At 51.7% G+C, this 129,225-nt stretch overlaps 5 protein-coding genes, 1 long non-coding RNA gene, 1 other non-coding gene and 2 pseudogenes across 14 annotated transcripts; 3 read left to right on the top strand and 6 right to left on the bottom strand.

Moving 5' to 3' along the window:
* The first annotated feature begins 2,003 nt into the window (after positions 1-2,003).
* On the top strand, positions 2,004-5,599 carry GTPBP3 (GTP binding protein 3, mitochondrial). The gene is made up of 9 exons (XM_059696299.1): positions 2,004-2,173; positions 2,505-2,752; positions 2,853-2,939; positions 3,028-3,230; positions 3,408-3,480; positions 3,572-3,715; positions 3,875-4,040; positions 4,323-4,601; positions 4,773-5,599. The coding sequence occupies exons 1-9, from the start codon at positions 2,121-2,123 to the stop codon at positions 4,996-4,998; spliced, it is 1,479 nt and encodes a 492-aa protein (XP_059552282.1). The 5' UTR covers positions 2,004-2,120; the 3' UTR covers positions 4,999-5,599.
* Positions 5,600-9,850: 4,251 nt separating this feature from the next.
* On the bottom strand, positions 9,851-22,225 carry PLVAP (plasmalemma vesicle associated protein). Its single transcript, XM_059696294.1, has 6 exons — positions 21,740-22,225; positions 17,956-18,052; positions 17,143-17,855; positions 15,241-15,298; positions 15,065-15,143; positions 9,851-10,477 (listed from the first exon to the last, which is right to left on the bottom strand). Exons 1-6 carry the CDS (start codon positions 22,106-22,108, stop codon positions 10,471-10,473), a joined length of 1,323 nt encoding a protein of 440 aa, XP_059552277.1. The 5' UTR covers positions 22,109-22,225; the 3' UTR covers positions 9,851-10,470.
* A 13,121-nt stretch (positions 22,226-35,346) lies between these two features.
* On the bottom strand, positions 35,347-40,828 carry CCDC194 (coiled-coil domain containing 194). The gene is made up of 4 exons (XM_059695145.1): positions 40,499-40,828; positions 37,387-37,483; positions 36,881-37,013; positions 35,347-36,508 (listed from the first exon to the last, which is right to left on the bottom strand). Exons 1-4 carry the CDS (start codon positions 40,826-40,828, stop codon positions 36,352-36,354), a joined length of 717 nt encoding a protein of 238 aa, XP_059551128.1. The 3' UTR covers positions 35,347-36,351.
* Positions 40,829-45,076: 4,248 nt separating this feature from the next.
* On the bottom strand, positions 45,077-98,608 carry LOC132234837 (myosin heavy chain, striated muscle-like). 7 transcript variants are annotated; one of them, XM_059696282.1, is made up of 5 exons: positions 98,256-98,608; positions 96,922-96,997; positions 95,413-96,670; positions 95,023-95,144; positions 45,077-45,240 (listed from the first exon to the last, which is right to left on the bottom strand). In XM_059696282.1, exons 1-5 carry the CDS (start codon positions 98,556-98,558, stop codon positions 45,230-45,232), a joined length of 1,770 nt encoding a protein of 589 aa, XP_059552265.1. In that variant the 5' UTR covers positions 98,559-98,608; the 3' UTR covers positions 45,077-45,229. The 7 variants fall into 7 exon arrangements, with proteins under 7 accessions (XP_059552265.1, XP_059552269.1, XP_059552264.1 ...); XM_059696286.1 differs by lacking the exon at positions 95,023-95,144 and adding an exon at positions 69,505-69,638; XM_059696280.1 differs by lacking the exon at positions 45,077-45,240 and adding an exon at positions 48,311-48,416.
* On the bottom strand, positions 45,434-47,431 carry LOC132234841 (bone marrow stromal antigen 2-like; annotated as a pseudogene).
* LOC132234843 (uncharacterized) lies at positions 48,275-122,071 on the top strand. Its single transcript, XR_009452944.1, has 3 exons — positions 48,275-48,399; positions 121,876-122,000; positions 122,037-122,071. It is a non-coding gene; the product is annotated as an uncharacterized LOC132234843 (long non-coding RNA).
* Positions 58,133-58,927, bottom strand: LOC132234839 (enolase-phosphatase E1-like; annotated as a pseudogene).
* Positions 80,853-80,959, top strand: LOC132236232 (U6 spliceosomal RNA). The gene has a single exon (XR_009453197.1). It is a non-coding gene; the product is annotated as a U6 spliceosomal RNA (small nuclear RNA).
* On the bottom strand, positions 121,512-124,936 carry LOC132234840 (bone marrow stromal antigen 2-like). 2 transcript variants are annotated; one of them, XM_059696289.1, is made up of 5 exons: positions 124,482-124,927; positions 122,674-122,731; positions 122,327-122,408; positions 121,888-122,057; positions 121,512-121,688 (listed from the first exon to the last, which is right to left on the bottom strand). In XM_059696289.1, exons 1-4 carry the CDS (start codon positions 124,773-124,775, stop codon positions 121,907-121,909), a joined length of 585 nt encoding a protein of 194 aa, XP_059552272.1. In that variant the 5' UTR covers positions 124,776-124,927; the 3' UTR covers positions 121,512-121,688; positions 121,888-121,906. The 2 variants fall into 2 exon arrangements, with proteins under 2 accessions (XP_059552272.1, XP_059552273.1); XM_059696290.1 differs by lacking the exons at positions 121,512-121,688; positions 121,888-122,057 and having other exon boundaries at positions 122,674-122,828; positions 124,482-124,936.
* Positions 124,937-129,225: the final 4,289 nt, after the last annotated feature.

Genomic DNA, 129,225 nt, shown 5'->3' with positions numbered 1-129,225 from the left:
AAAGTGAGAAGCTAAAAGCATTTATTTGAGATCAAGAAGAATAGCTATTTGGGATGGGCTGATTGGGGCAGAAGTCCAAACAGTGTTGCAATTAGGAGACGAAGGCAGTGGGTATTGATGAGAAAGAGAAGGCGAACAATGACATCGTCAGCAGGAAGGCGTTTCTGTTGGTGCAGAGAACAGTGATGTTAACTCTAAACAATGTTTTAAAATTGCAGTCCGGTAGTCATAATACCTTCCTTATCTTTGCAAATAGTTCTTCAGAAAATACGTTTGCTTAGACCCAGTCCAAAGATTGTTTTGCCCTGTTTTAACATCCCAAAGGTTTGAGGCATACGGCATGCGAAGCAGTTCCTTTAGGATGGCGGCTTCTGCTCCATTTTATTTATTTATTTTTCTCTCTTTAAAATATATATATTTTTTATTGATTTCAGAGAGGAAGGGAAAGGGAGAGAAACATCAGTGATAAGAGAGAATCAATCATCCATCAGCGGTCTCCTGTCTCCTGCACGCCCCAATGGGAATCCAACCTGCACCCCGGGGATGTGCCCTGCCCGGGATCAAACCGCGACCTCCTGGTTCATAGGTTAACACTCAGCCGCTGAGCAACACCAGCCGGGCTTTTTGTCTTTTTGTTTGTTTGTTTTAGTTTAAATTATTTTTTTAAATTTTTGTTTTTTCTTTCTTTTATTCTGCTCCATTTTAAAGTGACTCCGTTTATATTACTTTTTTTTTTTTAATTGATGAGAGAGAGAGGAAGGAACATCCATTTGCTGTTCCACTCGTTTATGCATTCATTGGTGGCTTCTTGTATATGTGCTGACCAGGGATAAAACCCGCAACCTTGGACTAGGGGGACAAGGCTCCAACCAACTGGGTTACCAGGCCAGAGCAGTTTATATTACTTTTTACAAATGTGAGTTTCAGATAAACGAATAGATCTTTAGTACGTCCCAAATATTACATGGGACACAGCATTATTCATTGTTTATCTGGAATTCACATTTAACTGGGCGTCCTGTATTGTGCCTGGCACCCAGACTCCTGCCCATCCTGAGTTGCCTCCTCCCTTGGAGAGAGCCCAGCCAGGGCAGGTGCCCGTTCTGGTTCTCAGAATGCACACAGTAGACTCTTGATGTATACTTGTGACAGATGGAGCAGCTCAGAGACAGCGAGTGCATTGTTAGTCCCCTTTCTACAAAGTTAAAAGCTTGGAGCAGGGCGGGGCGTGGGATAAAAGAGAACTCTAGCCTTTCCGACCGATTCTTTCCCAAATGCAGGTGCTCTGCCCGCCCGCTCCATCCAAGAACCGAAGAATTGGCCATGAGAAAGCGTCCCCGAGACCCCGCCCAGCCAGTGCCTGGAATTCCACCGTCAGCTCTTCCTTCTGCTACGATCCCACGTTCTCCTAAGTTAACCTGAAAGTAATCGCGAGACTCACGTTTCTGGCTTTCGATGGGGGAGGAGGGGGCGCGGGTCCCGAGGCAGACGACATTCGGCTCTGCAGGAGCAGGCCGGGGCCAGGGGAGAGAGGGCTGTGCTGGGGGCGGCCTTGGAGCCAGGCCGCGAGGATGTATTTGACAATTGAGGAAGGACATTGGAGGCCGAGGGAGCGGCGGGAGAGAAAGCTGGGAAGGGATGCAAACCTGGAGAGCCCCGGGAAAACAAGTGGGCATCTTCCCAGATTTGCCCAGCGCCGGGACTGTCCCCCTGGGCCTCTGAAATGCTCTTGCTTCACCTAATGCTACGGAGTAGCTCGAGAGAGAAACGGGACTCGAACTCTCACCTCTGTCGTTCCTACGGCTCAGCGCCCGCGTTCCTCCCACCCCTCCTTTCTGGCATTTCGGATGCCCGCAGCTCTAGGATCTTAAAAATTCCGTCTAGTGTTGCCAGGGGAAACGATTTCGCTGCAACCCCACGTGCAGGCCCTGCCTCTTTCCCAGGCACCAGCCAATAGAAACGCAGATCTTCAGTGGGTTGGCCGGTCCGTCTTTTGAGGGGCCCAATGGCAGCCGCGAATCCTCGAGCACTTGACCATCCAGCTGCGGAGTGGGCGGGGCCTCCCGTCCGGACTTGCAACCTCTGGGCTGGGCAGGCGGGCCGGTCGCTGCTGGGAATCCATGTGGCGGGGGCTCTGGACGCTGGTAGCCCGGGCGGCACGTGGGCCTTGCAGGTGGGATGGCTGGGGAAGGGGTGTGTCAGCGTGGGGCGTTGTTTGGGCTACAAGTCCTCTCCGTGGGGCTTGGGGGCGCTCAGTTCCCTGCGGCAGAGCCGAGCTTTCGAGTTCTTCCAAGCCCCCATCTACTCCGCCCCCTGCCGCAGTCCCCGGCCTCAGGGTCCTCAATCCGGTCACCCTCTGGCCCCAGGCCCTCCGGTCTCCACCCCCCCCAGCCGCAGAGGCCGCTTGCACTTGGGGCATTTCTCCACCGTCGAACCCTCGATCCACCTGCCTGCTCTGCGGCAGAGCCTCCACGATGCACTCTCTCTCTCCTCTCCTGTCCCAGACCGTGCGCGCGCCAGGGCAGCGGCGCCCCGGCTCCTGGGTCCGGGGCCACCATCTTCGCGCTGAGCTCTGGCCAAGGCCGCTGTGGCATCGCCGTGATCCGGACCAGCGGTCCTGCCAGCGGGCACGCCCTCCGCAGCTTGACTGCACCCCGGGAGCTGCCCCGCGCCCGCAGCGCCAGCCTGCGCCTGCTCACCGACCCCCGCTCCGGGGAGCCGCTGGACCGCGCCTTAGTGCTCTGGTTCCCAGGTGAGCGCCTTCAGACCCCGAGCCTGCTGTAGCTCCCAGGACCCGGTAGACCATCTCAAGCGGTTGCCCAGCCTATGCCCTTCCCTCCTCACCACACCAGGTCCCCACAGTTTCACGGGTGAGGACTGTGCGGAGTTCCACGTGCATGGAGGCCCGGCAGTGGTGAGTGGCGTCCTGCAGGCCCTGGGTGAGTCTACAGCCTGGGGTTCGAGGTCTGGCCCGGCCAGTGGGCCTGGGTGGGGGCCAGGGTCTCAGCACCTGGGACCGTCCCGCAGGCAGGGTGCCAGGGCTGCGGCCTGCGGAGGCGGGTGAGTTCACCAGACGGGCCTTTGCCCACGGGAAGCTGAGCTTGACGGAGGTGGAGGGGCTGGCGGATCTGATCCATGCGGAGACGGAGGCGCAGCGGCGGCAGGCCCTGAGGCAGCTGGACGGGGAGCTGGGTCAGCTCTGCGGTGGCTGGGCGGAGACCCTCACTAAGGCAAGTCCCTGTTTGCCCATCCTCTGCCTCGGAGACCCCCATCTGCCCATCCCCTGTATGAGAGCTTCTGGTCTATGAACCTCCAATCTGATCTCCAAGTCAGGCTGGACCTGGGCAAATTGGGGGGCTAGGGGGTGGGTTCCTGGGTGATAACACCACATACCTCCCCTCCCCCAGGCTCTGGCCCATGTGGAGGCCTATATCGACTTTGGGGAGGATGACAACCTGGAGGAGGGCATCCTGGAGCGAGGTGTGTTGGCCTGGGGGTCACGGCTGGGGACACCTGGCATTTCAGCCCCTAGAAGCCCCCTCCCTCCCGCCTCTCTTTCTTTCATCCACAGCTGACAGCCAAGTGCGGGAGCTCGAAGTGGCACTGGACACACATCTGCGAGATGCCAGGCGCGGGCAGCGGCTGCGCTCAGGGGCGCACGTGGTGGTCACGGGACCCCCCAACGCGGGCAAGAGCAGCCTAGTAAACCTACTCAGTGCGTGGGAGGTGGGCAGGGGCGGGCCTGAGCTGCTGCGGTGTGGGGAAGGGCCAGGGAGGATGAAAGCTCTCGCCTGCCAGGGACTGGAGCTGGGAGAGGGGCTCCCTTGTTTTCACTGACTTCCGCCCCTTTCTCTGACCCCCTTCCCCTCCCCAGGCCGGAAGCCAGTGTCCATCGTGTCCCCAGAGCCGGGGACCACCCGTGACGTGCTGGAGACCCCTGTCGACCTGGCCGGGTTCCCAGCGCTGCTGAGCGACACGGCAGGGTTGCGGGAGGGTCAGGGGCCGGTGGAGCAGGAGGGTGTGCGGCGCGCCCGAGAGAGGTGGGTGGGCGGGCAGACAGGGTGGTGGGAGAGGGAAATGTGCCCCTTCCTGTCCCTGTTGTATTTATTATTCTTTCTTCTTGAATCAGAGATTTAACTGGGGACTCTGTGATTTGGGGAGAGCAGCCCTTAGATTTTGGCTCTGCCCACATGTTCGGCTCCATCCCTGACACGCAGCCCCACCCCTACCCCCAATGCTCTGCCCCGCCCCCACACTCAGCCCAGTTCCCGAAATTGCTCTACTCTGGGTCACTTCTCAGCTGATTCTCCCTGCTCCTCCAGGCTGGAGCAGGCTGACCTCATCCTGGCCGTGCTCGACGCCTCTGACCTGGCCTCTCCATCCAGCTGCAACTTCCTGGACACGGTTGTCACCCCCGCGGTAGCTCGGAGCCCCAATGGGAACAGCCAGCGCCTCTTGCTGGTGCTGAACAAGTCGGACCTGCTGCCCCCTGGGGGTCCAGACCTCAGCCCTGAGCTGCCCCCCCACCTGCTGCTGTCCTGCCTGACCGGGGAGGGGCTGGACGGCCTCCTGGAGGCATTGAGGAAGGAGCTGGCTATAGTGTGAGCCTCCCCTTGCCCACCCCACAGCCTCTACCCAAGTTCAGGTGGGGGCTGAGCCACGGCTCTGGGCACGTGCCTGCCTCAGTTCTGTCTCTGCAGAATGAGTATGCTCATCCCCCTTCGAGCCATGGTCATAAAGCTAAGAGAGACCATGTTCTCTGTCCCTTGCAGGTGTGGGAACCCATCCACAGGCCCACCACTTCTGACGCGGGCAAGGCACCAACATCACCTCCAGGGTTGCCTGGATGCCCTTGGCCACTATAAGCAAGCTACAGATGTGGCCCTGGCCGCCGAGGCGCTGCGCGTCGCCCGGGGACACCTGGCCCGCCTCCACGGTGGAGGGGGCACCGAGGAGATCCTGGACATCATCTTCCGGGACTTCTGCGTGGGCAAATGAGGGGACCGCTGAAGCTTGAACCAGGCTGGATGGACACCCAGAGCCTGGAGACCCCTGGGAATAGCTCAGGCCAAGTGAGGTTTTCATTTCCTTGGGGAAGACCTTGACCGCAAAACACGAGTGAGCTTCCTATTGCTGATGGTGACCACGCTCTAGCTGGCCAGGTTCCCCCACAGGGACTTGCTGGGGTTCAGGCCCTCGAGTGGGGCTGAGCAGAGGTCCCTTTGGGCACCTGATTCTGCGGGAGTAGCCGTGGGGGTTGGGAGGGAGTTAGGAGAGTCTCAGGGGTCTGTTTTTCGTAGTTTTAATGTATTTTGTAAATACCAAAGGAAAAAAATCTCAGGTGATCCGGGAACGTGGAAACCCTCCCCCCACTGCCACTGGTGTCACAGCATAACTTATGTTCTTCTAGAACTTTCTTTGAGTGTTTGTATACTTGTGAATGCGCCTGTAAAATATGTTTTATCTTGTATATTCTACAAACTTTGTGTGTTTATTGCTCTGCGGGTTGTCATTCCTTTTTTAATATTAATCTTGGAACTTTGTCTCTTGTATCTTAAAAGTGACTTGCAAAATCCTGGGGGCCCTACTTCCTTTCCAATATTATTAGTCTCCGCAGATTGATTGATTCATTCCTTTACTCATTTAGCGAATATTTACCAAGCACCCTCTATGGATAGAATTGTGCACAACCTTTTCCTGGATCTTCATAACAGCACACTGCAGCGGGCGGTTCTAAAGATGAGGAAACAGACTCGGGATAGTGGTTGGTGGTGGAGGTCCCCAGCTTTGGGATTTGCACATAGGTCTGTTCAACTCAGTTCACTGTGGGCCTTCTGTGCCACAGGCCGAGTGCAGGGTGCTGGGAACATGGACAGAAGCAAGCAAGCATCGCCTCTCCCCTCGTTAGAGATCTAGCTCCTTCCAGGGAGGCCTGATGGCTGCCGCGTGAATTTACAATGAGGGGTGCCCTGGTTAGGGTCCTGTGGGGTGAATTGCGTGAGGCCTTTTATTCTGGGACTTTAGGAGGGCCTGCTATGGCGCTGACAAACCAGCAGAGGGCGCCTTGCTCTAACAAGCAGGTGCCTGGCAGTCCTCCGTCAGAGTTCCAGCCCCCTAGGTTCTAGGGATTCGGGCTTCTACACCCATCTGGCGGTTCGCGGATAGTCAACTCTCCCTGCCAGAGGCGGAAACTGAGTCTCTAATAGGGTCCGGATCTTTTCCAGAATCAGAGAAAGACCTCCACCTCCACACAATCGCTCAGATTCCAGGGGACAGGTGAGCAGAGCCTGGGAGTCGTCCAGGGCCCGCCCACAAAGGGTATGAGAGGGTCTTTAAGGAGGCGACTTCATTGCAATATGTCACTGTTTACTGATTTCTTTGCTTATGCAGCAGCTGGGATCGCCCCTGAATGGGGTGCTTCTGGATGGAAAGGGTTACTGAGAGCTGAGTCCATGGATATTACGCCCATTTTTCAGAAAAGCAATTGATGCCCAGAGAAGAAAAGCAATGATGTCGGTCCAGTGGGGGTAGTCGTCCAGATATCACGCACAGGGAGGGTCTGGGGGCTCCCAGGAAGGGTGCGCGTGGTCCAGGAGGGGCGGAGACGCTCGGGGCAGGATGCCTGAGCCCCCGCCGGCCTCCCCCTAGGCCAGTGACGGCGAACCTATGACGCGTGTCAGAGGTGACACGTGAACTCATTTTTTTGGTTGATTTTTCTTTGTTAAATGGCATTTAAATATATAAAATAAATATCAAAAATATTAATCTTTGTTTTACCATGGTTGCAAATATCAAAACATTTCTCTATGTGACACGGCACCAGAGTTAAGTTAGGGTTTTTCAAAATGCTGACAGGCCGAGCTCAAAAGGTTCGCCATCACTGCCCTAGGCCCTGGCACAGGGCTGGACCAAGGTCCTTGGCTACTGTCCATTTTTTCCAAGAAGGGTGAGGTGGTTTGTGGGAAGCCGCCATGGGGATTATTTATAGAGGCCACAGGAAATCCCCAAAGAGTCAGAACCTCACCCAGCGGCTGGACCCCAGGGTCAGGGAGGGGGTCTGCCAATCGCTCCCGACTGGTACTCGGTCCCTGCCCCTCCCCAGAGAGCCACCAAGCCTGGGTGAGTCAGAGCTACAGGATCAGAGCCAGGAAGAGAGGGATGGGCCGGGGCAGCCCCAGGGGACGGGAGGGCTGCCCCTGGGGCACCCAGGAGAGCTGCCTGGAGGTGGAACCTCAGGGGGTGGAGGTGGGGGGGTGGGCCTTGGAGGAAAAAGGATTTGTCAGGCAGGAAAAGGCATTCCAGTCTGAGGGTACAGCACACATTACAATGAAGAGTCGACGAGTCTAGTCAGAGAACTAAATGTGCAGGGCAGCTGGAGGCCGGGGCTCATTGCACAAGGGGGAAGGGGTGTGAGAGAGCCAAGGAGCTGGACTTGTGCTCAGGGTAATGGGGAGCCATGGAGGGTGTAAGGAGAGGGATGTGGTCAGATCCCGGATGGAAAGATCTCTCTGGACCAGCCCGAGGGCCGTAACGGAGGCAGAGGCTGAGGTCCAGGTGTTGGAGGCTGAGCCAGGGGTGGTATGGGGACTGGTGGGAGGGATGACACCCTGGGATGCTCTGAGTGGGAGAGACCAGCCACGCATTACAGACCTGTACCCAAGTGTCCAGAGAGTTTAGAACGATGACATCGCACTCATTTCTCAGATGAGAAAGTGGAGGCTGAGGTGGACTGGGCCAAAATTTGGATCAGGGATATCTGGCTCCAGAACCCAAACTCTTATGGTTGCTGGGACTGGCCGGCGTCAGCAGGCCACGACTTCGGGCTGCTCAGGCAGTAGACTCAGGGTCACGGATGTCCCGCTTCCTTGGAGCCTCCAGACCGGTCTGTCTGGGCGGCCTGGCCTGGCTCACCCCCCTGCCCTGACTTGGCCGGGCGGGTTGGGGCAGCCGAGTGTTTCCTGCAGCAGCGGTCTCTCTCACCCGCGTTTCCGCATCCAGGAAGTATCGCTCCTTTGTCCGTCCAGACGTGCCTGCCCTAAGCGTGTGCTCAGCCCTGGCTCCTCATGACTCATCCCCCCTCCCTGTCCTGGCTCCCAGGGGATGGGCTGGGAGGGAATCAAGAAGGGGGGAGGGGCGGGTACCAGCTGAGATTCTAGATCACAATTTTAGGTTGTTTTTCTGTCAGTGGCATTTGCTTTCCCCCTCTCCCCCCACCCTTCCCGCCAGCCCACCCTGGAGTCTTTACATTTCAGAGATAAGACCCCAGGAATAGGGTAACTGAGTCAAAGGGTGGGTGCATCTTTACTTTGATTAAATAGCCACACTGCCCTGGCCCGTTTGGCTCAGTGGATAGAGCGGACTGAAGGGTCCCAGGCTGGTTTCCGGTCAAGGGCACATGCCTGGCTTATGGGCTCGATCCCCAGTAGGGGGCGTGCAGGAGGCAGCCAATCCATGATTCTCTCTCATCATGGATGTTTCTCTCTCCCTTTCCCTTCCTCTCTGAAATCAATAATCTATATCTATATATCTATATATCTATATATCTATATATCTATATATCTATATCTATATCTATATCTATATCTATATCTATATCTATATCTATATCTATATCTATATCTATATCTATATCTATATCTATCTATATCATCTCGCCATCCTAATTTCCAGAAGGACTATGGCGATGTTTTCATTCCTATCAGTCCCGAAGGAAATGCCCTTTCTTTCCGTCTTCATGAGCAGTCGGTGTTATGGCCTTTAACCGTTCCCAGTCTCCTGGACACAGTGTGACTTCCCTGTGTCTCTGCTGTGTTTGCCCCGCTGCCGGCTAGCTTGGCGATCACGGCGTGGCAGTGCTCCCAAAGCAGGCTGCTGTCCTTTCTGGCATCCCCTCTCGCCACAAACAACAAAACAAAACAAAACAAATGGCCTGAGACTTTTGTGATTTTGTTCCTGGAATAATTTTGGCAGGGAGGAGTTCCTGCAATTCAGGACAGGCGGTGGCCACCTCTGCGGAGCATTATCATCAAGACTTGGGGGAATCTTTGCAAATGTAGAAAGATGAAAGCTACAAAGGGGTAATCTGCATGGTAAGAAACTGCCTGGGAGAGACACAAAATCAGCCCGGCTGGTGTGGCTCAGTGGTTGAGTGTTGACCCACGAACCAGGAGGTTACAGTGCCATTCTGGGTCAGGGCACATGCCCGCGTTGCTGGCTCAGTCCCTGGTGGGGCGTGCAGGAGGCAGCCTGATCAATGATTCTCTCTCATCAACGTTTCTCTCCCTCCCTTTCCCTTCTCTCTCTGAAATCAATAAAAACATATTAAAAAAAAAAAGTAGCTTCTCTTAAAAAAACAAAACAACAACAGCAAAATTGACAACAATTCTGTCTCTTCCCACAGAGAGGCCCAGACCTTGGGGGAGCTGGTGCACCCCCATGTTGTTCCTGGTTGAAGCGCTTCTGGCCCAGGGTGGTTGGGGTGGGAGTTTTCCAGCGCTTATCTTCTTTCCGGTCTTCTTGCTCAAGGCCAGGTGGTGCCTTTTTATTTATTTATTCACTTATTTATTTTTAAATATGTTTGTGGGGTTTTAAAAAATATATATTTTATTGATTTTTTTACAGAGAGGAAGGGAGAGGGATAGAGAGTTAGAAACATCGATGAGAGAGAAACATCGACCAGCCGCCTCCTGCACATCTCCCCACTGGGGATGTGCCCGCAACCAAGGCACATGACCTTGACCGGAATTGAACCCGGGACCTTTCAGTCCGCAGGCCGACGCTCTATCCACTGAGCCAAACCGGTTATGGCCAGGCGGTGCATTTTTAAAGTATAAATCACGACTCTGGTGCCTTTGAAGGGATTGCTAAGGTTTATTGGGTGCCACTAACATTGCAGAGGGACCACAGGCGGGGCCGGGTCTGGGGGAGAGGGAGTGACAGAGCAGTGCCCTTGCCAGCTAGGAGGAGGCCTGTGGGCTATGTTTGCCCTCGGACCAGATGCTGCCTGGCATGCGAGGAGGGCCCGGAAACTCCCACGGATGGAGGTGATGCTTCCTGTTCTCACGTCCCAGGCCTGAAGGCCTGCGGTGAGGAAGCGTGGGGGAGATAAGGCATCGGGTGAGTGGCAGGGGCACGGGAAGCGCTGTGAGGGGTGCTGTGGGTGCCTTGGCCTGTGTGTCGAGGGGTGTGATCGCGGGGAAGGGTTTGGCAGGAGTGTCTGGGTAAGGTCACCGTGTCTGTACGACATCATCACCATGTCTGTGGTTGGAGGGTTGTGTTGTGCGGTTGTGGGCCTGTGAGAGTATTAGGGGCCCTGGGTGGGATGTGCATAGGGTGCGGGCCAAGGGTGCCCACTGTGGTGTGTTTGCACGGAGGTCGCCTGACTGTGTCCCACGCGGTGGGTGTCTCGCTGCCACAGGTCTGCAGACCGGCAAGTCGGGACCAGCCTTCGGTCCTCTTCCCGGAGCCTTCTCAGCCACTGGGGCAGAAAGGAGATGGGAATGCAATAGTCCATCAGTCAGACAGAAGGACAGACATGGTGGGGGCCTGCCCCTATCCTAGCCCCTTGTTGCTACTGGGGACTCTTTAGCGCCTTTGGGGTTCATCCTTCCCAGTAGATTCCCACTGAACTTCTTTGGGATGCTGGGACTGAGCTGGCTGCCGCCTTATTATACAGAAGAAAAGTCTGAGGGTCAGAGAGGCCACCTGCTGTGCGCCAGGCCTCTGCCGCAGTGGGCCTGCCTCTCCTCTGCACTCCCTGAGGCTCGGGGATCCTAAGAGTTTGCTCTAAAGCCCCTGTCCACACACACCCCCTCACATGTTCTCCGCCCCCCCCCCCCCCCCCCACCGCGCCCCGGCAAAGCCAGATCCTCCTAGTCTGGAATTCAAGGTTCCACCCACTATTCTCCACCAGACCTCCTCTTCAAGGACTCAAATCCTGCCACAGTTCCCCCAACTCCAAGAGCTATTCTTACCTCGCTTCCACTCCCCCTGCCCCCACCCTTTGCAGGAGCCATCCAGCTGCTGTCGGGAATGCCCTTCCCCCTCCCTGGCCTGGCAAAGGCTCTCCTGAGGGGTCAGGGGTTGGCCTAGAGGCTATTTCCTGGTGGGGGAGGAGGGGACACAGCCAAGTCCTGCTTCCGCTGGCGCCCTCCCTTCCTTCCCTGGCTCTTCCCTGGGGCCCGAGCTCACGTTCCTCGGCTGGCTCCTGTCCACCGCCCGTCTCCAGCCTCTGTCTGACACACGCTTCACTCATGCCCGCCCACCGGTCTGCGGTGGGGAGTGCGGGGTGCGGGGTGGGTACCCCTTGCCATTTTTCACAGACTGAGGCTCCTAAGCCCCCATTGCTGACCTGAACCAGTGCGGTCGCCTTAACACTGACCCCTGGCTCCCACCTTCACTTGCAACCGGGACCAGAGGGTGCCGACACCTGAGTCAGATCACATGCTCCAGCTGACAGCGGCCAGGGCTCCCCGTGTCTCACCATGGCCGCAGAGCCCAGCCTGACCTGACCGGTCCCCTTTCTTCCCCTTCTCGCACCTCCCCTCAGTCTCTGATCAGTAGGCTCCAGCCTTCCCAGCCTCCTCACTCACTCACCAGGCCTGGTTCTGTCTCAGGGCCTTTGCATGGGCTGTGCTCTCTGCCTGGCTGTGTCCTCACCATCCTGGCTCCTCCCTCACCTCCTTTAGTTCTCTGCTCAAATGTCGCGTCCTCAGGGGAGCCTGCCCTGGGCCCTGTGGAAAATTCTAACTTTCTCATCCTCCCTCCACCCCTTTTCTTTCTTTTTTAATATACATATTTTTTATTGATTTCAGAGAGGAAGGGAGAGAGAGAGAAACATCAATGATGAGAGAGAACCCCTGATTGGCTGCCTCCTGCACGCACCACGCTGGGGATCGAGCCTGCAACCCGGACAGGTGCCCTGACTGGGAATCGAACCTGGGACCCTTCAGTCTGCAGGTCGACGCTCTATCCACTGAGCAACAGGCTGGGGTCCTCCTCCCTTTTCTACCTCGCCCATTGCCACGGGGCCTGATAAAGCCTTATGCGACTCATTCGTCTGGTTGGTTATCTGTCTCCCCACAGAACTGTGAGCCCCACCGGGGCATGCGTTCCTGTGCCTTCCTCCTGCCTGTGTCCTTGGCACCCAGCGACGGTTCAAGACATACGGGCCGAGTGAACAAACAGATCGTAACTGTGAGGGCAGCAAAGGAGCCACGTGCGGTGTGCCTGGCTCAGAGACAGGCTGAGCTCCCACCTTCAGCCTCCACACCCTGCCTTCCCCCGTCCAGCCACACAGTCCCTACACCAATATTTACTTAATATTTGTCTTCATCGCAATTGTGTGTGTTTTTAAATTAATTAAATTGGTCTCCACTGGACACTAGTCTTAACAAGTAAAGGAAAGCTCACGCACTTGCCATGAATAGAAAATGACCTAAAATGTGCGATGAGTGCCCTGGCCAGTGTGGTCGGTGGTTAGAGCATTGCCCCGCGCACCGGAGGGGCTCAGGTTTGATTACTGGTCAAGGGCATGTACCTGGGTTGTGGGTGGGATCCCCTGGTTGGGGCTCATGCGGGAGGCAACCAATTGATGTGTCTCTCTCACATCCCTCTCTCTCTCTCTCTCTCTCTCCCCCCTCCCTTCCTCTCTCTCTAAAATAAACAAAAACATATATATATATATAGTTTTATAAAAGCAAGATCTCGTGCTCAAGTCTCAGTAATGCTGGGCCCTGGGTCAGCCTTGAGAGCAATGTGTGTGGGAGGCCTTAGCAGTGGTTCTCAACCTTCTGACCCTTTAAATACAGTTCCTCCTGTTGTGACCCCAACCATAACATTATTTTCGTTGCTACTTCATAACTGTAATGTTGCTACTGTTATGAATTGTAATGTAAATATCTGATATGCAGGCTGGTCTTAGGCGGCCCCTGTGAAAGGGTCGTTCGACCGCCGAAGGGGTTGCGACCCACAGGTTGAGAACCACTGCCTTAGGGCGAGTCAACGCCAGTGGAGACTTTCTCCGAGTGCAGAGGAATAAAAGTGGGAAGGAAATCAACTCCCAGGCCGTGGAGTGGCTGATCTGATGCTGGGCCTTGACCTGGCCCGATTGGGTGCATTGAAATGTGGTTGCTATGATTCTCTGGCCAGAGAGTCGCCGGCGGTCACCCCTGAGGGGCCGGTGGAGCGGCACTTAAACCCACGCTGATGACCCAGCCTGCGTATCCCTGGCCCTTCTCAAGGGAAGGTTCGCCAAGGCTGGAGCCCAGCGAGCCAGAGGCCTTCCTGCAGCCCCGCCGAGAGGAGCAGGAGGGGCCCAGGGTCAAGAGCACATTGTTTTCCCATCAGGGGGACGTCATTTGGGGTAAACAATGTCAAGAGCTTCCCCGTTCTCAGCTGGGACTGGACAGGCCTGGCTCTGGCCCTGACTTGCTGACGCATGGCCGGCCTGATCGCTTCCCTGGGGCCTCAGTTCCCTCTCTGAGAAATGGGGATAAGAATAGCACGTCCTTCCTCCCCACGGTGGCTCCCGGCCAGGATGGAGAAAGGAAAACAGTTTGCTCAGCGCAGGGGCTTCTCCCTACCCTCTTGCTTCCCAGTCTGCAGGCTGCCCGAAGCTGAGGGATTTGGCCCAGGAAGAGTGAGGGACCCTAACCGGTTTGGCTCAGTGGATAGAGCGTCGGCCTGCAGACTCAAGGGTCCCAGGTTTGATTCCGGTCAAGGGCATGTATCTTGGTTGCGGGCATATACTCAGTAGGGGGTGTGCAGGAGGCAGCTGATCGATGTTTCTAACTCTCTATCCCTCTCCCTTCCTCCCTGTAAAAAATTAATAAAATATATTTTTTAAAAAAGAGTGAGGGGACCAGTTCCTCAAGGGGTGAGCTCCCACGGAGCGGGGGTGTGAGAAGAGGCGTAGTGGAGATGGAGGCTCACGTGGAGGGCCCTGAGTTGTTGACAACAGATCTCACAGCCTGCATTTAGCACCCGAGGTTAAAATAGACCCAGGCAGACAATAGTCCGGTGGCAAAGCCATTGGAGAAAGCCGCAGGCTCTGGAGTCCCCTCCTGGGACTTCAGGTTCTAACCTGCAAATGGGACCGCCAATCCCCTGGTCCCAGGCCAGCAGTGTGTCACTGAACGGGGAGTGTGCACAGGGTGTGCTTGGGGTGCGGCCTGAGTCACCTTCCCGGTGAGAAACAGGGTGTCATTGGATGGATGACCGGTTCCTGGGAGGCGGTGAGGGGGGCAGAGGCATGGAGCCATGACCTGAGCATGTGCCAGGCGCCCTTGAGGCTCCCCCGCTGAGGCCCCCAGCCCCTTGCTCTAGCCACTGGGGGACAGGGCTTCACAGCTGGCAAAGCATTTTCATGCCCTTGATTTCAGAGGCCCCCATTTTTGTAGAAGTGGAAAGTGAGGGGTGGAGTGAGGGGCCAGGGTCACTCTCAGATGCTGCTCTCCCTCCGTCCCCTCCTCCACGCCAGCCACCCTCCCCCCACCCTAGTCCAGGCCACTGGGCCTTTGCCCTGACGGTTCATGCAGCCTGGAGCACTGTCCCACCTGCCCTCCTCGGCCTGCTTCTGCCCATCCTCCAGCTCAAAGGTCCCCTGCTCCCCGAGCCTCTCCCTTGCCTATCTGGAGTCCGATCACCTGGGTTCAGGTCCCAGCTTGCTCCTCTCTAGCTGTGCTACCTGGAGCATGATGCACACCCTCTCTGTGCCTCACGCTTCATCCGGAAAGTGAGATAGTAGCTCACAGGTGATAGGTGGAATGAGTTAATAGTGCAGAGTACTTAGAACTGTGCCAAGCTCACACTAAGCACCTACTAATTGTAGGCTCTTGGTCACTCCTCTTATCATGGCTTCATCACTGTCTCTCTTGCCCACTACTCAGGGAGTTTCATGAATGGAACTGCGTGCATCTTGGTCACTGCGGTGTCCTCAGGGCCCAGCATAGGGCCTGGCGCATAGCAGGCACTCAATTAAGGAAGCAGCAAGTACGAGATGAGCCTCTCTCCACCCCTAGTCCTGAACCAAAGCATTGAGATTAAGACCTGCCCAGTACCTTACCTGGATGCGACGGCGTTGCTTGCAGGGGGCCACTGGGACTCCAGGACCCTCTTCTTGAATTCCTCCAGGCTGGCTGGGTCTGCCGAGAGAGGGTGTTATGCCCAACCTGTTGCCTTAGTAGCCCCTTCCCCTGGGGATAGATGGCAGCTCCCCTTTTTGGCTCCGCCCTCACTCACCGATAGGCTGGGGGTTGGGGGCAGGAGCAACAGGTCTTGGCATAGACATCGGCAGCGACTGTGAGAAGAAGGATAGAGGGAGATTGGCGGAAGCCAGGACCCCTGAACCAGAGTGCCAAGGAGATTCCTGCCCCTCCGTGCCCTTGGCTCTGAGGTCCTTCCAGGGCGGACCCCATGGACAGGTACTCATGGAGGACACATGTGCCAATGGATGTAGCATCGTCACCTGTGTCCACCTGCCCTCAAAATGACTGGGGATTCCAGGGGCTGGATTTGCTTAGAGCTCCCAGAGACCCTACTCTACAGGGCTGGCCTGCCTCAGTCTCCATGCCACCCTGACCCCGATCCATGACCCTGAGTCCATCACCCAACCCAGCCCCTTCCAGACTGAAGTCGACCCACTCGGTAAACCACTGGGCCCCAATTCTCAATGCCATGCCTTGAACAACCTTGAACCAATCCTCCCAAACCTGAAATCCAAAACCAGTTCTGATCTTAATTACCTAAAATCCAATCCCAACATGAAACGGAACTTTCCTTAGAATCAAACCCCATCCTAAACCCAGTCCCAACGACAAACCTGATCTGAAGTAACTTTAGATCTAACCCATCACCAAGACCCAGCCACTATGAAAAATCCGGCCCCCAGCCCCATTCCCCTAGCCCCAGCCCTGGGATCCACAGTGGCCACCTACAAACACCTTTCCAAGGTGATGCTCAACCCCAACTCAACCTTAGACCCCCAGTCTCTACCTGAAACAGAGCCCCACCCCAGCCCCACCCCAAGATCAGCATCCACACAACCTCTCCTCTAGATCCAGCTTTGAGCCCCACCCAACCCCAATGTATCCCCATCCTAACCCAGGGTCACCTCAGCTTTCACCTCAAATATATTCCAATGCCAGCCCAACGCATCTCCCTACCAGCCGTCCCAGACCCCACACAACTTCAACTCCAAACGCATGGTCAATACCCCTCCTCATGCCCATGAAATCCTACATCCACTCTTGGCTCCAAACTTCTGATCATCTCCAGACCCACAAGCCACCTACACCCACCTGAGTCTCAACTCCAGCTTCAGGACCTCAACCCAGTCCCGAAGCCACTGACATCCTACCTAGATTCACTCCTCATCCAACCTTGGACCCAACAGCTGCCCTGCTAAACTCCAAACTCAATCCCAATTCTAAGACTAATGAGATGGAACCCAAACCTTAGTCCAAACCAACTCTAGACATGGCAGTCACCAAGAACTCACGGTGACCCAACTCTAAACACAAATTATATATCATATCAAACCTTTCGCTGGGCCTGCCTTAACCCTCACTATAACCCTAATGTCACTCACAACCTTAACCCATTGCCCCCTGATCCTTCAGCTCAACAATTCCCAACCCTGACACCAACCCTCAATTAATTCCTATTCTTCACCCTAAACTAATTTTGAGGCCCATCCAGCTGCCTAAACTCAACCCCAATCCTTTACCCTTTCTCAGTAATTCCCAATTTCAAACTCTACCCCAATCCTAATGCCAACAAAATCCCACATGAATAAATACATAACCATAATCCTTAAACCAACCCTAGACTCAACAGCCACCTACGTGTGAGCCTCCCCTAAATTCTAAGTCCACCCTCAATGCTTCAGCTCAGCCTGATCATAAAGCAACTGATATCCTAGATTCACCCCTCAATGAACCCTGGACCCTACAGCCACCCTACCTCCAACTCCCGTCTTAACCCTACACTCTTCCTTGGTGTTGATCCCATTTGAGACTTGGTCCCTATCCTAATGTCAATGAAACTCTCCAGTGAGCCCTAACTAACCCCAACTCCAACAGACTTCAAAACCAAGCTTCACATCACCACCAACGCCGCCCGGACCCGGGGCCGCCGGCCCACCTTGGCCTTGATGCAGGTGTCCAGCGCGGAGTTGCTGACCGACAGCTGTATCTTGAGGTGCTCGGCCTCCCGCTTCTTCTCCTCCAGCTCCTTGGCCTGGTTGTCTCGCTCCTTCCGCAGCGCTGCCTTCTCCTCCAGCGCTAGCTGGGTCTGCCTGGCACACTCGGCCTGTAGCTTGGCCTCCCTGGCCTGGGCCTCCTTCGCCATCTTCTCCTTGGCTTCCTGACTGGCCCGCAGGGCCTGCTCCACCTCCAGCTTCTGGCGCTGGAGGTCTGCGTTCTCTTGGGCCACACGCTGGATGCCAGACCGCAGGCTCTGGGCCAGCTCCTCCACCTTGGTGCCCATGATGTTAGGCATCTGGTCGCATCTGGTCCGGATGGAGACCAGGTCGGAGCCGATGGTATGGTATGGGCTGTAGCTTAGTGCGTCGAGGGTGCGCGGGATGATGGAGTCCCTCCAGAGGTTGCGCAGGTCCACCGCCAACTTGTCCTTGTCCAGTGGGACGCAGAGGGACTGCACCTTCTGCAGATGACTCTCGGCCAGCTGTCGCTCCTGCCGCTGCTGCTCCTGGGCCTTGCCGCATTCGGCCAGTTGCTCCTCCACTATCCGCTTGCTCAGCCCCAGACCCTCCTTGTCCTTGGCGCACACGGCCTTCTCCTTGGCCAGCTCCACCTCTAGCATCTTGGTCTTCTGGTTCAGCTCGAGGAGCAGGGCTGCAGGCACAGGGTGACAGGGCGCAGGAAAGCTGGGGGGCTGCCCAGGAACTGGATGGGGGAGCCCCCACCCTGGCCCCCCACTGCCCAGAGCACTCACCGTTGCAGCTGTTGTTAGTCTCCTTGAGCTGTTCTTGGCATTGTTTCTCGCTCAGGATAATGGCGGCCATGTACTTCTGGTTGTTCATGTAGACATTCTGCCCGGATAGGACACAGGCCAGACCTCAGAGGGACATCCCCTGACCCCGGGACTGCCCAGACCCTCAGGGCTGAGGCCCCAGATCCAGCACTCAGATGGCCTACTTCAGTGGTCGGCAAACTGCGGATCGCGAGCCACATGCGGCTCTTTGGCCCCTTGAGTGTGGCTCTTCCACAAAATACCGACTTCTGCGCGTGGGCCACAAAGTTTCCATCGCGCTGTACGTGTGCGCCCGCACGTGGTATTTTATGGAAGAGCCACAGTCAAGGGGCCAAAGAGCCGCATGTGGCTCGCGAGCCGCAGTTTGCCGACCACTGGCCTAGTTCATGAGGGCATGGCTCCTTTACAGGGAAAGCTGGTCTGATCTTCTAAGGTTGTTATGATTACCCTGGCCAGTGTCTCAGTGGTTAGATTGTCAGCCTGGGAACCTAAGGGTTACAGGTTTGACCCCAGCCCTGTTCAGGGCCAGAGCAGCAGGAAACAAATTGATGTTTCTCTCTCTCTCTCTCTCTCTCTCTCTCTCTCTCTCTCTCTCTCCCCTCCCCTCCTCTCTCCCTTCCACTCTAAAATGCAATGGAAAAAAATATCCTCAGGTGAGGATTTAAAAAACATGTTATAAAAAGAAGTGTTATGATTAATACAATTTGGCAATAAAAATATGGAGGCACTGACACCTGCTCCAGTGTGGACGGACCTTGAAAACTTGATGCCAAGTGACAGAAGTTAGTCACAAGAGGCCACGTAGTGTCTGGTTCTTTTAGATAAAATATCTAGAATAAGCAAACCCATAAGGGACAGAAGGCAGATTCATGGCTCCCAGGGGCTGGGGAGAGGGAGGGATGTGCAGTGTCCGCTAATGGGGACAGGGTTTCCTTTTAGGGTGATGAAAAACATTCTAAGATTATTTGTGATGATGGTTGCACAACTCGGTGAATGCACCAAAAGTCATTGAACTGTGCACTTTAAATGGGTCCGTTATACACGGCATGTGAACGAAACTTTTACGATTCCACAAAGGCCATGCCTTCCGAGCTTTGGAACAAAACCCTCCGCAGAAATATAACAAATAAAGATATGAAGGGTGCAGATTCTTGTCTTACTGCTCGTCCTTAGGAAGCTGGGCCTGTGCGAATGCCCTGGGTTAGGGAAGCACAGAAATAGCTCGGAAAGTTCCAGCGACTTCTGCTTTCAAAAGCCTTAGCCACACTCTGGCTGGTGTGGCTCAGCTGGTGGAGAGTCCTCCGGTGCACCCAGAAGTTGCCAGTTGGACTCCCGGTCAGGGCACATGCCCCGGTTTCAGGCTTGATCCCTAGTAGGGGGTGTGCAGGAGGCAGCCCATGGATGATTCCCATCATTGATGTTTCTATCCCTCTTTCCCTCTCCCTTCCTCTCTGAAATCTATACAAACATATATATATATATAATTTAAATATCTTTATTGATTTCAGAGAGAAAGGGAGAGGGAAAGAGATAAAAAACAATCAATGATGAGAGAGAATCACCGATTGGCCGCCTCCTGCATGTCCCACACTGGGGATCGAGACCACAACCCCAGCATGTGCTCTTGACCGGAATTGAACCTGGGACCCTTCAGTCCACAGACTGACGCTCCAGCCACTGAGCCAGACCAGCTAAGTCACACATATATATTTTAAAAAACCTTAGCCACAGAAGGGGAAGTCAGGAAGTGAGAAAGGGGTATCTTGCAGTTAGAACAGTTCAATTTTCCTTTCCCTTTCAGGGTCCCAGGACAAGAAATGCAGTTGCATTTCCAGAAAATTAAAAAAAAAATATCATGTTTCTTAGCATTGACAGAATTGGGGAAAGACGAAGATCCATATCTGCTACCATCGGACACTGGGGCTGCTGGAGCAGGGCCGGGTGGGTCTAGGGCAGCCGTGGGCAAACTACGGCCCATTTGAAATGAATAAAACTAAAAAAAAAACAAGACCGTACCCTTTTATGTAATGATGTTTACTTTGAATTTATATTAGTTCACACAAACACTCCATCCATGCTTTTGTTCCGGCCCTCCGGCCCAGTTTAAGAACCCATTGTGGCCCTCGAGTCAAAAAGTGTGCCCACCCCTGGTCTAGGGGCTCCCCCACAACCATCAGCACCCCCTCCTGGGGTGGGGGCGTGGGACAGGATCCCCTCAAGAGAAAACCCTGAGGGATTCAAGCCTAGAGGATTTGTCAACTCAAAGCGGGGAAAAGCATGATTTTCCAGTTTTGAAGTTGTGAAGATCTGGATTCTCAGATTTCTAATCACCTACAGCAGGGAGTCAGGACCCGGGGGAGTCCCTAACACTTTATGACCCCAATTCCTTCCTAGTGGCTCCTGCTGGGATGATGCTGTGTGTCCTGGGGACGGGCTGGCGGGGATTCACGGCTCTGCCCTGAGAGTCTGAGGAGGGTGCGTCCCCTGCTGGGGTCAGAAGGGGAACCGCCCTGCTCTGGGGATTGAGGAGGGACCTGCCCCCATTCCAAAGGTCAGATGGAGACCCATACTTCCCAGGGGGCCTGAGGCGAGGCCCTCCCTGCCCTGGAGCATGAGGGGGACCAGCCCCCATTGGGGAGTCTAAAGGAGACACGCCCTGCCCTGGGTCTGAGCAGCAAAGACAGGGCCCTTTCTGGAGCGGATGTGAGGGGCCTTCCTGTCCCGTGAGGAGGGTGGGTGATCTGAGGCTGGTCCTCCCCACCTCCCACCCCAGCCGGTCAGAGCCCCTCTGGTGGGAAACATCAAGGCTGTCCCCCCCAGGAACCCCGCAACCCCAGGCACCCCCCCACCCCATCAGGGTCTTGGCGCTAAGACCTCCACAGACAAAGAGCGTGTGCGGTGTGTAAGTGTGTGCGTGAGGGAACACAGGGGCAGCCCGATGAGTTTGGCATGAGTGCGAGGGGTAACAGTCTCCATGAGACCCCCACGTGTGTCCCCTGCTTCTGGACCCCCGGGAAAACCACCTCCTTCTCAAGCCTCCATTTCCCCATCTGCAAGAGGGCTTAGGGTTCCTCCCTACCTCTTGGGCTTCCGTAATGAGATACTATTTCTCAAGCGGACGCCAGCATAAGGCAAAAATCAGCCGTCCCTACTGACTGCTAAGAAAGAGACACACGTTCTGAGTTTTTATCTAGCCAGTTCTTGTTTGCAGTGTGTTTGCAGCTGGCACATTCTGAGCCTCTTATGCGCATTAATCCACGGGCCCAGGGCTGATGCGTGGTTACACTTGAATTCCTGAGAGATAACGAATCCTTTTCGTTAGTATAAGTATATCCAAAATGTTGCATGGGATATACTTACACAAACAAAAATGCATTGCTGATCTGTTAGGGCTCCTCATGCAAAACGAAGGGTCTGGGCTGGCCAGTGTTCTCAGTGGTTAGAGCATCGGCCCACACACCAAAGGGTCTCGGGTTCGATTCCCAGTTAAGGGCACATACCTGGGCTGTGTTCACTCCCTGCCCTCAGTCAGGATGCCTTTCTCTCTCCCTCCGTCCCTCCTTCCCTCCCTCCTTCCTTCCCTTCTACTCTCTCTGAAAAGCAAGGGAAACAAAATCCTCAGGTGAGGATTAAATTTAAAAAGTAAGGTCTGTGACTCCCATTCCGTGGATGGGGAAATGGGAGCTCAGAGTGGTGAGGTGACTTTCTGGGGTCACCAGGGCCAGTGTCAGGCCCTTAGCCTTACCCGGTCGGCCAGGCACTGGCGGAAGCTGGCATTGATCCGGTCCACGTCTCGGCGGGCAACCAGCAGCATCTGCATGATGCTATCCCTGGCGCGGGCGGTGAGGTTGAGCTCCTTGGTCAGGTTGATGTGGCTTCCCGAGAGCCCCTGGAGCTGGTTGTGCAGGCTCTCAGCCCGGTGCTTGGTGGCCTGTAGGTTGGACTCGGTGCTCTCGTGCACGTTGCCATAGACCATGAAGAGGACCAGGCCCAGGATGATGAGGAACTGGATGAGTGAGACGAAGAGGAAGAAGTAGCGCAGGTAATACCAGCAGCCCCGAGAGCTGCGCCCTGCCCGAGTATAGGCCCCTCCGTGCTCCATGGCCAGGCCCATCTCCTCCCCGGTTGCCGCCCGCCCGCCTGCCCGCCGGGTGCACTGGTGCTGCTCCGCTGGCTGGTCTGTTCTGGGTGGTGGCTTGCCCCTTCTGGACCCAGCCGCCCACAGGGGGAGTGTTTATATTACTCCTCTTAATACTTCCTCTGCCTGGCTCCTTCCTGGCCAGGAGGAAACGGGGAGCGGTGGGTTATCTCAACACTCCCACCCAGGCTGTGAAGGGAAGGCGAGGGGGGGCAGGGGGCAGGGACCAAGGCCTGGCTGGCCTTTCTGGGTGGGGCGCCAGCTGGGTGACTGGGCATCCTCGGCCTCTCTGAATCTCAGTTTCTCCAGCTGCCCCTGCTCTGTGCCAGGCGCTGTTCTGGGCGCTTGCAGCAGAGGAATGCGCTCAGGTCCGCGTCCGCACCATGTGGAGGAGGGAAGAGGAGGCACAGGGAGAAGGGACTGCCCTGGGTCTTAAACTGTTGGTTCACTGAGCTGGGCTTACCCCGCAGCGGGTTGACCTCAGACGGGTGCCCACCTCACAGGGCAGTGCCAATTACATGAGCTAAATTGTGCGAAGTGCTTAGCTCACGGAGTGGGTAGGCTGATCCTGGGTGGTGGTGGCGTGGACGCCTGTTGTAGTAAAATATAGAAATGTTTAAAATGCTTAAAGAATGTTAGAAAAGTTTTAAAATGTTTGAGTGAACTTTCCTTAAAACGTAAAGTATGATGTTAAGACACATCCCCTACTGCCTTGAAGGATGTGTGCCCCAGAGATAAGGATTTGAACTTCAGTAAACAACTCAGAGTGACTTGTCAAGTAAACACTTGCATGAGTGACCTACTCTCCGTAGCCCCCTCGCCTTGTTTGAGATTAATGTAAATCATTGACAGCCACTTGAGCTGCTATGGGTACGAACAAGCTTTAAATATGGACTCCTGGCCAGCTATCGATGCTCGCCTGTCAAGACAGCTACAAAGGCCTGTCCCTTCGACGGTCTGACAAGCGATGCAGCTCCAAGCTCCTCTCCCTGCCAGAGGACAGAACAGCTAACAACCCCCGATGGAGATGCGACCCACGCTCTCGGGTGAGAAATGCTGCCCCCCTGCACCCCGACCAGACCAGCCTAGCTGCCGGACCCCAGCGGACAGCACCACGGGGATCCCTAAGTTTGTACCCGCAGCTCAGGAATTTGTGTGAATAATAAAAAAGCTGTGTGATTTGCAGCTGCATATGTTTCGTGTGGTGTGATTCCTCCGGCAGTTAATTGAATTTATTTGCGTCCGCTTAAAAGTTAAATTAAAGCCTCTGGTCTTTGTTGGTCCTAAAGCCTGCCGCTCTGGTCCGGCTTGCAGCCTCTTCGCTAGCAACTACTTGCATGTCCCACACCTGCACGGTTCAAGTTCATCTCAAGGGACGCCTTAGATCAGGGTTCTCAACCTGTGGGTCGAGACCCTTTGGGGGTCGAACGACCCTTTCACAGGAGTTGCCTAAGAGCATTGGAAAACACATATATAATTACATATTGTTTTTGTGATTAATCACTATGCTTTAATCATGTTCAATTGGTAACAATGAAGTTGGGGGTCACCCCAACATGAGGAACTGTATTAAAGGGTCGCGGCATTAGGAAGGTTGAGAACCACTGCCTTAGATACACACCCCAGATCCTTCCCTGGGATCTGCTAGGGACAACTCCGAGATCTCTCATCCCGCCCCATCCCGGCTCACGCAGGCGCTTAAGAAGTGCTCCCGACTCGCCTCACCAGCAGCAATGACGTTAGAGGCATGGAGAGCCCGGCTTGGCTGTGCGGGTTCATGGGAGCGGCTTCTCCTGGCTGTGTCTTGGCTTCCCCCTCTGTGAGGTGGGTGTGCATGATGCCCAGTCACGGGGCTGTGTGGGAAGCTGCTATTATTGCTACCATTTCCTGCTGGAAGCATTGTTTCAGGGCTCCGTGAGATGGTGAGGAGAAGGCGCCCGATGGGTGGGAGCTGAGCTTCATGGGGGGTCACCCCCAGGTGGGCGTGCAGGAGATTTGGAACCAAGGAGCAAAGGGTTGTGGGTGTGCCCTCCTGCCTGTCACCCCAGAACCAGGAGTTCCAGGGAAACCTCCACGTGCTGGGTGAAGCCAATGCCCCCCAAGAGACATCAGCCCCAGCCCCAGCCCCAGCCTCAGCCCCAGTCCCAGCCCCAGCCCCAGCCCCAGTCCCAGCCCCAGCCCCAGTCCCAGCCCCAGTCCCAGCCCCAGCCCCAGCCCCAGCCCCAGCCCCAGTCCCAGCTGGGAGGGCCCTCAGGCTTGAGGAGACAGATGGCACACAGCCCCTAGCCCCAGGGCGTCAAGGGTGGCAGGGAGGAGGGACGGGGCTGAGGGGAAAGGGACAAGGAGATGGAATTGGTGTCCCTTGCCTGGTGGGGAGCACAGCTGGGTAAAGGCTGCTGCAGGGGGACCCATCCCCCCATTAGCCACTGTAATGGAGTCGGGGGGGGGGGTGGACAGCAGGGAGGGGTACCCCAGGGTGGTGTTCATCAAGGAGGCAGAAGTTGTGTGGGGAAGGAGGAAGTTCCCAGGGGTAGGCAGGAAACCCCTGTCTGACCTTTGGTCCTCGCAGCTACCCAGCGATTCCTGATTCCCAGACCCTTCCCAGCTGGTGAGTGAGGGAGGAGGGTTGGGGGCTGCAGGCGGTGCCCAACCAGTTATTCCTCGAGGTTGGCCAGGCTCACGCAGGTCCCCCCAGCCACCCCCCACCCCAGGGGGTGTGAGAGGACACCTGCCATCTTCCTTAGGGGGCCATAGAGGCGGGTGAATTTTGGGCTACAATGGGGGGCTCGGAGTTAAGGTCTGGCTGTGCCACTCGCCGTTGTGTGAGCTCAGGCCAGCGGGTGTTCTCCTGTCGAAACGGAGGCCACAGAGCCAGCTGTGAAACACTGGCACCGTGGTATTTTTTAAGGTGGGAGTGGATGGATCATGTGCAGCCTCTGATGCCAGGCTGAGGAACGGAGGCACCGGGAGGGGCATTGGGAACTCAGGGAAAAGGGGGCATGACAGGAGCAGAGCCTGAGCGACCAGGGTCCAGAGGAGGAGTGCAGGCAGGGAGGCGGTGCCCGGGCCGGTGCCAAGACGGGAGACAGTTGGCGTGTAGTTAAGATCGTGGCTGTTCATGATACAGTGAAGGTGTTGCATATGCGTATATATGAGCATGATGCCTGTTGTAAAGGAAAAAAGAAAGGCAACCAAAAACTCCCCCAAAATAAGAAGCCACCCAAAAATGATGGTGCCGATGTGCTACAGTTTTAGCAATTGCTACAAGAGTTATAAATATACACACTAATGTCTTTGTATTGAGATCAAAATAATTTCTGTGTTTTTTTGCTTTTGTTTTTATTTAAAAAATTTAAGTTATTACATATGTGTCCTTATCCCCACATTACCCCCATCCCCCCCCCCCACTCATGCCCTCACCCCCCTGTTGTCTGTGTCCATTGGTTAGACCTATATGCTTGCATATAAGTCCTTTGGTTGATTAATTTCTGTTTCTTTTTGGAAATTTGATCTCACATCTTTCATTAGTAATGTTTTTTAAAAATATATTTTTATTGACTTCAGAGAGGAGGGGAGAGGGAGAGAGAGAGATAGAAACATCAATGATGAGAGAGAATCATGGATCGGCGACCACCTGCACGCCCCCTATGGGCACATCCCTTGACCAGGAATCTAACGGTGACCTCCTGGGTCACGGGTCTACACTCAACCACACCGGCCCATTAATCCTCACCAGAGGATATTTTTCCATTGATTTTTTTTTTAACAAATATTTTTTAAAAAATATATTTTATTGAGTTTTTACAGAGAGGAAAGGAGAGAGATAGAGAGCTAGAAACATCGATGAGAGAGAAACATCGAACAGCTGCCTCCTGCACACTCCCCACTGGGGATGCGCCCGCAACCAAGGTACATGCCCCCGACCGGAATCGAACCTGGGACCTTTCAGTCCGAAGGCCGATGTTCTATCCACTGAGCCAAACCGGTTTCGGCTGATTTTTTTTTTTTTTTTTAATAGAGAATGAAAGGGAAGGAGAAAGACACACAGAGAAACATCAATGTGAGAGAGACACATCGATTGGTTGCCTCCCGAGACCCAGGCCAGAATCCCTGCAACCAAGGTACATGCCCTTGACTGGAACCAAACCCGCAACTGTTCGGTCCCGGGGGCCAACACTCTCTCCACTGAGCCAAACCTGCTAGGGCAATAAAGTTTCTTTTTAATAACTTGTTTCAGTAGCTAGATTTTAAAAGAAGTACTCAAATATGTCTCAAATTTTTTTTCTGTGTCTTTTTTTTAATTAAATCTTTATTGTTCAGATTATTACATTAGTTACTCTTTTTTCCCACCATAACTCCCCTCCACCCAGTTCCCACCCCACCCTCCGCCCTCACTCCCCACCCACTGTCCTCATCCATAGGTGCACGATTATTGTCCAATCTCTTCCCTCACCCCGCCCCCCCCCAAGAATTGTCCACTCCCTTTCTATGTCCCCGATTCTATTACAATCGCCAGTTCATACTGTTCATCAGATTATGTATTCCCTTGATTTTTAGATTCACTTGTTGATAGATGCATATTTGTTGTTCATAATTTGTATCTTTACCTTTTTCTTCTTCTTCCTCTTCTTAAAGGATACCTTTCAGCATTTCATATAATACTGGTTTGGTGATGAGGAACTCCTTTAGCTTTTTCTTATCTGTGAAGCTCTTTATCTGACCTTCAATTCTGAATGATAGCTTTGCTGGATAAAGTAGTCTTGGTTGTAGGTTCTTGCTATTCATCACTTTGAATATTTCTTGCCACTCCCTTCTGGCCTGCAAAGTTTCTGTTGAGAAATCAGCTGACAGTCGTATGGGTATTCCCTTGTAGGTAACTGATTTTCTTTCTCTTGCTGCTTTTAGGATTTTCTCTTTGTCTTTTGCTCTTGGCATTTTAATTATGATGTGTCTTGGTGTGGTCCTCCTTGGATTCCTTTTGTTTGGGGTTCTATGTGCTTCCTGGACTTGGAAGTCTATTTCTTTCACCAGGTAGGGGAAGTTTTCTGTCATTATTTCTTCAAAGAGGTTTTCAATATCTTGCTCTCTCTCTTCTTCTGGCACCCCTATAATTCTGATGTTGGTACGCTTGAAGCTGTCCCAGAGGCTCCTTACACTATCTTCGTATTTTCGGATTCTTTTTTCATTTTGCTTTTCCGGTTGGGTGTTTTTTGTTTCTTCGCATTTCAAATCTTTGACTTTATTCTTGCGCTCCTCTGGTCTGTTGTTGGGAGTCTGTATAATGTTCTTTATTTCAGTCAGTGTATGCTTAATTTCTAGTTGGTTCTTTATCACATCGAGGGTCTCATTAGATTTCTTGAGGATCTCACTACATTTATCGGCAGTCTCACCAGTCTTTTCGAGGGCCTTATTAAGTTTATCGGTGGCTTCTAGACAGTTCTTTAAAGACCTTAAAAGTGTGGTTTTGAACTCTATATCCAGCAGTTTCCTCTTCCCCGCCCAAACAAATAAAACCAACATTGTTGTGTTTCACTTTAAAAAGATTTAAAGTTGATACCTAAGTTTGTGATGGACTTCTGAGGAAATTCAGATAGGTTCATGCACAAAATTTCCTGTGAACATAAATCATTTTCAGGAAAAAAAACACTGACATCAGGGCCAATGCATTTGACGGAATGTGAATCCGAGGGCTGCGCGCCTCCTCCCTCTGGAATTTTCTGACCAGGGACACAGGCAGAGTGTGTTCGGAAAGTCTGTTTTTAGAGAGTTTAGACACGCTGGCAGGGATGTCGATGGAAGCAACCTCTTTGGAGGACAATTTGGTGACAGCTGTCAAAATGTACAATGTGACTGCGCTGGGACCCAGTGATTTCCTTTGTGGGGATTTGATATCAAATCTTATTTTGTTCATTGGAACAAAAATTTTAGAGAAAAGGTTTTTAGAAACTGTCTAAATGCCCATTGATAATTATTATGGTATTGTATGTAGTGAAAACAGGAGGCGAAAGAAATAAACAGATCCCAAAGACATAATTTTGAGCAAATGGAGGAAGTTACATCATTAGTTTTTTCATTTAAAAAAACAAAAATCTAGCCCTGCCAGGGTGGCTCAGTGGTTGAACGTCAACCCATGAACCAAGAGGTCACCGGTTCAATTCTTGGTCAGGGCACATGCCTAGGTATTGGGCTTGATCCTCAGTAGGGGGTATGCAGGAGGCAGCCAATCAAGGTTTCTCTCCCATCGATGTTTCTATCTCTCTATCCCTCTTCCTTCCCCTCTCTCTAAAATCAATTTTAAAAATCTCTCTATATAAAAGGCTAATATGCAAAGTGTCCCCTAGGGAGTTCGACCAGGAGACCTGGAGTTCAATCGCTTGCTATGACATGAGCTGACCACCAGGGGGCGGTGAAGAACGAAGGAAGGCCCCGGCTGGCAGCCAGAAGGCCCCAATCGGCCCTGATCACCAGCCAGACCTAGGGACTCTACTCATGTACGAATTTCATGCACCGGGCCTCTAGTATTTAAAATAAGAAAAAAAAAATAAATCTAGCTGAGGTTAGCTCTTTACTTAACCACATTTTTTTGGAATTTGGATTCTTTTTTTTTTCTTTTTTTTAAAAATATATTTTATTGATTTTTTTACAGAGAGGAAGGGAGAGGGATAGAGAGTTAGAAACATCGATGAGAGAGAAACATCGACCAGCTGCCTCCTGCACATCTCCTACCGGGGATGTGCCCACAACCTAGGTACATGCCCTTGACCGGAATCGAACCTGGGACCTTTCAGTCTGCAGGCCGACGCTCTATCCACTGAGCCAACTGGTGCTGGCTGGAATTTGGATTCTTATCGATATTTCTAGGCCATATGGTTCTTTCCAAGCTACTTTGTAACAGTTTGAGAGCTTTGAGCAATACGTTCTGCTTGAACCTTTTGGAGGATCTAAGAGGAGCTTCTAGACTTCCAATGGCCTCACCAGAGAACTCCACCCCAGAGCCTTCTCAGATGCCCAGCGGAGAAGATTCAACTGCCTCTCCACCTGTCTCAGAAGTACTAGCAAAAAACCTTAGCACCAAGTTCCCTTCGCTTCTACCAGGATATTCACCAAAACAGCAGGACACAGAAAAGAACCTACAGGGGCTTAGGCTGGGTCTGGGGCAAGGCATCCTCTACAGGAAGAAGCATGGATTACGGGCATCGGCGCCTATTTGGAAAGAAAAGATGCAAAGGATGTTTTGGTTATCCGATAGCACATCCTGTCTCTGCTTTGAAAAGACCCCCAGGAGAGGAGCATTGGGATTGAATCGAGACTCAGAAGATTCAGGTGTAACTGTCATTATTGCCTACATCATGGAGAGCCTTCCGATAATGTTCGCATGGAGAGTAATGGGGCTATGGAGTCAAGTTAGCCATGAACTTGTGCTGTTTTTTCCTTGCTAGCAATTTTAGGACCCTGTGGCAGCAGCTTGGGAAAGCTACTCTATACTAGGACAGACTGTATATCAATATTTTGGTAACCTCCAATGTAAGTTCTGTGTTGTCTCTTTTTCTTGCTTCTCTTTCTTGTCTGCCTTGATACCAGTAACCTATAAGGAATCTATTGAAAGGTTCGGAGTGGGCCAGGGTCGAGCACCGATGACAGGAGGCCATAATGTATCAGAGAAACTTTTATTTCAGGCACCTGGGTGCAGGTGGGCTGAGTCTGAAAAAGGAATCAGAGACTGAAGGGAGAGGCAGAGTTTTATTAATTATTAATAACTTATTATTTTTATGAACAGCTGCAAGCCGTTCTGCTGACGTGAGAGTCCAGTCCGTCCTTGGTTCCTCCCGGTGTCAGATGCCTAGTGGCTATCTAGGCTGAGCCGTGCTCAAGGCTGCAAGCTTTCTGCAAGATAACTGCTAAGCACAACGAGTTTTCTCTTCCCCGTTTTATTCTCTTTAACCCTCTCATCTATGTGATTTATATTTGAATGACTTTTCTCTTTAACCCTCTCATCTATGTAATTTATATTTGAATGACTTTTCTCTTTAACCCTCTCATCTATGTAATTTATATTTGAATGACTATAATGATATTTCAGTTCCACTTTTTTATTTGACCCAAAGAAGCACTAATAAGTCTTAAGTATTGCCGGTGTGTTATAGAAGCCTGCAGCCAGTAAGATGAAACCCAACATGAAGTATTAGAAGCAAGTAACTTGTGTAGAAGGAATGTGAAAAAGAAAACATTGAGGAGTTTGGCTAGAGCTTAATTAACACAAGGTGCATTAATTCTCTGGTTTTTTAAAACTTGAATAGTAACAAATTATTTTTGATGTGTTATTTCCATGTTTAGTAGCAAATAAATGTGTATATAGAGACGATGCTGGTTTTATTTGTTTGGGCGGAGAAGGGGAAACTGTGATAAGGAAGGCAGCTCTGTCACTACCTGAAAACAGACACAGGTCCTCCTGGAGACACGAGGGCTTAAAACAAACAAAACAAAACAAACAACTCTCACAGAACTGCTGGAAGGTCTCTGAGGAGGTGGTATTTCTGGTGAAGAATAATTTCAGCAAAGATCAGAAGCCTCGCCCAGCCGGCGTGGCTCAGTGGCTGAGCTTCGACGTAGGAACCAGGAGGTCAGGGCTCAGTTCCCAGTCGGGGCACATGCCTGGGTCTCAGGCTCCATCCCCAGTGTGGGGTGTGCGAGAAGGCAGCTGATCAATAGTTCTCTCTCATCATTGATGTTTCTAGCTCTCTCTCCCTCTCCCTTCCTCTCTGAAATCAATACAAATATATTAAAAAAAAAAAAAGATCAGAAGCCTCCACGTGTACGCCAACAATGTGCTTGGTTTGGTTAAATTCTAGTGAAATTAAGCGTGTGCTTTTGAAGGCGACAGAGGAGCAAAGCGAGCCCCTTGGCGAGGGACAGCCTGTCCTCGCTGGGCCTCCGTGTTCCGGGCTGAAAAAAGATGACCCACTTCTTACCTGGAGCTGAAGGGCTGGCGAGGTCAGCCTGCTGCCATCCCAGATGCTCTGCGCCCACAGCTGCACCGCGGTTACTCCTTTCCTCTCCCCATTCCTGTCTCTGTAGCCACAGAGGGAGGCTTCAGGGCTACTGACCACGGGTAGGGGAGGCCAGGTAGAGACCTGGGAAGGTGTGCTGGCAACAGGGCTGGAGACGCAGTGATAAAGAGAGACTCAGAGACAGAGGGACGATAGAGACTTGGAATGGGAATTAGGTGGTGAGATGAGGCAGCACGGAGCAAGGGCAGGCCAGAGGCAGGCCCTGTGGAGTGGAAAGCAGGGGGGGGCCCAGGAGGCAGGTCCCACCAAGAAGTGCTCTTTGCCCCCTTGTTCAGCTGGGGGGCCTTGGTGAAGCCAGGCGCCTGGGGCTCTTCTCCCTAAATTACCCCAAACCCTGTGGGTCTCCCCAGGGGCTCAGATTTCTCTCTGCTCTTTCTCCCTTACCAGATCGGACTGTGCCTTGCCTGCTCACACACCTGCCATGGCTCCCCATTTCCCTCCATCCATGGAGCTGAGCTTCAGGTGTTCTGCGGGGATGGTCTAGTGGAGCCAGCAGAATAAGTGAATAATAGTGAGAATTTTCAAAAATCCTTACCACTGATTCTTAGAGAGAGTGGAAGGGGGGAGGGAGAGGGAGAGAAACATCGATGTGAGAGAAACACGGCAATGGGTTGCCTCCCACATGCACCCTGACCGGCCGACGCTCTAACCACTGGTCGGATAATGTTTTAGGTCCTGTGTCTAGCCCGGCGTTCAGCCCTTTATGTGGATCAGCTCTTGGACCCCATGCTGCACAGTGAGGAGGTCTTAAGTCAAAGGCCTCCGGGTCTGTAGCCCTGGCTGACTGCAGATGGAGAAGCCACGGCCTGGGCACTTCTGGATCTATGCCAGGGCCCAGGGGTTCTCAGACCCACCCTTAGCCCCAGCAGGCAGCAAACAGGCAGGAGGCTGGGGCGTCCCCTGGTGGCCACAGCGGACGCAGAGGCTAGAGCTCTTATTCCTCTCCTCAGCCTCACTTCCTCCTTCGGGGTGGGGCTCAGGTCAGGATCCTGATCAGGTGCCACCAAGCCCCAGGCTGGTGAGGGAATAATGAGCATGACTAGCTGCGGGTGGGGGGTGGGGGGTCAGTTTTCCACGGCTCCTACTCCTCTCCCTACACCAGCCTCTTCAGAATTTTTTCAAAACAAAATTTAAATTTTTTTAAAATATTTTTTTTTATTGATTTCAGAGAGGAGGCGAGAGGGAGAGAGAGAAAGAAACATCCATGATGAGAGAGAATCATTGATCAGTCACCTCCTGCATGCCCCCGACTAGGGATCGAGCCGGTCAGGGGATCAAGCCCTGACTGGGAATGCAACTGTGACCTCCTGGTTCAAAGTCGAGGCTCAACCACAGGGCCACACCAGGCCAAAATTTAAATTTCTAAAGGTAATACATGTGCATGATTTAAAAAATGCAAACATTACAAAAAGATATACAGAGAAATATGAGACTGCCTACCTCGCCAACCCCAAACCCCAAACCCCTGGTCCGCCCTCCCCCGCCCCCCGCCCCCACCCGAGGCCACAGCTGTGACCAGTACTTCCTTTGGAAATAATTGGATACAAGTCTCTCCCAAATTATTGCTGTCCTGCTTTTTAATTTTTTTAAATATATTTTTATTGGCTTCAGAGAAGAAGGGAGAGGGAGAGAGAGATAGAAACATCAATGATGAGAGAGAATCATCGATTGGCTGCCTCCAGCACGCCCCCCACTGGGGACTGAGCCTGCAACCCAGGCATATGCCCTCGACCAGAATCGAACCTGGGACCCTTCAGTCCACAGGCCGAAGCTCTATCCACTGAGCCAAACCAGCTAGGGCGCTGTCCTGCTTTTTATATTATGAGTCTCCCAGATCTGCTCTGGCCTTTTAAAGAGTTGTATAGTATTCTACTGTGTGAAGGAACACTCACTTAAAGTCCCCAATTTGTTAACACTGAGGTTGTTCCCAATTTAAAAAAAAAATATTTTTATTGATTTTTAGAGATAGAGAAACATCAATCGTCTGCTTCCTGCATGCAGCCTGGGCATATGCCCTGATCAGGAGTCGAAATGGCAACTTTTTGGACCACAGGTCGATGCCCAACCACTGAGACACGCTGGCCAGGGCTATTTTCTATTTTGTTTTTGCAATTCCCAAAAATGTCGTAACAACGTCCTCTTCCTCCCTCTCCTTTTTAAAAGTACATTTAAAATTTTGGAATAATTTTAGATTCACAGAAAATTTGTGGAGATAATACAGAGTCCCAGAATAGCCCTCACCAAGCTTCGTCCATTGGTAGCACCTTATATACCATGACTAGAGGCCCGTTGCAGGAAGATTCCCGCAAGAATAGGGCTTCCTGTGGCTGGAGCAAAGCAGAGAAGGGAGTGAAACCCGCTGAGGCGGGCTTCGCTCCTGCTGCCAGCTGCTGTGGCGGGTTTCCCCTCCCGCCTCCTGCCTCCTGCCTCCGCCTCCCGCCTCCGCAGCCTTGGCTCCATTCCTGTCTCCGCTGCCTCTACTTAGCTCCCTTCTGTAGCGCTTCGCTTCCATGTTGTCTTCAGTCTTTGCTCCCAGCCGGTATATGCAAATTAACCGCCATCTTTGTTGGCAGTTAATTTGCATATCACGTCGATTAGCCAATGGGAGGCGTAGCGAAGGTACAGTCAATTACCATGTTTGTCTATTATTAGATAGGATGCTTCCTTTGTCAAAACTAACAAATTAACCTTAGTATATACATTTAACTAAACTCTAGGTTTTATTTGATTTACCCACTAAGTGTTTTTCTGTCCCGAGATCCAACCCAGGATTGTGCATTGCATCTAACCCATCAGTTGTTTCGGATGTATCCATGGACATCTGCTTGTAGAAAGTGGCCAGAGGGGAACGGATGGGTCGAATGGCATTTGCACTTTAATGCTGAGAGTCTAGAAAACGGCCACAGCAGTTCCCCCTGTGCTGCCTGGGACTGCTTGTTTCCCCACAGCAGTGCCGACACAGTGTGTTTGCAAACTTTTAATCTATTTTTGTTTTTTCTCTTTGCCAAACTAATGGGTTGGAAAAGTGGTAGCACGTTGTTGTTTCCATTTGCATTTCTTTTCTAGGAGTGAGGAGGTTGGGTATCTTTTTTGGTGTGTTTCCATGAACCGACTGTTTATGTTCTTTGCTATTTTTCTATAGGTAATTTTTTTAAAACTATTTTAAAAAAATATTTCTTTATTGATTTCAGAGAGGAAGGGAGAAGGAACGAGAGAGATAGAAACATCAATGATGAGAGAGAATCATTGATCAGCTACCTCCTGCACACCCCCCACTGGGGATCGAGCCTGCAACCCAGGCATGTGCCCTTGGCCAGAATCGAACCTGGGACCCTTCAGTCTGCAGGCTGACACTCCATCTACTGAGGCCAAGCTGGCTAGGGCGGTAGAATTTTTCTTTTCTTTTTCTTTTTTTTTTGTTTTGCTTCATTTATAAGAGCCCCTTACACAATATGGAAATGATTCCTGGGTATGAAAAAACCCCCAACTATCTGAATGGGTCTTCTTTCTTTTCTTCAAAGGATTTCCAGCTGGTTGTTTAGCTAGCAGCGGAAAGTTCCGTTCATTCTTGTGGGTCTTCTATATAGAAAAACCATGCCACCAGCCAGGTAACATTATTAGGTTTAATGGTTTCTGATGTATTCTGCCAAAAATGCCAACAGAAATTATAAGGAAACACCACACAGACCCAAACTCAGCCTCCACAGAATGACTGGCCTGGGCTCTTTAAAAAATGCAATATTATGGAAAGCCAAAGACACACCGAGGAAAGTTCCGGATTAAAGCAGATGACAGCGACTTGACAAATAGCGTGTGAGCCAAAATACTCTTTTGTTATAAAGGGCATTATCAGAACAGTTGGCAAAATCTGTTTGAGGCTTGCAGATTAGATAAGAGTCTTTATATGAATGTCCATTTCCTGATTTTCATAATTGTGCCACGCTGATGTGAGAGAATGTCTTTGTTTTTAGGAAACGCAAACCTCAAGTATTTATGGGCAAAGAGACATAATTTCTGCAAGTTTTTCATAAAGGTAGAAAGGGAGGGAGGAAGGGAGGGAGGGAGAAAGAAGGAGGAGAAGAAGGAGAAGAGGAGGAGGAGGATAGGAAAAGGGGAGGAGGAGGAGGAGGAGGAGGAGGAGAGGAGGAGGAAGACAGCAAAGCTGGTCAAAGTTAACATCTGTGGAGTCTGGGTAAAGAGTGCCCAGGGGTGATTTGTACCCATCTTCCAATTTTTTCTGTAAGTCTTACGTTATGTCAAATATAAAGGTAAAAGAGAAAAAATAATATGAAATCGCACCACATAAAATAGTTATTTCAATCATTTTTGACCTTATATAAAGAGTGCTTTCAAATGATTCAACCTACACGGTCCCTTTCTCTGTCCTACTATTTATATCTCTTGTTTTTCTTGTCTGATTGCATGGCTAGTACCGCCAAAAACAATATTAAACACTTGATAGTGGTCCTCTTTACCTTGTCCCTGAATGTGATGGTCCTTTCGGAACTTTTCTCATTTGGATCCTTTCGTATGGTGAATTTTATGAGCAAACTTCGGAACAGTGACCCATCCCTGCACCTCAGGCATAAGTCGCCTTTGATGGGACATATTTTAAAAAGCGCTGCTCGGTTTTCTTTGCTAAAATCTCATTTGGGAGTTTCGTACCCATCCTACAGAGAAGAGGGGCCTGCCGTTTTCTTACTTGTGCTGCCTGTGTCAGTTTTTGGTGTCAAAGAGAAGCCCGCCCCGCCCAAACATGACTGCAAGCACTCATTTCACAAAGTAAACCGAGGCCCAGGGAGGAGAAGTGACTGTCCAGGCCCCTCCCAAGCCAGGGCCGGATCTTAAGTCCCGTGTCGGTGGGATGACGGCAACGCTACCGCTATCGTTAGAGGGGACTTAAGTCCCAGATCCGCAGTATCTCACTGGGCCTTTAAATGAACCTGCTCCTCGCCTGCAGAATAAGCTCGAGATGGTCGGGGGAGAGAGGATGGAGTCTCCTTGTCTCCGTTCAGAGCGGTTGGTCTTAAGCTGGGCGTTGATGAGAGACGGACTGGGCATCTCATCCAGCGTGGGCACCGCGAAGTGTGCGCCCAGGACCGGGCAGTGCCTGCCCCTCCTGGCTGGAGCCCGCGTCCTGCACGGGGCGACTCACCCGTGTGTGCGCCGCGCCGGCCGCCGGCAGCCCCCGGAGGGTGTGGGGCGGGAGCGCGAGCGGGGCCGGGGGCTGGGCCGGTGTCGGGACCCCGAGCGGGGCCGGGGGTGCGGCAGTCTTCGCTGGGGGTCCATCTCGGCTTCCAGGACTTTACTGCCGGGAAGGAGGAGGGGCCGGTGAGAACGTGGACCCGGGTCCCCAGGGACCCCCCAGCACTCTTCCTCCTTCCCTGGGAACCCCAACCCTCAGGGTCCTAATCCTTTCCCCACCCCCGGCCATGCCCGGGACCCGTCCCCCGAAGCCCGGCTCCGGATCCCCGCCCCTCCCTCGATACTTCTTTCCTTGCACCCTCCCAGGCCCCCCACCCCAATATGCGTCCGACCCAAAGAACCCAGGCCTCCAGCGCGCCGCCCCCAACCTGGGGACCCCCTCTCCCAACGTGCCCACCCGCTCCCCACCCCAGGTTCCAACTGCAGGGCCCCCACTCGGGTTCTCCCAAGGCCCCGCCCCCCTCCTGTCACTCACACGCGCTCGCGCAGAGCCGCCTCCCGGGCCGCGCAGGCTCCGCCCTCGGCCTCGGCTGCGCGTGCGCGCCGCTGCTCCTCCTCCAGCAGCCGCGTGGACTCTGCGGCCGCGGCCTCCCATCGCGCCAGGGCCTCTGCGGGCGCAGCGGGCGCGGTCAGGCGGGAGACCAGGCTCCCGACCCTGCGCGTGCCGGCGGCCGAGTGTATCGTCTGCCTAGTGTTTGCGTGCTTTGCTTTGTTTGAGTTAAGTTCGTGTGCCGTTTACGTGGCCTTTAGGTACCACTTGACGTTTTCATAGCTTTGCGCTGCTTTTGGAAGTCGTTGACATGTTTTGTTGCATTTGCGTATTTGTGACCGTTGCATGTCATGTGCATTCCTTTCATAAGTTTTCGCGTTCCTTGGCGTGTTGTTTGCATTACGTTTCCACCCGTGCTTGTCGTTTGCGTAACTAGGAAACTAAGCTCCTCCCACCTGTAGCCCTGCTCAGCGCCCTTCGCCCCAACACACCTGTCAGCGCCCCGTTCTCGGCCCCCATCTGAGTCCCCTGGGCCTTGGCCTCGTCCATCTCAGTCTTCAGTGTCTTCAGTTGGGTCTGAAGCCGGCTCTGCAGAGGGGAGGGGACGTGAGGGGGGAATTCTGGGGGGGGCAGAGGAGTGAATTGGCCCTGCTCTTCCTAGGGGAGACTGAGGTGACCCTGATGTTCCCTGAGCTTTGTTGGAATGTCCTTTGGGGTCCTGAAGTCTGGAATACCGCGTGGTGACAGCTGCCTGCCTGGAGGGAGGTCTCCTCCTAGGTCCACTGCCCCCCAAGCCATGGGGATGTGGAAAGGGTTTGGCTCTGCAGTCAGACTGTAGTTCCAATCCCAGCTACATCTAGACTTGCCAACTGGGGTTTAAAACCAACACAAACAGAAGTTTTCCCACTGCAGACACAGCTGATTCTCACAGCCAGTTGGCTTGGAGGTCAAATCCCCCTAGTATTAACTACAACAATCAAGGCTTAACTACAACAAGACTGTGCACAAAGACCACTAGCGGGTGCACCAAGAAAGCATAAAAATTGCAGAGACAAAGAAACAGGACAAAACTGTCAATGGAGGATATTGAGTTCAGGACCACACTTTTAAGTTCTCTCAAGAACTGTCTAGAAGCCGCCGATAAAGTTACTGAGATCCTCAAGAAATCTGAGACCCTCGATGTTATGATAAAGAACCAACTAGAAATAAAGCATACACGGACTGAAATAATGAATATTATACAGACTCCCAACAGCAGACCAGAGGAGCGCAAGAATCAAGGCAAAGATTTGAAATGCGAAGAAGCTAAAAACACCCAACTGGAAAAGCAAAATGAAAAAAGAATCAGAAATATGAAGATAGTGTAAGGAGCCTCTGGGACAGCTTCAAGCGTACCAACATCAGAATTATAGGGGTGCCAGAAGATGAGAGAGAGCAAGATATTGAAACATATTTGAAGAAATACTGACAGAAAACTTCCCCTACCTGGTGAAAGAAATAGACTTATACAAGTCCAGGAAGCACAGAGAACCCCAAACAAAAGGAATCCAAAGAGGACCACACCAAGACACATCATCATTAAAATGCCAAGAGCAAAAGACAAAGAGAGAATCTTAAAAGCAGCAAAAGAAAGACAGTCAGTTACCTACAAGGGAGTACCCATACGACTGTCAGCTGATTTCTCAACAGAAACTTTGCAGGCCAGAAGGGAGTGGCAAGAAATATTCAAAGTGATGAATGCCAAGAACCTACAACCAAGCTTACTTTATCCAGCAAAGCTATCATTGAGAACTGAAGGTCAGATAAAGAGCTTCACAGATAAGGAAAAGCTAAAGGAGTTCATCACCACCAAACCAGTATTATATGAAATGCTGAAAGGTATCCTTTAAGAAGAGGAAGAAGAAGAAAAAGGTAAAGATACTAATTATGAACAACAAACATGCATCTATCAACAAGTGAATCTAAGAATCAAGTGAATAAATAATCTGATGAACAGAAAAAAAATAAATAAAATGAAACCAACACAAGCCCATTTGGTTGTTGGCAGTGATTGCATTTGTGGGTAGTTTGTCACCTCTCAGACATTCTGCAAAACAACTAGCCTGGCCTTAGAGCAGCGGTTCTCAACCTGTGGGTCGCAACCCCTTTGGGGGTCGAACGACCCTTTCCCAGGGGTTGCCTAAGACCATCGGAGAACACATATATAATTGTTTTTGTGATTAATCACTATGCTTTAATTATGTTCAATTTGTAAATATTTTCAACAATGAAAATACATCCTGCATATCAGATATTTACATCACGATTCATAACAGCAGCAAAATTACAGTTATGAAGTAGCAATGAAAATAATTTTATGGTTGGAGGTCACCACAACATGAGGAACTGTATTAAAGGGTCGCGGCATTAGGAAGGTTGAGAACCACTGCCTTAGAGCATCTTCCATTGAGAGGCAAAGACAGAATTTGAACCAAGGGCAGACTGCTCTTAACCATGGCTGTCCCACATCCTTCCCTTACTAGTAAGTAGACAGGAAGAGGGTAAGGGGTCTGTTTTGAATGTTAAAATTCACACACAGCACAACCTCTGCCGGGCCCGGTACACAGAAGCACACAGTAGTTAATAAATATGAATCGTTTGGACTTTGAGGATGGGCATGGTTCTTGTGAGGCCCAGGGTTGGGAAAGGTTAAGAGAGTGTGAAGGAGGCGGCCAGAGAAAAAGGGAGGTCCTGGCTGGTACCTCCTCCAAGAAGCTAACTTTAGCCTCCTAATTACAGGTGACATGAATGTCCTTTTCCCAAAATAGGGCTGGGACACTGGCTCGGGGGAAGGGGGCTGTTGAGTGGGCACTTGGGGGAAAGGATAAAACAGGTCCTCCCCAGGTGGGCTCAGGGCTCTGGGGCTTCTCTATCCACCGCTGTTTCTCTGGCAAATAGCAGAGGACAGGGGGCCTTCTGGATCAGAGGTGGAATAAAGGTGACTGACATGGTGGGAGCTGGCGTTATGGTGCTGGTCCCATTCGCATGGAAGAATTGGGGAAATGCCTTGGCCAGTGTCGCTCAGTGGGGTGGGCAACCTCCTGTACACCGAGGGGTTGCTGGTTTGATTTCTGGTCCGGGCACATGCCCAGGCTGGGGGCACAATCTCTGACAGGGGGCATGCAGGAGACAGCGATGTTGGGCTCTCACACCATGTTTCTCTCTCCCTTCCTCTCTCTTTAAAAATCAGTAAAATATCTTTAAAAAAAAGAATTGGGGAAACTGCCCTAGCCGGTTTGGTTCAGTGGGTAGAGGATCGGCCTGCAGACAAAGGGTCCCGGGTTCGACTCTGGTCAAGGGTTGCAGGCTCCTCCCCCGCACTTGCAGGAGGCAACCAATCGATGCGTTTCTCTCACATGGGTGTTTCTCTCTGTCTTTCCCTCTCTCTTCCTCTCCCCAAAAATCAATGGAAAAAGATCCTTGGGCGAGGATTAACAACAACAAAAGAATTGGGGAAACCAAGGCACAAGGGGGCATCGTGTGTGTGTGTGTGTGTGTGTGTGTGTGCAGACCCTCTTCCCGCCCACATTCTGGATGCCCCAGCCCCCAACACTGCCCACCTACCTGGCGGCTCTCACAGGCCCTTAAAGCCTCCTCCAGCTCCTGATGGACACCCTTTGCCTGGTCCAGCTGCCTGGCCAGAGCCTCCTCGCGTTGGGCAGCCTCTGCCAGCTGTCGCTGCAGCTCCTGGACCTCCAGCGTGGGGTCCCCGGGGGGCACCGTGGCGTTGACTCCCAGCTCCAGCTCTGGGCAGTGAGAGCCCCTGGAGGTGGCGGCAGCCAGATTCCAGGCCAGGAGGGCTGCCCCGGCTGCAGCTGCCGCCAGGAACACAGCAGCCCCGCACAGGGCGAGCACTCGCCAAGCATACCCCGGCTCCGGCCCAGGCTCGGCCATGCTGCTGTCCACAGCTCTGGCCTGGAGACGGTCACGAGCATTTAATTGGCACCTTAGGACGCCAGGGACACCCACGGGTCCGCCCAGCCAGGGCGTGTTTCCTAAATCCTTTGGGAGGGGTTGGGTCCTCACCAGGAGCCAGACCAGGCCTGGGGTCCTGCATTTTCCAGTCCTGCCTCTGCCTCTGCCCCTGCGTGCTCCTCTCTGAGCTTCCGTTTGCCCCTCTGTGAAGCGGGGGTGGCAGTAGGTCCTTAGGGCTTAGTGACAATCACTTGGGCACATCCAGGCACAGGGGCTCCTTGGCTATGTGCCAGGGGCATATTGTCCCCATTCTGTTCATGGAGAAACTGAGGCTGTAAGACTAAAGGCTACTCGGCTGACTGCAGTTGGCCTGGGTCAGGCTGTCGTACTTTCTTTGACCAACTCTGAGGGCCAGAGGGAAGATAGATGCCAGGGTGGACGGGCCAGACCGCCCTGCTTATTCTCCACTAGGTCACCAGGGGGCGACCTTACAACGCGAATCAGATCCAGGCCAGTTCACAAAGCCCCTCTCAGAATCCAGTCTCCTCCTCTCCACCCTCCGGCCTTCACCTCCTCCTGGCCTTCCGCCATTTTTATTTTTTACTTTCTGTTAATCCTCAGTTCAGGATATTTTTCCATTGATTAAAACAATTTTTTTTTTATTGATTTCAGAGAGGAAGAAAGAGTGAGAGTGAGATAGAAGCATCAGTGATGAGAGCACCCCACACCCACCCACTGGGGATGGAGCATTCAACTGGAGGATGTGCCCTTGACTGAAATCGAACCCAGGACCCTTCAGTTCACTGGCTTACGCTCTATCCAAACTGGCTAGGACAGGTCTTCCTCCATTTAAAAAAAAGTTGTTTTATTTATTATTGATTTCAGAGAGGAGGGGAGAGGGAGAGAGATAAACCACTGATGAGAGAGAACCATTGATCAGCTGCCTCCTGCACACTCCACACTGGGGATCAAGCCCACAGCCCGGCCTGTGCCTTTGACTGGAATCAACGCCAGGACCCTTCATCCCCAGGCTGACGCTCTGTCCACTGAGCCAAACCAGCTAGGGCTCTTCCTCCATTTTTATCTCCTCTTCCTCCTCCTCCCTACTCCCCCCTCTTTCTTTGCCTCCCACTTGGCCTCACCCTTTACCCTTCACCCCTTCCTCATCCATCACCTGCTTCTCCCTCCTCCTTCTCCTTCCTCTGCAAGGCCTCTAGTGCACCTATGATCTCCTTTCCTTCTCCTGGGCACACTCCAGCCCTCCTCAATGCTCTTCTGGCCAGCACCTATCTACCCAGGGCCTTTGCATTGGCTGTTCCCTGTGCCAGAGGGCCCGTATGTCCCTCTGTGACCTCTATCCCTCCTGCTTCATCCATTGGTGTATGTTCTCCCCCAGAGCCCTCCCCGCCTGGACTGCCTCAGGCTCCTTTTGATGATCTCTCGGCTCTGCTGTACTTTAACCTGGTGTCTGACTGGTTCCCAGCTGCCTCCCCCATCAGACTGGATGAACCCCTAAAAAGCAAAGCTCACATCTGCCTGGTTCCCACTGCCCCAGCCTGGTTCCTCGCGCGCAGTGGTTGGGCAGGAAATGTGAGCTGAGAAAACACTGTGAACTGGAATCTCAGTGTCCTGACTCCCCACCCCGGGACCCCCCTCCCTTTGCTTCCACATGAAGAAATCAGAGCCCAGAGAGGCCAAGCCTCAGGCCAGGAACACACAGCAGCTGCTGGTCACTGCCAGATCCCTGTGGGACTTGGAACCCCTCCAGACCTGCAGGACAGGAGTCCTGACTTCTCAACCCCTGGCTCATGTGGCCACAGCCGGGAGGGGAAGTGGGCATTTTTAGGAAGGAGAAAAGTTAGTAATTGGGCCATTGTGTCAGGGTTTGGGGGGAGACATTGAACAGGTCAAATTCATTGTGTTGGGCTTTGGGGTGGCCACACTGTTTTGGAACATTCTGGTAGCCCCAGCTGGGAGTGGGAGTGGGGGAGGGGAGGTGGCGAAGTGATGAGGTCATGTGGCCCGTGGAAGGGTTTGCTTCCTGGAAATCAAGGGGACATGTGAAGTCAAGAGTTCAATCACCTGAGCAGCTGAGAGCCCTGAGCAAGTGCAGAGACTTCTCTGGACCTGTTTCCTCATTTGCTAGATGAGGTTGGTGGGGAGTGAAATGACTCAGTCATAGCAAAGGGGCCTGGGGGGCTCCCACTGAGCCCTGGGTATAGAGAAGGGGGAGGGGCGCCCAGCCTGGCCCTCTCCAGCAGAGGATCTCACAGCATATGATTCTGACCCCCAGGGGACACTTGATAATATCTGAAGGCAGTTCCTGTCACAACCTGGGGGTAGGAGGGTCTGGCACCTGGTGGGGGGAGGCCAGGGATACCCTGACTTCCTACCGATTCAGGGCAGCCCCCCACCATAGAGAGCACTCCAGCTCAAATGTCAACAGTGCAGAGGTGGAGAAATCCTGCCCTAGAGTGTCAGAGTGAGGCAGGAAGGAAATTGACAAGGTCCCTGCACAGAGATATGATCTGGGAGGGTGGGGAGTTGTGAGTAGGGCAAGGGAGGGGACAGAAGGGCCAGGGGAGCCTGTGGCAGGGATGGTGTTTGGGGGTCCCTGGGCGGTTGACCACCTCCTCTGGGGACTGCGGGAGCTGAGGGCAGTGCAGAATTTTGGGCAGACACAGGGGTCCTGACCCCAGTGCCATGCACGGGAAATTTCATGGACAATAGTCGGGATTCCAGGAGAAGTTGGAGGAAGTAAGATAACAGAGAAGAAAAGAATTAGGGGGCATGTGAGGACCCAGGAGAGTGGGTGCAGGGTCTCTCAGGATGCTGGCCCTCCATTTTGGAGAAGCAGACTCTCTGGGGGTGGGCTCTGCAGGGTGAGTAAGAATTTGGGGGATGGAGGAGGGAGGTACATTGTGACAAATGCCTGGCCTGGGTGTGTCTGCAGATCCAGGTCTGAATCCCAGCCCCACACTTTCTGCTTTTATTTTTTTAAATTGACTTTTCTTTTTATTGATTGATTGATTTCAGAGAGGGAGGGAGGGAGGGAAACATCATTTTGTTGTCTCACTTATTCATGCTCTCACTGATTGACCCTTGTCTATGCCCTTACTGAGGGTTGAACCGTGACCTTGGCACACCGGGAGGACACTCCCACCAACTGAGCTACCCAGCCAGGACTGAACTGGTTTTTAGAGAGAGAGGAGGGAAGAGGGAAGGGAGAGGGAAAGAGAGAAACATCTGTGTGAGAGCAAAACACGGATTGGCTGAATCCTGCATGCCCCCTACCCGGGAAGGAGCCTGCAACCCGGGCCTGTGCCTTGACCAGGAAATGTGCTGGCAGCCTTTTGGTGCTTGGGAAGATGCACAACCCACTGAGCCACACCCAGCGGGGCCAGCCCTGCACTTTCCATGGGAGGGGACGGGGAACCAGACAAGATGTCCTTCTCCTCACAGCCTCCGTTTCCATGGAAAGGGATGGGGAACAAGAGCCTCAGGAGCTGGGTGAGGAGATAAGAATAGAATGCTGAGCACTGAGTGAGCACCGATGGGGGTGGGGAAGGGTGGACAGTCCTTTAGGGTGAATCCATCAGAAAGAGGGCTGGGTAGGCAGTGGGGTGGCACCTGACCCAACCCTGTGGGCTTCTGGGAACATTCTGTAGCAAGGAGGCTGGTGTGGACATCACGGGGTCCCAGGTGCTTGGGACTGACACAGTGATCCTCCAGGAACTACAGAGTAAGTTCCTTCCCACAAAAGGGGATGCTTATTTTGTGGAACCCAAAGACCCCAGAAGAAGTTACCTTCCAGAAACCGTGACAGCACAGAACAGATGCCCCCTCCCAGTTGATCACCTACCCTGCTTGGCGGTGGTGGTGGTGGGGGGGGGGCAGGGGTGAGATTGCAGCTTTGAGTGAACTTTGATGCTTCCCCACCTCTAAGGTTGCCCCATGAACCACCCCTGCCACCTGGCCCCCGGCCTCCCCCTAACCGTCCCCTCCCCACAGCCATGTTGCCCCTCAGAACTGCCAGGTCAGGGAAACCCAGCGGGAAACAGGGGAGTCCAGGTGGTGGCCTGAGACAACAAGGCCGAGTCAGACAGAACTCGCCCCAACCCCTCCATGAGCCTCACCCCACTCCTGCCTGGACCCTCCCTCTGAAACCCACACAGATGGGCCTGGGTGCCTGTCAGTCCTTGAGTCAATTATTAAGCAGAGACAGAGTTGAATCCTATGAAAGTTTATTAGGACAGATTGCTAACCGATCTGGGACCAGGTTGTTATCTTTCCAAGATGACAGGGAACTCTCAGAAAAGGAGCCTGGACTGCATTCTGAGGTTAATCCCCATGTCCCTGGGCAAACAGCTCTCAGCCAGGTTAGAATGTGCCTAATTGGAAGAGAACAGTCACAGTTAATAGACAGGGTTAATAGGATAACATAGCTGGTCCCCACTGTTCTATTTCTGCCCCACAGCTCCTCACTGGGATTCCTCTCTCTCCAGCGCCAGCCCCCTCCCCGCAGGCAGGCCACCACCCCAGACCCTGACTGTCCCTACCTCCTCCCATCCCTCTCCAGCCCCCTCCTCAGCCTCAGGCTTCCTGGGACCTCAGACCAGCAGAGCCAGGAGGCTCAGGGGCAGGAGCACGGTGGCCACGGAGAGACTGAGGGTGATTGCTGATTGGGGGTGGGCCCTTGGCGTTGGTGGGGCTCTTGCCGGAGACCAAGGCCTCATTCTCTTTTCTGAGGTGGAGATGGGGACAACTCCGCAGCTCCGCGGATTTATTCTGCAGCTCCTGATTCAACGTCTTGATCTCCTCTAAGGAGGGACAGAGTGCGTCCCCACCGTAGCCACGCCCCTCAACTGGCCCCACCCCCCGGACAGGACCCCGCCTCCATTTGAGCAAGTGCACTTCTCCTTAGAAGTGTGGCGTGCTGGCCCCTTCTACTTCCACTGGCTTTGGTCCTGTCCCTCTCTCCCGACCCCAATCCAGAGACCCTCCCCCTCCCTCCTCTTCAATACCTGACCTGCTCCTGCAAACTCCCTGACTGCAACCAGGGCCTGTGCTTTTCTCACCTTGAAGCTTCTGCACCAGCTCCTGTTGCTTGTGGCCCACAGCCTTCTCCTCTTTCAGGGAAATCTTCAGGGTCTCCTGGGATGCCGGTAAGAGTAAGGGTGTTGCAAACTGGGGTTCTTGTTCCTGGTGGGCTTGGCTGGTGTTCCTGGGCCCTGACCCCCTCACCAGGCCCTGGAGTCAGAGGGCTCAGGCCCAAACCCCTTTCAGGATTCCTTCCAATGCTCTCTGAACCTGTCTCCACCCTGAAGAATGGCCACAGCCTCCTACCCTCCCAGGAAGTGATCCTCAAAATGGGAGTTTCAAGTCCCCCCTCCCTAGGAATTTGGAGGCTCTCTTGGACCAAAGCCTAGGAGAAATGTCCAGATCCCCTGGGCTATTGTCCAAGAAGAGTTAGGTGTCCCCTGAAACCCAGAACACTGTGGGATTTCTGAACCCAAGTTGGATGTCCAGTGGGACTTTCAAGGACTCTCACATGAAGACCCAGTTAAAATGCTGCCTCTCAGGGATGCAGTGGAAGTATCAAGAGCCCCTGCCTTGCCCCGGCCACGTAGCTCAGTTGGTTAGATCGCCATCCCAATATGCCAAGGCTGTGGGATCTATTCCTGGTCAGGGCACATACTGAGAACCAGCCAATGAATGCATCCATGAGTGGAACAACAATCAATGTTCCTCTTGCTCTCTCCCTTCCTCTCTCTCTAAATCAACAATTAAAAACAAAAACAACAACAACAACAAAAAGCCCCTGCCTTCTTCAGGGTCTGATGGGGTCCCCAACCCAACCCCCAGAGGGGATTTCTGCTTCCCTAAGACTGTGCCCAGGGGCAGTTCCCAGCTGCCCTGGACCAATATCCTGGAGTTTGCAGATCCATCCACATGCTACTGGGAATACTGAGGCCCCTTATTGGGTGCTCTGGGGTCCCACACTGGCACCCCAGAGGGAGTTTAGAGCTCCCCAAAACCCTGGTGGGGAAATTCAGGCTCCCCATGCAGGGGCCTAGGGGCAGTTTCAAGGTCTATCTAGATCTCCACCCAGACCCTGGGGGTCCCCAAGCACCCAGACCCTGGGGGTCCCCCAAGCACAGGGCCCTCTCTAGGAGGGGCGGTGACTTACCACAGTCTGGTTGCAAGTGGCAGCTTGGGCCTCGGTCCCCTGTGAGACTCCTGGGCCCGGGTCAGCTCCTGCTCCAGGAGGTGGGTGATGTTTCGACACTCCTGCTCAGCCGGGAGGCCATCCTTGCAAGCTGGGCTATTGGCCTTGGCAGCCAAAACACCTACTGCCACAGACAGACCTACCACCGCTACCAGCAGGATCCCCACAATCCTATTCCGTACTGGGAGCTTGCGGCCCCCAGCTTCTTGGGGTACTCATCCATGGGCACAGGGGGGTGGCAGTAAAAAGTGGGTGCCATCCAGAGGGATGCAAGGGAGCCTGGATGGGAGTCTGGAAAGAAAGCTAGAACTTTCTACGTGTTGGAACTGCCCCCTTATTAGCATGGGATCTATGCTGACCAAAGAAAAGTTCCAAAACCGGGCATCTGCAGGAAGAGGACAGTTCAGCTTTCACTTTCATTTCCCAGAAATGAGGTGTATCAGGAGATGGGTGAGGAGATAAGACTAGAATGCTGAGCACTGAGTGAGCACCGATGGGGGTGGGGAAGGGTGGACAGTCCTTTAGGGTGAATCCATCAGAAAAGTTGGCTGGGTAGGCAGTGGGGTGGTACCTGACCCAACCCTGTGGGTTTCTGGGAACATTCTGGAGCAAGGAGGCTGGTGTGGACATCACGGGGTCCCAGGTGCTTGGGACTGACACAGTGATCCTCCAGGAACTACAGAGTAAGTTCCTTCCCACAAAGGGGATGCTTATTTTGTGGAAACCAAAGACCCCAGAGGAAGTTACCTTCCCGAAACCATGACAGCACAGAACAGATGCCCCCTCCCACTTCATGACCTGCCCAGCTTGGAGGTGGGGGGTGGGGGGCCGACGGCCTTGGGCCAACTTTGATGCTTCCCCACCTCTAAGGCTGCCCCATGAACCACCCCCTTCCACTTGGCCCCCGACCTCCCCCTAACCGTCCCCTGCCCACAGCCATGTTGCCCCTCAGAACTGCCAGGTCAGGGAAACCCAGCGGGAAACAGGCCAGTCCAGGTGGTGGCCTAAGAGACAACAAGGCCTAGTCAGACAGAACTCGCCCCAACCCCTCCATGAGCCTCACCCACTCCTGCCTGGACCCTCCCTCTGAACCCGACACAGATGGGCCTGGATGCCTGTCAGTCCTTGAATCAATTATTAAGCAGAGACAGGGTTTAATCCTATGAAAGTTTATTAGGATAGATTGCCAGCCGATTGGGAGAGAGCGCCACTGGGACCAGGTTGTTATCTTTCCAAGATGACAGGAAACTCTCGGAAAAGGAGCATGAACTGCATTCTGAGGTTAATTCCCATTGGCCCTGTGCGTACAGCTCTCAGCCAGGTTAGAATGAGCTTTCCCTAATAGGAAGGGAACAGTCACAGTCAATAGACAGGATGCATAGGAGAACATAGCTGGTCCCCACTGTTCTATTTCTGCCCCACAGCTCCACACTGCGATTCCTCTCCCCAGCGCCCAGCCCCCTCCCCCAGGCAGGCCACCACCTCAGACCCTGGCTGTCCCTACCTCCTCCCAGCCCTCTCCAGCCCCCTCCTCACCTGCAGGTTTCCTGGGACAACAGACCACCACCACAGCCAGAGTGCTCAGGAACAGGATTACAGCGGTCACAGAGAGAAGGACGCTGACCCCGGAGTCGGGGGGGCACTTGCCGAAGACCAAGGCCTCATTCTCTTTTCTGAGGAGGAGATGGGGACACCTCAGGAGGCTGCCAGGTCTGGCTGCACTGGTGCTGGGCTCGAAGCCCCTCAAAATCTCTTCTCCTTCCCCACCAGGTCACTGGGCAGGGGAGTGGCCGGTTGCCACTCAGAGTTGGGTGACTGGAGGGACAAGGCTGGGCTCCAACTTTGTCCCCAGGGCAATGGGAATTTTCGGAGTCAAAGGGGATCCTAGGTCTTGGGGTTGGAAGGAGGCAGGGGCGAGGCCTGGGGTGGGTGGGTGTCCTGACCTTAGTTGCTCCAGCTCCGCGGATTTCTTCTCCAGATCCGCTGATTTCTTCTCCAGATCCGCGGATTTCTTCTGCAGATCCGCGGATTTCTTCTTCAGATCCGCGGATTTCTTCTCCAGATCCCCAGATTTCTTCTCCAGATCCGCGGATTTCTTCTCCAGATCCCCGGATTTCTTCTCCAGATCCGCGGATTTCTCCTCCAGCTCCCCGGATTTCTTCTCCAGATCCGCGGATTTTTCCCGCAGCGACTGATTCAAAGTCTTGATCTCCTCTAAGGAGGCACAGAGAGTGTGTCTGCACCGTAGCCACTCCCCTCAACTGGCCCCACCCCCGGACAGGACCCCGCCTCTAGCCCGCTTCCATTGGAGCGAGTGCACTTTGGAAGTCTGGCTTGCCCGCCCCTTCTACTTCCACTGGCTTTGGTCCTGTACCTGGGACCCCAAGCCAGAGGCCCTCCCCATCCCTTCTCTTCAATACCTGACCTGCTCCTGCAAACTCTCTGACTGCAACCGGGACTGTGCTTTTCTCACCTTGAAGCTTCTGCACCAGCTCCTGTTGCTTGTGGCCCGCAGCCTTCTCCTCTTCCAGGGAAATCCTCAGGGTCTCCTGGGATGCCGGGAAGAGTAAGGGTGTTGCAAACTGGGGTTCTTGTCCCTGGTGGGCTTGGCTGCTGTCCCTGGGCCCTGACCCCCTCACCAGGCCCTGGAGTCAGAGGGGCTCAGGCCCAAACCCCTTTCAGGATTCCTGCCAACCCTCTCTGAACCTGTCTCCAGCCCCCCAGGGTGTGATCCTCAAAATGGGAGCTTCAATCCCGCCCTCCCACCATTTAGGAATTTGGAGGCTTTCTTTGCCCAAAGCCTAGGAGAAATGTCCAGATCCCCCGGGCGATTGTCCAAGAAGAGTTAGACGTCCCCTGCAACCCAGAACACTGTGGAATTTCTGAACCCAATTTAGATGTCCAGTGGGAATTTCAAGGTCCCCCACATCAAGACCCCAGTTAAATGCTGCCTTTCCGGGATGCAGTGGAAGTACCAAGAGCCCCTGCCTTGCCCTGGTAGGTCAGTTGGTTAGATGTGATCCCAATATGCCAAGGTTGTGGGTTCAATCCCTGATCAGGGCACATACTGAGAATCAACCCATCAATGCATCAATAAGTGGAACAACAAATCAATGTTCCTCTTGCTCTCTCCCTTCCTCTCTCCTAAAATCAATACATAAAAACTAAAAATAAAAATGAAATAAAAAAGCCCCTGCCTTCTTCAGAGTCTGGTGGGTTCCCCATCCCAACCCCCAGAGGGGATTTCTGCTTCCCTAAGACTGTGCCCAAGGGGAGTTCCCCGCTGTCCTAGACCCATGGCTGGCAAACTGCGGTTCATGAGCCACATGCGGATCTTTGGCCCCTTGAGTGTGGCTCTTCCTAAGCCTTAGGAGTACCCTAATTAATAACAATGTACCTACCTATATAGTTTAAGTTTAAAAAATTTGGCTCTCAAAAGAAATTTCAATCATTGTACTGTTGATATTTGGCTCTGTTGACTAATGAGTTTGCCGACCACTGCCCTAGACCAATGTCCTTGAGTTTGGAGATTCACCCACATCATACTGGGGATACTGAGGCCCTTTATTTGGGTGCTCTGGGGTCCCACACTGGCACCCCAGAGAGAGTTTAGAGCTCCCCAAAACCCTGGTGGGGAAATTCAGGCTCCCCATGTGGGGGCCTAGGGGCCATTTCAAGGTCTATCTAGATCTCCACCTAGACCCTGGGGTCCCCAAGCACCCAGACCCTGGGGGTCCCCCAAGCACAGGGCCCTCTCAGGAAGGGGCAGTGACTTACCACAGTCTGGTTGCAAGTGGCAGCTTGGGCCTCGGTCCCCCGTAAGACTTCCTGGGCCCGGGTCAGCTCCTGCTCCAGGGGGTGGGTGATGTTTCGACACTCCTGCTCAGCCGGGAGGCCATCCTTGCAAGCTGGGCTATTGGCCTTGGCAGCCAAAACCACTACCACCACAAACAGACCGACCACCAGTAGGCCCAGCAGGATACCCACCCACACTGGCAGCTTGTGGTCCTCCAGTTTATTGGGATTTTCATCCGTGGGCAGTCGGGAGTAGCGGTGAGAAGTGGGTGCCATCGAGAGTGATGCAGTGGAGCCTGGGTGTGAGAAAGGAAAGGAAGCTAGAACTTTCTATGTGCTGGAACCGCCCCCTGATTAGCATGTGATCTAGGCCAACAAATGAGAAGTTCTAAAATGGGGCATCTGCAGGAAGAGGACAGTTTAGCTTTCACTTTCCTTTTCCAGAAATGAGGTGTGTTGTTTCTGCCATATTATGGGCTTGATCCTTCTGGGCTGGGTGCTGATTCATGAGCTCCTGTGGGACAGGACACCCCATCGTAAGTCCCTGCCCTTCTCCTGTGTTCCTGAAGGTGACAGCTGCAGTGACGGAAAGCCTAGGGCATGCCAGCCTCTTGTTCCTGTGGACTGTGACCTGAGAGGCAGAGCATCATTGGTCCAGTCCCCAGCTGGGGAAACTGAGGCTGGGAGGTGAATGGTGGCCTGGGAGTGGGCAGGGCCAGGGTCTCACCCAAGAGGCTGGCTTTGGTGTCACTGTCCGTAGTGACCCAGCAGGAGCTCCCATAGCGTCCCTGCTGCTGTGTCAGAGGGGACCCTGGTTGCCATGGAAGGTGTCGGAGGAGGACTATCCTTCTGCCTCGACTGCTCAAAGCCACTCCACAGCCACAGGACCAGGGTGGGAGGGTCTTGCTGAGGAGCCACCAGGAGCTGTGCGTCCCATGAGCAGGAGCCGCTCCCAGACCAGGAGCCCAGGTGCAAGGACGCAGCCCTGGGGGAGAGGACTTCTCTGAGCTGCGCTGTGCCAGCCTCCAAACTTTAGGGCCAACTCGGGACCCGCACTGCGGGTCAGAGGCCAAGGCTGTGTGTGAACAGCCCTGCCGCCCTGTGGGACTCTGGGCAAGCAATGTCCCCTCTGCCTCAGTCTCCATGGAGCTGTGAAACGGGTGATGATAACAGTAACATTGTCGTGCCCCCTCTACATGTTGCACCCAAGGCAAGTGCCTTCCTCACCTCGCACTAGTCCTGGCCCTGCAAACAGAAAGCTGTGGGTTTTCCCTATAAATCGGTTTTGCCACCTTTCTTCCTTGTTTCGCTCAGGTTAAGGTGCAGGCACTTGAGACAACGTCTGATTGGCAGGGAAGGGGTAGAATCTCAGGGGAAGTGATGAGAGTGAAGAGGCGGGTGTTGTGACCTTTGATGAGGAAGTTGAAGATGCTCCCATGCCATTGGACCCCTTAATACCAGGAAAAGCAAAGCACCGTGTGGGGGTGGAAAACACATTTTCCTTCCACCTTTCTAAGTTCTTCTGCCTAGACCAGCCGTGGGCAAACTACGGCCCCCGGGCCGAATCCGGCCCGTTTGAAATGAATAAAACTTAAAAAAAAAGACCGTACCCTTTTATGTAATGATGTTTACTTTGAATTTATATTAGTTCACACAAACACTCCATTCATGCTTTTGTTCCGGCCCTCCAGTCCAGTTTAAGAACCCATTGTGGCCCTCAAGTCAAAAAGTTTGCCCACCCCTGGCCTAGACTAATAATCAAATTAACACCAGACAGGTTAACAGGAGCAAACAGCCAGCGTTATTGCACATGACATATTTATTAACCATGACAGCTTTATTACGTACTAGAGGCCCGGTGCACGAAATTTGTGCACTAGTGGTGGTGTCTCGCAGCCCAGCCTGCACCCTCTCCAATCTGGGACATCCTTCTCACAATCCAGGACTGCTGGCTCCCAACCACTCACCTGCCTGTCTGCCTGATTGCCCCTAACCACTTCTGCCTGCAAGCCTGATCACCTCCTAACCACTTTGCTGCCAACCTGATCGACGCCTAACTGTTCCTCTGCTGGCCAGATCGCTCCCAACTGCCCTCCCCTGCAGGCCTTGTTGCCCCCAACATCCCTCACCTGCAGGCCATGTTGTGACCACATGGGAGTGGCCATTTGTGTGTAGTGATGGTAAATTTGCATAGTGCTCATGACTAATTAGAATATCTGGTCGTGACTGTGAGGGCATCATGACCAATTTGCATATTACCCTTTTATTCGTATACATTTATATTGTGCCATGAGAAACCCCAGGGCAGACTAAGCATTTGAGGCACCGGTGCCATTCAGAGCTCAGAGAGGGGCAGTTGTGGTTTGGGATTTGAAAGGGGAGGAAGGCAATTCACATGGACTTGGAAAACAGATGTTTGCGGGGCCAACTTGAACAGTAGGACTGTGATCAGAGGGCCTTGCTAGTGTCCTCTCTGTCCTTCCCACCCAGTTCCTATTAAACTACAGATGCCTGTGCTGAGCTCCCCTCCTGGAGCAGGTCCTCCTCTAGATCCCTTTCAGGCAGTTAGGGAGGAGGGCAGGCTCTTCCTGAGGCTTCTGTTTCTTGAAAGGAACAGCTTAAACTGTCAGTATCTCCAAAGACATATTTGGGGTGGTACCCTCTGCTCCCCTCCACAGAAATAACAACCCAGCCAACAGGGCTGCCCCAGACTCAGGGAATGTTTATGATAATATATCATAACCAGCTTATATTTTAAAATATATTTTTATTGATTTCAGAGAGGAAGGGAGAGGGAAAGAGAGATAGAAACATCAGTAGTGAATGAGAATCACTGATTGGCTGCCTCCTGCACAGCCACTACTGGGGATCGAGCCCACAGCATGGGCATGTGCCCTTGACTGGAATCAAACCTGGGACCCTCCAGTCCGCAGACCAATGCTCTATCCCCAGCACCCAACCAGCTAGGGCTGCAGCCTGGCTTATTGATGTAGCAGCCAGCTTCCCACAAAAGGCAGGGAAAGTATGCAGGTGTGGTTCGTGTGGCTATGAAATCTGTGGGGCAACAGCTTTTCTCTGACCTGCAGGAGGCAGAGAGAATGAGCAATGTTCCCACTCACCCTGCCCTCTGGCAGCGCCTGCCTGTGCTCAGGGGGCTTCAGGCTCTACTCCCTTCTCGGTGGGATCATGTTATTCTGCAGGGAGGCTTTGCCCAGTGAGGGGTCTCCCTGGGCAGGTGGTGTAACAGAAGGAAAAGCTCTCTGATTCTATCTTATTTGTAGTCTGCATTTCCCCCATGGCCTTCAGGTCATGCTCTAGGTATGCTAATTATTAGAGAAATTCTGCTGAAAGCTTGAACTTTTGGCAAAGATTTGTGGGAGCTTCAAGACCTAATGAGATGAGCAGAGGTCAATGGAGAACTGGGGGACAAAGAGAATCAGAGGGTTCTGTGCTCTTCCTTGGATCCCTGTGGGAGCCCAGGTGTCACACACCTCTCGCCTATTCTCCCTTTTCTTGACACGAAATAAGCCTGAATTGTGGGCTCTCCTGCAATGGTTTTGTGGGAGCTTTAAGGCCCCCATCTTCTCCAGCTGGCGCCTTCTTGATCAGTAAACCTTTTCTTCCTCCAAGCTCTGATGTTTTGAATATTGGCCTTTATTGAAGCAGTGGGTGCATGAACTTTGAATCGGTAACAGTGGGACCCTAGAGATCTATGAGTGGGAAGCACAAATTCTTAGGGAGCTGAGAATGCTACAGGCCATCTACACCGCTATTTTTAAATTATTGATGTTTATTTCAGAGAGAAAGGGAGACGGAAAGAGAGAAAGACACATCAATGATGAGACAGAATCATTGATTGGCTGCCTTCTGTAAAACCCTCCACTGGGGATTGAGCCAGAAACCCAGGCATATGCCCTTGGCTGAAATCGAAGCCAGGACCCTTCAGTCCTCAGGCCAACGCTCTATTCATTGAGCCAAACCAGCTAGGGCAGCACACCCCTATTTTGAGGGCCCTGATTGGGGTCACATTCACTGCAGGAGTGAAAACCAAGATACTCCAGTCTGCCCTGAGCACCCAGTTAGGGATGGAGATATCCACTGTGAGCCCAGTCATGGGATGCATCAGTTCTGAAGAAATGACATGTGGCCGTATTCAAATTCACAGGAGCTTTAAGAGGAGAAACTTACATATGTGGGCAAAGCAGCTGCTTGCTTGCAGTGGTGGCAGCCGGGGAGAAACCCACACCTTCCCAGGACAGGATTCCCCCGCCCCTCCCCCTGCCTCCTTTTTTTAAAATCCCCTCAGGGGAAGATATGCTTTTGTAAATTTTATTTATTCATTTATTTATTTAAATATGTTTTTATTGATTTTTAGAGAAAGAGTAAGGGAGAGGGATAGAAAGAGAAACATTGATGAGAGAGAAACATGGATTGGCTGCCTCCAGCACGCTCAAGGGGGATGGAGCCCGCAACAGGGGCATGCGCCCCTGACTGGATTTGATCCCGGGACCCTTCAGTCCATAGGCCTAAGTTTTATCCTCTGAGACAAACCTGTTAGGGTTCTAAATAAACTTTTTTTTTTTTAGTTTTTTTTAAAATTAAATCTTTATTGTTCAGATTATTACAGTTGTTCCTCTCCCCCCCGCCATAGCTCCCTTCCACCCAGTTCCCCTCCCACCCTCTGCCCTTAACACCCCCCCACTGTCCTCATTTATAGGTCCACAATTTTTGTCCAGTCTCTTCCCGCATCCCCCACACCCTTTCCTCCCCCCCCCCCAAGAATAGTCATTCCACTCCTTTTCTATGCCCCTGATTCTATTATAATCACCAGTTTATTCTAATCATCAGATTATTTATTCACTTGATTTTTAGATTCACTTGTTGATGGATGTGTATTTGTTGTTCATAATTTGTATCTTTACCTTTTTCTTCTTCTTCCTCTTCTTAAAAGATACCTTTCAGCATTTCATATAATCCTGGTTTGGTGGTGATGAACCCCTTTATCTTTTCCTTATCTGTGAAGCTCTTTACCTGACCTTCAATTCTGAAAGATAGCTTTGCTGGATAAAGTAGTCTTGGTTGTAGGTTCTTGGTATTCATCACTTTGTTTTGTTTTTTTTTTTTTAAATATATTTTATTGATTTTTTACAGAGAGGAAGGGAGAGAGATAGAGAGCTAGAAACATCGATGAGAGAGACATCGATCAGCTGCCTCCTGCACATCTCCTACTGGGGATGTGCCCGCAACCCAGGTACATGCCCTTAACCGGAATCGAACCCGGGACCTTTCAGTCCGCAAGCCGACGCTCTACCCACTGAGCCAAACCGGTTTCGGCGGTATTCATCACTTTGAATATTTCTTGCCACTCCCTTCTGGCCTGCAAAGTTTCTGTTGAGAAATCAGCTGACAGTCGTATGGGTACTCCCTTGTAGGTAACTGACTTTCTTTCTTTTGCTGCTTTTAAGATTCTCTCTTTGTTTTTTGCTCTTGGCATTTTAATGATGATGTGTCTTGGTGTGGTCCTCTTTGGATTCCTTTTGTTTGGGGTTCTCTGGGCTTCCTGTACTTGTAAGCCTATTTCTTTCACCAGGTAGGGGAAGTTTTCTGTCATTATTTCTTCAAATAGGTTTTCAATATCTTGCTCTCTCTCTTCTTCTGGCATCCCCATAATTCGGATGTTGGTACGCTTGAAGTTGTCCCAGAGGCTCCTTACACTATCTTCATATTTTTGGATTTTTTTTTCTTTTTGTTTTTCCGGTTGGGTGTTTTTTGCTTTTTCATATTTCAAATTTTTGACTTGATTCTTGTGATCCTCTAGTCTGCTGTTGGAACTCTGTATAATGTTCTTTATTTCAGTCAGTGTGTGCTTAATTTCTAGTTGGTCCTTTTTCATATCTTCCAGGGTCTCACTAGATTTCTTGAGGGTCTCACTAAGTTTATCGGCCGTTTCTTGAAAATTCTTGAAAAACCTTATAAGTGTGGTTTTGAACTCTATATCCTGTAGTTTGCTTTCCTCCATTTCTGTCATTTGTGACCTATTTCTTTGTCTCTGCATTTTTTATGTTTCCCTGTGTTGATAGAGTGTCTTTCTGTGCTAGGTGTCCTATAGGGCCCAGTGGTGTATCCTCTCCAATTACCTGAGATGGAAACTCTTGGTGCACCCCCTTTGTGGGCTTTGTGCACAGTCTTGTTGTAGTTAAGCCTTGATTGTTGTAGGTATCACTGGGAGGAATTGACCTCCAGGCTAATTGGCTGTGAGAATCAGGTGTGTCTGCAGTGGGAGAACTTCTGTGCTGGAGACACCCTTCTGGGGCAAGACTTGCTTCAGTGGGGCTTTGGTGCTCACTGAGTCTGCTCCCTGAGTGTGTCCCTTATGGATCTGAGGAGTTGTAATCTGGATGGTCCCACTTTGACCACTGGGTACACTGGCTCTTGGATCTGTAAGGAGGTGCTAATTTAGCCTCTGCCTGAGGCTACCCAGCAGGAGCTATGGAGAGATCTGCAGATTCCTTTTCTTTGTTTGGGGTTTGGAGGTGCCCAGATGAGGCCCAGCTGTGAAGCAATGCAAGCTGCTGTGGGGCCTTGGGCCTTCTTTTGGAAGTTCTGGGTCTCTCTGGCCCAGCTTCAGTTTGTTAGGTAATTTTCAGATTGCAAAGGGCCAGGCCTTTCATATGCAAAAGCCTCTGCTCACAGCTTGGGTGGGGTGGGGTCTCAGGGGATCAACAGGGTGGAGCAAGCAGCTATGGCTGATCCTCAGTCCTACACAAAGAGGCCCCGGGTCTCAGTGTCCGGTAATCCCTGCAAGCACCACTGAGAGAAAGCTGCCCTCGAGTTCTGCCTGCTGCCAGACAGTCCAGTTTCTTCCCGTATGAGTCTGGGTCCCCAGAGACTTGCCCGGAACTGGAATTCAGAGCAGTTGGGAGCTTGAGACTCCCTCCCGTTTGAAAAAGACAACCGTGTCCTCAGTTGCCAGCCTTTTCCACGTGCGCCTCCGTACCTCTGCACTTTACTTCCCCACCTCCTCTGAGTCTCAGTGTGCTTTTCTCTTTCCTTCTAGTTGTAGAATTTCCACTCAGCCAGCCTTCCTGTGGTTCTGGATGATGTCCATTTTGCCTTTTAGTTGTATTTTTGAAGTGGTTGTGCGAGGCAGCAATTTCCGGTGTTTACCTATGCTGCCATCTTGGTTTCTCCCAATTGATGTTTTTATCTCCTCTCTCTCTCTTTCTCTCTCTCTCTTTTCCTTTTCCTTTCTCTTTCCTTTTACCACTAGAAAAAAACTAGACTACAGGGCGACTCTGTGGAGACAGTTTGGTCTTCCTGGGAAATCCTCTAGGTGGAAGAAGGCAGGTACAGTTCGCTGAAGGATGTAATGAGGCTGGAGTAAGTCTTTTCATCATCTGTTAGTCCTGCATTGCCAGGTCTCACCACCACAGCTACAAGTACATCTGCTTCCTCAGCAGCACCGGCCTCTAGAGTCACGTCTGTCAGAAACAAGATGTTGTTGGTTGAGCAGCCAATGCTGTTTGCAATCTTTCGATAACTCTCACTCTCTACTTTGTGTCCAATCTTGGTATCAAAGTGACCATCAACAAGCTCAAGAATATCTCCCTCTGTAGCATACCCGAATAATAGTTTCTGTGCTTCTACGCTCCCTGAAGAATAAATATACGCCTTCATTCCAGCCTCTCCCCACTTCCTGACTGCTGGAACTACATCTTCAAAGAACTCTGCTTTCACGTGCCCTGCTGTGAATGCTGCCCTCCACATGTGGCCCTGCAGCTGTTTCAGTGCTGGCGTCTTTCGGTCCAGAGACATCTGCCAGCACACAGTATCTACCACGGCCTGGATCATCAGTTGCCGGTCATCTGCTCCATTCTCAGGTGCAGCGGGGGATCGGAACAGCCCCATCCAGGTGGGAGTCCTCTTCAGCCTGTTTCCTCAAAAGACTGACATCCTGCTGGCATTCCTCCTCTTCCCAATGGGTTTTGCAAATACTCTTGAACATTTTCTTTGATGTAAGGAAATAAAATGTCTGTCATCTAACCGGGCCTGCGCCCCTCTTCCAGTCCTCGTTCAGCCAAAGAGGCCGCTGCGGTGGTTCCGGCCGATGGGCTCCGGAGGCCCGCTGCCCCCTCTCCGCCTGAGCCTGTAATGAAAGGACAAGTCGTCTCGGGGCCTGACCACGCTGCTGGCGGCCTTGGGCACCGACTCCCCAGCCCATGGCGGGAGCCCGGCGCAGGCTGCCACCCGCCCGCCGCCCCCGGACCGGACCCACGCGGCAGCAGCGGCGGCGGGGCGGGGCGCGTGCCCTCGCCCGAGGAGATGGAGGAGGAGGCGATCGCCGACGCCCCCGGGAACTAGACGGAGGACGTGGACTTCCTGCCTGGGCTGGAACTGGTCGATCTACTGGACCCCCAGCAACCGGACTGGCCCCTGGAGCCCGGGCTCAGCTCGCCCTGGGGGGGGCTAGGACTGCACCCTCCATCTTGCCCTGGGTCCTCCATTTTTGGGGCGGCCGCCATGTGCTCAGGAGAGTGCCTTCTTCCCGGAAGCCCAGGCCCCTGCTGGCCACGCCCAGGATTTCTTTAAACTAACCAATGACAATCAAGGGATGTGCGTGCCATAGAGATGACCCGACTCGCGCCTGGCCAATCAGCGGGGCCCACAGTCCCCTCTCCTGCCCTCACTCCACCCCCCTTTAAAACCCCCTGTCCCATCAGGCCTCTCTCTCTCTCGGCCACTGGAGCTTACCGTTACATCGGTGAGTGTGGCAGGGGAGCCAAACCCGGGTTTGAAATAGATGACTCTTTGCTTTTGCATCGGACTGACTGGCTCCCTGGGGGTCTTGGGAACTATGAAATCTGGGCACAACATTTTGGGGGCTCGTCCGGGATTCCCAGGACCACTGAGGGACCCCCAGTCCGAAGAGTCTGACTGACCGCGGTAGGTGTGTGTCCTTGTGTTTTCTGTTCTGTTTGAGCTCGTTTCTGGATTGCCTGACGGGTCTAGGCGGACGCGCCGTGAACGACCACAGGCGGGGGAGAGTTGGAAGACGTTCCGCTCCCCAGGAGGGATGGATATGCCCCTCACACCAGGAGGGATGGATATGCCCCTCACCCCAGGAGGGATGGATATGCCCCTCGCGGAAAGCAGGTCACTCCTGCTAGCTAGTTTGGTATAAGGCCAACGTCTAGCTTTCGGGTTTGGCTTCCATGGAATTGGAAGCCTGTATTTTCGGGCCCTGTTTAGTGTTCTGTGTTTGTACTGGATGGATGTTATGGGATGGACTCAGACTGCACCTTTGGGTATTGTGATTGATCATTTCAAGGAGACTGGGGGAGGCTTTAGAGCTCCCTCAGGGGTTGGGAAGTTGTTAGGAATTGAATGGATTGTTTGAATGTCTGGTGAAAGTATGAGTGTGGAGGAGGGGGCACTGCCCTCCCCCCTCCTTTGTGTGGCAGTCCGCGGCTGCCTGAGTGAGGGTCTGTGGAAACAGGTCACCCCCTCCCCAAGTAAATGCGCCTGGGATTTCTGTGCACGTGTAAGGAGAAAAGCTGGCTTAAAACTAATGTGCGCACAGTCCGATTTTGGATAGGGTTTTGAGCTAGTGTCTCCTTTCAAAAGTGCAGGATAAATCCCAAGACTAATCCATAATAAAGAACAGTTTTTCCAAAGGAAAAAAAAAAAAACTGGTCCTTTGTTAATTAAGAAAGCTTTTCTTAATGGAGGGAGGAGATAGTCACCTCCTGCCTGCAGCAAAATCTTAAAGAATGTGGTCAATTTACATCTGAAAAGACCAGGGAGGCCAAAAACCTGTCTTGCAAGGCTCGAATGTGGTTCTCCAGAGCCACTTGAAAGTAAAAAGTAATTTGCCTCATGAAAAATCTAGAAGACAGAATTAAATCTGTTGGTTAAGTATTGAGAAATGAAATCTAGAAAACACTGCTTTCCTTAAACTAAGGACAATTAAAGGTTATGTCAAAGTCTTTCAGGTAGAAACTGTGGTTTCATACTGATCTTAAAGGGCTCCAGTTACCTTGCCAACTCAGTATTTGGGAGACCCAGGATATGCCTAAGTTTAACCTAGGTTCTAGATAATGTGTTTACTTAAATATGTATCTTTGTTGTTTAAAATTGTTTAACTAGTGCTAATCACCTAAAAATTAAGGCTAAAAGTTCTAGCTACCTGGAAAGCATGGCCTTGGTGTGATAGGAGGAAAAAAAGAAATGTTAAATGGATGGTAGACCAGTGAGCTGGGACTGGTCACTAATGGTGGATTGTGAGAAGGGCTGGTCATGGCCTAACTTCTCCTTCCTTGGTACCCCTGAAACGTCAGAGGGTACTTCTGGCCTTGGTTTTCCAATGTGTTTAATCTGTCAATTTTGTTGTTTCGCCGAAATCCTCTTGAGTGACATTGAGTGATTCTTTCCTTCCTCTTTAACTTTTGGGGGACTGTGTGAATGGATTAATAGCTTCTAGATGGTATTCACCATCTCTGAGACTTCCAGAGAGAAGTCAAAACTCAGACTGGCTACACAACTGAAACTGATTTGTTGGTGTTTTGTGGTATAAATGTGGACCGTTTCTATCTGGATGAGACATAGGTCAAAAGTCCTGTCCTAGGATGTGAGAAAGGGAGGCCTCCACATCTGTTCTGCTCAAGATCCCAAGACTGTAAAGGAAAGACTTCATCACCAAATGGAGCATCGATCGAGATCAACGCAACCCGCTCAAGCTCAAGCTACGGCGTGCTCGACCTGCCTGATGCCGGTAACATGGCTCGCGATCACTCCTGTCACCAGGAGCCCCCACAATACTGTGTAATACACTTAGATAATGCCTGCATCTTCATGGACAAGGCTCCAAAGAGACAAGGACAATTTATAGGGTCACATGTTTTTCATTGTATTGATATGTTATATTAACCTTTGATTCTTTTGCAGGTTTTGAATGTATGTTGGCTATCCTGGAAGGGAGCTGTGTGGGGTGACCCCCAAAAGTAAAGGGTGCCTAGCTGCCAAGAGGGCAGGTGTCCAACTGGGCAGGGAACGGTGCCCATCAGGTTTTGGTCTCTGTTGAGAGACAGCTAACAGTTGGCAGCCTGTAATACTGTCTTGCAGGCCTGCGTGACCATGCCCATGTCAGGGGTAGTAAAGCTGGAAAAAGCCTGTTTAGAATAGAAGGTCTGAGGAATAGTTATGCATAGAAAGAAGGTTTTATACCAACAGTTACTGTTTTGTTTTAAATCCATGAAAAGGAATTAGCAAGGAAAGTCAGAAAATCTTAGAGTAGATCAGTATGTTTTTCTCCTTATGTAATTCCTCCGAAATCTGGCAATGCTAAATAAGTACGTTTCTTTGCATAGATCCAATGAGACTGGTTCCTAATAATGGTTTTATTAACGGAAAACTTTGACTGGAGTATCATGTTTTAAAGAGCCCTGTCTGAGCTCTAAAGACTTGAAGCCACTAAGAATGCCACGAAGAAAGCCTGGTATCCTGCTTGGGAGCCCTGAAGATGGCTGGCGCTGGAGCGTCAGGCCCATGCCCTACCATCACTGGCGGTTGGTAAGAGTAGAAGGGGAGCAGTAAAGATGCCTCTGCATCCCTGCGGAACCCCCACACACTCTGGGCCGCAACGAGTAGGAGGGCTACTGAGATGGGCCTTAAAGCCTGGAGCGTGGGCTCAGGTGGAGTTGCTACAGGTGAGGGATTCACCTAACTCAGCAGATACTGCAGGCAGGCCTGATGGCATCTGGATGGCTTGGCTTCCTGGCCCTACGGGGCACATTAAGGTTCAACCATGAAATTCCAGCAAAGATAGTCAGTTACCATTCTTGTTGTGTTTATGCAAACATCAGGACAGTAGATAAATTAATCTTGATTTGGCTTTTTGATAGGCATGGAGGAATTTTAAGAAGAAAAATCCTATTTCAATAGAAGTTGTTGAATCTAAAATGGTTTCTTTCCCTTCCACCGGACCATTTGTTAAGCTTATAGGGATAGTTCAGTTGATAGTTCTGTATGCCCAGTACGGGCCTCTAGCAACGGTGGAATAGAAATGCAGTCCGTCTCATGATTGAGCCGGAAGTTCCAAGACAAGGGGGGAATGAAAGGACAAGTCGTCTCGGGGCCTGACCACGCTGCTGGCGGCCTTGGGCACCGACTCCCCAGCCCACGGCGGGAGCCCGGCGCAGGCTGCCACCTGCTCGCCGCCCCCGGACCGGACTCACGCGGCAGCAGCGGCGGCGGGGCGGGGCGCGTGCCCTCGCCCGAGGAGATGGAGGAGGAGGCGATCGCCGACGCCCCCGGGAACTAGACGGAGGACGTGGACTTCCTGCCTGGGCTGGAACTGGTCGATCTACTGGACCCCCAGCAACCGGACTGGCCCCTGGAGCCCGGGCTCAGCTCGCCCTGGGGGGGGCTAGGACTGCACCCTCCATCTTGCCCTGGGTCCTCCATTTTTGGGGCGGCCGCCATGTGCTCAGGAGAGTGCCTTCTTCCCGGAAGCCCAGGCCCCTGCTGGCCACGCCCAGGATTTCTTTAAACTAACCAATGACAATCAAGGGATGTGCGTGCCATAGAGATGACCCGACTCGCGCCTGGCCAATCGGCGGGGCCCACAGTCCCCTCTCCTGCCCTCACTCCACCCCCCTTTAAAACCCCCTGTCCCATCAGGCCTCTCTCTCTCTCGGCCACTGGAGCTTACCGTTACATCGGTGAGTGTGGCAGGGGAGCCAAACCCGGGTTTGAAATAGATGACTCTTTGCTTTTGCATCGGACTGACTGGCTCCCTGGGGGTCTTGGGAACTATGAAATCTGGGCACAACAGTAGCAGGAGCAGAAGAGGTGCCGCTGCCCGCAGGGGCCACCACGCCACTTCCTTTCTAGCCGGCCCGGGGTAAATAAACTTTTGATTGTATTTTGAAAAACAAACACACACGGGAATATGAAGTTTTCCTCTCTCCAACACCAGAGACCATGTCAGGCAATGATACCCTACAAAGTCCAGCTCTGCAAGCATATCCTGCCCCTGTGTTGGAGAATCCCGCCTCCTGTTAGAGTGATCAAACCAGTGCTGAGGGGGAAACGCCCGCTGGGAACCAGGCAGTCTACACCCCTGTGAAGAGTGGTGGCTGTCACACAATATAAATTATCCAGGCGGGGGGCATGAGCACAGAGGAGGAACTCTCTGAGAACTGTGGAGGGGGGAGCGAATGCCCTGCCCAGAGTGCTTTCCATGGCCTGGTGTGGCTTGTGTCTGGTAAGTGGGCGCATGGACCCTCCCACGCTCCAACTTCCCTCCCTCCTGCGGGAGACAGTGAGGCCATCAGTCAGTGGACTGTGAGAGCTGGGAGCCTGGCCAGATCCTCAGGGAGGAAGACAGCTTGCAGTGTTGGTCTTACACAGTGTTGGTCAAAACAACAGCACGGGTCAGCCACACCACGTGTGCCTCTCTGAGGCCTGATGGGACTTAGCGGTTGAACTTGTAAGTCCTCATAAACCCATGTTTTTCACAGACAGTCCTCTGGGTTCTTTCTTTCTTTCTTTTTTAAAAAAATATATTTTATTGATTTTTTACAGAGAGGAAGGGAGAGGGATAAAGAGTTAGAAACATTGATGAGAGAGAAACATCGATCAGCTGCCTCCTGCACACCTTCTACTGGGGATGTGCCCGTAACCAAGGCACATGCCCTTGACCGGAATCGAACCTGGGTCCCTTAAGTCCGCAGGCCGACGCTCTATCCCCAGAGCCAAACTGGTTAAAGCCTCAGCACTTTTGTAAAAAAGCCGGTTGGCTCATAACAGATGCATTTGGACTAACAAGAATTGGACATGGAGGTGTCTACCCCCCATCCTTGTGGCTCTGCCCAACACTGCCACCATCTTAGATACCTTGGCCATGATCCAAGGAGTGTACCAGGCTGTATTGTCCTTAGCAAATGCTTTCTCAGTCTGTCCCTGGCTGCCGAGTCACAACATAAAGCTGCCTGAGTGTGGGAGGCACAATAACAGACCTTCAAGTGCTCCCCCAGGGCTCCCTGCCCGCCCCACAGTGCCCTGAGGTGGGAGACTGACACCTGTCCCTGTCCTTCCCCACATCAGTGAAGTGGCCCCTGCACATGAGGTAATGGTGCCGGTGGAGGCTTCCATCCCCGCAGGACACTCTGCACACGTTGCTGGAACGTCTGCAGGCGAGAGGGTGGGCAGTTCACCCACAGACAATTCAAGGCCCGGGCACCACCATGGAGTGTCTGGGAGCTGATGGTTGGGTGAGACGCTCATTGTCCCAGAGGCTGTGATTGACAAGGTGTAGGCACAGCCTCCGGGACCTGTAAAAGATGCGAATTTTTTAGGGATTTAGAGGGCTTATTTTTAAAGAAATAAACATTTTATTGATTTTTTACAGAGAGGAAAGGAGAGGGATAGAGAGTTAGAAACATCAATCAGAGAGAAACATCCATCAGCTGCTTCCTTCACACCACCTACTGGGGATGTGCCCGCAATCAAGGTACATGCCCTTGACAGGAATCAAACCTGGGAGCCTTGAGTCCACAGGCCAACGCTCTATCCCCTGAGCAAAACCGGCCAGGGTGAGGACTTCTTTCTTTGAAATATATCTTTATTGGTTTCAGAGAGGAAGGGAGAGGGAGAGAGAGATGGAAACAACAATGATGAGAGAGAATCATTGATCAGCTGCCTCCTGCATGGCCCCCCACTGGGGATTGAACACTCAAATGGGGCATGTGCCCTTGACTGGAATTGAATCTGGGACCCTTCAGTTCATGGGCCTACGCTCTATTTAAACTGGCTAGGGCAGGCCTTCCTCCATTTTTATCTCCTCTTCCTCCTCCTCCCTACACCCCCCTCTTTCTTTGCCTTCCACTTGGCCTCACCCTTTACCCTTCGCCCCTTCTTAATCCATCACCCTCTTCCCCCTCCTCCTTCTCCTTCCTCTGCAAGGCCTCTAGTGCACCTATGATGTCCTTTCCTTCTCCTGGGCACACTCCAGCCCTCCTCAATGCTCTTCTGGCCAGCACCTTCCTACCCAGGGCCTTTGCATTGACTGTTCCCTGTGCCAGAGGGCCCGTATGTCCCTCTGTGACCTCTATCCCTCCTGCTTCATCCATTGGTGTATGTTCTCCCCCAGAGCCCTCCCCTCCTGGACTGCCTCAGGTTCCTTTTGATGATCTCTCGGCTCTGCTGTACTTTAACCTGGTGTCTGACTGGTTCCCAGCTGCCTCCCCCATCAGACTGGATGAACCCCTAAAAAGCAAAGCTCACATCTGCCTGGTTCCCACTGCCCCAGCCTGGGGCCTGGCACACAGTGGTTGGGCAGGAAATGTGAGCTGAGAAAACACTGTGAACTGTAATCTCAGGGTCCTGGCTCCCCACCCCGGGACCCCCCTCCCTTTGCTTCCACATGAAGAAATCAGAGCCCAGAGAGGCCAAGCCTCAGGCCAGGAACACACAGCAGCCGCTGGTCACTGCCAGATTCCTGTGGGACTTGGAACCCCTCCAGACCTGCAGGACAGGAGTCCTGACTTCTCAACCCCTGGCTCAGGTGGCCACAGCCAGGAGGGGAAGTGGGCATTTTTAGGAAGGAGAAAAGTCTACAATTGGGCCATTGTGTCAGGGTTTGGAGGGGAGACATTGAACAGGTCAAATTCATCTTGTTGGGCTTTGGGGCGGCCACACTGTTTTGGAACATTCTGGTAGCCCCAGCTGGGAGTGGGAGTGGGGGAGGGGAGGTGGGAAGTGATGAGGTCATGTGGCCTGTGGAAGGGTTTGCTTCCTGGAAATCAAGGGAACATGCAGAAGTCAAGAGTTCAATCACCTGAGCAATGAGAGCCCTGAGCAAATGCAGAGACTTCTCTGGACCTGTTTCCTCATTTGCTAGATGAGGTTGGTGGGGAGTGAAATGACTCAGTCATAGCAAAGGGGCTTGGGGGACTCCCACTGAGCCCTCCTGCAGGCTGGGGACACAGAAGGGGGAGGGGCGTCCCAGCCTGGCCCTCTCCAGCAGAGGATCTCACAGCATATGATTCTGACCCCCAGGGGACACTTGGTAATATCTGAAGGCAGTTCCTGTCACAACCTGGGGGTAGGAGGGCCTGGCACCTGGTGGGGGGAGGCCAGGGATACCTTGACTTCCTATCCATACAGGGCAGCCCCCACCACGGAGAGTACTGCAGCTCAAATGTCAACAGTGCAGAGGTTGAGAAATCCTGCCCTAGAGTGTCAGAGTGAGGCAGGAAGGAAATTGACAAGGTCCCTGCATTGAGAAATGGTCTGGGAGGGTGGGGAGTTGTGAGTAGGGCAAGGGAGGGGACAGAAGGGCCAGGGGAGCCTGTGGCAGGGATGGTGTTTGGGGGTCCCTGGGCGGTTGACCACCTCCTCTGGGGACTGCGGGAGCTGAGGGCAGTGCAGAATTTTGGGCAGACACAGGGGTCCTGACCCCAGTGCCATGCACGGGAAGTTTCATGGACAATAGTCGGGATTCCAGGAGAAGTTGGAGGAAGTAAGATAACAGAGAGGAAGGAATTAGGGGGCATGTGGGGATCCAGGAGAGTGGGTGCAGGGTCTCTCAGGATGGCGGACCTCCATTTTGGAGAAGCAGACTCTCTGGGGGTGGGCTCTGCAGGATGAGTAAGAATTTGGGGGATGGAGGAGGGAGGCACCTTGTGACAAATGCCTGGCCTGGGTGTGTCTGCAGATGCAGGTCTGAATCCCAGCCCCACACTTTCTGCTTTTATTTTATTAAATTGATTTTTCTTTATATTGATTGATTGATTTCAGAGAGAGAGGGAGGGAGGGAAACATCATTTTGTTGTCTCACTTATTCATGCTCTCACTGATTGACCCTTGTCTGTGCCCTTACTGAGGATTGAACTGTGACCTTGGCACACCGGGAGGACACTCCCACCAACTGAGCTACCCAGCCAGGACTGAACTGGTTTTTAGAGAGAGAGGAGGGAAGAGGGAAGGGAGAGGGAAAGAGAGAGAAACACCTGTGTGAGAGCAAAACATGGATTGGCTGAATCCTGCATGCCCCCTACCCGGGAAGGAGCCTGCAACCCGGGCCTGTGCCTTGACCAGGAAATGTGCTGGCAGCCTTTTGGTGCTTGGGAAGATGCACAACCCACTGAGCCACAGCCACCGGGGTCAGCCCTGCACTTTCCATGGGAGGGGACGGGGAACCAGACAAGATGTCCTTCTCCTCACAGCCTCCGTTTCCATGGAAAGGGATGGGGAACAAGAGCCTCAGGAGATGGGTGAGGAGATAAGACTAGAATGCTGAGCCCTAACCAGTTTGGCTCATTGGATAGAGCATTGCCTGTGGACTGAAGGGTCCCAGGTTCGATTCTGGTCAAGGACATATACCTTGGTTGGGGGCACATCCCCAGCGGGGGGCGTGCAGGAGGCAGCTGATCAATGTTTCTCTCTCATTGATGTTTCTAACTCTCTATCCTTCTCCCTTCTCCTCTGTAAAATATCAATAAAATATATTTAAAAAATAATAAAAAAAAGACTAGATTGCTGAGCACTGAGTAAGCACCGATGGGGGTGGGGATGGGTAGACAGTCCTTTAGGGTGAATCCATCAGAGAAGAGGGCTGGGTATGCAGTGGGGTGGTACCTGACCAAACCCTGTGGGCTTCTGGGAACATTCTGTAGCAAGGAGGCTGGTGTGGACATCACGGGGTCCCAGATGCTTGGGACTGACACAGTGATCCTCCAGGAACTACAGAGTAAGTTCCTTCCCACAAAGGGGATGCTTATTTTGTGGAACCCAAAGACCCCAGAAGAAGTTACCTTCCAGAAACCATGACAGCACAGAACAGATGCCCCCTCCCACTTCATCACCTGCCCTGCTTGTAGGTGTGTGTCTGTGTGTGTGTGTGTGGGGGGGGGGCATTGGTGAGATGGCAGCTTTGAGTGAACTTTGATGCTTCCCCACCTCTAAGGTTGCCCCATGAACCACCCCCTGCCACCTGGCCCCCGGCCTCCCCCTCACCGTCCCCTCCCCACAGCCATGTGCCCCTCAGAACTGGCCAGGTCAGGGAAACCCAGAGGGAAACAGGTGAGTCCAGGTGGTGGCCTGAGACAACAAGGCCGAGTCAGACAGAACTCGCCCCAACCTCTCCATGAGCCTCACCCCACTCCTGCCTGGACCCCTCCCTCTGAAACCAACAACAAATGGGCCTGGGTGCCTGTCACTCCTTGAATCAATTATTAAGCAGAGACAGGGTTTAATCCTATGAAAGTTTATTAGGATAGATTGCCGGCCAAATGGGAGAGAGCGCCTCTGGAACCAGGTTGTTATCTTTCCAAGATGACAGGAAACTCTCAGAAAAGGAGCCTGGACTGCATTCTGAGGTTAATCCCCATGGCTCTGGGTGAACAGCCCTCAGCCAGGTTAGAATGTGCCTAATCGGAAGGGAACAGTCACAGTTAATAGACATGGTTAAGAGGATAACATAGCTGGTCCCCACTGTTCTATTTCTGCCCCACAGCTCCTCACTGTGATTCCTCTCTCTCCAGCGCCCAGCCCCCTTCCCCAGGCAGGACACCACCCTAGACCCTGACTGTCCCTAACTCCTCCCATCCCTCTCCAGCTCCCTCCTCACCGAAAGGCTTCCTGGGACCTCAGACCAGCAGAGCCAGGAGATTCAGGGGCAGGAGCACAGCAGCCACGGAGAGATGGAGGCTGACCCCGGAGTTGGGGGGGCCCTTGGCAGAGACCAAGGCCTCATTCTCTTTTCTGAGGAGGAGATGGGGACAACTCAGGAGGCTGCCAGGTCTGGCTGCACTGGTGCTGGGCTGGAAACCCCTCAAAATCTCTTCTCCTTCCCCATCAGGTCACTGGGCAGGGGAGTGGCCGGTTGCCACCCAGAGTTGGGTGACTGGAGGGACAAGGCTGGGACTCCAACTTTGTCCCCCAGGACAATGGGAATATTCGGAGCCAAAGGGGATCCTAGGTCTTGGGGTTGGAAGGAGAAAGGGGCGTGGCCTGGGGTGGTGGGGTGTCCTGACCTTAGTTTCGCCAGCTCCGCGTATATGTTCTGCAGATCCGCGGATTTTTTCTCCAGATCCGCGGATTTCTTCTCCAGATCCGCGGATTTCTTCTCCAGATCCCCGGATTTCTTCTCCAGATCCCCGGATTTCTTCTCTAGATCCGCGGATTTCTTCTCCAGATCCGCTGATTTCTTCTCCAGATCCGCGGATTTCTTCTCCAGATCCCCGGATTTCTTCTCTAGATCCGCGGATTTCTTCCGCAGCTCCGCGGATTTCTTCTCCAGATCCCCGGATTTCTTCTCTAGATCCGCGGATTTCTTCCGCAGCTCCGCGGATTTCTTCTCCAGATCCCCGGATTTCTTCTCTAGATCCGCGGATTTCTTCTCCAGATCCGCTGATTTCTTCTCCAGATCCCCGGATTTCTCCTCCAGCTACGCGGATTTATCCCTCAGCGACTGATTCAATGTCTTGATCTCCTCTAAGGAGGGACAGAGAGAGTGTCCGCGCCGAGGCCACGCCCCTCAACTGGCCCCACCCCGGAACAGCACCCGCCTCCATTTGATCAAGTGCACCTTAGAAGTCTGGCATGCCCGTCCCTTCCTACTTCCACTGGCTTTGGTCCTGTCCCTCGTGCCCGACCCCAATCCAGAGGCCCTCCCCCTCCCTCCTCTTCAATACCTGACCTGCTCCTGCAAACTCCCTGACTGCAACCAGGGCCTGTGCTTTCCTCACCTTGAAGCTTCTGCACCAGCTCCTGTTGCTTGTGGCCCGCAGCCTTCTCCTCTTCCAGGGAAATCCTCAGGGTCTCCTGGGATGCCGGGAAGAGTAAGGGTGTTGCAAACTGGGGTTCTTGTCCCTGGTGGGCTTGGCTGCTGTCCCTGGGCCCTGACCCCCTCTCCAGGCCCTGGAGTCAGAGGGGCTCAGGCCCAAACCCCTTTCAGGATTCCTGCCAACCCTCTCTGCACCTGTCTCCCACCCTCTCAGGGTGTGATCCTCAAAATGGGAGTTTCAAACCCCCTTCCACCCCTTTTAGAAATTTGGAGGCTCTCTTGGCCCAAAGCCTAGGAGAAATGTCCAGATCCCCTGGGCAACTGTTCAAGAAGAGTTAGACGTTCCCTCAAACCCAGAACACAGTAGGATTTCTGTACCCAAGTTAGATGTCCAGTGGGAGTTTCAAAGTCCCCCACATCAAGACCCCAGTTAAAATGCTGCCTCTCAGGGATGCAGTGGAAGTATCAAGAGCCCCTGCCTTGCCCTGGTAGGTCAGTTGGTTAGATCGCCATCCCAATATGCCAAGGTTGTGGGTTCAATCCCTGATCAGGGCACATACTGAGAATCAACCCATTAATTCATCAATAAGTGGAACAACAAATCAATGTTTCTCTCGCTCTCTCCCTTCCTCTCTCCTAAAATCAATCAATAAAAGCTAAAAAAAATAAATAAAAAAAAATAAAAAAAGGCCCTGCCTTCTTCAGAGTCTGGTATGGTCCCCATCCTTACCCCCAGAGGGGGTTTCTGCTTCCCTAAGACTGTGCCTAGGGAGGGTTCCGGGCTGCCCTAGACCCAAGATCGGCAAACTGCGGTTCATGAGCCACATGCAGCTCTTTGGCCTCTTGAGTGTGGCTCTTCCTAAGCCTTAGGAGTACCTTAATTAAGTTAATAACAATGTACCAACCTATACAGTTTAAGTTAAAAAAATTTGGCTCTCAAAAGAAATTTCAATCGTACTGTTGATTTTTGGCTCTGTTGACTAATGAGTTTGCCGACCACTGCCCTGGACCAATGTCCTGGAGTTTGGAGATCCATCCACATGCTACTGGGGATTCTGAGGCCCCTTATTGGGTGCTCTGGGGTCCCACACTGGCACCCCAGAGGGGGTTTAGAGCTCCCCAAAACCCTGGTGGGGAAATTCAGGCTCCCCATGCAGGGGCCTAGGGGCAGTTTCAAGGTCTATCTCCATCTCCACCTAGACCCTGGGGGTCCCCAAGCACCCAGACCCTGAAAGTCCTAAAAGCACAGGGCCCTCTCTAGGAGGGGCAGTGACTTACCACAGTCTGGTTGCAAGTGGCAGCTTGGGCCTCGGTCCCCCGTAAGACTTCCTGGGCCCGGGTCAGCTCCTGCTCCAGGAGGTGGGTGATGTTTCGACACTCCTGCTCAGCCGGGAGGCCATCCTTGCAAGCTGGGATATTGAACTTGGCAGCCAAAACGCCTGTTGCCACAGACAGACCTACCACCAGTAACAGCAGGAGGCCCAGCAGGATCCACACCAACACTGGCAGCTTGCGGTCCTCCAGCGTCTTGGGATTCTCATCCCTGGGCAGTTGGGAGTAGCGGTGAGTAATGGGTGCCATCGAGAGTGATGCAGGGGAGCCTGTGAGTGAGTGAGGAAAGAAAGCTTGAACTTTCTATGAGCTGGAACTGCCCCCTTATTAGCATGGGATCTAGGCCAAGCAATAAAAAGTTCCAAAATGGGGCATCTGCAGGAAGAGGACAGGTTAGCTTTCACTTTCCTTCCCAGAATGAGAATTATGGGCTTGACCCTTCTGGGCTGGGTGCTGGACGTGAGCTCCTGTGGGAGAGGACACCCCCTCGTAAGTCCCTGCCCTTCTCCTGTGTTCCTGAAGGTGACAGCTGCAGTGACAGAAAGCCTAGGACATGCCAGCCTCCTGTTCCTGTGGACTGTGACCTGAGAGGCAGAGCATCATTGGTCCAGTCCCCAGCTGGGGAAACTGAGGCTGAGAGGTGAATGGTGGCCTGGGAGTGGGCAGGGCCCGGGTCTCCCCCAAGAGGCTGGCTTTGGTGTCACTCTCCGTAGTGACCCAGCAGGAGCTCCCGTAGCGTCCCTGCTGCTGTGTCAGAGGGGACCCTGGGGGCCATGGAGGGTGTCGGAGGAGGAATATCCTTCTGCCTCCACCGCTCAAAGCCACTCCACAGCCACAGGAGCAGGGTGGGAGGGTCTTGCTGAGGAGCCACCAGGAGCTGTGCATCCCATGAGCAGGAGCCGCTCCCAGACCAGGAGCCCAGGTGCAAGGACGCAGCCCTGGGGGAGAGGACTTCTCTGAGCTGCGCTGTGCCAGCCTCCAAACTTTAGGGCCAACTCGGGACCCGCACTGCGGGTCAGAGGCCAAGGCTGTGTGTGAACAGCCCTGCGGCCCAGTGGGACTCTGGGCAAGCAATGTCCCCTCTGCCTCAGTCTCCATGGAGCTGTGAAACGGGGTGATGATAACTAACATTGTCGTGCCCCCTCTACATGTTGCACCCAAGGCAAGTGCCTTCCTCACCTCGCACTAGTCCTGGCCCTGCAAGCAGAAAGCTGTGGGTTTTCCCTATAAATCGGTTTTGCCACCTTTCTTCTGGGTTTTGTTCAGGTTAAGGTCCAAGCACTTGAGACAAAGTCTGATTGGCAGGGAAGGGGTAGAATCTCAGGGGAGGTGATGAGAGTGAAGAGGCGGGTGTTGTGATCTTTGAGGGGGAAGTTGAAGATGCGCCCATGCCATTGGACCTCTTAATACCAGGAAAAGCAAAGCACAGTGTGGGGGCGAAAAACACGTTTTCCTTCCTCCGTTCTAAATTCTCTGGCTAGACCAGCGGTTCTCAACCTGTGGGTCCCAACCCCTTTGTGGGTCTAACGACCCTTTCACAGGGGTCGCCTAAATACATCCTGCATATCAGATATTTAAGGTATTATTCATAACAGTAGAAAAATTACAGTTATGCACCCAATGCATCAACAAAAATAATTTTATAGTTGGGAGTCACTACAACATGAGGAACTGTATTAAAGGGTCGAGGCATTAGGAAGGTTGAGAACCACTGGGCTAGACTAATAATCAAATTAACACCAGACAGGTCAACAGGAGCAAACAGCCAGCTTTATTGCACATGACATATTTATTACACATGATAGCTTTATTACATACTAGAGACCCGGTGCACGAAATTCGTGCACTAGTGGTGGTGTCCCTCAGCCCTGACTGCACCCTCTCCAATCTGGTACATCCCTCTCACAATCCAGAACTGCTGGTTCCCAACCACTCACCTGCCTGCCTGATTGCCCCTAACCACTTCTGCCTACCAGCCTGATCACATCCTAACCACTTTGCTGCCAGACTGATAGACACCTAACTGTTCCCTACTGGCCCGATCACTCCCAATTGCCATCCCTTGCCAGTCCGATTGCCCCCAACTGCCCTCCACTGGTGGCCCGATCACCCCCAACTGCCTGCCCCTGATGGCCTGGTCACTTCTAACTGCCCTCCCCTCCTGGCTTGGTCACCCCAAACAGCCCTCCCCTGCAGGCCTGGTTGCCCCCAATGGCCCTCCCCTGCAGGCCATCTTTTGGCCACATGGGGGTGGCCATTTGTGTGTTGGAGTGATGGTCAATTTGCATACCACTCATGACTAATTAGAATATCTGGTCGTGACTGTGAGGGCATCATGACCAATTTGCATATTACCCTTTTATTAATATAGATTTATATTGTGCCATGAGAAACCCCAGTGCAGACTGGTCATTTGAGGCACAGGTGCCACCCACAGCTAAAGAGAGGGGAGGTTGTGGTTGGGAAATAAAGGGGAAGAAGGCAATTCACATGGACTTGGAAAACAGATGTTTGCTGGGCCAACTTGAACAACAGGACTGTGATCAGAGGGCCTTGCTAGTGTCCTCTCTGTCCTTCCCACCCAGTTCCTATTAAACTACAGTTGCCTGTGCTGAGCTCACCCTCCTGAAGCAGGTCCTCCTCTAGATCCCTTTCAGGCAGTTAGGGAGGAGGGCGGGCTCTTCTGAGGCTTTTGTTTCTTGAAAGGAACAGCTTAAACTGTCAGCATCTCCAAAGGCATATTTGGGGTGGTACCCTCTGCTCCCCTCCACAGTAACAACAACCGAGCCAACAGGGCTGCCCCAGATTCAGGGAATGTTTGTGATAATATACTCATGCCTAGCTTATATTTTTAAATATATTTTTATTGATTTCAGAGAGGAAGGGAGAGGGAAAGAGAGATAGAAACATCAATGGTGAATGAGAATCACTGATTGGCTGCCTCCTGCACATCCACTACTGGGGATCGAGCCCGCAACATGGGCATGTGCCCTTGACTGGAATCAAACCTGGGACCCTCCAGTCCGCAGACCAATGCTCTATCCCCAGCACCAAACCAGCTAGGGCTGCAGCCTGGCTTATTGATGTAGCAGCCAGCTTCCCGCAAACGGCAGGGAAAGTATGCAGGTTGGTTAGTGCGGCTATGAAATCTGTGGGGCAATGGCTTCTCTCTGACCTGCAGGAGGCAGAGAGAATGAGCAATGTTCCACTCACCCTGCCCTCTGGCAGCGCCTGCCTGTGCTCAGGGGGCTTCAGGTTCTACTCCCTTCTCGGTGGGATCATGTTATTCTGCAGGGAGGCTTTGCCCAGTGAGGGGCCTCCCTGGGCAGGTGGTGTAACAGAAGGAAAAGCTCTCTGATTCTATCTTATTTGTAGCCTGCATTTCTCCCATGGCCTTCAGGTCATGCTCTAGGTATGCTAATTATTAGAGAAATTCGGCTCAAAGCTTGAACTTTTGGCAAAGATTTGTGGGAGCCTCAAGACCTAATGAGATGAGCAGCAGTCACTGGAGAACTGGGGGACAAAGAGAATCAGAGAGTTCTGTGCTCTTCCTTGGATCCCTGTGGGAGCCCAGGTGTCACACACCTCTCGCCTGTTCTCCCTTCCCTTGACACAAAATAAGCCTGAATTCTGGGCTCTCGTGAGATGGCTTTGTGGGAGCTTTAAGGCCCCCATCTTCTCCAGCTGGCGCCTTCTTGATCAGTAAACCTTTTCTTATTCCAATCTCTGATGCTCTGAATATTGTCCTTTTTTGACGCATTGGGTGCATAAACTTTAAATCGGTAACAGTGGGACCCTAGAAATCTATAGAGGGGGAACCACAAATTCTTAGGGAGCTGATAATGCTACAGTCCATCTACACCGCTATATTTAAATTATTGATATTTATTTCAGAGAGAAAGGGAGAGGGAAAGAGAGAGAGAAACATCAATGATGAGACAGAATCATTGATTGGCTGCCTTCTGTAAAACCCTCCACTGCGGATTGAGCCAGCAACCCAGGCATATGCCCTTGGCTGGAAACGAAGCTGGGACCCTTCAGTCCGCAGGCTGATGCTCTATTCATTGAGCCAAACCAGCTAGGGCAGCACACTCCTATTTTGAGGTCCCTGACTGGGGTCACATTCCCTGTAGGAGTGAAAACCAAGATGCTCCAGTCTGCCCCAGCACCCAGTAAGGGATGTAGATATCCACTCTGAGCCCAGTCATGGGATGGGTCAGTTCTGAAGAAATGACATGTGGCCGTATTCAAATTCACAGGAGCTTTAAGGGAGCAACTTACATATGTGGGCAAAGCAGCTGCTTGCTTGCAGTGGTGGCAGCCGGGGAGAAACCCACACCTTCCTGGGACAGGATTCCCCCGCCCCTTCCCCTGCCTCCTTTTTTTAAAATCCCCTCAGGGGAAGATATGCTTTTGTAGAATTTATTTATTCATTTATTTAATTAAATATGTTTTTATTGATTTTTAAAGAGAGAGAGTAAGAGCGAGGGATAGAGAGATAGAAACATTGAAGAGAGAGAAACATTGATTGGCTGATTCCAGCACGCCCATGGGGGTGGAGCCCGCAACAGGGGCATGTGCCCTTGACCTAATTGATCCTGGGACCCTTCAGTCCACAGGCCTACGTTCTATCCTCTGAGCCAAACCAGCTAGGACTCTAAATAAATTTTTGATTGTATTTTCAAAAACAAACACAGACAAGAGTCTGAAGTTTTCCTCTCTCCAACACCAGAGAACATTTCAGGCAATGATACCCTACAAAGTCCAGCTCTGCAAGCCTATCCAGCCCCTGTGATGGCGAATCCCCCTCCTGTTAGAGTGATCAAACCAGTGCTGAGGGGAAATGCCCGCTGGGAACCAGGCAGTCTACACCCCTGTGAAGAGTGGTGGCTGTCACACAATATAAATTATCCAGCGTGGAGGGCATGAGCACAGAGGAGGAACTCTCTGAGAACTGTGGAGGGGGGAGCGAATGCCCTGCCCAGAGTGCTTTCCATGGCCTGGTGTGGCTTGTGTCTGGTAAGTGGGGCATGGACCCTCCCATGGTCCAACTTCCCTCCCACCTGCGGGGAGACAGTGAGGCCATCAGTCAGCGGACTGTGAGAGCTGGGAGCCTGGCCAGATCCTAAGTTAGGAAAACAGCTTGCAGTGTTGGTCTTACACAGGTGGGCCCCTCCTTCTGCATGGCCTGTGTTTCTGTTTGCTGTCCTCAGTGAAACAGGTTTAAGTAAAGTCTGGGTGGCAGCAAAACAAAGCATGGGCCGGCCACCCCCAGTGCACCCCTCTGAGCCTGATGGGACTTAGCAGTTCAACTTGTAAGTCCTCATAACCTATGTTTTTCACAGCCAGTCCTCTGAGTTATTTCTTTGGGAATTCAAGAGCAATACGCTGAGGTTGTCTGGGACCTCACCACTTTTAAAAAAATATATATTTTATTGATTTTTTTTTACAGAGAGGAAGGGAGAGGGACAGAGTGTTAGAAATATAGATCAGCTGCCTCCTACACACCTTCTACTGGGGATGTGCCCGCAACCAAGGCACATGCCCTTGACAGGAATCAAAACTGGGTCCCTTCAGTCCACAGGCTGACGCTCTATCCACTGAGCCAAAATGGTTAGGGCCTCAGCACTTTTTTGTAAAAAAGCCTGTTGGCTCGTGGCAGATGCCTATGGACTAAGAAGAATTGAACAAGGTGTTGCCTCTCCCCTCCGCCCCTACCCATTCCCTGTGGCTCTGCCCAACTCTGCCACCATCTTAGATACCTTGGCCATGATCCGAGGAGTGTACCAGCCTGTATTATCCTTAGCAAATGCTTTCTCAGTCTGTCCCTGGCTGCCGAGTCACAACATAAAGTTTCCTGAGTGTGGGAGGCACAATAACAGATCCCCCAGGGCTCCCCGCCCGCCCCACAGTGCCCTGAGGTGGGAGCCTGACACCTGTCCCTGTCCTTCCCCACATCAGTGAAGTGGCCCCTGCACATGAGGTAATGGTGCCGGTGGAGGCTTCCATCCCCGCAGGACACTCTGCACACTTTGCTGGAACGTCTGCAGGCGAGAGGGTGGGCAGTTCACTCACAGACAATTCAAGGCCCAGGCACCACCATGGAGTGTCTGGGAGCTGATGGTTGGGTGAGATGCTCATTGTCCCAGAGGCTGTGATTGACAAGGTGTAGGCACAGCCTCCGGGACCTGTAAAAGGTGCAAATTTTTGCAGGAATTTGAGCAATTCTGTTTTTAGAATATATTTTTATTGGTTGCAGAGAAGAAGGGAGAGGGAGAGAGAGATGGAAACATCAATGATGAGAGAGAGTCATTGATCAGCTGCCTCCTGCATGGCCCCCTCTGGGGATTGAGCACTCAACTGGGGCATGTGCCCTTGACTGGAATTGAATCTGGGACCCTTCAGTTCATGGGCCTACGTTCTACCAAAACTGGCTGGGGCAGGCCTTCCTCAATTTTTATCTCCTCTTCCTCCTCCTCCCTACTCCCCCCTCTTTCTTTTCCTCCAACTTTGCCTTACCCTTTACCCTTCACCCCTTCCTCTTCCATCACCCTCTTCCCCCTCCTCCTTCTCCTTCCTCTGCAAGGCCTCTAGGGCACCTTTGATGTCCTTTCCTTCTCCTGGACACACTCCAGCCCTCCTCAATGCTCTTCTGGCCAGCACCTTCCTACCCAGGGCCTTTGCATTGGCTGTTCCCTGTGCCAGAGGTCCCTTAGCTCCCACTGTTACCAACTATCCCTCCTCCTTCATTCATTGGTGTATGTTCTCCTCCAGAGCCCTCCCCTCCTCTCCCCAACTGCCTCAGGCTCCTTTTGATGATCTCTCAGCTCTGCTGTACTTTAACCTGGTGTTTGACTGGTTCCCAGCTGCCTCCCCCATCAGATTGGATGAACCCCTAAAAAGCAAAGCTCACATCTGCCTGGTTCCCACTGCCCCAGCCTGGGGCCTGGCACACAGTTGGTTGGGCAGGAAATGTGAGCTGAGGAAATGCTGTGAACTAGAATCTCAGGGTCCTGACTCCCCACCTCTGGACCTCTCTCCCTTTTATTCCACATGAAGAAATCAGAGCCCAGAGAGGCCAAGTCTCAGGCCAGTAACACACAGCAGCCGCTGGTCACTGCCAGATTCCTGTGGGACTTGGAACCCCTCCAGACCTGCAGGACATGAGTCCTGATTTCTCAACCCCTGGCTCAGTTGGCCATAGCCAGGAGGGGAAGTGGGCAGTTTTAGGAAGGAGAAAAGTCTATAATTGGGCCATTGTGTCAGGGTTTGAGGGGAGACATTGAACAGGTCAAATTCATCTTGTTGGGCTTTGGGGCGGCCACACTGTTTTGGAACATTCTGGTAGCCCCAGCTGGGAGTGGGAGTGGAGGAGGGGAGGTGGGGAAGTGATGAGGTCATGTGGCCTGTGGAAGGGTTTGCTTCCTGGAAATCAAGGGGACATGTGAAATCAAGAGTCCAATCGCCTAAGCAGCTGAGAGCCCTGAGCAAGTGCAGAGACTTCTCTGGACCTGTTTCCTCATTTCCTAGATGAGGCTGGTGGGGAGTGAAATGACTCAGTCATAGTAAAGGGGCCTCAGGAGCTCCTGCTGAGCCCTCCTGCAGGCTGGGGATACAGAAGCGTGAGGGGCACCCCAGCCTGTCCCTCTAGAGCGGAGGTTCTCACAGCATATGATTCTGACCCCCCTGGGGACACTTGATAATATCTGAAGGCAGTTCCTGTCACAACCTGGGGGTAGGAGGGTCTGGCACCTGGTGGGGGGAGGCCAGGGATACCCTGACTTCCTACCCATTCAGGGCAGCCCCCACCACAGAGAGCACTCCAGCTCAAATATCAACAGTACTGAGGTTGAGAAATCCTGCCCTAGAGTGTCAGAGTGAGGCAGGGCTGAGCAGCAGACCCTGAGCAACAGATGAATGATTACTCTGACACAGGATTGCTGTGAAAGAGAGAGCTAAGGTGAACCGCGTCGCCAGCATTGGCCAGGCGTGAATCTGAGGAGGGGCGGTGAAGGATGAAAGAAAACAGACAGGAGAATACAGTTGGGACCAGGTGGGATCACTGTGCCCACCTGTGGGCACCCAAAGCAAAACAAGTGAAGTGGTCAACATGTTGACAGTGTTCTTATGAGTTCAAATCTATTTCCTGACGCAAGCCTTGTTTTGGCAGCACTTTCTGCACCTCCCACAGTCTGTTAGCTCTCTAGGAACAAGGGAGGACTATAAGGTCATGTTTAATTGTGCAAGAAGGGCTCTCCCGTCCAAGCTGGGACATGTATGTGGCTCTGCCACAGGTCAGTCGGAGACTTGACCCTATAGCCACTCCCTGCACTAAAGGACTGCCTGGCTGAAGGAACCAGAAAGCCTCGATTGCCTGCCCCTTCGGGTTTTTATTGTAACAGCAGTTTGAGATAAGGTTTATCTTTTACTGGTAGATACAGTTAATAGGGTAAGTAATCTTGGGAGGACACATGTGTTTGCAGTGTCCTTTAAGCAAAGACACCTAATTATTAAGCATAAATGTCCCAGTAAACACCCAGGGGTCTACACATGCACAGACATGTTTGGAAATGTCAAGGAATAATTAGGGGCGCCACCTTCGGACTCCCCTAAGTCGGAATTCGGATAAACATGGAGGGCTGCCTTCAGCACACATCCCTTTTCTCAGAATGTCCTCCTTACAAACTTTCTAACCATGTCCCATGCTTCCCCACATCTCTCCTTTTTTTGTTTTGCCGGGTATAGAAGGTAGAGGTCTGCTGTGAACTCGTTGCCTGTAAATGTTGGGTTCTATGAAGCATGTTCACTGCTCAAGCTCTGATTTTATAGACTATAAGAAAAACAAAAAGAATTACAATGGGCTTGCTTCGGCAGCACATACACTGCAATTGGAACGATTCAGAGAAGATTAGCATGGCCCCTGCACACGGATGACGTGCCAATTTGTGAAGCGTCCATATTTTTAATCTTAGAAGAAGCCATAGGCACCAAAATAGCAAACATTTGTTGTAGCAATATCTTTACTGATACAGCTCCTAGGGCAATGGAAACTAAGGAAAAAGTAAACAAATGGGACTACATCAAAATAAAAAGCTTCTGCACAGCAAAAGAAACCATCAACATAACAACAATAAGGCCCACTGCATGGGAGAACATATTTGCCAATGTTATCTCTGATAAGGGTTTAATCTCCAACATTTACAGGGAACTCATACAACTTAACAAAAGGAAGATAAACAATCCAATCAAAAGGTGGGCAAAGGACCTAAATAGACACTTTATGAAAGAGGACATTCAGAAATCCAAGAGACATACGAAAACATGCTCAAAAGTCACTAAGCATCTGACAGATGCAAGTTAAAACAACAGTGAAGTACCATCTCACACCTGTCAGAATAGCTATCATCAACAAATCAAAAAACGACAAGTGCTAGAGAGGATGCAGAGAAGAAGATACCCTCTTGCACTGCTGGTGGGAATGCAGACTGGTGCAGCCACTGTAGAAAACAGTATAGCATTTCCTCAAAAAATTAAAAATGGAACTGCCATTGCCAGAACCGGTTTGGCTCAGTGGATAGAGCGTCAGCCTGCGGACTCAAGGGTCCCGGGTTCGATTCCGGTCAAAGGCATGTACCTTGGTTGCGGGCACATCCCCAGTCGGGGGCGTGCAGGAGGCGGCTGATCGGTGTTTCTCTCTCATCGATGTTTCTAACTTTCTATCCCTCTCCCTTCCTCTCTGCAGAAAATCAATAAAACATATTTAAAAAAAAAAATGGAACTGCCATTTGACCCAGTAATATCACTTCTAGGAATATTTCCCAAGAAAACAGAAACAATAATCAGAAAGGATATATGCACCCCTATGTTCATAGCAGCACAATTTACAATAGCTAAGATTTGCAAACAGCCTAAATGCCCATCAGCAGGTGAATGGATTAGAAAACAGTGGTACATCTACACAATGGAATACTATGCTGCTGTAAAAAAGAAGGAATTGTTAACATTTGCAACAGCATGGATGGAACTGGAGAGCATTATGCCAAGTGAAATAAGCCAGTCAGTGAAAGAAAAATACCACATGATCTCACTCACTTGTGGAATATAAAGAACATTATAAACTGACTAGTGGCCAGAAATTCGTGTACGTGTTGGGTGTCCCTCAGCCCAGCCGGCACCCTCTCTAATTTGGGACATCCCTCTCAGAATCTGGGACCGCTGGCTCCTAACTGCTCACCTGCTTGCTTGCTGATCACCCCTAACCACTCTGCCTGTAAGCCTGCTCGCCCCGAACTGCCTCCCCCACTGGCCTTCTCACCCCCAACTGCCCTTCCTTGCCGGCCTGTTTGCCCCCAACTCCCCCCCCCCACCAGCCTGATCGCCCCCAACTGCCCCCCCTGCCAGCCTGCTCGCCCCCAACTTCCTTCCCCTCCTGGCCTGATCACCCCTAACCGCCTCTGCCTTGGCCCTGCCACCATTGCTTTGTCCGGAAGGTCTCCTGGAAGGTCTCCCAGTCTAATGAGCATATTATCCTTTTATTAGTGTAGATAGGATATGACATACCACCATAACTATAACATATCTACCAGTATTACTCTATGAGAATACGTACTTCATGTGATAGGAAGGCATCTAGTACATTACATTGTATATGTTGTAAGTAGTAGGAAATGCTGTATTCGTAGCAATGGTATGCACCCTGTGACTTCCCTTCCTGATTTAGGAATGGTTCCCCAGCTCTTTGAATGTTTCCTGGCCCCGGATGTATTTGGAAAGAAAATAGCTCTGACTTTGGAGAAATTAAATTACAAACATGACTCTAATTCAACTGCCTCATGTACTTCCAGCCAGATAACAGGAAAAACATCCCGGGGCTGGCGCCTCCTATGGCTGAGCTCCGGAGTGAGGACCCGCGGCCCAGTGCTGGGTGGGTGAGGGTGACTGCAGGCACCTCGGGTCCGTCCTGCTGTCACCCTGGCAACCGGGGCCCTCTGCTCCCAGCCCCTCCCGAGCCCCTGTGCCTCCTAATGGGGTCCCGAGGCTCCCCCCCAGATCCTGCTGCCCTCTCCTCGCCTGGGATGGGGCATAGTGGCGCAGGGCCCAGGCATCCCATTTTCATTAAAATGTTCAACCTCACCCACTCCACTGGTGTCCGCAGGCGGCCGGGGGGTAGACAGTGATCCCGGAACAGACAGTGATCCCGGGGCAGACAGTGATCCTGGGGGCAGACAGTGATCCCGGGGCAGACAGTGATCTTGGGGGCAGACAGTGATCCCGGGGGCAGACAGTGATCCCGGGGGCAGACAGTGATCCCGGGGGCAGACAGTGATCCTGGGGGCAGACTGTGATCCCGGGGGCAGACAGTGATCCCGGGGGCGCTCGCTGCGCCCTCCAGAGCTCAGCTACGATGGTCCAGGGTGAGACAGCCCCACCAGGTGCCGTGGCTGCGACTTGGACCCGCTTCCTTAACCAGGGACGTGGTGCTGGGCGGGCGGCTGTGGTGCTTCCTCCCTAACCCCTGCTGGAGCAGGTCCCTGCAGTTTCAGAACCGAACTCCAAGGGCCTCCCCAGGCGGCAGTGGCCCTGAGCCTGCCATCTCTCCCTCGATCCCACCAAGGCTTGCTTCTCACACTTGCTGAAACCCTTCTGGGTCCACTTGCCATAGTAATCTCCGGCGGGGTGAATGGACTGGGCGCCACCATCTTTGTGGCGGTGTAACCGTCAATTTACATATTCAATCTTTATTAGATAAGATGAACAAAAATAGATACAGAGGCAAAGAAGCATGGAACAGACTGTCAAACTACAGCAGGAAGGCTGGGGAGGGTTGAGGGCGGGTAAGAGATCAACCGAAGCACTTCTATGCATGCATATAAGCATAACCAATGGACACAAAACATTGGTCGGGGGGTATGAGGGCATGAACTGGGGGAGGGGGGTGAGCGGGTTAGGGGTGGCCAAGGGAAGGTCAATGGTGGAAAAATAAGGAGACATATGTAATACTTTAAACAATAAAATAAAATTTAAAAAATGAAAATTACAATGATGACAATAGTTGGTCCAATCAGGTGCCAATTGATTCCAGGGAACCCTGTGGTGGGGTCTCTCCAGTGTACATGCTCCTTTCCGGCATTCCAAGCAGTAGTCTGCTGTATGGGCGCATTAATAGCAAGTACAGAGCCTTCCATTTGTTTTTGTAGAGAAGTCACTTCTTCCGTAAGATTGTCATGAAATATACTGTGGCTGCTTCTACAGCCTGTAACCTCACCAAAACTTGGGATCTATGTGCTGTTGCACAGTACATCCCTCAGTTCCATTCCTGGCCAAACCGCTAAAAACGTGGCAGTCTGCACAGACCCAGAAAGGGCCGCCATGGCTACGCTGGCAGTAGTAAGGCTAACAACAGCCGAGAGGATGGCTGTAATGAGCAGCCCCCAAATCTTTTAGGCCGCAAATGACTGAATGCTCTTTCTGAAATTTCAATTCCTTGTCACTCCCTTGTGAGGTTAACAGGTCTTAAGACCTCAGCCAGTCTCTTCAATGTTATAATGGTGTTTATTTTCAATGAGGCAACATTTTTTTCTTTCAAATATTTTTATTAATTTCAGAGAGGAAAGGTGAGGGAGAGATAGAAACATCAATGATGAGAGAGAATCATTGATTGGCTGCCTCCTGCATGCCCCCTATTTGGGATCAAGCCTGCAACCTGGGCATATGCTCTTGACCAGAATTGAACCCAGGACCCTTCCGTCTGCAGGGCAATGCTCTATCCACTGAGTCAAACCAGATAGGGGGAAGTGACATTTTGATTGGTAATATGGGATAAATAGTAGGCTCCTTCTCCTACTTCTATTAGAAATGAATTATTATAAGTAATTTGTAAGCCAGGGCCCATGAGTAATACATAAAGATGTGTGGTAACACCAAGCTACTATCCGAATGATATTGTGAAAAGGTCATAGTATAATTATTGGTTTTGTGTTGATAATTCCTGTCTCATAAGTTTAGTGGATGGAAACCATGTCCTAATCTGCATAAAGTTTCCTGAACCGGAAAATATTGTAGTTGAGAGTGAGGGGAACCAAATCTTCCCCCTGGCCATGCAAGGGGGATCCTAGCTGACCCCACAAAGGGCCATTGGAGGCACGGTGGGCTAAAATAGTAAGCAGGTGGCCATGTGGGTCCCAGTCTAGAATTGGATGGTCTCCCAGGTAATCATGAGCCCGTTCCCCTGGGCAGACTTCCCAATGGAAGGCCTCTGGGGAGGGATCCCGCTTCTCATTTTGCTGACATGGAGGCTGGGGTGGAGCTGAGCACAGGTATGCTTGCCCTTGGCTAGACTTCCTGCTGAGAGGAAGAGAAACTGTGCCCTTGCTTGTCCTCCCTCGGGGATAGTGTGTATCCAGATCTGATTAGAGCCTTTAAACAACATTGGGCTGTAGAGGAAGTAGTAATACAAGGGGTAACAGGTTAGAGTGGAAGGTAGTGTTAGGGGACTCTGGGGTCCAATGCGTCCCATTTTCAAGATACCTACAGGTGGCAGGTCCATGCCTCCTAGGAAGGAGGTCAAATTGTTAGAGACGGAAAGGGCTTCTCCCCGGGTGAGGGAGGGCTATAACCTGGGCCCACTACATGGTGGCTGATGCTGGTGCCCAAAGCCAGATGAGAATGCCAATCCCTACCGCACAAGAGTTGAGATGAATCAGAGAAGTCAGAGCAAGTAAGAGGTCACCTGGGTGCGTGGGGAGTGAGGACGCTCCACGAGTGGCTCAGCCTCTGCCGTCAGCTTCTTCATCACCCCCCAAGTTGTTCCGGGGGCTGTCTGGGCCCGGGGAAGGCCCATCGTTCGGGGGTGTGGAGTGCCCAGGCCCCAGTTCTTCATTTCCGCAAGAGGATTGCCCCCGTGCCATGCCATGATAGGGTTTAATCCTGTGCACTGGAATTCACTTCAGCCCTGTGGAGGTAGAAACACACACATTTGCTGGGAGCCAGTCCATCCTTGCTGTTTCAAGGGACCTGGCATATATGGCATCCTGTTCTTAATATGTTTGCTCACCTTCTTGGCACTATGTGTTTTAACCAAGGTCACCTCTCTGAGAAAGGCTGTTTCCCCAGGTAGGGACTTTCCCCTGAAGTTAGGAAGGGAATAAAACCCCTTAACTAAGTGCCAGGCGGGTAGATAATCACTTTAACTACGAACAATCACACTTAAGCTACATAATCTTTACTCCCTGGAATGGAGATAAGAAACGCCCTAACCTTTGGAATAGAGATTGATAGGATTGGAATCAACTGGTATAAATACAGATGTAATAAGACAACAGGACACAGAACCTAGATACAGAACCTAGACACAGAACCTAGAGACAGAACCTAGAGACGGAACCTAGAGACGGAACATGGCAAAAGATCCTGGACAGAAACTGGCCACAGAACCTAGTGAGAGAACCTGGCCAAAGAACCTAGAGACAGAACCTGGCTACAGAACCTGGATAGAACATGGCAAGAGAACCTGACTAGAACCTGGCGACTGAACCTGCCTGGAGAACCTACTGAGAGAACATGGCTACAGAACCTGGCTGGAGAACCTGGAGAACCTGGCTGGAGAACCTAGCAAGAGAACATGGACACAGAACTTGGCTGGAGATCCAAACCAGAACTTCGCTGGAGATCCTGAACAGAACTTGGCTGGAGATCCTGGCTAGAGATCCTGGCTAGGCTGCTGATCAACTGAACGCTGTCTCCGTGTCATTCCTTCTTTGCCAACTCTGTCCACACCTTTGGGGACCCCTGGGCCTGCTGGGGTTGGACCCCAGCACACATATCCTCTCCCCCATGTTAGTAATAATTCATTGGGTCCCATTGGTTATTCGTGTTCACATCTCGCCATAAGACTTGTGGTTTCTGAGACGGAGTTAATGAGGTAAAGTGCTGTTCTACAGAGGATAGAAAAGTATTATTCAGATTCAAAAAATTAAGGGTAAAGAGTGCTTCAGATGGTTGTATAGCAGGGATCTTGAGTCCCATATTCCCCTTTCTTGTTTTACCAGCATACCATTCAAGGTAGCGTGGGCACGTTCAACGATGGGCTGCCTTTGTGGATTGTAAACGATTCCCATGTGATGCTGCAAGGACCAAGTTCTGGAAAAGGTGGCGAAGCCATGGCTGCTATAAGCAGGCCAATTTTCTGTTTTTATCTTGGATGGAATTCCTAAAAAGGCAAACATAAATAGCAGATGTTTAATCACATAGGACGTGGATTCTCCAGAAAGAGCATGGGCGCTGATCATACCAGAAAAAAGTGTCTGTAGGTGCATGTACATACGGGAGTTTCCCAAAAGAAGTAATGTAAGTGACATCTGTTTGCCAAAGGTCATTGGCCCGCTGGCCTCTGAGATGAACTCCCGTGGAGGAGGGTGAGGACCTGTCATGTGACAATCAGGAATTGTAAACAACTTGCTGAGCTACTGTCTGGGACAGGTGAAATTCTTTATGTAGTTGCCTCCAATCTTGGTGGAACAGTTGATGAGACTGACAGGCTTCTACTGACGGGCTCCTTTTAGACTAGGCGGTCTCCTTGATCATTGCCTTGTACCAGCGGTCCAGGAAGGGAACTGTGGGACCTGATATGAGACATAAAGAGAGGATGTAACCGATCATCTGGTAGGGCCCGGAGGGGAAGGAACTGTGCCAGCAGGGGTGGATCTAATGTAGGCTTGATGAGTGAAGTTTCTAGGTTTTGTAAGGTATAAACGGAATAAGCAGAATCTCTAACAATGTTCAGGGTTGCCAGGGAAATGTTCCTAGTGCCAGAATCAGAGCTCTAATTTCCACTGGCTGAGTCAAAGTAACCTCTCCTCCCCGCCTTCTGTTGAATGGCTGAATGGCTGAATGGCACCATTAGGTGGCCAATGGACGGCTGCTTTAACAGCTTTTCCTGAGCCGTCTGTGAACTCAGTAAGTGCTCCTGGGACAGGGATATGTACAGTCTTAGTGGGGCATAGTAACTTGGTGTGGGGCAAAAAATGTAATGTCTTATCAGCGGGGAGAGAATGCTCCCCCTGTCCTAGCAAATCAGCTAGAGAATTGGACAATCAATGGAGGTCGATAGTGCCTCACATTGAGTTTTAGTTAATGGAAGATGAGTGATATCTGGATCATGTCCAGGGAGTTTTGTACGGCGCTGCCTCCCATTGAGAATTAAAGAGCAAATCAATGTTAGAGACGGGGATCAGGTTTTGGAGGGAGTGTGAGAGCAAAACAACCATTCAATAACCCCCAGCTCAGGTACCAGTTGTCATGTAAGTCCCGTAGGTGAGTGCCTGGTGGGAAAGAAAATTCGTTGAAGAGAATGCTGGAGAGAGATTCTTTTCAAGTATCATGTGTTGAGCGCATCGTCCACCAAGCAGAGTTCTTTTATCCGTTCTGGGGAAGGCTGTCAGGAGAATTTAAGGCTGGATCCCCTTTTAGGATGTTAAACAGGTATTATAAGTTCACTGTGGGAATACCTAGTGCTGGTCGTATGCAATTTCTGTCTCCTAGTAATCTTTGAAAGTTATTTAGGGTTTTTAATTCCCTGTGGTCAAAGGTAATCTTTTGGGGTCTGATGCTTCTTTCAGTGAAGACATAGCCTAGATATTTCCATGGTTTTGTCATCTGTACCTTCTTAAGGATTATTAAAAGGCCTCTCGAGGGAGTGTCCTTTTGCCCCGAAGAGCACATTCGTTGTAACAGGTCCTTCTCAGGGGCTGTGAGGAGTGTCATCCATGTGATGAATAATCTTTCCAGCAGGAAACTGCCGCCTGGTTGGCATAAGTGCCTGATGGACATGGTGCCAGCACAGAGTTGGGCTGGTCCGCAGTCCCTGTGGGAGGACTTTCCAGTGATATCTCTGGGCGGCTCTTCATTGTTAACCGAAGGGAGAGTAAATGCAAATTTATCCCAGTCTTGGAGAGCTAGAGGAATGGTATAGAAGCCATCCTTTAAATCAGCGGTTCTCAACCTGAGGGCTGTGACCCCCTTGGCGGTCAAATGACCTTTTCACGGGGGTGGCCTAAGACCGTCCTGCATATCAGATATTTACATTATGATTCATAACAGTAGCATCATTTCAGTTATGAAGTAGCAACAAAAATAATTTTATGGTTGGGGGTCACCACAACATGAGGAACTGTATTAAAGGAATAGAAGGTTGAGAACCACTTCTATAAATCCATGATGATATGGGCCTGTCTTTTGGGATCACGGCCAGAGATGGACGTCCAGGTGGGAGAGAACCCATGGGTTGAATATTGGCATTAAATGCCCTTGAATCATGTAAGAGCCGCCACCTGTTAGATTTTTTTTTAAATATATATTTTATTGATTTTTTACAGAGAGGAAGAGAGAGGGATAGAGAGTTAGAAACATCTATCAGCTGCCTCCTGCACACTCCCCACTGGGGATGTGCCCGCAACCAAGGTACATGCCCTTGACCGGAATCAAACCTGGGACCCTTGAGTCCGCAGGCCAATGCTCTATCCGCTGAGCCAAACCGGTCAGGGCCACTTGTTAGATTTTGGGTTGATTCTAAAAATAGGAGAATTCCAGGGGCTGTTGGAAGGGTCTATGTGTCCTAAATCCCTTTTTTTTTTTTTTTTTTTTTACTAATAGATGGGCTGGTTGTAACTGTTCTCCCTTTAGGGGCCCCTGCTGTACCCAAATAGGGGTTTGACTTAACCAAGTCAAGGGTAGGGAAGGTATAACAACAGTGGCCACTCCTAAAGAGGAGTCTCTGACATTAACCCCCACTGCGAAAGGGCATCACGTCCCCACAAATTGACTGGAATCTGTATGATTAGGGGCTGCATGTAGCCAATTTGCCCACCTGGCCCTTTACAGCCTACACGCCCAGCACGTTGCAATGTCTAGGAAACTTCTCCTATTTCCACGATCCTGTGACCTTGCTTCACCGTGGGCCATGACGAGGGCCAATCGAGATGACTAAGTGTAGTGCAGTCGGCCAGGAGCTATGAATCCGGTGAATCTTTTCCCTTGGATTTCTATAGTGAGGAGGGGCAGTTCTCTTGGAACTGATTCCAATAAGCCCCTCACTCTCCAGTACTGCCAAGTTCCCCCTCTTCCCCCCTAGATTTCTCTCTTTCCCTAGAGCGTTCTGGAGCCAATATGGTAGTAACAACCATTGCAGGATCTCAGTTTGTGACGGGAAATATGTAACCCTTGCATGGCATGAGCACCTGGATTTCTCCCTGGTCATCACTATCAAGGGCTCTGGTATTACAGTGACTCCTTTTGAGTTAAGCGCTGGTGCGCCCCTAAATAATGCCTACCATGCCCAGTGGCAGTGGCCCCCAATTCCCCATAGGGACCCTTTTAGGGTCAGCCCCTTCCTTTAGAATCAATCCTGCCCTCCCAGTGGTAGCTGCTCAGAGGGAGTAGATAGTGATTTCCCGTCTGCCAAGGCCATCCCTGCCCTGCTTTGTTGTGGGGCCAGCACTGGCCCCCCTGGGCATTTCCCTGCAAATGTTGATTTGCATTGGTTGGCCCAGTGCCGCCCCTTATGGCAATGGCAACAAGTAGGTGGGGCTGAATATTCTCAGAAGAGGAGGTTGCTATTTTAGCTTTGCAATCCTTCGTAAAATGTCCTATTTCCCACACTGATAGCATTTGGAATCTGTTTTGCCCTTAATCCCTGCCTGGAGAGCCATGGCCAACATTTGAGTTCGGTGGGTTTCCGTTCCTACTAGCTGACAAGGCCTGACAAATCCCCCCACCGGGTGGCCTATCCCCTCATGGGCGGCATAGCCTTTTGACAATCAACGTTGGCGTTCTCATATGCCAGTTGCAACAAGAGAATATCTGCAGCCTCACTATGACTGATCTGCGGCAGAATGGGTTGGATAAGGCGATTTCCAAGGTCAACATAAGATTCCTGGGGTCCATTGACAAAGGAGCCCTGTTGAATTCCGCCTTCTGGAATACACTCCAGGCCACTGTGCACAGAGAGAGGCTTGGGTCAATACTTGAGGGTGCAGATTCAATTGCTGTACTACATGAACATATGGTCCCCGCCCCTGCAGCATTGGGGCTGTCAGGTGATGAGTGCCCGCTAGATTGTTTTGGTCAGCCTGCTGTTCACAGATCTCATCATATCCTGCTCTCCATAATAGATACTGACTGGCATCTAAAGTCCTTTTAGCCAAAATCTGCCAGTCCCCTGGCGTCCTGTGGTCATTTTCAGACCAGGCTTTAAGATCCTTTTGTAAACGGACTGTGAGCCCATGTTCTCTAACACTTTTCCTTATTTCTTTAAAGGTATTGAAGGGGAGCGGTTCATGCATCCAGTTACTTTCTGATTTTGCATCACTGGGCAGCCAAAAGCTCTCCTTGTAGCATAGCTAGCCTGCCACCTGATCCCATAACCGACGACCTATTGATGAGCCTTCCCACATCGGAGGTGGAGGATCAGAGGATTGAGCGCCTTAGGTGTTACAGGCTCTACAGGCTCTACTTCAGGAGGAAGTGGGTAGTAAATCCTCCTGGCATTCTGTAGGCTTTTTAAAAAATATATATATTTTTTATTTTTTACAGAGAGGAAGGGTGAGGGATAGAGAGTAAGAAACATCGATGAGAGAGAAACATCCATCAGCTGCCTCCTCCATAGCTCCTACTGGGGATGTGCCCACAACCAAGGTACATGCCCTTGACTGGAATCGAACCTGGGACCTTTCAGTTTCTATCCACTGAGCCAAACAGGTTAGGGCAAGGCTTTTGATCCTCAATATGAAGTGGGCACAGTGCAGCTCCAACAGAGCCCACATAATTAAAGATGACAAAGGCACTTGTTTTCCTTGGGCCTGGTTTCTCTTTAAATTCCTACCTTCTTGTTCCTAGAGATCAAGGTCTGATGTCCAGCATCAGGGAACCAAGGATTATAAGGTATGACAGTCTGCAAAAGACCCTTTAATTGTTTCTTGGTAACTGAGGCACCATTTCCCTTTCACAAATGTTTAAGCACTGTTATATATTGTCGTTGTTTTATGGAAAACTTCTGTTCCATTGTGAAACTTTAGCTGAAAAACATACCCTGGAATTTGGATATTCCTAATGAGCTTCAATGACTTATTGCGCAGTTACTTTCATTTCAGTCCTCTTCCAATTTGAGGTTTCAGCCATGTCTCCTAGAATTCTTTGGTTGTCACATGGGGCACCACCTTGCCTGGGCTGACCAGCAGACCCTGAGCATCGGATGAATGATAACTCTGACACAATGTTTGCTGTGAAACAGAGGGCTAAGGGACTGCCTGGCTAAAGTAACCAGACAGTCTCAATCGCCTGCCTCTTCAGGATTTTATTGTCACAGCACTTTGAGATAAAGTTTATCTTTTAGATACAATCAGTAAGGTAAGTAATCTTGGGAGGACACACGTGTTTGCAGTGTCCTTTAAGCAAGGGCACCAAAGATTAAGCATAAAGATTCCAATAAACACCTGGGGATCTGCAGAAGCACAGACTTGTTTGTAAAGGTCAAGCAATAATTAGGGGCACTGCCTTCGGCACCCCCCTAAGTGAAAATCCAGATAAACAGCGTGGGCCGCCATAAGCACACATCCCTTTTCTCCAATGTCCTCCTTACAAACTTTCCAACCAAGTCCCATGCTTCCCCAAAAGAGTGAGGCAGAAAGAAAATTGACAGGTTCCATGCACAGAGAAATGGTTTGGGAGGGTGGGAAGTTGTGAGCTGGAGAGGGGAGGGGAGGGGAAAAAAAGGCCAGGGGAGCCTGTGGCAGGGATGGTTTTGGGGGTCCCTGGTGGACAGCAGGAGCCATAGAGGGGGATCTATTGACTACCTATTTTGGGGACTGCAGGACCTGAGGACAATGAAGAATTTTGGACAGACACAAGTGTCCTGACCCAGTGCCATGCATTCTAGTCTTATCTCCTCACCCAGCTCCTGAGGCTCTTGTTCCCCATCCCTTTCCATGGAAACGGAGGCTGTGAGGAGGAAGACATCTTCTCTTGGTTCCCCATACCCTCCCATGGAAAGTGCAGGGCTGGCCCCGGTGGATGTGGCATGGACAATAGTTGGGATTCCAGGAGAAGTTTCATGGACAATAGTTGGGATTCCACGAGAAGTTGGAGAAACTAAGATAACAGAAAGGAAGGAATTAGGGGGCATGTGGGGACCCAGGAGAGTGGGTGCAGGGTCTCTCAGGATGGTGACCCTCCATTTTGGAGAAGCAGACTCTCTGGGGGTGGGCTCTGCAGGATGAGTAAGAATTTGGGGGATGAAGGAGGGAGGCACATTGTGACAAATGCCTGGCCTGGGTGTGTCTGCAGATGCAGGTCTGAATCCCAGCCCCGCACTTTCTGCTTTTATTTTTTTAAATTGATTTCTCTTTTTATTGATTGATTGATTTCAGAGAGGGAGGGAGGAAGGGAAACATCATTTTGTTGTCTCATTAATCATGCTCTCATTGATTGATCCTTGTCTGTGCCCTTACTGAGGATTGAACCGTGACCTTGGCATACCGGGAGGACAGCCTCACCAACAGAGCTACAAAGCCAGGGCTGAACTGGTTTTTAGAGAGAGAGGAGGGAAGAGGGGAAGGGAGAGGGAAAGGGAGAGAAACATCTGTGTGAGATCAAAAGACGGATTGGCTGAATCCTGCATGCCCCCTACCCGGGAAGGAGCCTGCCACCCGGGCATGTGCCTTGACCAGGAAATGAGCTGGCAGCCTTTTGGTGCTTGGGAAGATGCACAACCCACTGAGCCACAGCCACCGGGGCCAGCCCTGCACTTTCCATGGGAGGGGATGGGGAACCAAGACAAGATGTCCTCCTCCTCACAGCCTCCGTTTCCATGGAAAGGGATGGGGAACAAGAGCCTCAGGAGCTGGGTGTGGAGATAAGACTAGAATGCTGAGCACTGAGTGAGCACCCATGGGGGGGGGGAAGGGTGGACAGTCCTTTAGGGTGAATCCATCAGAGAAGAGGGCTGAGTAGGCAGTGGGGTGGTACCTGACCAACCCCTGTAGTTTTCTGGGAACATTCTGGAGCAAGGAGGCTGGTGTGGACATCACGGGGTCCCAGGTGCTTGGGACTGACACAGTGATCCTCCAGGAACTACAGAGTAAGTTCCTTCCCCCAAAGGGGAGGCTTATTTTGTGGAACCCAAAGACCCCAGAAGAAGTTACCTTCCAGAAACCATGACAGCACAGAACAGATGCCCCCTCCCACTTCATCACCTGCCCTGCTTGTAGGTGTGTGTCTGTGTGTGGGGGGGGCGGGGGGGTAAGGAGGGGTTGGTGAGATGGCAGCTTTGGGCGAACTTTGATGCTTCCCCACCTCTAAGGCTGCCCCATGAACCACCCCCTGCCACCTGGCCCCCGGCCCCCCTCACCGTCCCCTCCCCACAGCCATGTGCCCCTCAGAACTGCCAGGTCAGGGAAACCCAGAGGGAAACAGGCGAGTCCAGGTGGTGGCCTAAGAGACAACAAGGCGGAGTCAGGGCGGGATGGAGGCGACAGAACTCACCCCAGCTGCTCCATGAGCCTCACCCACTCCTGCCTGGACCCCTCCCTCCGAAACCAATACAGATGGGCCTGGGTGCCTGTCACTCCTTGAATCAATTATTAAGCAGAGACAGGGTTGAATCCTATGAAAGTTTATTAGGATGGATTGCAGGCCAAATGGGAGAGAGCGCCTCTGGGACCAGGTTGTTATCTTTCCAAGATGACAGGAAACTCTCAGAAAAGGAGCCTGGACTGCATTCTGAGGTTAATCCCAAGTGTCCCTGGGCAAACAGCTCTCAGCCAGTTTAGAATGTGCCTAATTGGAAGAGAACAGTCACAGTTAACAGACAGGGTTAATAGGATAACATAGCTGGTCCCCACTGTTCTATTTCTGCCCCACAGCTCCTCACTGTGATTCCTCTCTCCCCAGCACCCAGCCCCCTCCCCGCAGGCAGCCCACCACCCCAGACCCTGACTGTCCCTAACTCCTCCCATCCCTCTCCAGCCCCCTCCTCACCGGCAGGCTTTCTGAGGTAAAACACCAGCAGAGCCAGGAGGCTCAGGAACAGGAGCACTGCGGTCACAGAGAGAAGGATGGTGATCCAGAAGTTGGTAGAGACCAAGTCCTCATTCTTTTTTCTGAGGAGGAGATGGGGACACCTCAGGAGGCTGCCAGGTCTGGCTGCACTGGTGCTGGGCTAGAAGCCCCTCAAAATTTCTTCTCCTTCCTCACCAGGTCACTGGGCAGGGGAGTGGCTGGGTGCCCCCCAGAGTTGGGTGACTGGAGGGACAAGGCTGGGACTCCAACTTTGTCCCGAGGGCAATGGGAATTTTCAGAGCCAAGGGGATCCTAGGTCAGGGGTTGGAAGGAGGAAGGGGTATGGCCGGGGTGGGTGGGTGTCCTGACCTTAGTTGCTGCAGCTCCGCGGATTTCTTCTCCAGATCCCCGGATTTCTTCTCCAGATCCGCGGATTTCTTCTCCAGATCCCCGGATTTCTTCTCCAGATCCGCGGATTTCTTCTCCAGATCCCCGGATTTCTTCTCCAGATCCGCGGATTTCTTCTCCAGATCCGCGGATTTCTTCTCCAGATCCACGGATTTCTTCTCCAGGTCAGTGGATTTCTTCTCCAGATCCCCGGATTTCTTCTCCAGATCCACAGATTTCTTCTCCAGGTCAGTGGATTTATTCTCCAGATCCGCGGATTTCTTCTCCAGATCCCCGGATTTCTTCTCCAAATCCGCGGATTTCTTCTGCAGATCCGTGGATTTCTTCTCCAGATCCGCGGATTTCTTCTCCAGATCCGTGGATTTCTTCTCCAGATCCCCGGATTTCTTCTCCAGATCCGTGGATTTCTTCTCCAGATCCGCGGATTTCTTCTCCAGAACCCCGGATTTCTTCTCCAGATCCGCGGATTTCTCCTCCAGATCTCTTGATTTCTTCTCCAGATCCGCGGATTTCTTCTCCAGATCCGCGGATTTATTCTGCAGATCCGTGGATTTCCTCTCCAGATCCTCGGATTTCTTCTCCAGATCCCCGGATTTCTTCTCCAGATCCGCGGATTTCTTCTCCAGATCCCCGGATTTCTTCTCCAGATCCGCGGATTTCTTCTCCAGATCCACGGATTTCTTCTCCAGATCCGCGGATTTCTTCTCCAGATCCACGGATTTCTTCTCCAGGTCAGTGGATTTCTTCTCCAGATCCCCGGATTTCTTCTCCAGATCCACAGATTTCTTCTCCAGGTCAGTGGATTTCTTCTCCAGATCCCCGGATTTCTTCTCCAGATCCACAGATTTCTTCTCCAGGTCAGTGGATTTATTCTCCAGATCCGCGGATTTCTTCTCCAGATCCGCGGATTTCTTCTCCAGATCTCTTGATTTCTTCTCCAGATCCCCGGATTTCTTCTCCAGATCCGCGGATTTCTCCTCCAGATCCCCGGATTTCTTCTCCAGATCTCTTGATTTCTTCTCCAGATCCGCGGATTTCCTCTCCAGATCCTCGGATTTATTCTGCAGATCCGCGGATTTCTTCTCCAGATCCGCGGATTTCTTCTGCAGATCCGCGGATTTCTTCTCCAGATCCCTGGATTTCTTCTCTAGATCCGCGGATTTCTCATCCAGCTCCGCGGATTTGTCCTGCAGCGACTGATTCAATGTCTTGATCTCCTCTAAGGAGGGACAGAGAGAGTGTCCACACAGTAGCCACGCCCCAACTGGCCCCACCCCCGGACAGGACCCAGCCTCCATTTGAGCAAGTGCACCTGGGATGTCTGGCTTGCCCTCCCCTTCTACTTCCACTGGCTTTGGTCCTGTCCCTCTCCCGGAGCCCAGCCCTGAGGCCCTCCCTCTCCCTCCTCTTCAATACCTGACCTGCTCCTGCAAACTCCCTGACTGCAACCGGGGCCTCTGTTTTTCTCACCTTGAAGCTTCTGCACCAGCTCCTGTTGCTTGTGGCCCGCAGCCTTCTCCTCTTTCAGGGAAATCTTCAGGGTCTCCTGGGATGCCGGGAAGAGTAAGGGTGTTGCAAACTGGGGTTCTTGTCCCTGGTGGGCTTGGCTGCTGTCCCTGGGCCCTGACCCCCTGTCCAGGCCCTGGAGTCAGAGGGCTCAGGCCCAAACCCGTTTCAGGATTCCTGCCAACCCTCTCTGAACCTGTCTCCCACCCTCCTAGGGTGTGATCCTCAAAATGGGAGTTTCAAGCCCCCTTTCACCCCAGTTTAGGAATTTGGAGGTTCTCTTGGCCCAAACCTAGGAGAAATGTCCAGATCCCCCGGGCGATTGTCCAAGAAGAGTTAGACGTCACCTCAAACCCAGAACAGAGTGGGATTTCTGAACCCAAGTTAGATGTCCAGTGGGAGTTTCAAGGTCCCCCACATCAAGACCCCAGTTAAAATGCTGCCTCTCAGGGATGCAGTGGAAGTATCAAGAGCCCCTGCCTTGCCCTGGTAGGTCAGTTGGTTAGATGTCATCCCAATATGCCAACATTGTGGGTTCAATCCCTGATCAGGGCACATACTGAGAATCAACCCATCAATGCATCAATAAGTGGAACAACAAATCAATGTTTCTCTCGCTCTCTCCCTTCCTCTCTCCTAAAATCAATAAATAAAAACTAAAAACAGAGAAAAAAGCCCCTGCCTTCTTCAGAGTCTGGTGGGTTCCCCATCCCAACCCCCAGAGGGGATTTCAGCTTCCCTAAGACTGTGCCTAGGGAGGGTTCCCAGCTGCCCTAGACCCATGGTGGGCAACTGCGGTTCGTGAGCCACATGCAGCTCTTTGGCCCCTGGAGTGTGGCTCTTCCTAAGCCTTAGGAGTACCCTAACTAAGTTCATAACAATGTACCAACATATACAGTTTATGTTTAAAAAATTTGGCTCTCAAAAGAAATTTCAATTGTTGTACTTTTGATATTTGGCTCTGTTGACTAATGAGTTTGCCGACCACTGCCCTAAACCAATGTCCTAGAGTTTGGAGATCCATCCAAATGCTACTGGGGATACTGAATCCCCTTAGTGGGTGCTCTGGGGTCCCACACTGGCACCCCAGGGGGAGTTTAGAGCTCCCCAAAACCCTGGTGGGGAAATTCAGGCTCCCCATGCAGGGGCCTAGGGGCAGTTTCAAGGTCTAGCTCCATCTCCATCTCCATCTAGACCCTGGGGGTCCCCAAGCACCCAGAACCTGGGAGTCCGCCAGCACCCAGACCCTGGGGGTCCGCCCAAGCACAGGGCCCTCTCTAGGAGGGGCGGTGACTTACCACAGTCTGGTTGCAAGTGGCAGCTTGGGCCTCGGTCCCCCGTAAGACTTCCTGGACCCGGGTCAGCACCTGCTCCAGGAGGTGGGTGATGTTTCGACACTCCTGCTCAGCCGGGAGGCCATCCTTGCGAGCTGGGATATTGAACTTGGCAGCCAAAACGCCTATTGCCACAGACAGACCTAACACCACTAACAGCAGGAGGCCCAGCAGGATCCACACCAACACTGGCAGCTTGCGGTCCTCCAGCGTCTTGGGATTCTCATCCCTGGGCAGTTGGGAGTAGCGGTGAGTAATGGGTGCCATCAAGAGTGATGCAGGGGAGCCTGGGAGTGAGTGAGGAAAGAAAGCTAGAACTTTCTGAGCTGGAGCTGCCCCTTATTAACATGGGATCTAGGCCAACCAATGAGAAGTTCCAAAACGGGGCATCTGCAGGAAGAGGACAGTTTAGCTTTCACTTTCCCTCCCCAGAATGAGAATTATGGGCTTGATCCTTCTGGGCTGGGTGCTGGACGTGAGCTCCTGTGGGAGAGGACACCCCCTCGTAAGTCCCTGCCCTTCTCCTGTGTTCCTGAAGGTGACAGCTGCAGTGACGGAAAGCCTAGGGCATGCCAGCCTCTTGTTCCTGTGGACTGTGACCTGAGAGGCAGAGGATCACTGGTCCAGTCCCCAGCTGGGGAAACTGAGGCTGGGAGGTGAATGGTGGCCTGGGAGTGGGCAGGGCCCGGGTCTCCCCCAAGAGGCTGGCTTCGGTGTCACTCTCCGTAGTGACCCAGCAGGAGCTCCCGTAGCGTCCCTGCTGCTGTGTCAGAGGGGACCCTGGGGGCCATGGAGGGTGTCGGAGGAGGAATATCCTTCTGCCTCGACCGCTCAAAGCCACTCCACAGCCACAGGACCAGGGTGGGAGGGTCTTGCTGAGGAGCCACCAGGAGCTGTGCATCCCATGAGCAGGAGCCGCTCCCAGACCAGGAGCCCAGGTGCAAGGACGCAGCCCTGGGGGAGAGGACTTCTCTGAGCTGCGCTGTGCCAGCCTCCAAACTTTAGGGCCAACTCGGGACCCGCACTGCGGGTCAGAGGCCAAGGCTGTGTGTGAACAGCCCTGCCGCCCAGTGGGATGCTGGGCAAGCAATGTCCCCTCTGCCTCAGTTTCCATGGAGCTGTGAAACGGGGTGATGATAACTAACATTGTCGTGCCCCCTCTACATGTTGCACCCAAGGCAAGTGCCTTCCTCACCTCGCACTAGTCCTGGCCCTGCAAGCAGAAAGCTGTGGGTTTTCCCTATAAATCGATTTTGCCACCTTTCTTCTGCGTTTCCTCAGGTTAAGGTCCAAGCACTTGAGACAAAGGCTGATTGGCAGCGAAGGGGTAGAATCTCAGGGGAGGTGATGAGAGTGAAGAGGCGGGTGTTGTGAGCTTTGATGAAGAAGTGGAAGATGCTCCCATGCCATTGGACCCCTTAATACCAGGAAAAGCAAAGTGTGGGGAATACAAAAACACGTTTTTCTTCCACCTTTCTAAGTTCTTCTGGCTAGACTAATAATCAAATTAACACCTGCAAGGCTAACAGGAGCAAACAGCCAGCTTTATTGCACTCGACATGTTTATTACACATGACAGCTTTTTACATATTTATATTGTGCCATGAGAATCCCCAGGGCAGACTGGGCATTTGAGGCACAGGTGCCACCCAGAGCTACAGAGGGGGAGTTGTGGTTTGGGACTTGAAAGGGGAGGAAGGCAATTCACATGGACTTGGAAAACAGATGTTTGCGGGGCCAACTTGAACAGTAGGACTGTGATCAGAGGGCCTTGCTAGTGTCCTCTCTGTCCTTCCCACCCAGTTCCTATTAAACTACAGATGCCTGTGCTGAGCTCCTCTCCTGAAGCAGGTCCTCCTCTAGATCCCTTTCAGGCAGTTAGGGAGGAGGGCGGGCTCTTCTGAGGCTTTTGTTTCTTGAAAGGAACAGCTTAAACTGTCAGCATCTCCAAAGGCATATTTGGGGTGGTACCCTCTGCTCCCCTCCACAGTAACAACAACCGAGCCAACAGGGCTGCCCCAGATTCAGGGAATGTTTGTGATAATATACTCCCACCCAGCTTATATTTTTAAATATATTTTTATTGATTTCAGAGAGGAAGGGAGAGGGAAAGAGAGATAGAAACATCAGTAGTGAATGAGAATCACTGATTGGCTGCCTCCTGCACATCCACTACTGGGGATCCAGCCCGCAACATGGGCCTGTGCCCTTGACTGGAATCAAACCTGGGACCCTCCAGTCCGCAGACCAATGCTCTATGCCCAGCACCAAACCAGCTAGGGCTGCAGCCTGGCTTATTGATGTAGCAGCCAGCTCCCCGCAAACGGCAAGGGAAAGTATGCAGGTTGGTTCGTGCGGCTATGAAATCTGTGGGGCAATGGCTTCTCTCTGACCTGCAGGAGGCAGAGAGAATGAGCAATGTTCCCACTCACCCTGCCCTCTGGCAGCGCCTGCCTGTGCTCAGGGGGTTTAAGGCTCTACTCCCTTCTCGGTGGGATCATGTTATTCTGCAGGGAGGCTTTGCCCAGTGAGGGGCCTCCCTGGGCAGGTGGTGTAACAGAAGGAAAAGCTCTCTGATTCTATCTTATTTCTAGCCTGCATTTCCCCCATGGTCTTCAGGTCATGCTCTAGGTATGCTAGTTATTAGAGAAATTCTGCTGAAAGCTTGAACTTTTGGCAAAGATTTGTGGGAGCCTCAAGACCTAATGAGATGAGCAGAGGTCACTGGAGAACTGGGGGACAAAGAGAATCAGAGGGTTCTGTGCTCTTCCTTGGATCCCTGTGGGAGCCCAGGTGTCACATACCTCTCGCCTGTTCTCCCTTCCCTTGACAGGAAATAAGCCTGAATTCTGGGCTCTCCTGCGATGGCTTTGTGTGAGCTTTAAGGCCCCCGTCTTCTCCAGCTGGAGCCTTCTTGATCAGTAAACCTTTTCTTCCTCCAAGCTCTGATGTTTTGAATATTGTCCTTTTTTGATGCATTGGGTGCATGAACTTTGAATTGGTAACAGTGCGACCCTAGAAATCCGTAGGGGGGAACCACAAATTCGTAGGCAGCTAGGAATGCTACAGTTCATCTACACCCCTATTTTTTAAATTATTGATATTTATTTCAGAGAGAAAGGAGAGGGAAAGAGAGAGAGAAACATCAATGATGAGACAGAATCATTGATTGGCTGCCTTCTGTAAAACCCTCCACTGGGGATTGAGCCAGCAACCCAGGCATATGCCCTTGGCTGGAAACGAAGCCGGGACCCTTCAGTTTGCAGGCCGATGCTCTATTCATTGAGCCAAACCAGCTAGGGCAGCACACCGTTATTTTTGAGGTCCCTGATTGGGGCCACATTCACTGCAGCAATGAAAACCAAGATGCTCCAGTCTGCCCCAGCACCCGGTAAGGGATGCAGATATCCACTGTGAGCTCAGTCATGGGATGGGTCAGTTCTGAAGAAATGACATGTGGCCGTATTCAAATTCACAGGAGCTTTAAGAGGAGCAACTTACATATGTGGGCAAAGCAGCTGCTTGCTTGCAGTGGTGGCAGCTGGGGAGAAACCCACACCTTCCCAGGACAGGATTCCCCCCCCCCACCAGCCCCCGCCCACTTTTTTAAAATCCCCTCAGGGGAAGATATGCTTTTGTAGATTTTATTTATTTATTCATTTATTTAAACATTTTTTATTGATTTTTAGAGAGATGGTAAGGGAGAGGGATGGAGAGATAGAAACATTGATGAGAGAGAAACATTGATTGGCTGCCTGTAGTACACCTACTGGGGATGGAGCTGGCAACAGCGGCATGTACCACTGACTGGACTCGATCCCGGGTCCCTTCAGTCCACAGGCCTACATTCTATCCTCTGAGCCAAACCGGCCAGGGCTCTAAATAAACTTTTGATTGTATTTTGAAAAACAAACACACACAAGAATATGAAGTTTTCCTCTCTCCAACACCAGAGAACAGGTCAGGCAATGGTACCCTACAAAGTCCAGCTCTGCAAGCATATCCAGCCCCTGTGTTGGCGAATCTCCCTCCTGTTAGAGTGATCAAACCAATGCTGAGGAGAAATGCCCACTGGGAACCAGGCAGTCTACACCCCTGTGAAGAGTGGTGGCTGTCACACAATATAAATTATCCAGCGTGGAGGGCATGAGCACAGAGGAGGAACTCTCTGAGAACTGTGGAGGGGGGAGCGAATGCCCTGCCCAGAGTGCTTTCCATGGCCTGGTTGGCTTGTGCCTGGTAAGTGGGCGCATGGACCCTCCCACACTCCAACTTCCCTCCCTCCTGTGGGGAGACAGTGAGGCCATCAGTCAGCGGACTGTGAGAGCTGGGAGCCTGGCCAGGTCCTCAGGGAAGAAGACAGCTTGCAGTGTTGGTCTTACACAGGCCCCCTCCTCCCCTGCATGGCCTGTGCTTCTGTTCGCTGTCCTCTGTGAACCTGGTGTGGGGAACATCTGGGTGGCAGCAAAACAACAGCACGGGCCGGCCTCCCCCAGTGCACCCCTCTGTCGCCTGATGGGACTTAGCAGTTGAACTTGTAAGTCCTCATAAGCCCATTTTTTTCACAGCCAGTCCTCTGGGTTATTTCTTTAGGAATCCAAGAGCAATATACTGAGGTTGTCTGGGATGTAAGCACTTTAAAAAATATATATATTTCATTGATTTTTTTACAGAAAGGAGGGGAGATGGATAGAGAGTTAGAAACATCAATGAGAGAAACATCGATCGGCTGCCTCCTGCACATTCACTACTGGGGATGTGCCCGCAACCAAGGTACGTGCCCTTGACCAGAATGAAACCTGGGACCATTCAGTCCACAGGCCAACGCTCTATCCACCGAGCAAAACCGGCCAGGGCCAGGACTTCTTTTTTAAAATATATTTTTATTGGTTTCAGAGAGGGAGGGAGAGGGAGAGAGAGATGGAAACAACAATGATGAGAGAATCATTGATCAGCTGCCTCCTGCATGGCCCCCCACTGGGTATTGAGCACTCAACTGGGGCATGTGTCCTTGACTGGAATTGATTCTGGGACCCTTCAGTTCATGGGCCTATGCTCCATCCAAAGTGGCTAGGACAGGCCTTCCTCCATTTTTATCTCCTCTTCCTCCTCCTCCCTACTCCCACCTCTTTCATTTCTTTGCCTCCCACTTTGCCTCACCCTTTACCCTTGGCCCCTTCCTCATCCATCACCCTCTTCCCCCTCCTCCTTCTCCTTCCTCTGCAAGGCCTCTAGTGCACCTTCGATATCCTCTCCTTCTCTTGGGCACACTCTAGCCCTCCTCAATGCTCTTCTGGCCAGCACCTTCCTACCCCAGGGCCTTTGCATTGGCTGTTCCCTGTGCCAGAGGGCCCTTATCTCCCTCTGTGACCTCTATCCCTCCTGCTTCATCCATTGGTGTATCCTCGCCTCCAGAACCCTCCCCTTTCCTCCCTGACTGCCTCAGGCTCCTTTTGATGATCTCTCAGCTCTGCTCTACTTTAACCTGGTGTCTGACTGGTTCCCAGCTGCCTCCCCCATCAGATTGGATGAACCCCTAAAAAGCAAAACTCACATCTGCCTGGTTCCCACTACCCCAGCCTGGGTCCTCGCGCGCAGTGGTTGGGCAGGAAATGTGAGCTGAGAAAACACTGTGAACTGGAATCTCAGGGTCCTGACTCCCCACCCCAGAACCCCCCTCCCTTTGCTTCCACATGAAGAAATCAGAGCCCAGAGAGGCCAAGCCTCAGGCCAGGAACACACAGCAGCCGCTGGTCACTGCCAGATCCCTGTGGGACTTGGAACCCCTCCAGACCTGCAGGACAGGAGTCCTGACTTCTCAACCCCTGGCTCAGGTGGCCACAGCCGGGAGGGGAAGTGGGCATTTTTAGGAAGGAGAAAAGTCTACAATTGGGCCATTGTGTCAGGGTTTGGGGGGAGACATTGAACAGGTCAAATTCATCTTGTTGGGCTTTGGGGCGGCCATACTGTTTTGGAACATTCTGGTAGCCCCAGCTGGGAGTGGGAGTGGGGGAGGGGAGGTGGGAAGTGATGAGGTCATGTGGCCTGTGGAAGGGTTTGCTTCCTGGAAATCAAGGGGACATGTGAAGTCAAGAGTTCAATCACCTGAGCAGCTGAGAGCCCTGAGCAAATGCAGAGACTTCTCTGGACCTGTTTCCTCATTTGCTACATGAGGCTGGTGGGGAGTGACATGACTCAGTCATAGCAAAGGGGCCTGGGGGGCTCCCACTGAGCCCTGGGTATAGAGAAGGGGGAGGGGCGCCCAGCCTGGCCCTCTCCAGCAGAGGTTCTCACAGCATATGATTCTGACCCCCAGGGGACACTTGATAATATCTGAAGGCAGTTCCTGTCACAATCTAGGGGTAGGAGGGTCTGGCACCTGGTGGGGGGAGGCCAGGGATACCCTGACTTCCTACCCGTTCAGGGCAGCCCCCCACCATAGAGAGCACTCCAGCTCAAATGTCAACAGTGCAGAGGTGGAGAAATCCTGCCCTAGAGTGTCAGAGTGAGCCAGGGCTGACCAGCAGATCCTGAGCAACGGATGAATGATTACTCTGACACAGGATTGCTGTGAAAGAGAGAGCCAAGGTGAACCAGGTCCAGCATGGCCAGGCGTGACCCAGAGGAAGGGCGGTGAAGGATTAAAGAAACAAACAAGAAAATACAGTTGGGACCTGGTGGGATCACTGTGCCTGGATGAGTGGGGTAGGGGTGTCAGAGGGAAGGTCAATGGTGGGGGAAAAACGAGACATATGTACTACTATTTGGAATACTTTAAACAATAATGTAAAATTTTAAAAATGAAAGAATTACAATGATGGCAATAGTTAGTCCAATCAGGTGCCAATTGATTCCAGGAAACCCTGTGGTGGGGTCTCTCCAGTGTAAATGCTCCTTTCCTGCATTCCAAGCAGTAGTCTGCTGTATGGGCGCATTAATGGCAAGTACAGAGTCTTCCATTTGTTTTTGTAGAGCAGTCACTTTTTCACTTCTTCAGTAAGATTGTCATGAAATACTCCCCACAAATGCTTAACCCACAGTGGGTTAACGTTAACCCACTGATGGTGACCACTGTTTTATTTATTTATTTATTTATTTATTTATTTATTTATTTATCTATTTATTTATTTATTTATTTAATGGTTCTGCTTGTGTGTGTTTTTTTAAATTAAATCTTTATTGTTCAATTATTACAGTTGTTCCTCTTTTTCCCCCCATAGCTCCCCTCCACTCAGTTCTCACCCCACCCTCTGCCCCTACCCCCACCCCCCCACTGTCCTCATCCATAGGTGTACGATTTTTTCAAGTCTCTTCTTACACCCCACCCCACTTTCCCCCCGAGAATTGTCACTTCGCTCTCTTTCTATGTTCCTGATTCTATTATATTCATCAGTTTGTTCTGTTCATCAGATTATTTATTCACTTGATTTTTAGATTCACTTGTTTGTAGATATGTATTTCTTGTTCATGATTTTTATCTTTACCTTTTTCTTCTTCTTCCTCCCTTTTTTTTTTTTTTTAATCCCGTGAAGACTTTATTTTGTGTTGTGTGTATCCTGTACAGCAAGGTTGGTCTTTCGTAACAGCAGATGAAATGATTCCCTTTTAAAGTGCCCTCTCCCTCCACCCCTGTCCTTGGCATGTTTTCTATCAGTGATCATTCTGAACTGTACATAATTTATGTTGCAAGAGGCAAAGGGCAAGTTTTGGATTTTGCTTCTTCCAAGTTTGTTTTTAAACGACAAATAAAAAGAGAACATTTTAAATACAAGTGGCTCCGTCCTGTCACCCTCGCCGTCAGCCCGATCTGTGAGGTCCGAGAGGACCCAGGGGAGGGCGCTTTCCAGGCCTGGCGGTGCCGGAAAAGTCCTTCCTCTTCTTAAAGGATACCTTTCAGCATTTCATATAATACTGATTTGGTGGTAATGAACTCCTTTAGCTTTTTTCTTATCTGTGAAGCTCTCTATCTGACCTTCAATTCTGAATGACAGCTTTGCTGGGTAAAGTAATCTTGGTTGTAGGTTCTTGCTATTCATCACTTTGAATATTTCTTGCCACTTCCTTCTGGCCTGCATGGTTTCTATTGAGAAATCAGCTGACAGTCATATGAGTACTCCCTTGTAGGTAACTGACTGTTTTTCTCTTGCTGCTTTTAAGATTCTCTCTTTGTTTTTTGCTCTTGGCATTTTAATTATGACGTGTCTTGGTGTGGTCCTCTTTGGATTCCTTTTGTTTGGGGTTCTCTGCGCCTCCTGGACTTGTAAGTCTATTTCTTTCACCAGGTAGGGGAAGTTTTCTGTCATTATTTCTTCAAATAGGTTTTCAATATCTTGCTCTCTCTCTTCTTCTGGAAACCCCATAATTCGGATGTTGATATGCTTGAAGTTGCCCCAGAGGCTCCTTACACTATCTTCATGTTTTTGGATTCTTTTTTCCTTTTGTTTTTCTAGTTAGGTGTTTTTTTGCTTCTTTGTATTTCAAATCTTTGACTTGATTCTTGCGATCCTCTAGTCTGCTGTTGGATCTCTGTATAATATTCTATATTTCAGTCAGTGTATGCTTAATTTTAGTTGGTCCTTTTTTATATCCTCAAGGGTCTCACTAAAATTATCGGCGATTTCTAGAAAATTCTTGAAAAACTTTAGAAGTGTGGTTTTGAATTCTATATACAGTAGTGCTTTCCTCCATTTCTGTCATTTGTGACCTGTTTCTCTGTCTCTGCATTTTGGCTGCTTCCCTTGTTGATAGAGTGGCTTTCTGTGCTAGGTGTCCTATAGGGCCCAGTGGCTCAGCCTCCCCAATTACCTGAGGTGGACACTCTTGGTGCACCCCTTTGTGGACTTTGTGCACAGTCTTGTTGTAGTTAAGCCTTGATTGTTGTAGGTATCACTGAGAGGAATTGACCTCCAGGCCAATTGGCTGTGAGAATCAGCTGTGTCTACAGTGGGAGAACTTCTGTGCTGGAGACACCGTTATGGGGCAAGACTTGCTTCAGTGGGGCTTTGGTGCTCACTGAGTCTGCCCCCTGAGTGTGCCCCTTATGGATCTGAGGAGTTGTAATCTGGATGGTCCCACTCTGACCACTGGGTACACTGGCTGTTGGATCTAAGGAGGTGCTAATTTAGCCTCTGCCTGCAGCTACCCAGCAGGAGCTACGAAGAGACCTGCAGATTCCTCTTCTTTGTTTGGGGTTTGGAGGTGCCCAGATGAGGCCCAGCTGTGAAGCAATGCAAGCTGCTGTGTGGCCTTGGGCCTTCTTTTGGATGTTCTGGGTCTCTCTGACCCAGCTGCAGTTTGTTCGGTAATGTTAGAATGCAAAGGGCCAGGCCATTCATATGCAAAAGCCTCTGTGCACAGCTTGGGTGAGGCGGGGTCTCAGGGAATCAACAGGGTGGAGCAAACAACTATGACTGACCCTCATCCCTGCCCTAAGAGGCCCCGGGTCTCAGTGTCCCACAGTGATTGCTGCAATCACCTCTGAGAGAAAGCCTTCCTCGAGTTCTGCTGAAGGCAGACAGTCCAGTTTCTCCCCGTATGAGTCTGGTTCCCCAGAGACCTGCCCAGAACTGGAGTTCAGAGCAGTTGGGAGCTTGTGTCTCCCTCCCTATTGCAAAAGATAACAGAGTCCTCAGTTGCCAGCCCTTTCCCCGTGCGCCTCTATACCTCTGCACTTTATTTCCGCACAGCCTCTGAGTCTCAGTGTGCTTTTCTCTTTCCTTCTAGTTGTAGAATTTCCACTCAGCCAGCCTTGCTGTGGTTCTGGATGATGTCCATTTTGTCTTTTAGTTGTATTTTTGAAGTGGTTGTGGGAGGCAGAAATTTCCGATGTTTACCGATGCCACCATCTTGGTTCTCCGACGACTGTTTTATTTTAAGGGGTGACACATATGTGCTTATGTTCCCAATCACAATGAAGCATTTGTCTGTACGCTAAGATGTCCTGTCTTTCCCCCAAGTATTCTCTGCCTGCTTCTACAGCATGTAACCTAGGCAAAACTTTGGATGTACGTGCTGTTGCACAGTACATCCCTCAGTTGCATTCCTGGCCACACCATCTAAAAACGTGGCAGTCTGCACAGACTCAGAAAGGGCCACCATGGCTATGCTGGCAGTAGTAAGACTAACGATAGCCGAGAGGATGGCTGTAATGAGCAGCCCCCAAATCTTTTAGGCCGCAAATGACTGAATGCTCTTTCTGAAATTTCAATTCCTTGCCACTCCCTAGTGAGGTTAACACGTCTTAAGACCTCAGCCTGTCTCCTCAATGTTATAATGGTATTTATGTTCAATGAGGTGACATTATTTTTCTTTAAAATATTTTTGTTCATTTCAGAGAGGAAGACAGACTGAGAGATAGAAACATCAATGATGAGCCGAAACCGGTTTGGCTCAGTGGATAGAGCGTTGGCCTGCGGACTGAAAGGTCCCAGGTTCGATTCCGGTCAAGGGCATGTACCTGGGTTGCGGGCACATCCCCGGTGGGGGATGTGCAGGAGGCGGCTGGTCGATGTTTCTCTCTCATCGATGTTTCTGACTCTCTATCTCTCTCCCTTCCTCTCTGTAAAAAATCAATAAAATATATTAAAAAAAAAAAAAGAAACATCAATGATGAGAGAGAATCATTGATAGGCTGCCTCCTGCATGCCCCTATTGGGGTTTAAGCCTGCAACCTGGGCATATGCCCTTGACCAGAATTGAAGCTAGGACCTTTCAGTCTGCAGGCCAATGCCATATCCACTGAGCCAAACTAGTTAAGGCGGGGTGACATTTTGATTGGTAATACGGGATGTAGAGTAGGCCCCCTTTCCTACCTGTATTAGAAATGAATTATTATAAGTAATTTGTAAGTTGGGACCCATGAGAAATACTTAAGGATGAGTGGTACACACCAAGCTACTATCCGAATGATATTGTGAAAGGCTCATATATAATTATTGCATTTGTGTTGAAAATCCCCATCCCATAAGTTCAGTGGACGGAAAACTTGTTCTTCCTCCACGAAGTTTCATGAACCGGAAACTCTTGTAGTTGAGGGTGACGGGAACCAAATCCTCCTCCTGGCCATGCAAGGGGGATCCTAGCTGACCCCACAAAGGGCCATTGGAGGCACGATGGGCTAAAATAGTATGCAGGTGGCCATGTGGGTCCCAGTCTAGAAATGGATGGCCTTCCAGGTAATCATGAGCCCGTTCCCCTCGGCAGACTTCCCAATGGAAGGCCTCTGGGGAGGGATCCCACTTCTCATTTTGCTGACATGGAGGCTGGGGTGGAGCTGAGCACAGGTATGCTTGCCCTTGGCTAGACTTCCTGCTGAGAGGAAGAGAAACTGTGCCCTTGCTTGTCCTTCCACGGGTGTAGAGTGTATCCAGATCTGATTAGAGCCTTTAAACAATATTGGGGTGTAGAGGAAGTAGTGACACAAGGGGTAACAGGTTAGAGTGGAAGGTAGTGTTAGGGGGCTCTGGGGTCCAATGCGTCCCATTTTCAAGATGCCTACAGGTGGCAGGTCCATGCCTCCTCCTAGGAAGCAGGTCAAATTGTTAGAGACGGAAAGGGCTTCTCCCCGGGTGAGGGAGGGCTATAACCTGGGCCCACTACATGGTGGCTGATGCTGGTGCCCAAAGCCAGATGAGACTGCCAATCCCTACCGCACAAGAGTTGAGATGAATCAGAGAAGTCAGAGCAAGAAAGAGGTTACCTGGCGTGCGTGGGGTGTGAGGACGCTCCAAGAGTGGCTCAGCCTCTGCCATCAGCTTCTTCATCACCCCCCAAGTTATTCCGGGGGCTGTCTGGGTCCGGGGAAGGCCCATCGTTCAGGGGTGTGGAGTGCCCAGGCCCAAATTCTTCATTTCCGCAAGAGGATTGCCCCCGTGCCATGCCATGATAGGGTTTAATCCTGTGAGCTGGAATCCACAGCAGCCGTGTGGGGGTAGAAACACACCCATATCCTCTCCCCTATGTTAGTAATAATTCTTGGGTCCCATCCGGTTATTAGTGTTCACATCTCGCCAAAAGACTTGGGGTTTCTGAGATGGAGTTAATGAGGTAAAGTGCTGTTCTACAGAGGATTGAAAAGTATTATTCAGATTCAAAAAATTAAGGGTAAAGAGTGCTTCAGATGGTTGTATAGCGTATTTCCCCTTTCTTGTTTTTTTTTTTTTGTTTGTTTGTTTGTTTTTTCTTCTCTCTTTTTTTTAATTAAATCTTTATTGTTTCAGATTATTACATTTGTTCCTCTTTTTTCCCCCCATAACTCCCCTCCTCCCAGTTCCCGCCCCACCTTACGCCCTCACTCCCCACCCACTGTCCTCTTCCATAGGTGCACGATTTTTGTCCAGTCTCTTTCCGCATCTCCCACACCCCTTTCCCCCCCAAGAATAGTCAGTCCATTCCCTTTCTATGTCCCTGATTCTATTATGATCACCAGATTATTTATTCACTTGATTCTTAGATTCACTTGTTGATAGATGCAAATTTGTTGTTCATAATTTGTATCTTTACCTTTTTCTTCTTCTTCCTCTTCTTAAAGGATACCTTTCAGCATTTCATATAATACTGGTTTGGTGGTGATAAACTCCTTTAGCTTTTCCTTATCTGTGAAGCTCTTTATCTGACCTTCCGTTCTGAATGATAGCTTTGCTGGATAAAGTAATCTTGGTTGTAGGTTCTTGGTATTCATCACTTTGAATGTTTCTTGCCATTCCCTTCTGGCCTGCAAAGTTTCTGTTGAGAAATCAGCTGACAGTCGTATGGGTATTCCCTTGTAGGTAACTGGGTTTCTTTCTCTTGCTGCTTTTAAGATTCTCTCTTTGTCTTTTGCTCTTGGCATTTTAATTATGATGTGTCTTGGTGTGGTCCTCTTTGGATTCCTTTTGTTTGGGGTTCTCTGCGCTTCCTGGACCTGTAAGTCTATTTCTTTCACCAGGTGGGGGAAGTTTTCTGTCATTATTTCTTCAAATAGGTTTTCAATATCTTGCTCTCTCTCATCTTCTGGCACCCCTATAATTCTGATGTTGGTACGCTTGAAGCTGTCCCAGAGGCTCCTTACACTATCTTCGTATTTTCGGATTCTTTTTTCATTTTGCTTTTCTGGTTGGGTGTTTTTTGCTTCTTCGCGTTTTGAATCTTTGACTTGATTCTTGCACTCCTCTGGTCTGCTGTTGGGAGTCTGTATAGTATTCTTTATTTCAGTCAGTGTATGCTTAATTTCTAGTTGGTTCTTTATCATAACATCGAGGGTCTCATTAGATTTCTTGAGGATCTCACTACATTTATCGGCGGTCTCACCAGTCTTTTTGAGGGCCCTACTAAGTTTATCGGCAGCTTCTAGACAGTTCTTGAGAGACCTTAAAAGTGTGGTTTTGAGCTCTATATCTTCCATTTCTGACATTTGCGTCCTGTTTCTTTGTCTCCGCATTTTTTTTATCTTTTCTTGGTGCACCCCCTAGTGGTCTTTGTGCGCAGTCTTGTAGTTAAGCCTTGATTGTTGTCGGTAATACCAGGGGTGATTTGACCTCCAGGCTAACTGGCTATGAGAGTCAGCTGTGTCTGCAGTGGGAGAGCTTCGGTGCTGGATCTCTAGGGCGGTGCTAATCTAGCCTTTGCCTGAGGCTATCCGGCAAATGGTTCAGCGCAGGGCTTGGGCGGGGCGGGTCCCCGGGGATCTACAGGGCAGGCGGAGCGAGCAGTTATGGCTGCTCTCAGTTCCGTCCCTAGGGGCTCTGCCTCTCAGAGTCCCGGCAACTGCTGCAAACCTCGGAGAGAAAGCTGCCTTCGAGTTCTGACCGAAGCCAGACAGTCCCGCTTCTCCCGTTTGAGTCTGGGTCCCCAGAGACTCTCCCGGATCTGGAGCTCAGAGTCTGAAACTCCCTCCCGATTGAAAACAACAACCGCTCCGCGCGCGCACTCCGCACCTGAGTATTTCACTTAAGCACTGCGCCTCCTCTGAGTCTGGGTATGATATTCTCTTTCCTCCTAGTTGTAGAATTTCCACTCAGCCAGCCTTCTTGTGGTTCTGGATGATGTCTGTTCTGTCCTTTAGTTATATCTCTGAAGTGGTTGTTCGAGGAAGCAATCTCCGGCGTTAACCTATGCCGCCATCTTGGTTTCTCCCCTTTCTTGTTTTACCAGCATACCGTTCAGGGTAGCATGGGCACATTCAATGATGGCCTGCCCCTGTGGATTTTAAGGGATTCCCATGTGATGCTGCATGGACCCAGTTCTGTAAAAGGTGGCGAAGCCATGGCTGCTATAAGCAGGCCAATTTTCTGTTTTTATCTTGGATGGAATTTCTAAAAAGGGAAATGTAGCAGATGTTTAATCACATAAGGGGTGGATTCGCCAGGAAGAGCATGGGCACTGATTAAACCAGAAAAAAGTGCCTGTATTTGCATGTACACAGGGGAGTTTCCCAAAAGGTAATGTAAGTGACATCTGTTTGCCTAAGGTCATTGGCCCGCTGGCCTCTGGGATGAACTCCCATGGAGGAGGGTGAGTACCTGTCATGTGACAATCAGTAATTGTAAACAACTTGCTGAGCTGCTCTCTGGGTCAGGTGAAATTCTTTATGTAGTTGCCTCCAATCGTGGTGGAACAGTTGATGAGACTGACGGGCTTCTAGTGAAGCAGCGGTCATCACTAGGCGGTCTCCTTGATCATTGCCCTGTACCAGAGTCCAGGAAGGGGACTGTGGGACCTGATATGAGACATAAAGAGAGGATGTAAGCGACCATGTGGTAGGGCCTGGAGGTGAAGGAACTGTGCCAGCAGGGGTGGATCTAATGTAGGTTTGATGAGTGAAGTTTCTAGGTTTTGTAAAATATAAACGGAATAAGCAGAATCTCTAACAATGTTCAGGGGCTGCGAGGGAAATGTTTCTAGTGCCAGGATCAGCGCTCCAATTTCCATTGGCTGATTCGAAGTAACCCCCTCCCCAGCTCACTCTTCTGTTGAATGGCTGAATGGCACCATTAGGTGGCCAATGAATGGCTACTTTACCTGCTTTTCCTGAGCCGTCTGTGAACACAGTAAGTGCTCCTGGGATAGGGATATGTACAGTCTTAGTGGGGCATAGTAACTTGGTGTGGGGCAAAAAATGTAATGTCTTATCTGCGGGAGAGAATGCTCCCCCTGTCCTAGCAAATCAGCTAGAACAATTTGCCAATCAGTGGTGGTCAAGAGTGCCTCACATTGAGTTTTAGGTAATGGAAGGCGGATAACATCGGGATCTTGTGCTGTTAGTTTTGTATGGCGCTGCCTCCCGTTGAGAAATAAAGAGCAAGTCAAGGCTAGAGAAGGGGATCCGGTTTTGGAGGGAGTGTGAGAGCAAAACAACCACTTAATAAACCCCAGCTCAGGTACCAGTGGTCCTATAAGTCGCATAGGTGAGTGCCTGTTGGGAAATAAAATTAGTTGAAGAGAATGCTGGGGAGAGATTCTATTCAAATATCGTGTGTTGAGCGCATCCTCCACCAAGAGGAGTTCTTTTATCCCTTCTGGGGAAGGCTGTCCGGGGGAATTTTAGGCTGGATCCCCTTTTAGGATGTTAGACAGCTTTTATAAGTTCGCTGTTGCCGGTGTTCTTGTTCCAGCATTAAGAAGTGTTCAGGAAATCTGGAGAAGGGGCTGTGCGTAGATTAAATAGGAGTCCAGAGATGAAGCATAATTTTGAAAGGCCTTTGGTGGTCAGGGGAGCCTAGTTTAAAGGAAACTAAGATCTCCTTGTCTCAGGACCCCATGCTTTTTATTAAGACAATTTGTCCTAAGGCGAGGCAGTGATATACACTTCAAAGGGTCAAGGTTTCCTATACAGAAGCCATTGTCAGAATGGGGAGAATTAGCCTATGGCTGTACAGGTGTTTGGCCAGTAGGAGGCAATAACACGTAGATTAAGATGCCCTGAGCTGTCTGGCAGCAAACAATCAATTTAATGTATCCTATTCATTTTTGGGGAAATGCCCTCAGCCATTCCCAGATTCAGCCCTGCTGTCATGCTGGAATTGGCTTCCTGCACACTGTGGGAATACCTAGTGCTGGTCGTATCTAATTTCTATCTCCTAGTAATTTTTGAAAGTCATTTAGGGTTTTTAATTCCCTGTGGTCAAGGTAATCTTTTGGGGTCTGATGGTTCTTTCAGTGAAGACATAGCCTAGATGTTTCCATGGATTTGTCATCTGTAGCTTCTTAAGGATTATTAAAAGGCCTCTCGAGGGAGTGTCCTTTTGCCCCGAAGAGCATACACTATAACAGGTCCTTCTCAGGGGCTGTGAGGAGTGTCATCCATGTGATGAATAATCTTTCCAGCAGGAAACTGCCGCCTGGTTGGCATAAGTGCCTGATGTACATGGTGCCGGCACAGAGTTGGGCTGGTCCGCAGTCCCTGTGGGAGGACTTTCCCGCGATATCTCTGGGCGGCTCTTCATTGTTAATTGAAGGGAGAGTAAATGCAAATTTCTCCTGATCTTGGAGAGCTAGAGGAATGGTATAGAAGCCAACCTTTAAATCCATGATGATAATGGGCCTGTCTTGTGGGATCACGGCCGGAGATGGAGGTCCAGGTGGGAGAGAACCCATGGGTTGAATATTGGCATTAAATGCCCTTAAATCCTGTAAGAGCCGCTTTTTGTTAGGTTTTGGGGGGATTATGAAAATAGAATTCCAGGGGCTGTTGGAAGGTCTATGTGTCCTAAATACAACCATTCTTTTACTAATAGATGGGCTTGTTGTAACTTTTCTCCCTTTAGGGGCCCCTGCTGTACCCAAATAGGGGTTTGGCTTAACCAAGTCAAGGGTAGGGGAGATATAACAACAGTGGCCATTCCTAAAGAGGCGTCTGTAGCGTTAACCCCCACTGCGAAAGGGCATCACATCCCCACAAATTGACAGAAATCTGTATGATTAGAGGCTGCATGTAGCCAATTTGCCAATGTGGCTCTTTATAGCATACGCGCCGAGAACGTTGTAATGTCTGGGAAACTTCTATTCCCACTGTCCTCTGACCTTGCTTCACCGTGGGCCAGAGGAGGGCCAATTGAGATGACTAAGTGTAGTGCAGTCGGCCAGGAGCTATGAATCCGGTGAATCTTTTCCCTTGAATTTCTATAGTGAGGAGGGGCTGTTCTCTTGGGACTGATTCCAGTAAACCCCTCACTCTCCAGTACTGCCAACTTCTCCCCGCCCCCCTAGATTTCTCTCCTTCCCTAGAGCAGTGGTTCTCAACCTTCTGGCCCTTTAAATACAGTTCCTCATGTTGTGACCCAACCATAAAATTATTTTCGTTGCTACTTCATAACTGTAACATTGCTACTGTTATGAATCATAATGTAAATATCTGATGTGCAGGATGGTCTTAGGCGACCCCTGTGAAAGGGTCGTTCGACCGCCAAAGGGGTCGCGACCTACAGGTTGAGAACCGCTGAGCGTTCTGGACCCAATATGGTAGTAACAACAGTTGCAGGATCTTAGTTTGCGAGGGGGAAATATGCAACCCCTTGCATGGCATGAGCACCTGGATTTCTCCATGGTCAACACTAACAAGGACTCTATTACAGTGACTCCTTTTGAATTAAGGTTGGAGCGCCCCAAAACAATGCCTACCATGCCCAGTGGCAGTGGCCCCTAAGTCCCCATAGGGACCCTTTTAGGATCAGCCCCTTCCTTTAGAATCAACTCTGTTGGAGTAAGTCCCGTGCTGCCCTCCCAGTGGTAGCTGCTGGAGGTGAGTAGACAGTGATTTCCCCTCTGCACTAGGGAGGCCATCCCTGCCCCGGTTTGTTGTGGGGCTGGCACTGGCCCCCTGGGCATTTCCCTGCAAATGTTGATTTGCTTTGGTTGGCCCAGTGCCGCCCCTTATGGCAATGGGGACAAGTAGGTGGGGGCTGAGAATTCTCAGAGCGGGAGGTTGCTATTTTCGCTTTGCAATCCTTTGTAAAATGTCCCATTTCCCACACTGATAGCATTTGGAATCTGTTTTGCCCTTATTCCCTGCCTGGAGAGCCATGGCCAACATTTGAGTTCGGTGGGTTTCCGTTCCTACTAGCTGACAAGGCCTGACAAATCCCCCCACCGGGTGGCCTATCCCCTCATGGGCGGCATAGCCTTTTGACAATCAACGTTGGCGTTCTCATATGCCAGTTGCAACAAGAGAATATCTGCAGCCTGACTATGACTGATCTGCAGCAGAATGGGTTGGATAAGGCGATTTACAAAGTCAACATAAGATTCCTGGGGTCCATTGACAAAGGAGCCTTGCTGAATTCCGCCTTCTGGAATATACTCTAGGCCACTGTGCACAAAGAGAGGCTTGGGTCAATACTTGAGGGTGCAGATTCAATTGCTGTTGTACATGAACATATGGTCCCTGCCCCTGCAGCATTGGGGCTGTCAGGTGATGAGCGCCCGCTGGATTGTTTTGGTCAGCCTGCTGTTCACAGATCTCATCATATCCTGCTCTCCATAATAGATACTGACTGGCATCTAAAGTCCTTTTAGCCAAAATCTGCCAGTCCCCTGGCGTCCTGTGGTCATTTTCAGACCAGGCTTTAAGATCCTTTTGTAAACGGACTGTGAGCCCATGTTCTCTAACACTTTTCCTTATTTCTTTAAAGGTATTGAAGGGGAGTGGTTCATGCATCCAGTTACCTTGCTGATCTTGCATAACTGGGCAGCCAAAAGCTCTCCTTGTAGCATAGCTAGCCTGCCACCTGATCCCATAACAGAGGACCTATTGATGAGCCTTCAAACATCAGAGGCGAGAGTCTGGGGCCTTTGGTGTATTTTTTTTTGAATTTTTTAAAATATATTTTATTGATCTTTTTACAGAAAGGAAGGGAGAGGGAGATGGATAGTGAGTTAGAAACATAGATGAGAAACATCAATTCAGCTGCCTCTTGCACGCCCCCTACTGGGGATGTGCTCGCAACCCAGGTACATGCCCTTGACCAGAATCGAACCTGGGACCCTTGAGTCCGCAGGCCGACGCTCTATCCGCTGAGACAAACCAGCTACGGCGGGCCTTAGGTATTACAGGCTCTACAGGCTCTACTTCAGGAAGAGGAGGATGGTAAATCCTCCTGGCATTCTGTAGGCTTTTTAAAAAATATTTTTTTTTAATTGATTTTTTACAGAGAGGAAGGATGAGGGATAGAGAGTTAGAAACATCAATGAGAGAGAAACATCCATCAGCAGCCTCCTGCACAGCTCTTACTGGGGATGTGCCCACAACCAAGGTACATGCCCTTGACTGGAATCGAACCTGGGACCTTTCAGTCTGCAGGCTGATGCTCTATCCACTGAGCCAAACAGGTTAGGGCAAGGCTTTTGATCCTCAATATGAAGTGGGCACAGTGCAGCTCCAACAGAGCGCATATAATTAAAGATGACAAAGGCACTTGTTTTCCCTGGGCCTGATTTCTCTTTAAATTCCTACCTTCTTGTTCCTAGAGATCAAGGTCTGATGTGCAGCATCAGGGAACCAAGGATTATAAGGTATGACAGTCTGCAAAAGGCCATTTAATTGTTTCTTGGTAACTGAGGCACCATTCACCTTTCACAACTGCTTAAGTACTGTTATATATTGTTGTTGTTTTACGGGAAAGCTTCTATCCTGTTGCAAAAATCTTAGCTGAAAAACAAACTCTGGAACTTGAAAATCCCTGGTGAGCTCCAATGACTTACTGTGCAGTTACTTTCATTTCATTCCTCTTCCATTTCGAGGTTTCCGCCATGTCTCCTAGCATTATTTGCTTGTCACATGGGGCACCACCTTGCATGTGGTGACCAGCAGACCCTGAGCTTCGGATGAATGATAACTCTGACACAATGTTTGCTGTGAAAGAGAGGGCTAAGGGACTGCCTGGCTAAAGGAACCAGACAGCCTCAAACGCCTGCCTCTTCAGAATTTTATTGTCACAGCACATTGAGATAAAGTTTATAATTTAGATACAATCAGTAGGTAAGTAATCTTGGGAGGACACATGTGTTTGCAGTGTCCTTTAAGCAAGGACACCTAAAGATTAAGCATAAAGAGAGAAACCAAGATGGTGGCATAGGTAAACACCAGAAATTGCTGCCTCCCACAACAACTTCAAAAATACAATGAAAAGACAAAACGGATATCATACAGAACTACAGGAAGACTGGCTGAGTGGAAATCCTACAACTAGAAGGAAAGTGAAAAGCACACTGAGACTTAGAGGAGCTGCGGAGGTGGAGTGCAGAGGTATGGAGGCTTGCGCGCGCATGGAAAGGGGCTGGCACCCGAGGACGAGGCTGTCTTTTTGAATCGGGAGGGAGTCACAAGCTCCTGACTGCTCTGAACTCCAGTTCCGGGAAGTCTCTGGGGACCCAGGACTCATACAGGGAGAAACTGGACTGTCTGGCAGCAGGCAGAACTCGTAACTTGAGGGCAGCTTTCCCTCAGAGGTGCTTGCAGCAATTACCAGGACACTGAGACTCGGGGCCCCTTAGGGCAGGGCTGAGGATCAGCCATAGCTGCTTGCCCCACCCTGTTGATTCCCTGAGACCCCGTCCCACCCAGGCTGCAGCAGAGGCTTTTGCATATGAATTCCCTGGCCCTTTGCAACCTGAAAATTACCTAACAAATTGCAGCTGGGCCAGACAGGCCCAGAACTTCCAAGAGAAGACCCAAGGCCCCACAGAAGCTTGCATTGCTTCACAGCTGGGCCTCATCTGGGCACCTCCAAACCCCAAAAAAGGAAGGGGAATCTGCAGATCTGTTCATAGCTCCTGCTGGGTAGCTTCAGGCAAAGGCTAAATTAGCATCTCCTTAGATCCAAAGGCCAGTGTACCCAGTGGTCAGAGGGGGACCATCCAGATTACAACTTCTCAGATCCATAAGGGACACACTCAGGGTGCAGACTCAGTGAGCACCAAAGCCCCACTGAAGCAAGTCTTGCCCCAGAAGGGTGTCTTCAGAACAGAAGTTCTCCCACCGTAGACACAGCTGACTCTCACAGCCAATTGGCCTGGAGGTCAATTCCTCCCAGTGATACCTACAACAATCAAGGCTTAACTACAACAAGACTACAACAAGATTGTGCACAAAGTCCACAAATGGGTGCACCAAGAGTGTCCACCTCAGGTAATTGGGGAGGCTGAGCCACTGGGCCCTATAGGACACCTAGCACAGAAAGCCACTCTATCAACACAGGGAAGCAGCCAAAATGTGGAGACAGAGAAACAGGTCACAAATGACAGAAATGGAGGAAAGCAAACGACTGGATATAGAGTTCAAATCCACGGTTATAAGGTTTTTCAAGAATTTTCTGGAAACCGCCGATAAATTTAGTGAGACCCTGCAGGATATGAAAAAGGCCAGGGGAGCCTGTGGCAGGGATGGTTTTGGGGGTCCCTGGGTGGACAGCAGGAGCCATAGAGGGGGATCTATTGACCACCTCATCTGGGGACTGCAGGACCTGAGGACAATGAAGAATCTAGGACAGACACAGGGGTCCTGACCCCAGTGCCATGCTCAGGAAGTTTCATGGACAATAGTCAGGATTCCAGGAGAAGTTGAAGAAACTAAGATAACAGAGAAGAAAGGAATTAGGGGGCAGGTGAGGCTCCAGGAGAGCGGGTGAAGGGTCGCTCAGGATGGTGGCCCTCCATTTTGGAGAAGCAGACTCTCTGGGGGTGGGGCTCTGCAGGATGAGTAAGAATTTGGGGGATGGAGGAGGGAGGCACATTGTGACAAATGCCTGGCCTGGGTGTGTCTGCAGATGCAGGTGTGAATCCCAGCCCCGCACTTTCTGCCTGTATGTTTTTAATTGATTTTTTAAAATATATTTTATTGATTTTTTACAGAGAAGAAGGGAGAGAGATAGAGAGTTAGAAACATCGATGAGAGAGAAACATCGATCAGCTGCCTCCTGCACATCTCCCACCGGGGATGTGCCCGCAACCCAGGTACATGCCCTTGACCGGAATCGAACCCGGGACCTCTCAGTCTGCAGGCTGACGCTCTATCCACTGAGCCAAACCGGTTTTGGCTGATTTTTCTTTTTATTGATTGATTGATTTCAGAGAGAGAGGGAGAGAGGGAAACATCATTTTGTTGTCTCACTTATTCATGCTCTCACTGATTGACCCTTGTCTGTGCCCTTACTGAGGGCTGAACCGTGACCTTGGCACACCGGGAGGACACTCCCACCAACTGAGCTACCAGCCAGGGCTGAACTGGTTTTTAGAGAGAGAGGAGGGAAGAGGGAAGGGAGAGGGAAACAGAGAAACATCTGTGTGAGAGCAAAACACGGATTGGCTGAATCCTGCATGCCCCCTGCCCGGGAAGGAGCCTGCCACCCAGGCCTGTGCCTTGACCAGGAAATGAGCTGGCAGCCTTTTGGTGCTTGGGAAGATGCACAACCCACTGAGCCACAGCCACCGGGGCCAGCCCTGCACTTTCCATGGGAGGGGACGGGGAACCAAGACAAGATGTCCTTCTCCTCACAGCCTCCGTTTCCATGGAAAGGGATGGGGAACAAGAGCCTCAGGAGATGGGTGAGGAGATAAGACTAGAATGCTGAGCACTGAGTGAGCACCCATGGGGGTGGGGAAGGGTGGACAGTCCTTTAGGGTGAATCCATCAGAAAAGAGGGCTGGGTAGGCAGTGGGGTGGTGCCTGACAAACCCCTGTGGGCTTCTGGGAACATTCTGGAGCAAGGAGTCTGGTGTGGACATCACGGGGTCCCAGATGCTTGGGACTGACACAGTGATCCTCCAGGAACTACAGAGTAAGTTCCTTCCCACAAAAGGGGAGGCTTATTTTGTGGAACCCAAAGACCCCAGAGGAAGTTACCTTCCAGAAACCATGACAGCACAGAACAGATGCCCCCTCCCACCTCATGACCTGCCTGGCTTGGAGGTGGGGAGTGGGGGGCGGACGGCCTTGGGCCAACTTTGATGCTTCCCCACCTCTAAGGCTGCCCCATGAACCACCCCTGCCACCTGGCCCCCCGCCTCCCCCTCACCATCCTCTACCCACAGCCATGTTGCCCCTCAGAACTGGCCAGGTCAGGAAAACCCAGAGGGAAACAGGCGAGTCCAGGTGGTGGCCTAAGAGACAACAAGGCGGAGTCAGACAGAACTCGCCCCAACCTCTCCATGAGCCTCACCCCACTCCTGCCTGGACCCTCCCTCTGAAACCCACACAGATGGGCCTGGGTGCCTGTCAGTCCTTGAGTCAATTATTAAGCAGAGACAGGGTTGAATCCTATGAAAGTTTATTAGGATGGATTGCCGGCCAAATGGGAGAGAGCAGCTCTGGGACCAGGTTGTTATCTTTCCAAGATGACAGGAAACTCAGAAAAGGAGCCTGGACTGCATTCTGAGGTTAATCCCCATGTCCCTGGGCGTGCACCTCTCAGCCAGATTAGAATGTGCCTAATTGGAAGGGAACAGTCAGTCAACAGACAGGGTTAATAGGAGAACATAGCTGGTCCCCACTGTTCTATTTCTGCCCCAACAGCTCCTCACTGCAATTCCTCTCTCTCCAGTGCCCAGCCCCTCCCCGCAGGCAGGCCACCACCCCAGACCCTGACTGTCCCTAACTCCTCCCATCCCTCTCCAGCCCCCTCCTCACCTGCAGGCTTCCTGGGACCTCAGGCCAGCAGAGCCAGGAGGCTCAGGGGCAGGAGCACGGCGGCCATGGAGAGACGGAGGGTGATCCCGGAGTTGGGAGGTCCCTTGGCGTTGGTGGGGCCCTTGGCGTTGGTGGGGCCCTTGCTGAAGACCAAGGCCTCATTCTCTTTCCTGAGGAGGAGATGGGGACAACTCAGGAGGCTGCCAGGTCTGGCTGCACTGGTGCTGGGCTAGAAGCCCCTCCAAATCTCTTCTCCTTCCCCACCAGGTCACTGGGCAGGGGAGTGGCCGGTTGCCACCCAGAGTTGGGTGACTGGAGGGACAAGGCTGGGACTCCAACTTTGTCCCCAGGACAATGGGAATTTTCAGAGCCAAAGGGGATCCTAGGTCTTGGGTTGGAAGGAGGAAGGGGCATGGCCGGGGTGGGTGGGTGTCCTGACCTTAGTTGCTCCAGCTCCGCGGATTTCTTCTGCAGCTCGGAGGATTTAATTTGCAGGGACTGATTCAATGTCTTGATCTCCTCTAAGGAGGGACAGAGAGTGTGTGTCAGCACCATAGCCACGCCCCTCAACTGGCCCCACTCCCAGAAGGACCCCGCCTCTAGCCCGCCTGCATTTGAGCGAGTGCACCTTGGAAGTCTGGCTTGCCCGCCCCTTCCACTTCCATTGGCTTTGGTCCTGTCCTTCTCGCTGGACCCCAATCCTGAGGCCCACTCCTCCCTCCTCTTCAATACCTGACCTGCTCCTGCAAACTCCCTGACTGCAACCGGAGCCTGTGTTTTTCTCACCTTGAAGCTTCTGTAGGGAGAGCTCCTGTTGCTTTTCCAGGGAAATCTTCAGGGTCTCCTGGGATGCCCGGGAAGAGTAAGGGTGTTGCAAACTGGGGTTCTTGTCCCTGGTGGGCTTGGCTACTGTCCCTGGGCCCTGACCCCCTCTCCAGGCCCTGGAGTCAGAGGGGCTCAGACCCAAACCCCTTCAGGGTTCCTTCCAACCCTCTCTGAACCTGTCCCCCACCCTGAAGAATAGCCACAGCCTCCCACCCTCCAAGATGTGACCTTCAAAATTCGAGTTTCAATTCCCCCCTCCCTAGGAATTTGGAGGCTCTCTTGGCCCAAAGCCTAGGAGAAATGTGCAGATCCCCTGGACTCTTGCCCAAGAAGAGTTAGACATCTCCTCAAATCCAGAACATAGTGGGATTTCTGAACCCAAGTTAGATGTCCAGTGGGACTTTCAAGGACCCCCACATCAAGACCCCAGTTAAAATGCTGCCTCTCATGGATGCAGTGGAAGTATCAAGAACCCCTGCCTTGCCCCGGCCACGTAGCTCAGTTGGTTAGATCATCATCCCAATATGCCAAGGTTGTGGGTTCAATCCCTGTCAGTGCACATGCTAAGAATTAACCAATGAATGCATCCATAAGTGGAACAACAAATCAATGTTCCTCTCACTTTCTCCCTTCTCATCTCCCTCAAATCTATAATAATAAAAGCCTAAGTGACCATCGAAACCAAAAGGACTACAAAAAAGCCGCCAAGGGGGATAGTGAGGGGCAACCAAACGACTGAGCAGCAGGGTGCATGGGGTGACCAGGTCTGCAGGGGGGCAGTTGGGGGTGACCCGGTGGCAGGGGCAGGGCAGTGAGGGATGACCAGGCCGGCGGAGGGGGACAGTGAGGGGTGACCAGGCTGGAAGGGGTGGGGGCGGCAGTTGGAGGTGACCAGGCAGGCAAAGGGGGAAGTTGGGGGCAACCAAGCTGGCAGCAGGGACAGTAAGGGGCAACCAGGCCAGCAGGGAGGGGCAGTTAGGGGCAACCAGGTTGGCGGGGTGTGGGGGGCAGTTGTGGGAGACCAGGCCAGCAGGGGTGGCACTTAGGGGAGATGAGGCAGGCAGGCAGGTGAGCATTTAGGAGCCACTAGTCCAGGATTATGAGAAAGATGTCTGACTAAACCAGCACTAGGACATCCCCCGAAAGGTCCCGGATTGGAGAGGGTGCAGGCTGGGTTGAAGGGACCCTCCCCTCCCCCCTCGCCATGCTCAAATTTCGTGCACTGGGCCTCTAGTCAATAAATAAATAATAAATAAATAAATAAATAAAGCCCCTGCCTTCTTCAGAGTCTGGTGGGCTCCCCATCCCAACCCACAGAGGGGATTTCTGCTTCCCTAAGACTGTGCCCAGGGGGAGTTCCCAGCTGCCCTAGACCCATGTCCTGGAGTTTGGAGATCCATCCACATGCTACTGGGAATACTGAGGCCCCTTATTGGGTGCTCTGGGGTCCCACACTGGCACCCCAGAGGGAGTTTAGAGCTCCCCAAAACCCTGGTGGGGAAATTCAGGCTCCCCATGCAGGGGCCTAGGGGCTGATTCAAGGTCTATCTCAATCTCAACCTTACTGTCCCTGCTGCCAGCTTGGTTGCCCCCAACTGCCCCCTCTACCAGCCTGGTCACCTCCAACTGCCGCCCCCTCCACCCCCCGCCAGCCTGGTTGCCCCTCACTGCCCCCTCTCCCCAGTCACCCAGACCCTGGGGTCCCCAAGCACCCAGACCCTGGGGGTCCCCCAAGCACAGGGCCCTCTCTAGGAGGGGCGGTGACTTACCACAGTCTGGTTGCAAGTGGCAGCTTGGGCCTCGGTCCCCCGTAAGACTTCCTGGGCCCGGGTCAGCTCCTGCTCCAGGAGGTGGGTATGGTTTCGACACTCCTGCTCAGCCTGGAGGCCATCCTTGCAAGCTGAGCTATTGGCCTTGGCAGCCAAAACGCCTACTGCCACAGACAGACCGACCACCAGTAGGCCCAGCAGGATACCCACCCACACTGGCAGCTTGCGGTCCTCCAGGTTCTTTGGGAACTCATCTGTGGGCACTCGGGAATAGCAGCAAGAAGTGGGTGCCATTCAGAGGGATGCAGAGAAGCTTGGGAGGGAGTCAGGAAAGGAAGCTGGAACTTTATACTTGCTGGAGCTGCCCCCTTATTAGCATGGGATCTATGCTGACCAATGAAAAGCTCCAAAACGGGGCATCTGCAGGAGGAGGACAGTTTAGCTTTCACTTCCTTTTCCCAGAAATGAGGTGTGTTGTTCCTTCCAAATTATGGGCTTGGCCCTTCTGGGCTGGGTGTCCATGAGCTCCTGTGGGAGAGGACACCCCATTGTAAGTCCCTGCCCTTCTCCTGTGTTCCTGAAGGTGACAACTGCAGTGACAGAAAGCCTAGGGCATGCCAGCCTCCTGTTCCTGTGGACTGTGACCTGAGAGGCAGAGCATCATTGGTCCAGTCCCCAGCTGGGGAAACTGAGGCTGAGAGGTGAGTGGTGGCCTGGGGGTGGGCAGGGTCGGGGTCTCACCCAAGAGGCTGGCTTTTGTGTCACTCTCCGTAGTGACCCAGCAGAGGCTCACTTAGCATCCCTGCTGCTGTCTCACAGGGGACCCTGGGGGCCATGGAGGGTGTCGGAGGAGGAATATCCTTCTGCCTTGACCGCTTAAAGCAATGATTCTCAACCTGTGGGTCGCGACCCTTTGGGGATCGAATGACTCTTTCACAGGGGTCGCCTAAGACCATCGGAAAATACATATAGTTTTTGTGATTAATCACTATGCTTTAATTATGTTCAATTTGTAACAATGAAGTTGGGGGGTCACCACAACATGAGGGACTTAATTAAAGGGTCTCGGCATTAGGAAGGTTGAGAACCACTGGCTTAAAGCCACTCCACAGCCACAGGACCAGGATGGGAGGGTCTTGCTGAAGAGCCACCAAGGAGCTTGTGCATCCCATGAGCAGGAGCCTCTCCCCCAGACCAGGAGCCCAGGTGCAAGGATGCAGCCCTGGGTGAGAGGACCAGAGAGGGATAGAGAGATAGAAACATTGATGAGAGAGAAACATTGATTGGTGCTTCCAGCACGCCCACTGGGGATGGAGCCCGCAACAGGGGCATGTGCCCTTGACCTGAATCGATCCAGGGACCCTTCAGTCCACAGGCCTACGTTCTATCCTCTGAGCCAAACCGGCTAGGGCTATAAATAAACTTTTGATTGTATTTTGAAAAACAAACACAAACAAGATCCTGAAGTTTTCCTCTCTCCAACACCAGAGAACATGTCAGGCAATGATACCCTACAAAGTCCAACTCTGCAAGCATATCCAGCCCCTGTGTTGCGAATCCCCCCTCCTGTTAGAGTGATCAAACCAATGCTGAGGAGAAATGCCCACTGGGAACCAGGCAGTCTACACCCCTGTGAAGAGTGGTGACTGTCGCACAATATAAATTATCCAGCGTGGAGGGCATGAGCACAGAGGAGGAACTCTCTGAGAACTGTGGAGGGGGGAGCGAATGCCCCGCCCAGAGTGCTTTCCATGGCCTGGTGTGGCTTGTGCCTGGTAAGTGGGCGCATGGACCCTCCCACGGTCCAACTTCCCTCCCTCCTGCGGGGAGACAGTGAGGCCATCAGTCAGTGGACTGTGAGAGCTGGGAGCCTGGCCAGGTCCTCAGGGAAGAAGACAGCTTGCAGTGTTGCTCTTACACAGGCCCGCCCCTCCCCCTGCATGGCCTGTGTTTCTGTTCGCTGTCCTCTGTGAACCTGGTGTGGGGAAAGTCTGGGTGGCAGCAAAACAACAGCACGGGCTGGCCACCCCCAGTGCACCCCTCTGCCGCCTGATGGGACTTAGCAGTTCAACTTGCAAGTCCTCATAAACCCATGTTTTTCACAGGCAGAACTCCGGGTTTTTTCTTTGGGAATCCAAGAGCAATACGCTGAGGTTGTCTGGGACCTCAGCACTTTTAAAAAATATACATATGTTATTTATTTTTTACAGAGAGGAAGGGAGAGGGACAGAGAGTTAGAAATACCAATTAGCTGCCTCCTGCACACCTCCTACTGGGGATGTGCCCACAACCAAAGCACATGCCCTTGACCGGAATCAAACCTGGGTCCCTTCAGTCCGCAGGCCTAGGATCTATCCACTGAGCCAAACTGGTTAGGGCCTCAGCTCTTTTTGTAAAAAAAAGCCAGTTGGCTCATGGCAGATGCTTATGGACTAAGAAGAATTAAACAAGGTGGTGCCTCCCCACCCCCTCCATTCCCTGTGGCTCTGCCCAACACTGCCACCATCTTAGGTACCTTGGCCATGATCCGAGGAGTGTACCAGGCTGTATTGTCCTCAGCAAATGCTTTCTCAGTCTGTCCCTGGCTGCGAGTCACAACATAAAGCTGCCTGAGTGTGGGAGGCACAATAACAGATCCCCCAGGGCTCCCCGCCCGCCCCACAGTGCCCTGAGGTGGGAGCCTGACACCTGCCCCTGTCCTTCCCCACATCAGTGAAGTGGCCCTTGCACATGAGGTAATGGTGCCGGTGGAGGCTTCCATCCCCGCAGGACACTCTGCACACGTTGCTGGAACGTCTGCAGGCGAGAGGGTGGGCAGTTCACCCACAGACAATTCAAGGCCCAGGCACCACCATGGAGTGTCTGGGAGCTGATGGTTGGGTGAGATGCTCATTGTCCCAGAGGCTGTGATTGACAAGGTGTAGGCACAGCCTCCGGGACCTGTAAAAGGTGCAAATTTTTGTAGGAATTTGGAGGGCTTCTTTTTTTAAAATATATTCTTATTGGTTTCAGAGAGGAAGGGAGAGGGAGAGAGAGATGGAAACATCAATGATGAGAGAGAGTCATTGATCAGCTGCCTCCTGCATGGCCCCTCTGGGGATTAAGCACTCAAATGGGGCATGTGCCCTTGACTGGAATTGAATCTGGGACCCTTCAGTTCATGGGCCTACGTTCTACCAAAACTGGCTGGGGCAGGCCTTCCTCCATTTTTATCTCCTCTTCCTCCTCCTCCCTACTCCCTCCTCTTTCTTTGCCTCCCACTTTGCCTCACCCTTTACCCTTCACCCCTTCCTCTTCCATCACCCTCTTCCCCCTCCTCCTTCTCCTTCCTCTGCAAGGCCTCTAGTGCACCTTGGATGTCCTTTCCTTCTCCTGGGCACACTCCAGCCCTCCTCAATGCTCTTCTGGCCAGCACCTTCCTACCCAGGGCCTTTGCATTGGCTGTTTCCTCTGCCAGAGGTCCCTTAGCTCCCACTGTTACCAACTATCCCTCCTCCTTCATTCATTGGTGTATATTCTCCTCCAGAACCCTCCCCTGCCCTCCCCCACTGCCTCAGGCTCCTTTTGATGATCTCTTGGCTCTGCTGTACTTTAACTTGGTGTTTGACTGGTTCCCAGCTGCCACCCCCATAAGACTGGATGAACCTCTAAAAAGCAAAGCTCACATTGTTACAGTAAGCCCCTCTTGTACTGGGGAAATGGAACCAATTGTGGTCGAGGGTAGTTAGGGTATGGGGCGAGTTAATATTAGTAGTTGAGGCAACAGGGCAAGTTGATGTTAGTAGCTAGAGAAACGGGGCAAGTTGATATTAGTAGCTCGAGTAACGGGGCAAGTTGATATTAGTAGCTAGAGCAACTGGGCGAGTTGATTAATGATTACCTTGGTAACGGGGCAGTGTTGATTAATGTATCCCAGGTAACTTTGTGTGTGTTTAGCCAACCATTGTATGGTTTTGGGGAATAAAAGGCTGGCATGGAACCAGGGTCGGCGCTGTCATAGGAGAACACGCCTACGGCAGCCGCTGGCCAGCTTTCAATAAATCCTCACTTGCTTCTTAAGACCTAATTGGAGTTGGTGGTCTTACTCTTGCGAACATTGGTCCATAACAACATCTGCCTGGTTCCCACTGCCCCAGCCTGGGGCCTGGCACGCAGTGGTTGGGCAGGAAATGTGAGCTGAGAAAACACTGTGAACTGTAATCTCAGTGTCCTGGCTCCCCACCCCTGGACCCGCCTCCCTTTGCTTCCACATGAAGAAATCAGAGCCCAGAGAGGCCAAGCCTCAGGCCAGGATCACACAGCAGCCGCTGGTCACTGCCAGATTCCTGTGGGACTTGGAACCCCTCCAGACCTGCAGGACATGAGTCCTGACTTCTCAACCCCTGGCTCAGGTGGCCACAGCCGGGAGGGGAAGTGGGCATTTTTAGGAAGGAGAAAAGTCTACAATTGGGCCATTGTGTCAGGGTTTGGGGGGAGACATTGAACAGGTCAAATTCATCTTGTTGGGCTTTGGGGCGGCCACACTGTTTTGGAACATTCTGGTAGCCCCAGCTGGGAGTGGGAGTGGGGGAGGGGAGGTGGGAAGTGATGAGGTCATGTGGCCCGTGGAAGGGTTTGCTTCCTGGAAATCATGGGAACTTGCTGAGTCAAGGGTTCAATCGCCTGAGCAGCTGAGAGCCCTGAGCAAGTGCAGAGACTTCTCTGGACCTGTTTCCTCATTTGCTACATGAGGCTGGTGGGGAGT

This window comes from Myotis daubentonii, chromosome 5, assembly GCF_963259705.1.
Source record: "Myotis daubentonii chromosome 5, mMyoDau2.1, whole genome shotgun sequence".
In the NCBI taxonomy this organism is placed as follows: Eukaryota; Metazoa; Chordata; class Mammalia; order Chiroptera; family Vespertilionidae; genus Myotis; species Myotis daubentonii.
The sequence above is the reverse complement of the archived record's forward strand: the minus strand, read 5'-3'. Positions and strand labels throughout refer to the sequence as shown.

What these genes read in the sequence shown, in the direction of transcription:
- LOC132234837 (XM_059696280.1), bottom strand. Translation starts at nt 98,558, where the DNA reads ATGGCACCCATTACTCACCGCTACTCCCAACTGCCCAGGGATGAGAAT. An exon ending in CCACTTGCAACCAGACTGTG is followed by an intron (nt 96,998 to 98,255) that starts GTAAGTCACCGC and finishes CCGGCATCCCAG; the next exon opens with GAGACCCTGAAGATTTCCCT. An exon ending in GCTGGTGCAGAAGCTTCAAG is followed by an intron (nt 96,671 to 96,921) that starts GTGAGAAAAACA and finishes GTCCCTCCTTAG; the next exon opens with AGGAGATCAAGACATTGAAT.
- LOC132234840 (XM_059696289.1), bottom strand. Translation starts at nt 124,775, where the DNA reads ATGGCACCCACTTCTTGCTGCTATTCCCGAGTGCCCACAGATGAGTTC. An exon ending in CTCCCTACAGAAGCTTCAAG is followed by an intron (nt 122,409 to 122,673) that starts GTGAGAAAAACA and finishes GTCCCTCCTTAG; the next exon opens with AGGAGATCAAGACATTGAAT. An exon ending in GCGGAGCTGGAGCAACTAAG is followed by an intron (nt 122,058 to 122,326) that starts GTCAGGACACCC and finishes TCTCCTCCTCAG; the next exon opens with GAAAGAGAATGAGGCCTTGG.
- PLVAP (XM_059696294.1), bottom strand. Translation starts at nt 22,108, where the DNA reads ATGGGCCTGGCCATGGAGCACGGAGGGGCCTATACTCGGGCAGGGCGC. An exon ending in GACTAACAACAGCTGCAACG is followed by an intron (nt 17,856 to 17,955) that starts GTGAGTGCTCTG and finishes CTGTGCCTGCAG; the next exon opens with CCCTGCTCCTCGAGCTGAAC. An exon ending in CCCCAACCCCCAGCCTATCG is followed by an intron (nt 15,144 to 15,240) that starts GTGAGTGAGGGC and finishes CTCTCTCGGCAG; the next exon opens with ACCCAGCCAGCCTGGAGGAA.
- GTPBP3 (XM_059696299.1), top strand. Translation starts at nt 2,121, where the DNA reads ATGTGGCGGGGGCTCTGGACGCTGGTAGCCCGGGCGGCACGTGGGCCT. An exon ending in CAGCCTAGTAAACCTACTCA is followed by an intron (nt 3,716 to 3,874) that starts GTGCGTGGGAGG and finishes TCCCCTCCCCAG; the next exon opens with GCCGGAAGCCAGTGTCCATC. An exon ending in GTGCGGCGCGCCCGAGAGAG is followed by an intron (nt 4,041 to 4,322) that starts GTGGGTGGGCGG and finishes CTGCTCCTCCAG; the next exon opens with GCTGGAGCAGGCTGACCTCA.
- CCDC194 (XM_059695145.1), bottom strand. Translation starts at nt 40,828, where the DNA reads ATGGCCGAGCCTGGGCCGGAGCCGGGGTATGCTTGGCGAGTGCTCGCC. An exon ending in CGAGAACGGGGCGCTGACAG is followed by an intron (nt 37,014 to 37,386) that starts GTGTGTTGGGGC and finishes CTGCGCCCGCAG; the next exon opens with AGGCCCTGGCGCGATGGGAG. An exon ending in GCGGCTCTGCGCGAGCGCGT is followed by an intron (nt 36,509 to 36,880) that starts GTGAGTGACAGG and finishes CCTTCCCGGCAG; the next exon opens with TAAAGTCCTGGAAGCCGAGA.